The sequence below is a fragment of the Mercurialis annua genome, linkage group LG5 (assembly GCF_937616625.2).
Source record: "Mercurialis annua linkage group LG5, ddMerAnnu1.2, whole genome shotgun sequence".
Taxonomy (NCBI): domain Eukaryota; kingdom Viridiplantae; phylum Streptophyta; class Magnoliopsida; order Malpighiales; family Euphorbiaceae; genus Mercurialis; species Mercurialis annua.
This window is the reverse complement of record NC_065574.1, coordinates 54,576,171-54,716,742: the sequence shown is the minus strand read 5'-3', so window position 1 is coordinate 54,716,742 and position 140,572 is coordinate 54,576,171. Positions and strand designations below refer to the sequence as shown.

At 31.9% G+C, this 140,572-nt stretch overlaps 19 protein-coding genes across 25 annotated transcripts in view; 5 read left to right on the top strand and 14 right to left on the bottom strand.

Annotated features, from left to right (window-relative positions):
- The window catches only part of LOC126680891 (ATP-dependent Clp protease proteolytic subunit 4, chloroplastic), a 4,519-nt gene extending 260 nt beyond the window's left edge, over positions 1–4,259 (top strand). Inside the window, exons 1-2 of the mRNA XM_050376157.2 lie at positions 1–249; positions 3,586–4,259. The exon at positions 1–249 is cut by the window's left edge and continues 260 nt beyond it. Coding sequence (XP_050232114.1) covers positions 1–249; positions 3,586–4,069 — 733 coding nt within the window. The 3' untranslated portion in view covers positions 4,070–4,259. The remainder of the gene's footprint in view (positions 250–3,585) is intronic.
- Positions 4,260–5,753: 1,494 nt separating this feature from the next.
- On the bottom strand, positions 5,754–11,716 carry LOC126680109 (two-component response regulator-like APRR2). Of its 3 annotated transcripts, XM_050375158.2 has the most exons (12): positions 11,519–11,712; positions 10,734–10,940; positions 10,047–10,126; positions 9,839–9,905; positions 9,645–9,691; positions 9,266–9,343; positions 8,625–9,173; positions 8,054–8,194; positions 7,556–7,825; positions 7,361–7,435; positions 7,202–7,276; positions 5,754–6,500 (listed from the first exon to the last, which is right to left on the bottom strand). In XM_050375158.2, the coding sequence occupies exons 2-12, from the start codon at positions 10,861–10,863 to the stop codon at positions 6,336–6,338; spliced, it is 1,677 nt and encodes a 558-aa protein (XP_050231115.1). In that variant the 5' UTR covers positions 10,864–10,940; positions 11,519–11,712; the 3' UTR covers positions 5,754–6,335. The 3 variants fall into 3 exon arrangements, with proteins under 3 accessions (XP_050231115.1, XP_050231116.1, XP_055961753.1); XM_050375159.2 differs by lacking the exon at positions 8,054–8,194 and having other exon boundaries at positions 11,519–11,716; XM_056105778.1 differs by lacking the exon at positions 11,519–11,712 and having other exon boundaries at positions 10,734–11,009.
- A 12,857-nt stretch (positions 11,717–24,573) lies between these two features.
- LOC126680108 (probable methyltransferase PMT14) lies at positions 24,574–29,926 on the bottom strand. The gene is made up of 7 exons (XM_050375157.2): positions 29,792–29,926; positions 28,563–29,215; positions 27,463–27,673; positions 26,816–27,098; positions 26,133–26,519; positions 25,493–25,570; positions 24,574–25,111 (listed from the first exon to the last, which is right to left on the bottom strand). The coding sequence occupies exons 2-7, from the start codon at positions 29,202–29,204 to the stop codon at positions 24,862–24,864; spliced, it is 1,851 nt and encodes a 616-aa protein (XP_050231114.1). The 5' UTR covers positions 29,205–29,215; positions 29,792–29,926; the 3' UTR covers positions 24,574–24,861.
- A 2,358-nt stretch (positions 29,927–32,284) lies between these two features.
- On the bottom strand, positions 32,285–38,595 carry LOC126680112 (isocitrate dehydrogenase [NAD] regulatory subunit 1, mitochondrial). 2 transcript variants are annotated; one of them, XM_050375165.2, is made up of 4 exons: positions 37,972–38,595; positions 35,493–35,720; positions 34,472–34,550; positions 32,285–32,842 (listed from the first exon to the last, which is right to left on the bottom strand). In XM_050375165.2, the coding sequence occupies exons 1-4, from the start codon at positions 38,482–38,484 to the stop codon at positions 32,568–32,570; spliced, it is 1,095 nt and encodes a 364-aa protein (XP_050231122.1). In that variant the 5' UTR covers positions 38,485–38,595; the 3' UTR covers positions 32,285–32,567. The 2 variants fall into 2 exon arrangements, with proteins under 2 accessions (XP_050231122.1, XP_050231120.1); XM_050375163.2 differs by having other exon boundaries at positions 35,493–35,732; positions 37,972–38,594.
- A 3,005-nt stretch (positions 38,596–41,600) lies between these two features.
- On the bottom strand, positions 41,601–45,750 carry LOC126680111 (uncharacterized). Of its 2 annotated transcripts, none has more exons than XM_050375161.2 (9): positions 45,458–45,750; positions 44,815–44,987; positions 44,676–44,747; positions 44,417–44,562; positions 44,202–44,316; positions 44,037–44,117; positions 43,242–43,379; positions 42,438–42,525; positions 41,601–41,961 (listed from the first exon to the last, which is right to left on the bottom strand). In XM_050375161.2, the coding sequence occupies exons 1-9, from the start codon at positions 45,681–45,683 to the stop codon at positions 41,828–41,830; spliced, it is 1,173 nt and encodes a 390-aa protein (XP_050231118.1). In that variant the 5' UTR covers positions 45,684–45,750; the 3' UTR covers positions 41,601–41,827. The 2 variants fall into 2 exon arrangements, with proteins under 2 accessions (XP_050231118.1, XP_050231119.1); XM_050375162.2 differs by having other exon boundaries at positions 44,860–44,987.
- A 778-nt stretch (positions 45,751–46,528) lies between these two features.
- On the top strand, positions 46,529–49,282 carry LOC126680115 (vacuolar protein sorting-associated protein 55 homolog). 2 transcript variants are annotated; one of them, XM_050375168.2, is made up of 5 exons: positions 46,529–46,656; positions 46,878–47,025; positions 47,119–47,158; positions 48,585–48,669; positions 48,816–49,282. In XM_050375168.2, the coding sequence occupies exons 2-5, from the start codon at positions 46,927–46,929 to the stop codon at positions 49,006–49,008; spliced, it is 417 nt and encodes a 138-aa protein (XP_050231125.1). In that variant the 5' UTR covers positions 46,529–46,656; positions 46,878–46,926; the 3' UTR covers positions 49,009–49,282. The 2 variants fall into 2 exon arrangements, with proteins under 2 accessions (XP_050231125.1, XP_050231126.1); XM_050375169.2 differs by having other exon boundaries at positions 46,531–46,644.
- Positions 49,283–49,693: 411 nt separating this feature from the next.
- LOC126680106 (uncharacterized) lies at positions 49,694–53,524 on the bottom strand. The gene is made up of 2 exons (XM_050375154.2): positions 50,566–53,524; positions 49,694–49,904 (listed from the first exon to the last, which is right to left on the bottom strand). Exon 1 carries the CDS (start codon positions 53,328–53,330, stop codon positions 50,574–50,576), a length of 2,757 nt encoding a protein of 918 aa, XP_050231111.1. The 5' UTR covers positions 53,331–53,524; the 3' UTR covers positions 49,694–49,904; positions 50,566–50,573.
- A 913-nt stretch (positions 53,525–54,437) lies between these two features.
- Positions 54,438–54,936, bottom strand: LOC126680116 (uncharacterized). Its single transcript, XM_050375171.2, has one exon. The coding sequence runs from the start codon at positions 54,871–54,873 to the stop codon at positions 54,553–54,555; it is 321 nt and encodes a 106-aa protein (XP_050231128.1). The 5' UTR covers positions 54,874–54,936; the 3' UTR covers positions 54,438–54,552.
- A 1,063-nt stretch (positions 54,937–55,999) lies between these two features.
- Positions 56,000–58,233, top strand: LOC126680110 (UDP-glycosyltransferase 87A1-like). The gene is made up of 2 exons (XM_050375160.2): positions 56,000–56,627; positions 57,221–58,233. The coding sequence occupies exons 1-2, from the start codon at positions 56,090–56,092 to the stop codon at positions 58,120–58,122; spliced, it is 1,440 nt and encodes a 479-aa protein (XP_050231117.1). The 5' UTR covers positions 56,000–56,089; the 3' UTR covers positions 58,123–58,233.
- An 8,050-nt stretch (positions 58,234–66,283) lies between these two features.
- On the top strand, positions 66,284–68,835 carry LOC126680107 (pentatricopeptide repeat-containing protein At1g32415, mitochondrial). Its single transcript, XM_050375155.2, has one exon. The coding sequence runs from the start codon at positions 66,338–66,340 to the stop codon at positions 68,579–68,581; it is 2,244 nt and encodes a 747-aa protein (XP_050231112.1). The 5' UTR covers positions 66,284–66,337; the 3' UTR covers positions 68,582–68,835.
- Positions 68,836–70,364: 1,529 nt separating this feature from the next.
- LOC126680113 (expansin-like B1) lies at positions 70,365–72,868 on the bottom strand. Its single transcript, XM_050375166.2, has 5 exons — positions 72,687–72,868; positions 72,511–72,617; positions 71,473–71,654; positions 70,934–71,066; positions 70,365–70,717 (listed from the first exon to the last, which is right to left on the bottom strand). Exons 1-5 carry the CDS (start codon positions 72,820–72,822, stop codon positions 70,514–70,516), a joined length of 762 nt encoding a protein of 253 aa, XP_050231123.1. The 5' UTR covers positions 72,823–72,868; the 3' UTR covers positions 70,365–70,513.
- A 4,934-nt stretch (positions 72,869–77,802) lies between these two features.
- On the bottom strand, positions 77,803–81,967 carry LOC126680114 (expansin-like B1). The gene is made up of 5 exons (XM_050375167.2): positions 81,640–81,967; positions 80,960–81,066; positions 80,688–80,869; positions 79,788–79,920; positions 77,803–78,142 (listed from the first exon to the last, which is right to left on the bottom strand). The coding sequence occupies exons 1-5, from the start codon at positions 81,770–81,772 to the stop codon at positions 77,939–77,941; spliced, it is 759 nt and encodes a 252-aa protein (XP_050231124.1). The 5' UTR covers positions 81,773–81,967; the 3' UTR covers positions 77,803–77,938.
- A 4,412-nt stretch (positions 81,968–86,379) lies between these two features.
- LOC126682209 (PHD finger protein At1g33420-like) lies at positions 86,380–90,106 on the bottom strand. Its single transcript, XM_050377806.2, has 5 exons — positions 89,572–90,106; positions 89,236–89,362; positions 88,846–89,061; positions 87,677–88,291; positions 86,380–87,382 (listed from the first exon to the last, which is right to left on the bottom strand). The coding sequence occupies exons 1-5, from the start codon at positions 89,894–89,896 to the stop codon at positions 86,614–86,616; spliced, it is 2,052 nt and encodes a 683-aa protein (XP_050233763.1). The 5' UTR covers positions 89,897–90,106; the 3' UTR covers positions 86,380–86,613.
- Positions 90,107–93,225: 3,119 nt separating this feature from the next.
- LOC126679768 (haloacid dehalogenase-like hydrolase domain-containing protein Sgpp) lies at positions 93,226–96,498 on the top strand. Its single transcript, XM_050374746.2, has 5 exons — positions 93,226–93,355; positions 95,133–95,247; positions 95,368–95,519; positions 95,609–95,870; positions 96,108–96,498. Exons 1-5 carry the CDS (start codon positions 93,321–93,323, stop codon positions 96,297–96,299), a joined length of 756 nt encoding a protein of 251 aa, XP_050230703.1. The 5' UTR covers positions 93,226–93,320; the 3' UTR covers positions 96,300–96,498.
- Positions 96,499–97,380: 882 nt separating this feature from the next.
- Positions 97,381–103,237, bottom strand: LOC126683357 (phragmoplastin DRP1E-like). The gene is made up of 15 exons (XM_050379224.2): positions 102,872–103,237; positions 102,627–102,690; positions 102,262–102,369; positions 101,245–101,346; positions 101,064–101,114; positions 100,864–100,925; positions 100,403–100,493; positions 100,201–100,265; positions 99,781–99,975; positions 99,432–99,551; positions 99,251–99,321; positions 98,767–98,992; positions 98,410–98,460; positions 97,968–98,336; positions 97,381–97,771 (listed from the first exon to the last, which is right to left on the bottom strand). The coding sequence occupies exons 1-15, from the start codon at positions 103,025–103,027 to the stop codon at positions 97,643–97,645; spliced, it is 1,860 nt and encodes a 619-aa protein (XP_050235181.1). The 5' UTR covers positions 103,028–103,237; the 3' UTR covers positions 97,381–97,642.
- Positions 103,238–104,058: 821 nt separating this feature from the next.
- On the bottom strand, positions 104,059–106,315 carry LOC126680273 (probable purine permease 11). Its single transcript, XM_050375370.2, has 2 exons — positions 105,518–106,315; positions 104,059–105,286 (listed from the first exon to the last, which is right to left on the bottom strand). Exons 1-2 carry the CDS (start codon positions 105,552–105,554, stop codon positions 104,178–104,180), a joined length of 1,146 nt encoding a protein of 381 aa, XP_050231327.1. The 5' UTR covers positions 105,555–106,315; the 3' UTR covers positions 104,059–104,177.
- Positions 106,316–106,961: 646 nt separating this feature from the next.
- On the bottom strand, positions 106,962–113,093 carry LOC126682860 (phosphoacetylglucosamine mutase). 2 transcript variants are annotated; one of them, XM_050378624.2, is made up of 9 exons: positions 112,905–113,093; positions 112,560–112,822; positions 111,454–111,573; positions 111,156–111,298; positions 110,807–111,055; positions 108,771–109,189; positions 108,521–108,696; positions 108,254–108,350; positions 106,962–107,295 (listed from the first exon to the last, which is right to left on the bottom strand). In XM_050378624.2, exons 1-9 carry the CDS (start codon positions 112,963–112,965, stop codon positions 107,138–107,140), a joined length of 1,686 nt encoding a protein of 561 aa, XP_050234581.1. In that variant the 5' UTR covers positions 112,966–113,093; the 3' UTR covers positions 106,962–107,137. The 2 variants fall into 2 exon arrangements, with proteins under 2 accessions (XP_050234581.1, XP_050234582.1); XM_050378625.2 differs by lacking the exon at positions 112,905–113,093 and having other exon boundaries at positions 111,454–111,523; positions 112,560–112,792.
- Positions 113,094–113,920: 827 nt separating this feature from the next.
- Positions 113,921–119,235, bottom strand: LOC126680054 (nuclear intron maturase 2, mitochondrial). Its single transcript, XM_050375091.2, has 4 exons — positions 116,769–119,235; positions 116,424–116,531; positions 115,321–115,418; positions 113,921–114,392 (listed from the first exon to the last, which is right to left on the bottom strand). The coding sequence occupies exons 1-2, from the start codon at positions 118,913–118,915 to the stop codon at positions 116,498–116,500; spliced, it is 2,181 nt and encodes a 726-aa protein (XP_050231048.1). The 5' UTR covers positions 118,916–119,235; the 3' UTR covers positions 113,921–114,392; positions 115,321–115,418; positions 116,424–116,497.
- Positions 119,236–121,658: 2,423 nt separating this feature from the next.
- On the bottom strand, positions 121,659–124,788 carry LOC126680055 (uncharacterized). The gene is made up of 2 exons (XM_050375092.2): positions 124,679–124,788; positions 121,659–124,069 (listed from the first exon to the last, which is right to left on the bottom strand). Exon 2 carries the CDS (start codon positions 123,992–123,994, stop codon positions 122,051–122,053), a length of 1,944 nt encoding a protein of 647 aa, XP_050231049.1. The 5' UTR covers positions 123,995–124,069; positions 124,679–124,788; the 3' UTR covers positions 121,659–122,050.
- Positions 124,789–140,572: the final 15,784 nt, after the last annotated feature.

Below are 140,572 nucleotides of genomic sequence, written 5' to 3'. Positions count from 1 at the left end.
CTTTCCATCGTTCAAAACAACTCTGACAGCAGCTCCCCAATTCACTGCTCAACAGTCTCCGGCCACCGCGATGAGAGGAGCGGAGGGAGATGCGATGGGACTGTTGCTTAGAGAGAGGATTGTGTTCTTGGGGAACAATATTGATGATTTTGTTGCTGATGCTACTATTAGTCAGCTCTTGCTTTTGGATGCTCAAGACCCGACTCGCGATATTCGCCTTTTTATCAACTGCCCGGGTGGTTCTCTCAGGTTTGTTCAATCTTTAATTGTGTTAGAAAAAGTTCTCCATTGAAATGTTGGTGTGCTCTGTGTATTGTTATTAGAAATTATGGAATGTTAGTGTTAAATGCTAAGAAAAAAGCTGCATAATTTATGCTTGAGAATGAATAAAGCACAAATCTTTAAGCCAATAGGTGTAGTGATGTACATTTCTAGTTCATTGCATGAAACTCCCATTTCGAGGAAAGGGTGGTCGACACTAATGAGCTATTTAGCTCAAAATGGTATAAGCATTAGGCAGTAATCTACTAGGTGGGGGTTCAATTCCTTCCACAAGCGCCCTCTTCCCAATTATCAAAAAAAGAGGAAAGGGTGGTCGTCCAGATTTCGAAGCTTGTTCACCCTGACTCTATTGAACCAGCTACTAGGTTACGAAGAAGTTATGTTATTACATGCTAGATTTGGAAGAAGGCTAATAATATTGTTGTGTTCAGGAGTTAGTTCATAAGGTTAATAAAAGTTTAGTCATTGATGAACCTCTAGATTTGATGCTGTAGGATAACAGTGTAGGGCTTTTCGTTTGGAAATTATATCAAATGTTGCTGCAGGTTATTCACACAATAGCAGGAACTGCATTTTGTTTATGTATTGCTGGAGAGCAGCTGAAATATAAAGCTTAGGATGGTCATGGTACAATCGGTTTTTCTTTAGCTAATCATAATTAGCTGAGTTATATTAAGGTTGTTTTTGACATGCCTCCAAACTAGTTAGGGTTTCTATGAGGTTTTTTTTTATACAAGTCAATGTAATATCCAATCCTGGATTCAGTTGTTTAATGGGTAACGCTGCAGTGATTTTGCTTCATTTGGTCGTTTGAGTCTATGGATTTATAAGAAACATGAGATTTTAACAGGAATGTGCTTTAGAAGATATTGGTGTGAGACTAATAGTTTAGTGTTTATCTGAAATATAAAGCTTCTTTAGACAGAAAATCTTCAGCGAAGCCGATATACCTGAATCTTTGATTTGTAATTTTGTTGATTGTGACCAAATCTAAGTTTCATTGATATCCCGCTTCCTCATCATAGTAATTTTACCTTCTGTTTCGAAATGAATATCTTGTACTGAATTTCCGATAAGTTGTTTGTTTTGATGTTTGCTAAGAAACTTTTCCATGTAATTTATTTTCATAGTGGCATTTAGAGGTGCTTTGTAGATGGTAATCTATGTCCTATATATGCTGAACTGAGAATTGGCATCAGCTCAGCCTCGGCAGATATTCTTTTTATTATATTCCGTGTTTCGATTCAGCGAAATATACGAACCTCTAGATTTTGTGGTAATTAGATAATAGTACGTGGTTTTTCATTTGAGTAATATGTTAGTTGCTGCTGCAGTTTATTTACTACAGAAGAAACTGTTTTTTTGTGATTCATTGCATTGCGGAGGGGATCTGTGTTATATGACATATTAACATTCATTTTCTACTGAGCTTCATCAGAAATCATAGTTAGCTTGAGGACACATTTTAGGGTTTTCTTGGCTTATTTCTGACTCTAAACATGCATGCTTGTAAGAGAGATTTTGTGGAGTTACATTCCTATGCTAAAATTTGGTAAAGCTGTCATTCAAATGGGGAAGGTATTTTATAAAGGCCATAAGTCCAAAACCAAATCCTACATGAGTTTTCAATAGCAATTCTTAATGTTTATCTAGCAAAACGGAAAACAATGAGCATAGTACTCATGAATACATGCAAGTCGAAGAAAACATCATTACATCTTCATTGTAAGCACATATGTGCAGACAGTATATATATACAACCATTTGGTAGTTAACATAAATGCAGATAATATACTTTAAAGCCAATATATATGAAAATTATTTATTCTCAAAGTTGGCTTACACACGGCTTGTGTAAAGGCCAAGGGTATGCCTAAGGTGTGTGCAACAGTTCAGGTGCTTTGTCTAGTTTTTTACGCGATGATAAGAGAACTCCTGGGATATTGTTGTTTGTTAATTGGTTTAGGGTGATAGAAACAATAACACACCACCAGCTAGTCACATTGATTCAAGTAAGCCTTTGTTTTAATTGAGGAGATTCAACCTCCATTTTCTGTGTAATGCATTTTAGATTAGACTATAGAGTTTGTCTTGCAAAAGAATTTATATGGAATAATGGAATCCTTTCGATTATTCTTTCTACACTAGATAGTAATTTGTTAATTGAGCAAGGATAACCATATGGGGTTTGATAAGTTAGCCTTAAGAGACAGGATGCTTGGTTACGCTGGTTATAACGGTAGAAGGTAGGATTATACAGGATTACATTAGTTTGTACTACTGATTTCTTTGAAATTAATTACCTCTTGAGAAATGGCTTTTGTTGATTAATGTCCTAGGATTCTGCATTGTTCTGTTTGCTGCACATTTGTTTTCATAGTAAGCTGACAATATCTAAAATGGATTGTATCGGGTTCATTGGGTTAACATATTGTAGAATTTTCTCATTACACAAGTACCATCGTCATTGCAACTTGTGTTTTCATGTATTTGTTAAAAATGCTATCATAATTTGATACTTGTGACTGGCGAATGCGGAAAAGAACAAGGGGGAGAAGGTTTCAAAGGGATTGGGCAGGAAATGGAGGGAAGAGAGGATAAATATTTATTTTTCTAATCCCTATCGAGTATGTGGTGATGAGAGATGAAACACATTATATTCTGTTTGAAATTGTTGGAATGGACAGGAGGGAAGTATCGTTGTAGAAGGACAATTAAACTGGTATCTCACAAGTAAGTTTTAGATTGCCTCTCTTTATAATTTCAAGAGTAAAAGGACAGAGGACGTTAGTTCTTCCCAAGGTTATATATCTTACACATCAAAGTGGGGAGCAATCAGCCATAGGAAAGTGATTTGGGAGTCTCGCAATATGTGGAACGGACCCAGCCACTCGTTTGGGATAATATAATGAATCTGATTTTGCCCAAATCAAGAAGTTAAACTTGTCAATGCACACTGCTTCCCTAGAGCCATCCCTTTGGTTTGGCTATTTTGTCGAAAAGCAAATTAGTTGAGCAGTCTAAAAAGAACTTCAGCTTTAGTTAACTGCTTTGACATTAAATGCAGAATCCATTGAGGCTAAATTTTAGGAAATTCTACTACAGCAGGCACAAAAAGGAAGCTTAGAGATAGAATTTAAATAGTTGAAAGAGGAGTACTTGGGGGATTTTTGCTTCTAATTACTTATCGTTTTTTATGACACTATATTGTTTTTGTGTCCGTCTTAAATCATAAAAGACGGTGAATTCAATCCGATATCTGTTTTAATTATTGTGCTGATCTTTTTATCACATTTTTGTCAGTGCTACAATGGCCATCTATGACATGGTGCAACTTGTGAGAGCTGATGTTTCCACAGTAGCTCTTGGCATCTCGGCATCAACAGCATCCATTATCCTTGGCGGTGGCACAAAAGGCAAACGGTTTGCAATGCCAAACACACGGATTATGATCCATCAGCCTCTTGGAGGGGCTAGTGGGCAAGCAATAGATGTGGAGATTCAAGCACGAGAAATCATGCACAACAAAAATAATGTCATTAGCATCCTTTCGGGTTTCACTGGCCGCTCGGTGGAACAAGTTGAGAAGGATATTGATAGGGACCGTTATATGTCTCCAATAGAGGCAGTTGAATACGGAATAATTGATGGAGTTATCGATGGAGACAGCATCATTCCTCTGGCTCCTGTGCCAGATAGAGTAAAGCCGACATTAAACTATGAGGACATGAGAAAAGATCCGATGAAATTCTTGACACCAGATGTTCCCGACGATGAAATATTCTAAATCGTGTCATATGCTGAATTGCTGCAAGTTAAATTCGATGTATTAGATGCAATAGCCGAACCGGAATGCTTTTGAAGAGTTAGTTTTGAGACTGTCAATAGAGTCCAGGATTACTTGCAAGTTAAGCCTATTGACCTGTGTTTTACACAAATGCATAATGAAAAGATATGAGCTGAAATTGGCAGGCAAATGTTTAAGTTTTCTTGTAGCCAGATAATTAAAAAATTGATAAATTTATTGAATTCAACTGCATAAAAATCTTACTTTTTATAATACTTTAACATAATTCAATGATATATATTTAACACTTGTAAGTGTTCAATTTAAGCATGAAATTTGATTTGTAAGTGTTCAATTTGAACAACACTTGTAAATCCACTACTATAACCAGTGGCAGATCCAGAAATTTTGTATAAGGTGGACAAGATTACACCAAAATTTTATAAGATGGATAATATAAAAAATTTAAGGTGGTCAGTGCTATAAATTTTAAGGTCATAAAACTATACTACCAACTTATATATTTATATTTTTCAGAAATTCAAAAAATAAGATGGTCAACTGCCTACCATAAATTTTTTCTAGGTCCGCCCATGACTATAACCTTAGTTTTCAAATTTTAAAATGATACCCGAAAACTCACTCTTTAAAAAGATTCTATATTTTCTTCAACTCATCTTATACGTTGTATATGTAGGGAAATTTTTCTCCGAAAAAGGGTGGGGTCCATGGACCTCATCGTCTAAACAGTTGATCCGCCTCTGATTATTACAGTAAAAAAAATTACATTTACAGTCAAAAGAAAAATTACATTAAAATTTTATAAAAATACAAATAGTAAAACTTTACATGTAAAGAAAAACATCTAATTTCAATTAAACTTCTAATATTGATAGAGTTGAATTGAAGTTAATTTTTTACCGCACACTATTTTAGAGGTGAATCGAAGATGCCTTTACAAAGAAATGAGTATATATCATATGTTGTATAAAATTATAAATATACTTATTTATATTTAAACGGTTTAAGCAATGACAGATCCGGTGAAATTTTATCTCAATGGTCACACCGGTTTGACTACGGGCTTGATTTTTAAAATATCGAGTATAAACATCTTTTACCTTTGAATTATCAAAAGTAATTTTTAGAAAGATGAGGGACTTTAGATGCAAATCCCCAATGGATGTGAACATTGATGAGCAAAAGGGCAAAACATGCAAAAACAAGAAAAGTAAACAATAAACTGTTAAGATAGAAAAGAAGTCAGCACTGATCAAGATTCTCTCTGTCAACTACTCAACTTTATTCACAAAGTTTCCCCACATTATCTTAAAGATCCCCATCAATATTTCCCCATTATTACACACCAACCCCACTTAACATAAAAGGATGTACAATAAGTCCTTATAAAATGAAACCAAGACCCTACCATCCACCAATATTTCCAAAACATAAATATCCAAAGAGGAAAAACATTAACACTCACAAGGCCAACATGAACTAAACTAACAACAATGAGTAATTAGAGAAGGACCACCTCGGTCCCTGAACTTTTATCGTAGATTCGAATAGATCCGATTTGATTAACTAAGATCAAATAGACACAACATTTTCTAGTGAAATAAAAGACAATTTGGATCTATTTATCTTAAAATTAAAAATTTACAGATCTATTTGACCTTAATGAATGAATTTAGATCTAATTGATAAACAAGTTTGTACAACTGAAAAAGGTTTGTTTATTATACCCCTTTGGACAAAAAGATCAAAAAAGTCGAAGTTTGTGGTTTAGAACAAAAACACCCGCAATTTGTCGTTTTTACATCATTTAATCCCTTTGATCATTACGAATGACGCTAGAAAAATGACTCGAGCAATGGTTCTTTTGTCTAAAACTACAAACTTAAAACTCTTTTGATCTTTTGATTCAAATTAAAGGGGCGAAATGAACCTTTATCGCGGAACCTTCTCTCTACCAATAATGTTTGCTCCCTTGGTTATGATGTATTTACAACCACAAATTTAACATGAGGTCAAGAACCAACCTACGTGTATCCGTTGTTAACCATGCATGTTGGCTGTACATCAAATCCCACCCTCCCAGCAAATCACAAGAGGAACAGATCATCTTTGTGTCTTCTTCTGCTTGGTATACAGTCCCCACCATTATTTTAATGATAGTCACAGATCATGGCTATCTGATTGGTTCATGTCTCCCTGTCTGTCTGTCATTTGATTAGTCATGACCATGGTGACTAAGTGAAACTCATAATGAAGTTAAGGCATTGATGTGAGGAGGAACTGTAGAAATGCCTTGCCTAGAAAGTTCATCTAAAACACTATCAGTTGAAGGAGGTTTTAGCCCTAATGGTAATGGTAACCATGGCTTGTTTATTGCTTCTTTCACTACCTTGTCAATTACTTCCTCTGCCTGCATCACATGTTACACTCAAAACATTGTTACAACGAACTGAGTGCATGGTGTGTAAAGCGTAGTAAACGGATCGGTTTATTAGGGGTGTGCATTTGGTTCAAACCGAATCCCCCAGAACCGGGATTTTCATTTTTCTTTAAGCAAAACCAAACAAAATTTAAAGGGTTTTAAATAATTCAAGCAAACTAAACCAACCTAGACTAGGCTGGTTTGGTTTGCTAAAAAATGAGCTGAAATTTCTTACTTTCAAAATTGAACCGAATTGAAAAAGCTTAATATATTTAAAATGTTTTTGGTTTGATTATTCGGTTTTTGTACTCCCCTAGTTAATATACTATTAAAGTCTTTCTTGTTAAAGAAAGTTCGAAGTTCCTATTTTGAGCATGTTATGTTATTAATTTAATTTCAGTACAGTGCTGACAATATGCTACAGCCTACACGCATTTACTCGAAAACAATATGTGATGTAATGTAGATGTACTAAATTTACAGATTGATTCACTCAGTGTTTCGTATTTGAAAACATAGTACAGCCATTCTAGTTCCAGGTCAATGCCTTCCTCCCTAAGTAACACACGAGACCCAAATCTACGACCAAACTTTAGAATTTCTAAAATTAGCAGGCATTTACATCATGATACGAACAATTTTTTAGACGAGAAATAAAGACTTTTGAGTTGAGTGTCGGAATTTGTTACCAGATGGTCAAAAGAATTTTGCGGTGAACTGCAGCTATAATCAACCACGCCAGCATTGTAAAACCCGGCAGCATTCTGCATTTTTCAACAGCAAGAATTTAGTGATCATAAGATATAAATACAATATATGCAGACGTAATATGTTGTCGGTTAACTTACTTGAGGTGACAAATGATAGGGATTATTAGTTGGTGGCATCACAGGGCAACCCCATGCATCTGCATGTGAATGTATCTGAAATATAATTGATCAAATGTATCAAACAGGTGGAATTTACATGGCAGTTCATGAAATGTCCATTGACCTACATGATTGTTACATTTATCTCAAATATGATATAAAGACAAGGAGTACCCCTGGATAAGGCTTCCAATGCCAACTTTCTGCAGGTGGCCATGGCGGATAGCCAGGTGAACCCCACATTTGCACACCAGGAGGGTGACTACCAGTTGCACCCCACATAGGATAAACTGAACTCATCGGGAAAGCAGGATTCACGTGATATGGAGGGTATGCCATCAAAGGTTTATGTTGATAATAGTTCCTTTGTATTTGATCTCGTTGTTGGGGCCACCTCCGATCATCTTCCTTGGGCAGAATATGCCTCTTATGCATACGATATTTCTGAGAAGCAAAGCTCTTAAATCAGCTATAAGCACAAATCTATTGCTTAAATCCAAAATTAATAAATAAACACATTAAAATATTGAAATCTATATTTTCAACTAGTGGGTAGTTTATGTTTTATTTGTCTCGTCTTTAAGGGCTATGAAGAATAAGGTTCTACCACCAATATCTAGTCTTTACTATGCCTAGGAAAAGAAGAAGTCAAAGAGCCAGTTTAGCACTGACCTGGAGATGACTTGCTACATTATGCCTAGTCAAGCCATCCACTTTCATCACTTCGAGTATACGTGATGGAATGGCTTGATCTACTCCAAGTTGCTCCACTGCCTGCACAAATTTTTTGTGCAGCTCAGGCGTCCAGTCTACCTGCCAGCATAAACAATGTACAGAATCACCATAACGCGTTCATGCCATCGAAGTTGGTATATCCACGTATGGACATGTATAGAAGCTCCCGATTTTGGAGACTATATCCCTTTCAGGTTACTAATAGCTATGGTGAAGAATAAATGATAAAAAAAATAAGGGAAACTACAGCAAAGACAAGTCTAGTAACCAAATTTTAAATAATGGAAAAAAAGGAATAGAAGTGGGGTCATTATTGAAGTTCACTAAAGTACCCAGAAGAAAATTATTAAAGTTATCACATAGAGAATATTCTGAAGTAACAATTTCTTGGTCTAAAAGACAATTTATAAGCTGTAGCAATGTATAGAGATTTGCCATAATAATAGTAATAATTTAGAGGACTTCAGAAATTGCAAAAAGTACTTCATTATCATGTATACTCGATTACCTTGATTTTCTTCCGGCTCCCTCTAGTTCCAAAGGAATTATGAAGACCAGAAGCTTTATTTGCGTTTTCGGCCTTGCCATCAAGTTTTATGGAACTTCCTTTATTTTGTGGATGATCCGATATGTTATCCACACTCTTAACACCGTCGACTGAGTCATCCTCTTCTTTGATTATAGTCTCACTTAAACTCTGAGGATGGTCAACCTGAAATGTTACGTCGGTCGTTGCACTAGTAGTTTCGACAGATTTACATTCCCCTTCTTGCTCTCCGCTCTCCTTTTCTGTTGAGAAATTAGTATGTTCTTGGCAATCCCCATCATCAAGTAACCGTGCTCCTTGTTTTAATTGTGGGGTTAGAGGAGCTGGATATTTATCACTATGTGGTGACTGCTCGTAATCAATTTCATCAGCCAGAGATACATTATATATTCTCTCTGAGTTTTCATTTTTAGGTATTTCAGTTTCCACTTTAAGCTTCACCATGGAAGCAACAGAATCTTTAACAGGCTTCAGGGATTCAGAGAAGGCATTTCCTCCTGCATTAAATGCCTGCTCGAGATGGTTAAAACAGAAAAGGTCTAGCTGCGGTGAAGAATTAAAATATCATCTCTGTTGATAATGTGAATAATATTCAAACATACCTTATGAACCACATGTTGCCATATATTCCTCAGTTTGTCTTCCGAAAGAGGCTTCCGAAGGAACTCAACAGCACCAAGCTGAAATTAATGGTCAGAAAATCATCAGCAAACTGGTGTGGGGGAAAAAGACTATCGAAAAGAATAATGTTGAGGAATATGTGTGGAGAATTAAGTTATTGACAAAATTCAAATGAATTTTGCAAGGAATTTCAGGGGGGGAAATACGATAGAGAATTAAATAAAAAGCAAATATATCATATATTTCCATATTCAAACAGACTAGTTTCAGAACATAAAAGATCAACATTTTGGCACAAAAAACATAAATAGAGTAAAATAAAAAGCCACTGACAAGTAAATCGGAGATAAGAATACTTACTGCTATGCACTTCATCATGGTGCTCAGGCAATGAATGTTTGAAGTCACTGAAATAGAAACCATTTTTCTTAAGATAGTTGCAGGAAATGCCTCCGTAAGGCTTGCTATTACATTGTACTACTTTATTAACAATAATAACATGAGCATAAAGCCAGAATTAAAGCATTTAAGTTTTAAAGAACCGTAAAACTTACTGATGATAGGCAAGTCCTTGGCAGTTTCGAGGAATCTGAAGCTCCCATTGCTATTGCTTACACTCACCTGCATCCACATTATGCAGCAAGATGAAGAGAAAATGCAAAGAAGTAATTTACGGAACGAAAATAATTATTCAAAAACCGAAAAAGGCATAACACATGAAAAAAGCTGCAGCAATTATTGAAGGATGAAGAAATTTATTACCTCTACAATAGCAACATGGAAACTTTCAGCTTTGTCTGAAACTGCTGATAAAGCTTCACTCTCGTTGCAGAATAAAGAAACTGGAAACAAAAAGTCAGTGTCCAAGAAAACAGATGATTATGATAACATGTGAAGAACATCAAATAAATTATAGAAAAAGACCAGTAAACAACTTTATCATTACAGCCTAATAAAGATACTAAATTACAAGACTGAGATCTAATGCTGCAGCTATAATATCATATTATCGTAATAGGAATTAGCCAAATTCCAACAAATAATAAAAATCATAGCACTTTAAAAAAGGGACCATAACTTTTGGTGTTTATATAATTTTTGTTCACCATTTTAGAAAATGAGCTTTAAAAAATGCACTTTAAAACCTTGAATGCTATCATTTTTCTTCACCATCTAAAAAAATCCTATATATGGTAAGATAATTTGTCATAACTTTTCTTGAATATTTTAGAAAATTCCTGTTTTGAGAGCATTCCACCACATTAACTCCCATTTATACTATAAAGACTTAAGTCAACTAAAATTCTTAAGCTCAACATAACTCAAATTCCAAACCCAAATTAGGATCAAGAACCATACAAAAAAAGTTAGGTGAATTAAATTTTCTACAAAATTTCTAACTATGACAAAGAACAAAAAGGCCAAAAATTAAGATCTCACTACACTAACCAATATAATCCATTGCTTCAAGTTTTGATTTTATCTCTTCACCAGAAATGGCATCTTCCTCAAGAACAAGAACTCTAAGGCCCTTTGGAAAATCTGTCCATGCTGATAATTCATTAGCAGTGCAAACCATAGCTGGTTTGGCATCCTTTTTTAGACCACCACCCACAAATTTCCAAGATCAAAGCTTTTTTTCATCTAAAACCAACTCTGCATGACCCACATAAAAAAAACTCATCAAAATCTAATTATCTTTAAGCCAAATAAAGACAAAGTATAAGAGACAGATTAAATTTCATACTTTAATAATTGAATGAAAGAAGATGAAAAGACCATCTCCATTATTAAACAACTTCCAAACTTAATACTAATTTAAAGTTATAAACACAATTCAATGCATAACTAGTGTTGACCCTTATAAAGACTCATTTTTAAGTCATAAAAATCTCTTTAAACTTCTTTAAGTGAGTTTTTTAATCAATTAAAAACAAACTCCCCATTAAAAAATTTGCCTCAAGTACAACTCCAATCATGATCAAACTACATTAAAGAAATAGATAAATGAAAGATCTAGTTCAAATCCAAAGATCTTATCTTTATTAAAGAACTATTAATTTTCAACAAACCCAAAAAAAAAAAAAAAAACTTTCAACACATGCATGCACACATAAGATCACCCAACAAAAAGGGGATGAACCCACTGAAATTTAACTTGAAATTAAACAAGTTAATGCATCAAACTAAACAATATAGTCCAAAATAACACCCAAGAACACATATTTGCTTACATATATAGACTTTTTTTTTAGCTATCAGAAAAAACTGTGTAGTCTGTTTGAGTTACAGCTTATTCTTTGGCTGTATGCAAGTTGGGAGTGAGAGTGAGAGTGAGAGGGAGAGGAAAGTGTTGTGAAGGCAATGGGTTTTAAAGAGACAGAGAGAGGTTTGAGTTTAAACTTATTGTATTTTAAGTAAGCATAATATTATTGAATATGCAAAAGAAGAAGGTTCATTGTTGAGTATTGTATAGAGTTGCCATCATATGGGCTTAGTATATAGTTTGATCCTTAAATTTGTACTCTTTTGTCTATTTAATCTATAAAATTTAATCTTTTATTTATTTGATATCTGAACAGCTCAACTTGTTAAATAATCATTTCTGAACTTGATCTATTATATGGGCTTAATGTATAGTTTGATCTTTAAATTTGTACTCTTTTATTTATTTAATCTCTAAACTTGAAGTCTCATCTATTTAATTTCAGAACTTGTTAAATAATCATATTTGATCTCTAATCTTGATAAATAAATAAACATTAAACTCCTTTATGTCCACCTGACACCTAAAATATTCTAAAAAGATTGTGTAAATGGAAGAGTTTAACTTTTACTTATTTATCAAATTCAGAGGTCAAATAATTTTTTTAATAAATTTAAGAGTTAAATATTCTAATGTTAAATTTAAGGATTAAATAAATAAAGAGATACAAATATAATGATCCAAATTATATATTAAGCCCCATCAGATGCCTAGAGACCACAGAATATGCATATAAAAAGCCAACTAAAAGGTCCAAATTTTCTTTTCAACTACTTTCTTATCATAATAATAATAATAATAATAATAATAATAATAATAATAATAATAATAATAATAATAATAACATGAACAAATTATTATCAAATTTCTTGTATATGATTTATAAATTTTTTTCTTATTTAAAAATCAAAACTATTATTTTCATTAATATTTTAATCTTTTTATATTTTAGTGTTAGTTAATTAAATCAAAAAATTTAGCTAAGAAAATTAACTTGTATTTTCACGTCAACCATTTTTCATTTTATCAACATCCAGATTCCCAAATTTATGTGCAGAAATCAAATAAGCCACGCATTTGACGGAGTTACTTGACCTAAACTTAGAGAATTTTAATGGCCACGTTGATCTTTCGTTCTTTTAATATGCATAATTAAAATTATAACATTATGAAATTTAATAAGTTTAATTTATTTTTTACTATCTATATTTTGGTTAAGTATAACTTATGATTTGGAATTAATGGATGCTTCTAGACATGCATGACAACTGTTTATTTTTTTAATTTATGGTGTATTTGAAAAAGTCCTAATGTTAAATTTTTTTAGACATGAAACACATTCCGAAAATGAGGTTATTAATGCCTCTAATGTGAATTATCATCATAATACTCAATTCCTATATATTCTAATTGTTACAGTTCAACTTTAAGTAGATGCAACTACATCCACAAATTACAAGTTTAGAATCGTACCACTAGTGTTTTTCTCTAATGCATGTAACAAAATTGGCAGTTTTCATTCCACTTTTCAATAAATTTGGGATCCTGTTATTTTTAAATCTCTTGGTGTTAAATAAGCTCTTATGTGGGCAAATTTCAGAGGTTGATTATGTATATTTTAAGAAATGGATGTTGTTTAAGTATCTCAGTCTATTTCTTTTTAATTTTGATCGGTCAAGTTTGGATATTTATTAAGATATAATGCGTCTTTAATGACATATAATTTAGCACAAGAGGTTAAACATTGTATAATACAATAAATTTTGTTGTTATGTCTATTTTGTATTTTTTAATCTTTTATTAAATTAATATGTTGTCTATCTTTTGAGGAAAAAAAGTTTTATCTTATATGTATACTCATTTATTTAATTTTGTAGTTAAGTGAGGTAATTTCACTCGTAAATTATTACAAAGGGGATGAAAAAGTATAATGGCTACATATATAAGTATAATTTTATATACGGAATTAATTGATAATTAAAATAATGATTTATTAAAAGTTATTTATTATTAAAAGTAGTTTTTTTTCCTCTTATTAAAAGTAGTTTACCTATATAGTATTCTAAATAATCAAATTATAATCAATAATGTAGTTTATTAAAAATAATTTATCTTAAAAATAATTTAAATGAATTATATTAATAGTTTAATTTTAAAGAATATTAGTTCAATTGTGTTTATTAATTTTTCTATAGATGTGAGTTTGTTTGTCTTTTAAAATGTCCATTTTTTTTTATCAAAGATAAATCCATTTTTTATTAGTTAGCGGAAATTAATATGTATATTTTTAACCAGGCAAATCACGGGTTGAGAAAAATCGGAAAGTCGAACTCTAATCTTATGCATGTTGAAAGACTTGACACATATAATATGTGATACATAAATCATTTGTCATGTTGACGCAGATATCGTAGGAGAGAGAAAGAGTCTGAATAACATAAATTTAGGATACAATTGAAACGGTAAAATGAGAAATAAAATTAAATTGACAGGTTTTTAATGTCAAGTTAAAAGATTAATTATATAAAATAATTATTAATAGAAATAAAAGCTTATAAAAAAATTATAAAGGTAAGTACAATTTGAAGTTTGAAAATTGTGGTCTAAATTTGAAAAATTAGTGGATTAAAATATTCAAATTATATATTAAAAATATATTTAATACAATAATTAAAATTGTGAATATAATTTTGGATCATTATTATTAATCTCAAATATACACATTGCCATTCACATCCTACAAAACCTTCCAACTAATCTTTTTAACTAATTTTGTGTAAGCATATATTTCATTACTTTCTATAAAGTTTAGGGTTTTGTACAAAATAAAGGTGTTAGGTGCATGAGATTTACTTTTTATTTAGTCTTTTTTGTTCTATTTAGGTGTCATGTCAAACGGTACAAATCAAATCATGGCCAACAATTGATCAATCATAAACCATTTGTCTTAGTAAAAAAGGATTAGGGTATGTATTACTCCCTACACTTAGAGCATAATCATTTATCTCTATAATTATCCTGGGAAAGTAATTCTAAAAGAAAAAAGATTAAATAAATTGGACTCATTGAACTTTGAAGTCATTTTGAAAAATTATTAAACTTAATTTATTTTTTAGTCATAAAATTTTATTTTTATTTTAAAAAATAGTTCAAATCTAATTTTAATGATGTAATCAACCAAATATTTAAGAAATGTTAATCACGCCAAAAATTCAGTTATACGCCACATAAATAAAAAAATAAAATTTGATTATCGACGTGTAATGGTAATATCAAATTTTGGGGTTAAATACTTTGTAGGTTACCGAACTATTAATTTATTTCAAAAAGGTTACCGAATTTTGATATATGTCAAAAAGGTTACTGAACTTTCATTTCATTTCGAAAAGGATAATGAACTTTAGTTTATTTCAAAAAGGTCACTGAACTTTCAATTTATTTCAAAATAGATACTTAACTTTCATCTATTTTTAAAAAGTTATCAAATACTATTTTTTTAATCAATGAAAGGTTTTTTTTTTAATTAAATTGAGGATTTATACGCGTATAGTTTATGGGGCGAATAATTACTTTAAAAATGTCTCGCATGATTCGGATGATTAGAAAAAATAACTTTTGGTGACGTTTTAAAATAAAAATAATGTTTGGTGTCCTTTTTGTAATAAATTGATAGTTTGGTAACCTTTTTGAAATAAATCAAAGTATGGTATCCTTTTTGAAACAAATTGAAAATTTAATAACCTTTTTGAAATAAATCAAAATTCGGTAACCTTTCTGAAATAAATCGATAATTTGGTAATCTACAAAGTATTTAACCCTAAATTTTGAATATAATTGTGGATTTCCTTATGAAAATAGCCAATTTTATGTTTATCATGCATTGTGAGAATGACGCTTCTCTTAAATTTCCATTTTGATGTTCTGAATTTAGATGTTCAACTCTATTAAAGTTTCTGTTTTGAATAAAAAAACTAAAATCTATTGATTTAAAAAAAAATCGAATGTAAAACATTACATATATGTCTTTTATTTGCAAAACAAAGGAAGAAATATATGTCTTTAATGTTTAGGCAAAGAATTATTAATGTCCTCATGATTTGAAAATTTACAAACAGATCACTAATGTTTTAAAATGAACCCCTTCGGGCTCTAACATCAAACACAATTAGAGATATATATGATCCAAAAAAAATATTTATGGCTTAAAAGAGCTATTTGAAAATGTTAGTAGCACCGTTTTACCTTTACGAACCATAAAAATATCGATCATCTTTAGCTCAAACTTTAGGGACAAATGTGATCCTTTTTTCTAAAACAAATGAAATGGAAAAGGTTTTTCTTCTCTTATTTCGTAATTAATTTTTAAAAAAATATTGAGTAGAGGTTCCTAATCATGACGGTCTAAATTAACGTTGGTCGTACCGTTTTACTGTGGCGAGGAGGATAATTATGCGTTTGGTGATTGATGTTGTCTGAATTATATTGTGAAATCTATCATATTGTTCGTCATTATGCATCATGGTGTTGTACTATTTTTTATTTAAATAATTCTAATATTATTATAAATAGAGACTGATATGATATCACTTCATTTTGATCCAAAAATAGTAAGCTACACGTTTTTAGTCAAAATAATTAGGTTTCCCTTTACCTAGGGGTGAGATAACTTTTGTATCCACTTTAAAATGACTTTAAAATGGCTTACCTCTATTTTTTTTTATGAATTTTAACATATTTTATAAGTTCAATATAAATTTTTAATTTTGATAAATTTAAACATTATTTTTCAATTTTTTTACAATTTCAATAACCATATAATTTTCCGTTAAAAAATGTTGATATTTGGATATAATACAATAGACCCCCTAATAATTAATAAAATTTCAGGGAACTAATTTCAATATTACGTCTTATGTAATATTCAACAAATTAATAAAAAGTTAATTCACCGTGTATATTAATTATTAGAAGATTGACTGTATTTTAATTAAATAAATAATTTTTATTTATGATTTTTTAGAACACATACTATTTTATCATAAAATAAGTTCATAAACTCATTTATATATTTATTTTTATCAAATTAGAATCTAAAATTTATTTATTTTATGCTTTTATATAAATATTTTTAAAAATAATAAAGTGTACCTCTAACGTTTAACTCAGAAAGCATTTTATATTTTATCATATCATATATAATTTTAATATTATAAAAATTGGTTTAGTTATTGGCTTGTGAAACAAAAACTGTGAATAACATTAACACCATATTAGAAAACTTGGAGTTGTATTGAAGATAAAGAATTTAAATAGGTTTTTAATGTCACAATTTTGGATAGAGTATAAAGTAAAGAAAGCTCGTCGTCACATGCAGTCCGTGGCAACCTCGCTGCTTATCCCGTTAGCTCATGAGTACAACACTGATTTTTTTGAATAGCAGCCAAAATTCATGATTGTTGAAATAATAATAAAAAAATTACGCCCGCATGCTTTTTTAAATTTTTTTTTTAATTTTTTAATGTTGTAAATATTTTATTTATTTTTGTAAAAATATAGCATCTACTAATGTAATGATCTATAAATAATTTATCAATAATCTAACAAAAGAGAGTACTGTCACACAAAAAAATATTATAGTTTATTTTTACAAACATTTAGCTGAAAATATATAATTTTGTAAAAAAACTCTAATAGTAATCGGTAGTTTTCAGACCCAACGAATGAGAATACTGCAAGAAGCGTGAGATTATTTAAGAACTAATTACCAAGTGAATTTTTTTGAATGATCCATAAAGTTTTCTAAATGGATTTTAAATATGAGACAACACTTTCAAGTCTTTACACATTCAGATTAATCTTTACTCGAGTAGTATAGGTCTTTGGGAGGCAAACTCTGAGAAACGTGTAGTTTTTGAAGAGTGTTTATTCCATGCATTGGTTGTGTCATGTCATACAACAAGCCAATAAACATTTGCGATAGGAAATTTTTTTATTATTACTTTTTCCACATGACTAACGCAAGATCGGTTTGTTGCACGAATGATATGACGCAACGGCTGCGTGTAATAATTTTTTGTTTCTGAATCCATTGAGATGATTCAAGAATTTCGCTACTTCACAACAAATCTCAAAAAAGAGACGATTAGAATCATCGAGAGGAGAATTGATAAAAGGAATAGAGATGATAATAGAGATCCATCAAGTTTTAAACGGCTGAATACATGAGTACGATTCGAATCTACAATCTCACTTAAATCAAAAAAAGCGCCTTATTAAGTGAATTCTTTGATAGATGACATAATCTCTTAGAAGCTAAATACTAATGGAAAGTTTACAGCTTATAGTTTTTGAAAGAAAAAAAAAATTAAAGTTTACAAACAGAAGTATCTCTTGGCATCATCTGATTTGATTTTCTGGCAATATTTCGAGGTTTTTTTTCTAAACTTTATGCTACGAATAAGCAAGATAATTGAAAATTCACATCCTCTGATACATGTAGCTTCTGCAATCAGGATTCAGAGACAATCAAGCACACCTAAATTTGTTTATAAGACAATTTATTCTCAGTTTAATAGGTTAGACCAGTTCAACCAATTGAGTAAATTATATTTAAAAATAAATTTAAAGTTTGGACAATAATAAGGGTCTAATCAGTTAAATTACCATAAATCGCTAGTTTCGTTGCGAGAAATTTTTAGGTGAATCAAGTTCATCATGAAGGATTATGAACTATCCATTTAATATATGACACGTGACATAATTATTTACGACAATCAATTAATAAAAAGCATATTATTAATAATTATTAAACAATATTTTATTTAAAATAAATATGTTTTTCATTAATTGATTGTTGTAAAAAAATCACGTCATGTGTTACGAATTAAATGAATGGTTCATAATTATACGTGATTGACTTGATTCATCTAAAACTTTCTCTTTAGCTGTTGGTTTCATTTGGATCAACAGATTCGAATGAATTCCCGGCTTATATGGCCGGTAAAATCGAACAACGTAACTATATTCAATTTAATTAGTCGGTCAAATTTTTTTAATGCGTCAAATTTCATTAAATTGAATTCGAAACAGTTACATTTGAAAGAAATTCAAGAAATTCAAAATTAAACTCGATGACCTGACATGGAACATATTATTTAACCTAACATATGTTATCTGATTCGCATATCTATTTACAAAAACTAAAACTAAATCATTAATTGTTTCGTGTAGTCTTTGATCAAATTTCTTCAACGCATGCTATATTAAAAACTACAACTATAAGACAAACCGCCATCTTGAGAACCTTTTTAAAAAAAGGGCAACTAACCTTTCATAAATAAAGGATAAAAAACAACAGGAAAAAAACAACAACAAAAAGAACTAATATAACTCGTAAACGATCTCGTCTTTGTTGTTGAAAAGTCTTCAATCTATTTTTGATTCACGTTATTCGTCGACAAATATTAATTCATTAAGATTAAAACTAAAAAAGTGTGAATATTTATTAAATTTTATAAAATTAAAGTGAAATAGAAAAAGAAATGGCTACAGTTAATAAAAAAATTAAACCATTTACAACCGCTATAAAAGTAATAAAAATAAACTATAAACGGTTAGATATTAAAAAAAAAAAAAGAGGAAAGTCCGATCAAATTTTTAATCACTGCATTTTCAATGTTTTAATGGGGAGCCCCACGTGATCATGTTGTAGATCTTATGCTTATCTTCAAAAGGTTCAATCATTTTCAAATGTTTGGGTATTAGTTATTGTCAATATAAAGAATTCAAGCACCTCTTCATATTCAATTATTTTTATCTATTGATTTATAAACTATTTACAATGAAAGGTAGTTCATCTGTTTAATTTTAGGATTAATTATAAAAAATATCTAGAATTTTAGTATATTTTTTAATTATAGTATAAATTTAAACTGAGCTAAACATTTGAATATATTATTTTCAATCCGCATTCCTTTTTGCACCATTGTTTGACGTATTTACTTTGCTTGCTATATTAAACTTTTTAGGATGACCCTTAAAATCTCTTGAGTAAGATGAAAATAATTTATTCTCCTCTGCTTATCCAAAATTCACTATTTTTTAGTCAACTAAACAAGTTGATTTGTTTGATAACATGATCTGGTTATCCAAAATAAAGTTTAATTTTGATATTAATCCATAAAATGATAAACAAATTTTAAAAATAGCTCCTAAATATTTATTAAATGATTAATGATATATTTATTTTTATTTTAAAATTGATGATAAATTTAAATACATATATGTTTTTTCACTAAAATTTTCAAAATTTATATTACTAAAATTCTTTAATAATATTAATAATACTCTTTAAATGAGAATATTATTCTTATTATCAATAAAGATTTTTCTAATAACAAAAATAAAGATAACTAATTTTGATTTATATATAATTAATATCTACTTTTAAAAATTTATTGAAGTTGTTATAATTTTATGATTTCCCAAAAAAAAAAATTAAATTTCAATTTTATTTTATTTTTAACAATCAGATCATTTGACCAGATCAACTAATATAGTTGATCGACGAAGGAAAAGTAATAAGTTGGGTTAATTACTAATATCTTCATGAACTTAGTTCTAAAAAACCGTTTCTCCTCATTTTAAAGAACCACTATTATTTTTCTCTTGACTTTTATCTGTTATAAAATTCATAAAAAAAAATTGTTGAGATATAAATTCATAGAGATCTATATTAGAGGTATATGCACAGGCAGAGCCGTGCGTCTGCCATGGCCCGAGGTGGTTAGAGGCGCTAAGTATTTTTAAAAATAAAGTTTTAATTTTAGATTTAATTTTGGTTTAGATGAAAAAATTATCAATTATTAAAGTTCATCTCAAATAAATTTTCTTATTATGTTCATAAAACATTATGAGGAGAATTTTTTATTTTTAAAATGTCAGAGGATTTTACTATTTTGACCTAAAAAGCTAAATATACATATTGGACCCTCACGTTTATTTCGGTTTGAAATTTAGATCTCAATAATTTTTTTCGATGGAGGTACTTAATGTTATAAAAAAATTCACATCGGACCCTCCGAATCTAAAATGTCACATTATTCGTTAATGACTGGCCAATGTGAACCATAGAACCTAATACGTCAACACTGAGTTGACCAATCATTAATGGACATGTGACCTTTTCGGTTCGGAGACTCCAATGTGAATTTTCTTGTAACCTTACATACCTCCATCGAAAAAAAGAATATCATTAGGATTCAAATTTAAAACCGAACTAAATGAGAGGGTGCAATCAATACATGAGGCCGATCTAATATTATGATTTCAAGAAATTAAACCCTAATTTTATATGCTATGTTGGGAGTGGTCCGAGTGGAGTTATCTGCATGGTTTAAGAACAAAGGATCAATTCACCCCCTCAACTTGGCACGAAATATCAAATGAGTCAATCTCATCGCTTTTGGTACAAACAGACCCAAAACTTGCATTTTCGTATCAAATAAACCCGCAACTTGCATTTTCGTATCAAAAAGACCCCTCTGACACAAAAAAGAGAGTGAGAATGAATAATTAAATTTTTTAATTTAATTAATTCTAATTTAATACTAATTAAACACAATTAACACCCTATTTACACTAATTAAGCCAAATTAAAATTAATTAAATCTAACCTAACCCATTGGAAACCACCGCCACATCAACCGCCGCCGCCGGACTGAATTACACCCACCGTTTCCGTTCATCCCTTTTTGGGATGAACGATCCTTCATTGTTCATTCCTAAAAAGGGATGAACGAGCTGTTCATCCCTTTTAGGGATGAACAACAGATCTGTTGTTCATCCCTTTTAGGGATGAACAACAGATTGTTCATCTCTAAAAGGGATGAACAATCGTTCGTCCCTTTTAAGGATGAACAACAGCTTTTGCTGTTCATCCCTAAAGGGGATTAACAACTCGTTCATCTGTTCATCCCTAAAAGGGATGAACGAAATTCATCCTTTTTAGGGATGAACAGTAGCGTTTTCTATTCATCCCTAATAGGGATAAACGATAGTGGAGGGAAACATGGGTGGGAACGGAGGTGTACGGTGGTGGAAGTGGAGACGGGCGGAGGAAGAACTGTGCCGGAGAAAGAAGAAGAATGAGGCAAGAAGAAGAGGAGGGAAGGAAAAAGGGAAAAAAGGTCCCTATGTTTTTATTAAAAAAATAAATAGTTATTAAATTTTAAAATTATAAAGATATAATTGAAAATAAAAATTATCAAAAATTAACTTAAGAGATAAATAAAATATTGAGGGTTTTTTTTAAATTTTTTCCATTTTTTTAGAGAGAGTGTAGTTCACTTGCTTGAGTGAGAGTGGGCGAGAGGCTTTTTGATACGAAAACGCAAGTTTTGGGTTTGTTTGTACCAAAAACGGCGAAAATGACTCATTTGATATTTCGTGCCAAGTTAAGGGGGGTGAATTGATCCTTTGTTCGTTTTAAATTAAGTAAAATATAGTAATATCCTGTTTAGCTGTCTATATCATTCTACTTTTCTCATCTCTTATGCAGAAAAAGTCCTAGATGTCTATCATCAAGCAAAAAAAAGTCATGGACGTCTTTTGAATATTATTGTAACTCTAAATAGGCTAATCCTCTAAAAAAACCTCACATTTCAACCCCCTTTCGTTTGCACACTTACCTTTTAAAATCTTCAATTTTACCCTAATTACCACCTTTCACTTTCAATTGCACCCTCGAAATATTAAATTGACCTTTTTTCACTCAAAAAATTTCAAATCAATATTTTTTATTTTTACTCATTTTATAAATAGTACTAAATGTTAAAATTTCAACAATTAAAACATCTTCTCTAAAAAATATTTCAAGAATTACTAAATTTCACATTAACTTTTATTTAACTTTACCGTTTTATTCCATAAAATTAATTAAATTAGATACTATTTATAATATTTGTTGAAATATAAAGTGTTAATTTGAACTTTTTGCAGTAAAAATAGATCAATTTAATATTTAAGGCTGTAATTGAAAGTGAAAAGTAGAAATTAGGGTAAAATTGGGGATTTTGAAAGGTGAGGGTGCAAATGAAAGGAAATTGAAAGGTGAGGGGTTTTTCAGGGGATTAGCCCTCTAAATAAGTGTTGGTTTATCCATTTTTATTGCCGACTCAATGTAAATTTTATTGATGTTGAGGTAAAGAAAAAGAACCACCATTAATTATAGGCTAAATTAAACTTTTTTTTCAAAGTTTGATAATATTAACATTTGCATCATTATGATATATATAGGTCAAATATAGGTACAATGGTCGAATTTTTACTAAGGTCATGTGATCAATTCTTCCTACATGCAGATGCTAAAATTTATCTTTTCAATATTTAAAAATAATAATTGACACTTGTCATTTTTAAATTTTGAATTTTTAACTGTTAAAATTTTATTATCTATTATTATATAAAAGGTCAACCTGGTCATTTAATATGTTATTCATGATCAAATAACTCACTTTCAGTCATTTTGATCAATTGAGGACTGCATTCTCTAATTTTTTGGTCAACTAAAGATTGAAGTGTTATGATGAGGTGCCATCATTTTTTCACCTTTTTCCTTATTATAAATGTTAACAGTTAAAACCGAGCAATAGGTGAATGAATTTACCCCTTTAGAAGAGTAAGAGATTTTTTTTTTGGGAAAAGGGTCATTCATGCCCCTAAGGTTTAGGGTCTGGATCAAGTAAGCCCTCAACGTCCGGAAAGGTTCATCCATGCCCCCAACGTTTGTAAAAATTGACAATCAGGCCCCTTAGTTTAACGCTGTTTCATTGCTCCTAAGACTCCGTTAGTGTGATCCTACGTGGCAGAGATAAAAGGATCATGCCCCTAAGGTTTTGGTTCGTGATCAGATGAGCCCTCAATGTTTAAAAAAGGTTCACTTATGCCCCTAACGTTGAGGGCTCATTTGATCCTGGACCCAAACCTTAGGTGCATAAATGATCCTTTTATCTTTGCCACGTAGGATCACATTAACGGAGTTTTAGGAGCAATGAAACGGCGTTAAACCGAGGGGGCTGATTGTCCATTTTTACAAACGTTGGGGGCCTAGATGAACCTTTCCGAACGTTGAGGGCTTACTTGATCCAGATCCCAAACTTTAGGGGCATGAATGACTTTTTTCCCTTTTTTTTTGGTAATGTAGTAGTAGTTTTGTTGTTTTCCCTTTTACCTCATCCAAATATTAAAGAACAAAGGGTCAACGCGCTTTTTAAACTTATGACACTGAGTCATTTAACCTAATTTATACTTTTTTGAGCAACTAACCCTAAAACTCTTCATTTTTTGGTCAAATAACTCATAATTTATATTTTTTATTTCAAAAAGTAGATTTAGGATAATTATATCGCAACAATTAGGAAAGTATCTAATTACTTTTTTGCATCCCTCACCTTCAATTTATATTTTACGCGTTTTAAAAATACAATTATGGGGTTATTTAACTCAAAAATGAAGAGTTTTGGGGTTAGTTGCTCAAAAAAGTATAAATTGAATTAGATGATCCCGTGTCACAAATTTAGAGGGCGCATTACCCCTTTGTTCAAATATCAAACCCATATTGATACTTGAAAGGAACCTCACTCTTTAAAAAATTAGGATTAACCCATCTAATTCTGAATTTCCATCCAGTCTTATCTGTTCTCTGAATATTATGTTTTTAGTTCATCTGGCCCTGAATTTCCATTTATTCTTATCTGATCCCTATACTTTGATATATTTTTTTTGCTTTCTTGGATTAAACGGATGAAAGTTTAAGGATCAAATAAACTAAAAAAATGTAAAGTTGAAGGACCAAATAAGTTCAAATGGAGGTTTAAGGACCAGATAAATTAAAAATGTAAAGTTCAGAGACCAGATAACCAAATAGAAGTTTAAGGACCTTATAACTTAAAAACGTAAAGTTGAAGGACCTTATAATGGGTTAGTCCTTAAAACTAACATTGCAACTCATAGGTGCAAGATAGATTGGTATGCATTGCACAAAAATCAATTATAAGATCAAAAACAATACATGATACATAAATAAATGAATATCCAATCAATTAACTAATTTAATCTTGAATTCTCACCTAATTATTTTTTCAGCTACACAAATTATGTAGTGCCTTCCGAAATCATATCCAAGAGTGTGTTTAGCTTTGGTACATTTACTATGCATTATCAAAAACATTCCATGAATTAACTTACCGCTTCCGTTTCTAATCATCCCCTTCGGAGAAACTTAATCACCTTTTTTCTGGTGCTGAATGTGCATTACTTTGTGGTTTGTTCATCATCGGAACTGCTTTTAACGGAGCTGCCGGTCCAGTACTGTTTGACAGCAACCAGAATTTTCTCAGGTACAAGAGGGCCATCCTCATGGTCCATCATTTTTGTGTCCCATCTCATGCCTCCAGTGATTCTCTTGACTTCATTCAGAACATCAACCTCATCTCTGAATATAACTGACCCTTCGGGACGTAAAAGCCGATCCATCTCTAGAAGTATGTCCTCTATTTTACATCTGGTACAATACAATATATACATATGTTAATCGTAAATTTGAGACGAGAAATTAAAAAAAATTCAGTAATTTGCTCTTCTGAGTTTGAGCTTTTCTGAAGATTTTGATGCACATTTATATAAGGCAGGTGATAAAATATAATAATCATTTTAATAAATTTAATAATAATAATTAGCTATGAGGTTTAAATTAAAAAGAAATAAATAATCATGAATAACAAAAAAATGAAATCATTTTACTACTAAACAAACATTGATGAAAAAATTAGAAGAAAATAGTATTAACTTAAGTTAGTTACAGGGTTAGCATTTAATATATACGCATTTTATGACTTTCGTAAATCTAAATACGAACAAGTAGAACAAGATTAAGAGGGCTCACATCTTCTGATACAGGCTGAATACACCATCAGCATGAATGAGGTCATATGTCCTTGGATAGGTTGAGAACCCTTCACACCTTGGAACATATAGCAAACAAAAATGTCATCAGAGTTTACTAGATCAAGTTTAACAGTGAGTTTCTCAAGTTCGTCGCTAAAATATTTATTTTACCAAAGATATGGAATTAACATGGGGAGAATGGCTTATTCTTTCAACACAACACCATCAGCATTTATTAGACAAAGACGACGATATTGAACTTTTTCCTAGAGGCTAGAACCGTGAATAAGCTAATATTATCTCTTTAACGTCCATAATTTTTAATCTGTTTCCATTCTGGTGCATGACATGCTAGTTTCCATATTTTTAAACTAGCATGCTCAACTCAAGTTCATTTCAGAAATCTATGAGCAGGTAAGCCACAAAAATCCCAGTGCAAAAGTTCATATTTGTCAATACTGCAAATAAAACTCATATAGCTCAAAAGGCACGTGTGGGCGTGAGGTAAATAAGAGAAGTTCATCGTGTAGTTCATCTAATGGACTGAAAGGTAAAACAGTGTAAATACAGGTCATTGTTTCCGACAGGCATCAAATGACTATAATATTAGTAAAGAGGAAAGATTCATAAGCACATACCAGTCGTGATAAATGCCAACTAAACCTCGCTCATAAATAACGCCTAAAGTATTCTGAGCAACAGTAGGCACAACATTCATCACCCAAGATTTTGATGATTCAAGTGCTGCTGCAAATCCCCCGAGACCAGCATTCATATCCATCACATTCCTATATCTTGCAGTGCCAAGTAATCTGTTAATCCTTTTGTATTCAGTTACGTGTTTTTTCCAGAGTTTATTGTTCTCTTGGTAAGATTCTTCTGTGACACCCTCAACAAGTCCCTTGGCTATTCGAGGAGGTACTGCATAAAGCCTTTCCGGAAACTTCTTCAATTCCCCACCTGCTACTTCCTTTGCGCTGGTAACCTTAGGGAAAGGGGCTACACATGTTTGCATTTCCTTGTACCTGAACAAAGAAAAAAATTGGATAATCAGAAAGGAGAGAATATAAAAGTAAGACCAACTTGGTAGAATGTGAAAGTGTTGTTGTAGGCAGCAGCATCCCGTTTCCAAGAACCATGGACTCTGCTCTAAAACATGAAAAAGGGAAAAGCTTTCTTGATGAAAAATGGCATGCGGGCCTAATATTTTTTCTTGTAAATCGACCTTCACTAATTCCCTCCGTCAATTTCACTATCATTCTCTCACTTGTCATGATATTTATAAATTATCATAACATAATCAAGGTTCGCATAGACTCACCAGACGTCATCCAATTTCTGAATTTCACAAAAACTGTTAGACTTCCTTTGACAGTTTTTGTCATTTATCTTTTTCCTCCATATTGCAATATCGCCATTTTCATACTTCTTCTCCCAGCATAGGCTTTCAGCAAGCTCTTCAATCTTTCTTTGTTCAGCCTGCAGATCTTTCTTAGACCGCTTCCAGGTCTGATAGTAGGTCTTCCAATTTATTGGAGGACCAGATAAGATCCAGTATCCTCCAGGTCTGAGTACACGGTCAACTTCCATCAGGTACGTTCCCTCTGCATACAGGAGTAAGGTTTTATTTTTTCTCGAATAAACAAGGATTCATTGCATAAATCAATTTGAGTGATTCAACGACAATTTTTACAGGATGAGAGGCTACAGAAATTAACAGATAATCTAGAGTAACACAGAATTTTCAGGCTTGAGAAGTGCCCAACTCTAGCAGTAGCTATAGCGTTCAAGCTGACATTTTGTAGAACATAAACTGATTTGTCAGCACCAAGAGAATCTCAAAACGTTTGGTACAGCTCTGAAGATTTGAAAATCTCAGGACTTCTCTGAACCACACTCACCCCTAGCTACAAAACATGAAAAGAACAAGAATTCCATGCTGGTGAAGTTAGGACTAGAAGTACTTACCATTTGAGGCCCATGGGATTAGACATCGAGAGCATTGAGCCATATCAAAGGCTCTAGATGGGAATGGAAGACGTATTGATCCAAGCACCCCAATAATAGCAGGTACTCCCCTCTCCAATGCAAATTGTACCTGTGCCTCGTGATTGTCCCTTGGGGCAAAGGACATGGTCAATACTTTTCTTTTCATGAGATATGCACCCCAGCTCGCAACCTACATAATTACAGGCTTCATCAGTTCAGCGAAGAAATTGTTCAAAGGATAAGATTTTTAGTGCTCATTAATCTATGCACTGATTTTCACCACAAGCGCAGAGCTTCAATTCTCAGCAAAGATCACTGAATATATTTTATTGCAGTCAAGGTAATTTTACCTAAGTTACTGACAAACTCAGCAGAAATATGATGTGACATTCAAATTTATGTTATTCTAACAAAATAGAGAACTATTAAGGAGTGTTTAGCTTGGTTGTTGGTTTACATCTCATCTGAAGTGGTGAACTATATTGACATATGTGTTATGTCAGATTTTCAGCCGGACTCTTGTAGGAATTTTGTTGGAACCATGTAACTATATACTGTAATTGCATCAAATATAATCTCTAATAACTGGAATAACTGAAGTTTCATGAAGACAATAGAAGTCATTGTAAAAGTTCAATGGCTATTAGAAGAATATCAAGTGAAGGTACATGATGAAAAGGTTTTTGTTCTAATAGTTGATGTACAAGAAATAATCCCTACGTTAGAGTATAAGAAGCATGAAATTGTGATACTTCTATTAAATCCTATGAAACAGTGAGCTGTATCAGCATTTAGGGCAGCGCATCTACATGATAGCAACACTAAGAGCATAGCAACACACCCTTTCAAATAAATGACAGGTCTGAAATTAAGCTATATTTCCCATCTAGTAAGTTCTAGGTATATGAAGCTCAAGAACTAAGGCTGTATTAGAGGGTAGAAGATCATTGAAAGAAAGTCAACAGGGCTACGAAAAATACAGACCAGCTGTTGAAAGAAAAATTGAGTTCTGTACAAATTTGCATCAACAAGTTAACAAGTCTATTGATTAGAAAAGATGTAAAAAAATTGAAACATACCCCACAACCAGTATCCAGAGCAGTTCTGACAGATCCATCTGCTATTGGAATTACTGAAGCAAGCTCATCAATATATTTATCTGCACCCTGAGGGAACATGGTTCCTCCACCTGGAAATCTGAACACATCACCTTCAAACTCCACCCAGTGTTGATTAGCCTTTTCCGTAGTTAGGTGTTTATACGGAACATTAGCATAATGGACATAGTCGCGGCCTTTTGGCCATGCAAATGGGGGTTTATACCCTTCTGGTGCTGGAATAAGGCAATGCAATTTTTCTTCTTCCGGAGGACAATGTCTTTCCCTATATACCATATTTTCACGTGGAAATTTCATTGCTCGATCTTGTTCTTGACAAGGCGTGTAATCAGTATACTTAACATCGCATGGACTAAATACTTCAACTTGTGGCTTAGATGGTTGGATAATCTCAACAATGTTATGACGAGGTTCAAAGTTCAGATCCTTAAAGATGTTGCAATCTGTTTGTTTAGTTACTTCAAAGGCTATGCTATCTCCTTTTCCAAAACCACTCTTCTGCCACGCTCCCAAGACATAAAAGAAACAGCACAAACAAAATACTATAAATATCGACAAAGGGCTCCGGGTTCTATTTCCGGGAGGATTAAGCTTTGATGCCATACTGGGACAAACTGTAAGATGCAGTTCAGATTAAAGTTACAACTTGCTATTAACTTGCAGAAGCAAAAACTAAACAACAAGCAACTAAACATACACAAATATCCACAACCTCAAATGAAATGGATTAAAAAGAGCTATATACATTTCGAATTAGTAGGCGTATAAATAGTTTTGATTCTTTTGAAGACCGACGAAACAAGATCCACACAAAAATATCATTCTCAAGTTTATGCATCATATAAATTCAAAATAAACAAAACTATCCATAATCATTGAATATAATTGTTTCATTTAGATTTCGTAAAATAAAGCTCAAATCTAAGTGATTGATATCAAATCTTATACCAACTAAAATAAATAAAGCTTATTTCTTTTTGATCTCAAATACAAGCTAGATTAACATAGCACCAATCAAGTACGTATCTACCAATCTAACTAATCTCACTTCAAGAACAGCTAAAAAAACTTGGTTTCAAATAAACCCGCTTATATAAGTTACTGATGTGATCTAAATATACAAAAAGGGAATCAAATTTAAGGTACCCAGATAAGAATTTGGCAAGAAAAAGTATTTAAAATGATCAAACCTGAAAATTTGAAGGGATCAGTAGCTCTGAAAAGAGAGCTTTTTGAGAGTGTTCTTGAGATGGGTTTAATGGGGAGTGGGTACCATTACTAATAGTGTGGGGTTTTTGGAGTGAGGAAGTGAGTTGTTAAGTGTGATTTGAAGTGTTATAGTTGTCATTAAGGAGATAATACCAAAGTCAAATTCATTTCAATTTCGGGTCATTTTGGTTGCTAAAAACAGTTAATTTTTGAGTTAGTTAATATTACCCCATAAATTTATGTTCCAATTACTATTTTTTTCTTTAATTTTAAAACATTATTAATTTTTCATAATTTTTATATTTTATGTTATTGAAATCCCTTTATTAGGGGTGAGTAAAAAATTCGGTCGGCCAAATTAACCGACCAAACCGATGAAATTTGGTCGTTTTTTTAAATGGCTAATTCAGTCAGTTCAATTTTAATATAAAAAAAATTCAGTTTTTTGGTTATCGGTTCGATTTAAATTTTAAATTATCCAAATTAACCAAACTGACCAAATTAACAAAAAAAATTATTTTTTTATTTTTTCTCATAATTTTTTCGGTTTTAACCAAATTGACTAGTAAGCCGACCTATTCGGTCGGTTTGACTTTTGGTTAATTTTTTTTATTTAGTCGAAGTGTTTTGCTATTTGGTCGAATGGTTAATTCGGTTAAGGGATTGTCAGTTTGGTTTCAACCGAACCGAATAAAGGCTCACCCCTACCCCTTATAAGAGGAGATTTTAGATGGAAAAAAGAGAGTAAAATACAAGGGGGAAAAAATAAATTTTCAAATATTTATGTAAAAAACAGTCGAACTTAAATTCATGGGACAATAGAAATTAGCCTTTATTTTTTTGATTGCTAATTAAGATTAAAAAAAATTCTGCCTTATTTTTAAATATTTTACATAATTGTATTGCTTAATACTACTTTTTTTTACTTTAAGTAATATTTTATTAATGCAGATTTTTGTTAGATTAGATGTGATAGTTTTTTGATTAAAAATTAATTAGAGTTGAGTTAGTTTCATTCAATCATCACCCTGAATTGATTTGCTTGAGAGATAAAACATTATAGTTCATTAAGTAACCTTATTTAACGATAATTTTAAAGCTATGAAAGTCAAATATGAATTATTTTGAAGCATTCAACTGCCGTCGAGTTGATTATTACTAAAAAAATTAAAGAGTATAGACTTAGATTAAAATGATTTATAAACTATTATTTGGAAATAATTACTAAAATTTATAATGTTCCTCTATAAAATGTATTAATAGCCTTAATTAGTCATAATTTGTATTATGACATCACTTAGCCAAAGATAGTCCATACTCCATAAGTAATTTATTGAGTCATAAACAATTAAACTACTATTAATGTTAATGTAAATAATTAATTTTGTCTTTTTAACTGATAATTTTAATTAGAAATTCTACGCATTTACAAGTATAAATGAAAAAAAAATGTGTTTTAATTTAGAGGAGTCAAATAATTGATCGTAAAAAAGAGAAAAGAATAATAAAAAAAAAGACATCAATAAATAATGGAAAGTTGGGAGTTGGATCTGATTTCACATTCTTGCCGACACACTGTGTCCCTAAATATCTTTTAGTTTTTGTGTAGATCTCATGGTATATTATGAAAGCTACATAATTTTTATATATATAATTAATTAATAAGACTATCATCAATTTATTTACCAATTTTATTGCGTTATGTGATATTTTCATATTATTAAATAATCTATTTTTTATTTTCTTTTATAAGAACAAAATTGAATTATTGCTGATAAGAAATTGTTATAAAGGGTCTAAAACATATTAATCTTTTCTTATAAAGGGTCCAAAATATAGGTCAAATAATTAAGTGCATATTTGATTCAGCTGTTTTGGTAGCTGTTGCTGATAATTGTTAGTTGGTAATTTGCTCTTTTTTATTTATATAGAACATGTGCCATATACGTATAGCAGTATTTTGATATCCACATCGAAACATGCAGACCGGAGAGGTTTGAGCGACGATACTGTTAAAACAGCATGTCATGTTTCATTAATATTTCATTAAAGTATACAGCCCTTAGCGGCCTTCACTTTATGCTTTACCGGTGCTAGTAGCCGGCCAAAGTTTTCTAATGACAATAACCGCGTTTCGTTAAAAGTAAACATGTGTTCTTCCTACACAGGTAACACCCTAGTCCGAAGCAGCAGTAGTCTAAGCTCTTCCTGTGTAAGACAAGAATAAGGTGCAGCTTTTGTTGTGCTAGAATCAGCAGTGGGATTCCGAGGAAGGCGAAATCTGATCAATCTCTATCCATTTCTTTTTCATTTTTCATATGCAGATGATAATTTATTTGCAAATAAACACTAATTAAAAAAAAAAAAAATCATTTGCTATCATATGTTTTTATTTTTATATGAAATGAATCATACCTAAATCAAATGAATTTAAAACCGATTCATTTGAAATAAATTCTAAACTAGAATTGAACTAGATAAAGAGTAAAGCTTAAATATAACTTAATGATAGAACAGAACAGAGAATTTGACCTCTTCCCTATACAAGTATTTAACTCAATTAACAATTTCATTTTATCAGCTCCACTTAAGAGATTATTTCAACCAAAAAAACCAGGAAAATAGTAAATTTTTTGTAGTAAATAAATAAAATTTGTTGGAAACTGAATTTCAAATAAAGAATATAGGAAGATCAAACTTCGACCTTGGATCGGCAAATGTTAAGTGAGATCAGCAGCTAAAGAAGTATCCATCCAATCAGTCTAGAGCAGTTATGACTGCATCAACAACTTCTTGGGTGTAGCTGTCTCCTCCGAGGTCCTTTGTCCGGTACCGGCCCTCGGAAATTACCTTTTCCACTGCAGTTTCCAATCGATCAGCAAATGAAGGAAACTGCAAATGTCTGAGCATCATAGCAGAGGAAAGAAGCAGTGCCACTGGATTTGCTTTCTTTTGTTCCACTATTTTATCATTCCCGACATTTCCTGCTGAGGCGCCTTGCTCAAATACAGCATGATCAGCCCCGACATTGCCTGCAATATCAGTACCCATTTCTTATAAGTCTATGCAATTACAGCTCGAAATTGACTTGAAAAGTTAGGCAAATATTTAGAGTTTCCAAAAGAAAATTCCCTAAAACAAATGGCATCGATAAATAAATATATGCATACAGAGCCAAGTTGCATCCAATGTAATTTTTTGTGATAAACAACACCTAGAATCTGTTGCCTCTTCAATTTCAATATGATGCGGGCTTATGCTATTCCATAGTGCTAGTCATTACACGAACAGAGATCATAACAGAGGATAGCTACTCACTACATGTTTTTGGCATACACAAACTTTCCCAGAACTTCTGAACGACATACAAATCAGAGTAGTCAGAGCTAGGTATGTGATTGTAAACTTGATATTATGGAGAATTTTAGTGGTGCATCCCATGAAAAAAAATCAAAATTTAAAATGCAAAATTGCTTAAATACTTGGTGCCGGTCTGGGATTGTGTTTTGAAGGTTTAAGTCATTTTGAAAGCAAATGTGTTTTTTTTGTAATTGTTTAGTAAATAAAGTTTTTATTTTTTAATAACTTTAGATTCCTCAACCTCAACCTTTGTTTTGGCAAAGTAGGTTTTTTTTCACTTCTTAGAAACATGGGTTTATTCAACACACTAACACAAAAAGTAAACTCAATGTCAAACAACCATTGATAAACAAAATACTTGCAAACACATATTTTGGGATTTTTATTCCTCAAGAATCAGTTACACGTGTACGCCTTAGTTAAATACAAATACGAAAGCATCAATTGACTATAATATCAGTTGCCGCAGAAAAACCCCGACTTTGAATTCTCAAGCTTACTTGACAAAAATGAATCATATATTCCATAAAAACCAAAGATGGCAAGTCAAGGAGTAAGAGTAGAGCTCTTGATCTGTTTGGGCTACTGGAATTCCAAACGAGATCCTAATTTCAAGATTAGGAAACCAAGAGAGACCGCGATTTCAAGAGGTCAAAGAGACTAGCGACCAAAGAACTAAGAGCTAAAAAGCATATTGAAATGCATCTCAAAATTTAACAAATTTTTGATTTAAATTTAGCAGCTGTGGAATTGATAAAGCAGCAAAATTAGTGAGAAAATAGATACAGCCATAAAAGATAAACAAATGTGTATATACGTTCGTGGTATTGGGTTCAAGTACTTCAAACAAAAGTAGTATTCTTTCTTCCAGCAGCTGATACAACACAAACATGCCAATTTTAGCCTGGTTCAGTGGTTTTCTAAGCTGTGTGCAGTTTTGACCAGCAGACTAACAGTGACAGACATCACACCACCAAATTCACATGCACATGCACATATCTCTTGAACATGCAGCGGCCATTTATTTGTTCATCAAAACTCAAAGTCTATAAATAATATGCAGGCCTAAATACTAAAGGCATCATGAAGAGAATTATAGAAAATAGAAACCAATCAAATATCTAAATGGAATAAGTTCTATTTATGTTCCTTTAAAATCAATTTAGCTAATAAACAAACTGAACCTGCATCCAGATCAGTTAATCCCAACTTCCTATGGCAATTAAAATTTTCTGTTCCAAAAACAGCACAAACTATAGAGAAACATAAAGTTTTAAGACCAAGTAAATTCATGGACATACCTCCTGGCATAAATCCTGTACCACCAGCAATACCTGCAGCTGTATTTGCCACTAGATTTCCATAAAGGTTAGGTGTCACCTGCCAAATGCCAAACCACACTCATCAGCTAAATGACTCATGCTCCCATACTAATCCCTTAAGATTTCACATTCAGACATACATGACTTAACGCTTTTTATCAAGCATAAATAATAACAAAAAGCAACCATGCATGAAACTTATAAAAAAAGGATTATTATGTCAACCAAACAATTATCTGATATCTCAATGCTTTACCACATTATCAACAAAAAACTTTTGACAGCATTAGGCTTCGTGCAAAGCCTAACCACAAGCATAGGTCAGCTTCCAAATCTAATGGATCATTTTCTGGTCAGCTACAAGAAGAGTATTGCATAATATATTGTGACTTTGACTTGAGCAAAACTGATATTTTGAGTAGAATTATGACTCTTCAGGGCTATGCAAACAGCACCCTTAAATAATACTAATGCCAGTTCAAGCAAGTGTGTGTGTGTGTGTGTGTGTGTGTGTGTATAGATATATATAGTGCTGAAAACATATATTGTACTAAAATAGCCAAATTCACCCACACCCTTGAGCAATAAAATCAATTAAGATTAGCTACAGGTTGTGCTTCATGATAATGAAGACTGATATTTCCAACAAACCAACAACTCAACTTGTCAATATTCCTTAATTTATCTTTAAAACCAGTAATCTAATCTCACAGGCATATTTCGCACATAATATAAGTTGCCTGATTGCAACTCGGACACAAAACTACAAATAGCAATGAATGCCTTTGCACAATTGCACAACTTCATAATTTGTAAGTCTGTTCTAGAACATCATTCTTGTCATAAAGAATGAAAACTGAATCTATCATCTGATCTCCTTTAAAAAAATAAGTACTTCAGAAGTTCAAAAATCAACATATGCCATTAGAGACAGATAAACAAAGATCTTCAGAAAGCAAGGAGCAGATATATAATACAATTGACTGAACTATTTACATACCATGACATCAAATTGCTCCGGCTTTGAAACGAGTTGCATGCAGCAGTTATCCACAATAATTTCATTATATTTAATACCAGGATATTTTGTAGCGACCTCTCGACATGATTCCAAGAACAAACCATCAGCAAGCTTCATAATATTTGCTTTGTGTACAGCAGTCACTTTCTTCCTATTGTTCAGGTATGCATATTCAAAAGCATATTTTGCAATGCGCTCGGAACAGAACTTTGTTATCACCTAGCAAAATGTGAGTATTGAGATTTCTCATAAAACAATATCAACATGTTTGATTATTTTTAGAGTTGGAACAAAGATATATGTCTAAATATAAATCATCAACAATCTCCATTCCACGCTAATTTTAAATATCATAAAGTAAGCATATAATTCAATTGAAACAGGATGTAATTCAATAAACAAATCACGTTCATTCAAAGATAGGAGCATCATTAAAAAATTTATTCAAATGTAAACCAAGCAAAAGTTTGTAAACCTAATCAATGCAGTTAAAGGTGAGGAAGGCACTCGCCAAGGCACCAAAGCAAGGCGCATTATTGATCAAAAACGTCTCTAGATCTATAAGGCGGGGCGTCTTCAGCCAGATGACGTGTCTTTTAGGGCCTAGGCGGTAGCTAAATAGAGACGAGGCAAAAAGAGCTAATCCGGCATATCTAGCTATTTCAACCTATGTTTAAATAAATTAAGTTATTTAATGAAAAGTTTCAATAAGTGGAGAAGATTTTTTTCCAAAATATTCCCTCCGTCTCAAACTGATAGGCACTATGTTTCTTTGTCCCAAAATATAGGGACTCAAATATTGTTTTACTAAGTAATTGTCGAATATACCCTCATAAATTATAGTAGAGTGTTTTGAAAAGGAACAAAACAGACAAAAGTCACTAGTCTACTACATTAAATAAGGGCAAGTATTGTATTTTTTTATAAAAGAACTTATTTTATCTAGAGAATCTAAATTTCTTAATACTTGTGCATGTCCTTAACTGCCTTCAATTGGGACGGAGGTAGTAATAGTCTATTTTGTATTTTGTAGATTTTTTTTCCCTAAAAAATAGTCTATAATATAGGAATTTAAGTATTAATATTAGAGATTTAAATAATTTTAAGGATCCTAAAAGTCTTTTACAATTTTCTTATTTCTAATTTAAGTCAGAAAATCATTAAAAAAAATCATGACAAGCGTGTAAATCAAATAAACAAAATATAAGAAGAATTTGGGTCATCGCCTAACTTTACTCGGGCCTACACCTTGCGCCAAAGGCAATATAGATATCTATCGCCTTAGTATTGTCTAGCATTTTTAACTACCTTGATCCAAATTGAAGAATTGCACCACATTATCAAATTCTGAGAGAAGCCCAAGTACAATGATCGTATGCACAAAAAGTTTAAGTGCCTACACAAATAACTGCCTTCTATTGTAACTTCAAGTTTGGAAACATTAACTTTACTTTGTCAACAACTATAGGATGGTGAAGAGGACACTTATCCCACAGTAATAGAAACAAAGGAAAAATTTGAACATAGAATGAAAGAAACAATGTGGTTCTAGAATGTCATACCACCAAAATTATTTAATCCTAAATCCACTTCACCAATAAATACATAACAATAGCAATTTTAAACCCTAAAATGACAATATACTAGCAACAACTACAGAAATCAAGGCATTTAAAAAAAATCAAAAAATTAATACTTCCATAACCAACAAGTTTTCTGGTTTTTTAGGGGTAAACAGTCAACAAAACTTGTACGAGACAAATTATCAAAAGCAATTTAAATGTCGTAAAAGGCAAGTATCACTGACAAGTAGCAGCTACAATACAACAAATAAGTCATTCAATATAATACCTTAATAAAAATCAATATAAAATCCACTTTAAAAATCAACAAGTAGAATTCACAAGCATACTCAAAATAACTTAAGTGGCAATTGCCCCCTCAACTTGCAAGCAATTCAATTTGGCACATATTTTAACTTTATGGTCAATTTAGTCATAAACCTGGTCTTTTGTTATCAATTTGCCTCATTTCAACATAAAAATTATTATCGGAGGTGAGCTGCACGAGCCTAATAAGGTATAAAAATTGGGCGAACTGATATAAAAAAGAAGTTTATGACTACTAAATTGACCATAAAGTTAAATACCTGCGCTAATTAACCATCACTTGCACGTTGAGCGGACAAATTGCCACTTAAGTCTATTCAAAATGCACAAATATCAGTAACATCAACTACACTAACAACAAACACAACAGTTAATCGTTCAATCCCGAAAAGTTAACTTCGAAAACCAACTACAATTCATAATCATGTAGACAGGATATGACATCATTTCATCCCAAGAACTATATAAACAACAACAATTAACAAATTCAACCTAGGAATCAATCAATCAAAATTATAAATAAGCATAAACAAATTAATTATTAAACTAATTTTCTCATTTGCTATTACCTTAAGGCTTTCAACAACACCAGGAACAACTTCATGTTCAAGACCGGCGTATTCCCCTTCAGTATTCTCTCTAATAACAACAATATCAACATTCTCATGCCTCGTCGGCAATCCAGGCAAATTAAAGCAATGCACAAGCGACGCGTACAAATCCAGCTCTTTTCTCAGCTGCACATTCAACGAACTCACTCCTCCGCCCATCGGCGTCGCTAATCCTCCTTTCAAACACACCTTATTCTTCTTTATCGACTCTATCACCTCCGCCGGCACCTTTTTCATGTCTCCGTGTACTTCGTACCTCTCGAAATACACCGGTGCGTGCATCGCTTCCATAACTTGCTCTACTGATCCCGTCACTAACGGTCCGATTCCGTCTCCCGGAATTAGCGTTACCGCGCGTGGCGTTCCATCGCCGGGACGCGGCATGTAGGTTACGGATCGGCGGGAGATGAATTGATTTTTTTGTGAAGAGAGGAGTTTTTTTAGTATTGGAATTGATTTTTTTGTCGCCATCGGATCGGATTGATTGATTTTTTCTAGGTTTTGATTTTGAGTTTATGCGATCGATTAAGCCATAAAACAGGAAAAGGGAATAATGTAAAGTTGAGACAGAGCGTAGACGACGACTAAATTTCGAATTAATTAAATGTCTTTATAAGTTATAAATAACCACTTTAGTCCTTAATGTTTTAAATTAGGTAATTTAGTCCTAAATAGACATTCTCAAACTATATCGGCCTCTTCAACTCTCAAGTCAACGTAACAAGGGTCCGCATTCGGTTCAAACCGAATAAATTTTTCTTTTGTAAAAAAAAATCAAACTGAGCTAAAAAAATAAAAAGGTGTATTTTTTCAATCCGAATTGGTTGGTTTAGTCAGTTTTTTGATTTGATTATTTTTAGTTCGGTTTATATTGAAACCTAACTGCAAAAATTTATTATTAAAACCGAACTGAACATTCGAATTTTTGTTACAATATTGAAGCGAATCAAATTAAATTTGTCAGTTCGGCTCGATTTTTGGTTTCGGTTCAGTTCGATTTGATATGTAACATCTTAAAATGTATAAATTATTTATTTAAATAAACTGATAACATAGACTTCTGAATAAAATTTGACAATTCTAATTAGGCGAGTGAGTAAAAACCGAATCAAACCAAACTACAATTGAGAATGTATTAGTTAAAGTGGTTAATATGGTTTAGAATTTACAAAAATTACGATTTTCAATTCCATCTTTTCTGATTTTAAATATATACATTACCTAAAGTATTATTTATAACAAATATATATAAAAAATTCATAAATACTATTCATGGTCAATATGTATTCACACTTTGACCCCTTTTATTTGAAAATCAAACGATTTGGTCTCTCACTTTTGATTCTGTCAACAATTTAGTCCTTCTGTCTATTTTTGGTGTTAGTCAACTAAATTAGAGGACTTAGGAGTAAATTAATTGCAAACTTAAGGGACAAAATTGTAGATAAAAATAAAAATGGACGATCAAATCGTTTTTTCTTAAATTAATTTTTTTCATTTAATCATTTTACTCGGTTGAGTAACACTAGAAATGGACGGAAGGACTAAACCGTTGACGGAAATAAAAATGAGAAACTAATTTTTTTGATTTTCAAACAAAATAGATTAAAGTGTAAATTATTATATATATGAAAAGCTTTAAAGTAATTTGCTCATTTAAAAATGAACTAAACTTTATAAAAGATATGAATATAGGTGATTTATATTAATGAAAAACTGTTATTTTAATTTTCATATAATTTTTTATAATTAATTATAAATATTAAATATCATTCTCATTCTTTTAAAAATTAATATACTAAAGGAGGCATAAATATTAGGAAGAGTAGTAATAATTGGTATAGTACAAAATTGAACATGCATACATAATTTTGACCAATACAAGGGGTGTCATACATAAAAATTAATATACTACATTTTTTCTCTCCTCACATAATTTTGACCTTAAGGACATTCCCAAGGGGTGTCATTGTTTGAAGTCACTTTTTGTATCATTGTATTACATAATGAAATTACAATTTAATATTTATAATTTATCGTTTATTTAATTGAGATTTCAGTATTAAATGATAATTGGATAATTTTACAGATAATATTTTTTAAATATTTTAAGTTATTACACTTGTATGTAATATGAGTTAAAGCATTTCTTACCGCATTTTAGCTAATCAGACGGTGGTTATCAAATTAATTCTCCGATGCTAAAATCAGTTTAGGTTTTTAGCAGCGTTATTGAATACATAAATATTTTGTGTTTTTTAGACATAACTCAAACTCTTTATATATAGTAGTTGAGAGAATGTTTAATAGATTTCAAATATAAAAGTGATTCCTACTTAATAATATTGTACTTAAATAGGAAATATATTTCTTATTCAAATGAAGTCTTATTCAGGAATATCTTCCGAAATAAATTCATCTTCTTATACAATAATTCACATCCGAATAGGAAAGAGATCATGTATATTCGATCTTCTAAATATGATTCTTCGTCTTAGATTTCTGACGATACGCTTGGGCGATGCGCTTTTACCGAGTCCTCCGAGAGTCGGTCTTTTTGGAAATTCGGGTGAATCTACTTCTAATCTTCATGTTTTGGCGAATCTCGTGGACTCGAGTGCTGATACCATCAAGCTTTCACCTTTTGGACGGATACTAGGATTCTCACAAAAAAGTAGATCATGTACGACTCGTTTCCATTATAATTATGCTGGAATTCGGTTTCCATCAATTATGTTTAATTTTTTTAGCATACACATATCATGTATAGGAAAGAGATCATGTATATTCGGTTTTCTAAATATGATTCTTCATCTTAGATTTCTGGCGATACGCTTGGGCGATGCGCTTTTACCGAGTCCTCTAGGAGTCGGACTTTATGGAAATTCGGGTGAATCTACCTTTAATCTTCAAGTTTTGGCGAATCTCGTGGACTCGGATGCTGATACCGTCAAGCTTTCACCTTTTGGACGGATACTAGGATTCTCACAAAAAAATGGATCATGTACACTCAATTCATTATAATTATGATGGAATTCGGTTTCCATCAATTATGTTTAATTTTTTTAGCATATCACATATCACATATAGGAAAGAGATCATTAATTATGAATGAAACCATTCATATAATGAATTAATGATGTTGAGCAATAAAATGCCGAAAAAATTAAAAATAAGAACATACAGTATGAAGTTTTTTTTAAATGTGCTTAAATCACTAAAAAAAACAAAAGATAATTACTATTTGCATTACTTAAATAAATGTATTAATTATAACGTTGAAAGCATGCAGAGTCAAATCCGATCAGCCTCATATTTTGACAACTGCAAAAATGTTGTTTTATTATAGACCTAGAAATAGCTAGCCAATGGATTAAACAAAGAATAGAATCATCAGCTAACTCAGCTATAACACCTTTTATATTGGCAATTTGGCAAACATAACAGATTCCATTTCATAGGCAAATAATGGAAGGGTTAATCCTAATAAAATACGAAATGTTTGCATCAGTTATAACTAAACCTAGTTAAGCCCATTTTGGGATATTTGTAATCTTTTCTAACCATTCGTGAATGACACCGAAAAATTTGTCATTTGTGAATGGGCTAAACTAGCCGATTTGATTGATTTTCCATCCTCTTTGAATAATACCATTTTCCATCACATTTACAAACTATACAATCATCAGGCACCTAAACAGCAATATCTAGGGCCCTTAACAGGCATTTTGTGCTTGTAAATCCCAAAATGATGTAACTTATGGCACAAGAAATGTTCAGCAAAATAACACAAGTTTCAAGTATGATATTAAAATCATTCAGCTAAAAGTGCACCAGAATTCAATGCATGGATTTGTTTACCAAACTCTGCACCAAGGCCTTCACGGGACTTCGACTTGCTCGATTCTCTTTTCTTTCTCATCCTCGCTGAACTCCAGGAACCTTCAACTACATATTGAGAAACAAGACACTTCAACTCAAAGCAGAAAAAGCAACATGAGTTTTGCTAATCACTGATGAATTCTTCTAGAATGTTTGAAGTGCCAAGTGGACACGAAGGGATTCAATGTTTACGTACTTATCAAGTTCAGGGGTCAAATCGGATTATTTAGCAAATTCAGAGGTTCGATAGATGAGATGTTAAGTTTAGGGGTTAGATGGGTGAAAGGGTACAAGTTCAGGGGTCAAACTATATATTCAGCCGGAGTTGGTATTAAGGAAAAGCTGCAAGTTTGAAGGCATTCGTGCTTTTGTGTACATTCATGATCTGTGGTTGGGCAGCTAGATGAAAAATTATAGGCACCATCTAATGCGCCCAATAATTCAACATCTAAACTTAATTTAAAAAATGACTCCACATAGATTATACTGAAACATGAACAATGTTTGAATTATAAACTAAAGTGAACAATCAGCTAATGTACCTTGCCATTCCCACACAACTTTTGATTCACCCTTCACAAGCTTAGGATACCGATCTACTCGAGAATCTTCCTGTACCAACTGCTCCACCTGAAATGAGTACAAATTGCTAATTGCTATAGAAACACACAAGTAGTTGGTCACTTGTTGCACTTGATCATGGAAAAAGCGTTGAATCACACAGCTTTAGAAAGAAAGAAAAAACTGAAGAATGGCATGAGATTCAGCTTAAGGAACACATAGACGCTTCAAAAGAAAGAAAAAAAAGGAGGAAAGTGTCTTATTATACTATAGAGGAAAGAAACTGGCAATTAAATTAGTAAAAGCTTAATAAGACATGCAAAGGAATTAAATCTTATTGGGGAATTAAGAAAGCCTAAGAAGTGCTCAGACATAATGTGCAATCGTAAAAGATAGACATATGCTTGAAGAGACATTTTGGACCTTTAGCAAACTTCATTTAGGCAAAGATCTGGATGAAGGTGTATAACTAATAGCTGCAGAAGTTTCCAAATAGATTAACTCAACCGTGAGACACCCTAAAATGAGGGGCTAGCAAATCATTTTCAAGCTTCAAGTTTGCATTCCTTGAAGTATAACTGCCCAAAATAGAGTCCAATGTATAAATGATCAATACCCTGTAGGCCAAGTTATCTTGACAGATTTGTCCTAACTTAAGAAAAAAGGACTGCTTATTAGTAAATGAGAATATGGTCTTTTTTTTTTCCCACCCCGATCAAGTAAAACACGCACCATCTAAAATGTTATATCAAGTCATTAAGAAATAAAGAGACATTTGGCAATACCCTTTTCCACAACACAGGATCTTTCCTTTCTTTAGACGCAAGCAAATAATCTCGTAACTGAGAGGCAACGACCCAAGGTTCAGATTCACCATTTGGTTGCTTTGATATCAAGGCATTCTCTTCAAGTACCTCACAGACCTAACAAAAGACAACAACTTTATGAGGCCTTTCTTTCGACAACAGATCACAGAAACAAGTAGATGTTAGTATTCAATGTCATCAAGTTATTGAATTTGTGATAAGTTACTCACCTCTTTTGTGTGCATAGGTAACTTTAAAAAACTAGCCTGCTTATTGACTTCAAGAGTTAAAAGAACTGCTCTACCATACTCTTTGTCAAACTCTAACCCCAAGGTCCATACATAGGAGATTTAACTCTAAGACCGATGCAAAGGGAGCAAGTGAGCAATAAATTGGCATTACCAAACTCTAATATGTATTACACGAAAAGATGTAGACATAAGTTTACTATTGTCCTGCAACTATATCATGATTCATTACTCATATGTCATGCATTACTGTTATAACACTTCATCTTGTATCCATTCTGCTAAATAGTTATAGCAAATTTCTTTCAAATTTCCCAGCTCTACCTAAAGATTATTGTTTTAAGATCAAAATGAATAATCAAAGCAGTAAGTGAATTAACGGTTAATAAGAAAACCAGGTCTTTAGTCAAAAGAGCATTAAATTTATGCATTACTGCCTCAACCAAGCCTGTACTTGAAGTCGTAAAACTATAAAACAAGAATTTTATAACAGTCTACAGCAGAGGACAACCCGGTTTCTGAATACCTGGTGGTAGAGCTCTTCGCATCTGGCTGATAGATACCATCTACGTTGAAATACTCTAAGTAACCACACTGATCCAACTACCTGCAGATTCCCAAAGCTGTGAACAAGCTTTAACATTTAATCCCCAGACCAAAGCACTAATAGGCTGCCTCTAAAATATTTTACCAGCACACAAAGAGGTGCAATTACAAATGCATGGTTGAATATCCACTGGTAAAGTTGACAAGATAATGGTTTGTAACTTTCTGCAACCAGGTCCGGACATTTCAACTCTTTGTTCCTGCAAAATTTACCTATGAAGTCAGAATCCTTATGGCAATCCAGCCAGGATTTAGAGATCTCTTCAAACTTCAGGATTAACTAAACGTGGAATAGCATACCCATTAGAATTATTCCTCATCTCCAATAACTTGTCAATTATCTCCATTGCTCTCTTTCTAGTAAACATATACGAAGCATTGTCTGACTGAAGATTTTCCATTAGTTGGTGTCTCTCCAAATCATTCCAGATATCATCCTCCTGGATCTGTAAGAGATTCAGAACAACAAATGCATATTAATTGGCTCTTTCAGCATTAGCAAATAGTTATCCAAACGAAACAGCTATCAGGTATAGAGAGAGTTGCGATAGAGACAGACCCAGAATTTTCCAGTTCCATAGCACATAAATTGAGCATTAGCTTGACAAAGGCGATTTTCCACCGACTCCGACTGAATCAACATCGCATGTTAATCAAAGAATTTTAGCAATATGTCATAACAAAAAATGCACACACACTTGGAAAATTAGTGTACCATAACGAATGAGATTCTTAATACGGACAAGTTTCTTAGCTCTTTCATTTAAATCTCCATCTTCTACACATATGTTTCTATCCCTCCTATATCCTTCAGCACAGTCCAACTTGCCTTGAGTACATTCTCCATTTTTTGGACAAGGCTCGCAAAAATCTGCATACAGTATGTTGTTAAGAGGACGCAACGATGCATTAAACAAGAACCAAACAAACTAGGAAGGATTACAGCTGAAAATTTTCATGTTCAATGAAATTTTAATTTACAATATTGCTTCCACTATAAAATATGAATAAAGTGTTCTTTTTTTTTTACATATTTTTCATTTTCCTACTTCACTACAAGCTAATCATATTCAAATGTAACTATTTTTCTAATCTAAAACCCTAAACCCTTATCATTAACTCTTTGACTTGCACTTCATTGTTAACTCATGGCACTAGAATTGTCACTACACTATTCAAATTCAGTTCAAATTGCTACTATTTCAATTGTTCAGAAGTGCTCTTAAAAGAAAAAACAAAAGGAAAAAGGCATGAACTTTAAAGTGCTAATAACAATTTCACAAAATAACAAAGTAGACCCAGTTATGAAAATGACGCGACGACCGGAATCGAAACAGATACCTGGGTAGGATAAATCGGAATCGGAATGGGTATCGCAAAATGGGTTTGTGGGGGCGGGATTGAAGTAAGTGGTAATGAAATTACAGGTTAAAGCTACGGAAGATGCTATTGCTAAGACTGTTAGAAGTCTTAAGAACTCTTGCTTCGATGGAAACAAGTTATGGGGAGGTTCCATCAATGGAGAAGCATTGGATTTTCTGTGCTTTTTAGTTGAAGAAGAAGACATGGATTTTCTCCAAAGGTTTCCAAAGACTTGTGTGTTTTTGGGGGTTTTTCACAAGTTCCTAATAAACTTTTGGTATCTCAACTTTTAAAAATATTATAATATGGTGTCTCAACCAAAATTTATATCAAACGGAAACTTATTAAATAATTACAAATTAATTATTTCAGCCAGTTTTATTTATTGTTTTTCGATTTGTGGGTTAAAATGATGAGTTATAAAGTATTTTTTTTTCGAAAATTTACGAAACTAAAAAATAGTGATTAAAATTATAAAAAGAGCAAATTATTTCAAGACCCCTTACATTTTTCATAATTTATAGTTTGATACCCTTTGTTTGAAAACCAAACTATTTGATATCTCAGCTTTAATTTTACAAACTATAAGGTCCTTTTATTAAATATAGGGACCAAATCGTAACGGAATGAAATATGAGGTACCAAATTGCCTGCAAATCGTTTAAAAATGAAGTATCAAATCGTTAATATAGTTAAAAATAAGGTATCAAATCGTTTACATAATTAAAACTGAGTTAATAAATCGTTTAAAAGTAAATATCAAATTATTAATGGAACTAACATAAGAGTCTTATAGTTTAATAAATCAAAATTGAAGTACCAAACCGTTTAATTTTCAAACAAAAGATATCAAAATGTAAATTATAACAAATATAAAGGGTTTTAGAGTAGTTTACTTTTATAAAAATGCCCTTATATGGTTAGTTAGACTGGACAGCTGGCCAGTTTTCGGTTTAATCGGTTCAACAGACCAGTCCGGTTCGATTTTATAATCATTTTCCATAATAATAAAGCTCTTTTGGCTACTTATTTAAAAAAAAAAGGAAAATGATAACATTATACAGACAGAGACTGGTAGCTGTAATAAACATACAATTGGAAATCTCATTCATTACATTTGCTTTATTCATCTCAAGAAAATAAAAAAGGGCGCCTATAATTCCACTGTAAGAATTTGAGTAAGTCCCCAATTGAAAAACCCTAGTTTTCGTATTTGTTTGTTTTCAATTTGATTGCTATTACATAGTTTAGAGAAACCCTTACATTATAATTTGTCTAATGCCCAGATTTCGTATTGAAAAATAGTAAAAATTCAAATACCCAGTTGAATTATTTATTTAATTTCAGCTCAAAGATCTGTTTTTTTTATGTATTTATTTACTCTGTTCATGTTTTTCAGCTCAAAGATCTGTTCTTTTTTACTTTTATGAGGTGAGACAAGTAACGTGATGGGAGACTTACCTCGTTATATGCATTCATGTTTGCAAACCGGAAAACTTGCTGCCTTGGCAATCTTGGTTTCTAGTGGAATTGTATTACAAATTTTGGTAATGTATTTTTTTCTGCTTTAATTTTTTAAAATTTCACTTGCCATAGCTAAATTGATACTATTTCTTAATATACATTGTTTGATGTGGCAGGCATGTGCACTGTACAATAATTGGTGGCCTATGCTAACTGGTAAGCGACTCCGGCTTACGTATTCTTTTCTATAGTATGTAAGTTTGGATGGTTAAATTTACGTTTGCTGTGTGGTTTGCTGCATGATGGCTTCATGATTCAATTAATATGCGTTACTGATGGCACAAGACAGCTATTATGTAACGTTAACAATTCTCTCAAAAAAAAAAAAAAATGTAACGTTAACAATAAAAACTGTTTTCAGCTGCTACCGATGGAATGGCTACTATGATAGCTTATATTTGCATTAATGTTTTTGCTGCCAGATTGCATTTCTCCTTCTTATTTAAACGCCATGCCCACACTTTATCCAGCTCCCCAACTCCAAAATGTGCTCCTGCATGACGTTTTAGCTTGACTAACTTATAAATATGGCAACATCAATGACAAGAGCGGTGTGACTAATCTTAAGTGATTCTATATGATTATAAAGAAAGTATCTTTTATATCACTTAGTATGTTAACTGATAAATGTGAATATGTGAAGAACACCCACTAGATTGATTTTAGTTTTATTTTGGATCTTTTAGGATTTCAATTTCCATTGCTTGCTTTTCTGAATGACTACACAAAACTCACATAAAAGGGAGGTTGTTCAATGGTGCAATTGATACTAGTACTGATATTTAAATGTTGATCCAGGGTCGTTGAGGAACATCTTAGGGTTGAGGAGTTTCAAACGTAGCAGAATTTTAGTGAAGAAAAATGATTCATATAAACTTGGCTCCAGCTGAGATGCTGAGTCAAATACTATGTTAGATATGTGTTATGTTATCATTAAACTATTTTCTGAATGCTTAATTTTCTTATTTAATGAAGTAATAGAATTGTTTCAACAAATAGAGAAATTCAAAAAAAAAAAAAAAAAACATGTGTGGGTTAGATAATTTTCGTTGTTCCTATACTTGTTTGTTCTCTATAAACGAAAGAGCATACCTTCCAAGTAAACTATCCTCGTATTTAAGAAGATAGTATGAAAAGACTGTGTTTTGACCTGAACTTAGTTTGTTTCTTCCTTTTCAAATATCAAGACAGCCATATGAGTGTAGATGAAGCAAAATGAAATTGAGTGAATAATTAAGCACTTCCTGGCAGAATCATGGGTGGTTAATGATATTTAAAACCTGTTTTGCACTTTTCTTTAGTGCCTAAATTTCTAGTAAAATTTACTTTCCTGAAAACCTGCAAGGGAAGGAATTTCCACACTTCAAAAATTTATCACACCGACCACCCATTCTAAGCCAGTATCCATCTTAGTTCTCTCAATCTGACATCAAATGGTCTCCCTTGGTCTCGGAAGTTCCGAAGTTGCATCCACTGAAATATATCACTTGGACAATGCCTCAATGAAATTGCTCTGACAATGGAATTTTTTTATTGGTAAAGCTGTTGTCATCTTAACAAAACTTTTCCTTTTGTCTTGCAGTAATAATGTATGTGCTTCTTCCCATGCCTTTGCTTTTCTTTGCTGGCTCAGACGGTTCTTCTCTTTTTACTGAATCAGATAACAGGTTAGACTCCATCCTATGAATGATTCCAGAGTCAGATTCGACTATTTTCTCATAAAACGTAGACATAATTAAGAATAGTCGTTTTCAGTTCAGGATCGAGCATTAGAATAACCATTGTCATGTTTTTCCAATGATTGTTCAAACAGTTGGGTCAATGCAACAAAATTCTTGACCGGAGCCTCCGCAGTTGGAAGCATTGCAATACCAGCAATCTTAAAGCACTCTGGTGTCATTGGCTGGGGAGCATTGACAATGGAGCTTTCTTCATTTTTTGTATTTGTGATGGCCATATTGTGTTGCATACGCATGAATGACAATGATGGTTACAGCATGATCTGAAAAACGGCCGCCGCATGATTTCTTGCCAGAGTGAGTTTGGCAACTTTGTTCATTTATGAATCATAGCAAATTGTTGTGCTTATATCTTGTATATTTATTAGTTAGATTTGGCAACATGTTCATTCTACATTTGTGTAATTTGTTTATGGTGTGTATAGTTCTTTGAAATAAACTGGTTATTTTGTAAATGGAATACTGTGAACAAACTTATTGAACAATTATGTCATATTTATCTTCTAGTACTATTAAATGAGAGAAGGAATATTTGAGTTAATGAATTCGTAAGGCAGGGATTAAATTTCATCTATTAGGGTCATTGACATTAATATTATAATTTTATATTTAATGAATATCATTTTTTTATTATTATTCTAACTCGATTTGGCTGTGTTTAATCTGATTTTAAATTTTTTAGTCTTTTATATTATTGATCAAATGGCATCTATTTAATTTCGTGATTGTAAATTTATGAGTCAAAATGATTATTCTCACTTTGAAATGGAGGATAATTGTATTTTTTTTTCATATCATACAGGCTTAACTCGTCCTCAGGTCTCTGTACTTTTTATTTTTTGTTTATTTAGTCTTTGATCTATTTTGCTTCTTTAGCTAGTTTTAATACTTTTTGTTTACTTGGTCCCTCTACAGTCAAATTTTGCAATGATTTAGTTTTTAAAAAGTAGAATGAAACGTTTAACAAAACTAAATAAATAATAAATTTCAATGTTTTGAAGTAAAAAACAATTATGTTATGAACATCCAATGATTTCATTTTTAGTAATGGCTTTTCTTGACAATGTTTAACTAATAGTGCTCATATTGACTTGGAAACGTTAGCAATGAGCAAGTCTTTTGCACACTCAAATAATTGTATCCACCCAAATCCCCACCATCAGCTGCACAATAATTTAGTAATGTCAACAAAAGTCTTGAGAAATTTCTAAGCATTAAAGACTTGGTATTTTCCTAATAATCTCAACCAACTAATGCGAATCAATAAAAATTCATTTCGAGTTTTCAACCCTCCAATTTGATATAAAAGATCAAAAAAATTAAATTTTTGTTTTTTTTTCTTAAAATAAAACCCTTCAACTTGTCAATTTTGAAAGTGTTATCGTCTTTAACCATCGAGACTAATGTGATTAATCCCAAATTCACAAGCTGATGTATTTGTTTTTCTAAAGTTACAAATGTAGACTTTTTTGGTCTTTTATACAAAGTTGGAGGACCGAAATAAATCTTAATTGAATAGGAATGTATATTTTCTTAAGATCTGTTTGGAACTTTCTCAAAAACAATTATGTTTACCATATTTTTACAAAAAAAACTGAAATTTTTAATTTCTTTCAAAAACTCAGTTCCAAGAAATAGATTGTGAATTTTCTCGAGAAAGAATTGATTGATAAAATGCATTTCACTTGTAGCAAACATTTGAAATGTGTTCTTCATTTTCACAGATATAGTCAGCTGCAATGCAATGCAGCATCTTACAATAGCACAAAATAGATGGCAAATCACATACTTAGAGTTGCTCAAGTCAACAAAAACAAAACTTACATATGCAACTACAGATCACCAAACAATGGCACCCTCTCATATGCTTCCACCTCCTTGAATCTCTTGGGCAAGATACTACGACCGCCGTTACGCTGCTGCATAAATACAATTGCTGCAAACAACAGACCAACTAAAGGAATCATCACATTCCAAGCAGTAGAGTAATAATCTGCAGAATGATCCGCATACATATACGACCATTCAAAATTATCTGAAGAATATTGTGTCCTGTAAAGATCATATCCATGCGGTAGTATGCGCACGAGTGTAGTTCCAATGTAGAAGAAACAAGAGAGTGTATACTCCCTGGAGTTTCGGAAAATGTTGAAGACGATTTGAGGGAAAAGGAAACCATCTAATACTAAACCGGCATAAGACGTAAAGTCCGTCCAAAGAGATTGCTGCTGGCTGTAAAATCTTCTTCTAGAATTCATCTCCTCGCCAAATTTGTAATTCTTCCAGTTTATAGACAAAGCAATTAGACCCGAAACGACAAAGAGTGGTAAACACACATATAGTGTCTTCTTTTCCGCAATCCATGAGGCCTTCTTGTTTTCATCAGAAGGTTTTGCAGACCATACAAGCTGCAGTAGTCGAAATTGCAGTAGAAAAGCTACCATTGTTATCGCCCTTACGAGTACCTCATTTGCTTCAACCCATCCGCCAGCTTGAAGCATGGCATATTGACGATTTTGCTTTGACAAGAATAGAGCTTCAAAATTGAGCACCAGAGGTATCATCCTCCCAAGTATTAGTACTACAAGCATTAAACGTGAGATGAAAGGGAACAAACCAGGGTTTTTCTTCATGTACAAAATTTGGTATGCCACAGAAACACACGCAAGGGTGTTAAAGATCAAAGCCGTGATGATCTCCATATCCATCCTCCATATTGAATCTCCATGATTATAGTTAGGAACTGAAGAAAAGGTAAGAGATTCAAAATAAAGAGGAGATGTTTTTTCTCTTGTGCTTTTGATGTAGCCCTCAATATAATCTTTTGAATTCATAGGAGGGAACTGGATATTAATAAGAATTTCACAGTCCATTGAATCAATCGTTGATATCTGATTAGTCGAGTCAATTTTTTTGCAGCCCATCATACAAAGAACACCTGTGTTACCATCATAGACTCCTTCAGCAGAAATCTGTACACTTTCATATTGATTTGAAGAATCATTATATGATAATGTCCAGCTTATATGGTAGCTCATGTTCATCGGCTGTATATCTGCTTCGTCCTTTGAGTTCCCTGGCTCTGAACTTGACCAGTAGTTCCTTGGAACAATTTTATCACCCACAAAGAAAGTATCGGCACTGCCCCATCTGGATCTTTTTCCTTTGGAATTCTTGAATGACATACTAAAACGCAAGTTGTATGGATTTGCTCGTGGATACTGCTTCCCTTTACTTTTACTAAGCTGCTTCTTTGGGCATGACTTTTTGGCTCTGTCAACGAGTGAGTACTCGTACTTCAAACCTGGAATATTAACTGAACCACTTTTCTGATTATGAAAGCTTACCCGATCAAAGTAACCAGAAGCACCTGAAGTTTTGTTACTCCAGATATGTCCCACAATGCTACTAGTATTTATGATTGACAAAACTGAAGGAAATCTCAAACTCAACCTCATAGAACAATCCTCAACTTGAGAACTATCCCAAAACTTGGTTGGAGTGGAGATTCGACAAGCAACCGCACAAAGTTGATTCTTCCGAGCGTTCCATGATCCTTCAGCAACCAATGTTGTGTTTGAATCAAAGGGGCCGTAATATGAATAAGAGCTAATGTTATGAAACTCTAGCAAAAATCTCATTCTTCGGCCATCATCCGAACATTGGATTGATCGCAAAGACATCATTGGAGGCAAAATTCCAGCACCACCTTCAAAAGGGCTACAATTTTTTGTAGAATTGCAAGAAGGAGCATACTCTAGTTGAAATGGATAGTCATTATTTGAAAATGGTGAACAAATGGAAACACTCAGTGGTAAGCTGAGCGAACTCTTGGCAACATCAAGCCCACCAGGACATCCAGAGTCAGCTTCTTTTGTAACCTCGGTGTATGTGTAATTGATAAGAGGGAACATCAAGAAAGAAATTGGATGAAAATAACTTGAATCACCATCAGAGCCCAAACTCTCCAATGTTCCTCTAATCAAGCTAGTAATTTTAGTCGAGCTACTAACATCAGTGAGCCTAACAACAGCAGGAAAACTATGTTTACCTTCTCCTGAGCGAGTAGAACTTGAGCCAATCATGCAAATCTTGCCGGTAGACTTCGACCAGAACCCTTCTATTTCAAAATTTAAAACACCCGTTTCAGACCAACTAGAAATAACAATGGGAGAACTAGCATAATGATGTTGGATACGTGATGGTTGAAGGATCAAACTCGCCTCAACCTTAAAGACATCGTCTTGTCTAGTACGATAGACATGGTGGGTACGTAAAAGAAGAACTCTCCTGTCATTTGAAGGAACATAGAAGCCAGATGAGTGTGACTGATTCAGTAACTCATCCCCATCAAGGAAGTAACCATCTTGTTCCGGGGAGAACGGGACGATGGTTACTTCAGGATCAGTAGGGGTTAATTCAGGGACAAACGAGGAACAATGATCAGAATAGTTAGGGATGTCATGTTTGGAGCAAGAGACAATATTCACATAGATTAAGGTGGTAAAGGCTAAGAAAGTTGCAGTGTAAAGCCATGATGGTTGAAACCATGGTCTTGAAAAGCTGCTCAGAGTAGTGATCACAGCCATGAGTACTGAGAGGATTACAGAAATCAGGCCTTGAACTTCTGCTGAAAGGTGCTCAAATATAGACTAAAGAGCCAAGGGTAATTAGGTTAGCAGTTGACGAATATCACTCACTCTAGATAAGTCATCTCCATTGACTGCATCAGCCATGGAAAATAAGAGATGCGTAAACAATAATCTGCATTGACTTGGAAAAATCAGCAATGAGTCTTTGCAAATAGAAAGAATGAGACAAAACCCAGTCATAATCAAATAAATGCTATTCAAAGAAAAAACAAAAAAGTATTCCAAACATAATCAAGGTTGACAAGTCAAGCAAGACTTGAAAATTTCCACCCAACTATACGGTAATAAAATATATATACACAAAAGAAAAAACCAATCAAATAAGTTTTTAGATGAATGTGAATAGTAAAAACCAACCTCCTCCATGGCCATTGTGCAGCACATTTGAAACTCAATTGAATCGCACTTACTCTTCACTAATTCAATGACCCACTAAGCTGCAAGATAAGAATAAAAGACATTATCACAGTTTTGAATCCAACACAATTCCAAACACCATCAATCCATATTGAAAATGTTCAAATACTCCCATATCACTTCTTCACTACTAAATCTCCAACAGTTCGATTCGGGGTCAAAATACACAAAAATTTAAGGTCATTTCTTCAAGTTGTTCTCCTTGTCTAAGTTAGCTTTCGCAGCAACTTCATCAATATACCCCACCAAATCACAGCATTCCCACTTTTACTATCACTTCCGGGATCGAAACTATAATACAACCTTTTATTACCCCGCTCGAGGGGGAAACCCCGTTTTTAAATGGCCCTTTTAAGATGAAATTCCCTCGGGGGATTACAGGACGTTCACCTCTAATATGACACGTTCCCTCTCAATTATATGATCAACGGGATCAATCGGCCAGAGAGAGCGGAGCTCTTCTTCTTGCGGGGAGGCTAAGCCGTCTCCTTAATCTCAAAATTATTTTCTTTCACAAAGACTAACAAACACAGTAATTACTATTACATAATTTTATCAATTTTACGAAATTAAAAAGGAAATTAATACATAATCCGTGAAATTTAAAAACAATAATGAATCATAAAATACGAATTTGATGCAAAATTATATTCATAATAATCATTGGTTGTACTACAAACAATTCTTGATACAGACAGTAAACTAAATAAACAACAGTTCCTCACTATCTCTCTTTAATCACTCAAAAGACCACGCGGAACTGAGGCGCGTCGGCTTCACTAGCGGGGAGGATCTCCCAGCGGCAAGGTTCAAGGTCATCGGAGACGGGGCAGTAACCCGCCAGAGTAACCTTATCGTTGGAAGCAGCGATGGACCCGAATTCGAAAACGGTGACGTTTTTAGGGGGACGGAGGACCTCAACCGCACCGTTCATTCCAGGAGCGGAGATTTCGGATGTCGGTGCCGCCGAGACATCGGATTGAGGAGCGGCGATTTGGGTATTTGAGGCGGAGTTTGATGGTTCCGCTTTAGAGCCTCCTTTGAACCAAGAGAGAAGACCCATTGATTCAGAAATTAAAAAATTAGGGTTTTAGGGTTTCTGTTGGGGATGTAATTGGATAAGAAAGACGAGTGGAGGGGTTTTAAAAACTGATGTTAAAATATGCTATTTAGACCCTCATATTATGGTTGGATTCACTTTTATAACTCGTATTTTTATTTTATTTTCAAGATATATCCTAATGTTAAACAAAAAGAGAATCCTAGTAGTAATGGCTAAATAATTCCAATTCGTGCATTTTTAAGCGCGACACAGTGTTCCGTTAAGTTGTGTGTTCGATTTCTACCATAAACGCTTCCCTCTTTCGACTTATCAAAAAAAAATAGAGTGTGTGTTAAAGTTTGTGGACTGTCATGCAAACATTGAGGGGAATTGAAATTAAATAGAGTTAATGACGTTAAAATTTAAAAGATTAATGATATATTTTTTCTAATTTCAATAAAATGTGTCTTCAGAATTATTTTATCAAATTATTATAATTGAATAAACATCAATCACTTGAATAATTAACTTTTTCAAAATCATATTTTTTCAGAAATTATATTTATTCCGTCCCATTTAAGAGATTTTTATTTTTACATGTCTTATTTAAAAACTTTAACCAACGAGCTGTAGCTCAAATGGTATATGCGCTGGACAACAAACTGTCAAGGTCGTGGGTTCAATTTCTCCCACAAGCGCTCCCCCCTCCCCCAATTATCAAAAAAAAAAAAACTTTATATTGTATTTTTAGTATAATTTTATATAGTTACTTTTTATCCCATTTTCTCTTTTTAAAATTAATAACAAATAACTCTTACCATAATTTACAAGATCACCTACTAATAGAGATAAAATGTAATAAAAGTACTAATTTTTGTTTTTTTAATCTATGTGAGACATATAGCTTTTCAGATAGGATAAAGTGAGTATAATTTTGAACAAGTCTAAATTAGAAAAAAAAAATCAAATTGAACAATTAAGATCAAGTTGACAATTCTAGTAAGTAACTGATATTTTAGCCAAATATATGCAAGTGAAATTAATGATAAGTATGAACGTGACAATCCTAAATCTGTCGGTATGTGCTAGAGAAAACCAACGTAATTGTTTGATACTTTACGAGAAGTTCAGGGGGTAAAATGAAACTTTATCCTCCTCTCTTTTTTGCCTGTAAATATCCACCAGTTTCCAGTACCAAATTCGAGCACCAAACTCAAGCAAGCAAAGCAACTAATCAATGGCGGAAACCCACCCAAACCCAAACCCAAACCCAAACCCAAACCCGAACCCAAACCCACCTCCCATAACCAGCACCTGCCACATAGTAGCGATCCCATACCCAGGCAGAGGTCACATAAACCCAATGCTGAACCTCTGCAAACAAATACTCTCCCTCAAACCACACTTTTTCATCACCTTCATAGTCACTCAAGAATGGCACAGCTTCCTCAGCTCATACAAAAAGCCGCCCAACGTCCGTTTCCGAACCATCCCGAACGTAATACCATCCGAACTCGGTCGGGCTAACGACTTTCCCGGGTTCTTGGAAGCTGTTGCTACGAATATGGAAGAACCCTTTGAGAAAATTCTTGATGAGCTTGGTTTGAGTGTGGATGTTATTGTGGCGGATACTTATTTGGATTGGGTGGTTCGAGTCGGGAACCGGAGGAGTGTTCGTGTTGCTTCTTTTTGGACTATGTCTGCTACAGTTTTATCTGTTTTTCTTCACTTTGATCTTCTCCAACAAAATGGGCATTTTCCTGTAGAGTTATCAGGTACTTGACTGTGCTTTTTTCCTGTATTATTTTGCTACAAAGTTAAATTTTTTGCAATTGTTGGTCATAAGTTCAGATTTTTGATAAAAATGGTTCTGTTCTTATAGATGTATATGTATAATCTTTGCAGATTTCATATTTGAGTTTTGAGAGTTCCAGTCTGTTTTTATTGGTCTTGATAGTCAAAAAACATATTGCTCTGTAGCTCGAAACTCTTGTTGCAGCACGAAAAACGGGACAATTGCACGTGGAAATGGCGAAACATTGTTATTTTAAGGTTCCTATGTTGAACATGATGTTTTGTATCCGAAACGCCAAGTTCCAACATGTTTTCGAAAGTGAAGCGTTGGTGCTACTTAGGTTGTCACTTAGTTTGGCAACTGGATGCAAATAAATTGATGCTAGCTTGCACATAACAATGAGAGATGCAAGTCGACTAAGCCTTAGTCCCAAATTAATGGGGATCAGCCTGCAATTTAATGAATGTATTAAAAATTTCATATCTTGCAACCAACTTTGGAAATTTAGGACTTTCATTTTCACTATCGTATAGTGCGATTTTTTCGTTATTTACATTTTTTCTTGTGCAACAGAACGAGGAGAAGAAGTTGTGGACTACATCCCAGGAGTTCCTCCAATGCGCCTACTAGATCTTCCAACAGTTTTTCACGGAATTGGCCGACAAGTACTTCCCCGAGTCCTGGAACCTGCTTCAACCGTGTCAAAAGCTCAGTACCTTTTATTCACTTCTGTATACGAGCTTGAAGCTGGAGTCGTTGATGCGTTAAGGCTGAAGTTCCCCTTTCCCGTCTACTCTTTAGGCCCTAGCATACCTTATTTTGAATTGAAAGATAACTCGTGTTTGACTACTCGTGATCAGAATGATGATGTACCTGACTACCTGAAATGGCTTAACTCCCAACCCGAAAAGTCAGTGTTGTATGTTTCAATGGGAAGCTTTCTTTCAATTTCTAGTGCCCAAATGAAAGAAATTGTTTCTGGAGTGTGTGGTAGTGGTGTTCGGTTCCTCTGGGTGTCTCGTGGAGACACGACTCTCTTTAAAGATGTTAATGATAATACGGGACTAATAGTTCCTTGGTGCGATCAATTGAGAGTATTAAGTCATCCTTCGATTGGCGGTTTTTGGACACATTGCGGCTGGAATTCAACTATGGAAGCTGTGTTTTGTGGCGTTCCAATGCTTACGTCGCCTATATTTTGGGATCAAATTCCGAATAGTAAGAAGATTGTGGAAGATTGGAATATCGGGTGGAGAGTAAAACGAGGGGGTGATCTTGAAAGCTTGATAACACGAGAAGAAGTCGCGAAACTTGTAAAGAGTTTTATGGAACTAGAAAATGATGAGGTCAAACTAATGAGGAAGAATGCTAAAGAACTTCAAGAGGCTTGTCAAGCAGCAATTGCAGGAGGTGGATCATCGCATACCAACCTTGAATCTTTCATAAGAGATATTTTGCAAGGCAAAGCTAAGTGAACAACTTGATTTCAATGAATTCTTATTAAGAATTGCACATTATTTGTTGCATTAGATGATCTAAGTTTGTGACTATGTTCCCCGTAAGTTTAGCGTAATTGTATTGTTCAATCCAGTATTTTAAAAACCGAACCGAGTAAAATTAGATAAAATATTAATTTTAGATACGGTTCATAGTCAATTTTAAGACTATGCAAACACCGAATTAGATTGTAAAACTGAACTAAACTAAAATTATAACTATGATTTGGTTATTTAATGAATACGATTTAGTTTTGTTTATAATTTTAGAAAAGTTTGGTGTTCAGTTTTCCGTTCGGCTTGAACATTTTAAGAACCGAAAAAACCAAAAAGCCCATTTTAAAAAAATATATTAATATAGATACACATACATTTAAACTTTTTCATCTTTATTCATTAATTATGGTTGCCGCATAAATTAATAAATTTCATACAACATATAAATATGTTGATTGACATATATAAAAAAAACTACTAGACAATGTTTTTTAAATGTTTAAATTAAGTTTAAGATAAAAGAAAAAAATATCAATTTTTAAATGAATTGAACAGAACCAAAGTTTTTGGTTTCGTTTGGCTTAATCCGAATTTACAGTTCAGTTTGTTTCCGCTTGAAAATTTAATAAAATTTGATTGTTTGATTTCATTATATTTTAAATCGAATCAAACTGAACCAAATCAATACATAAATATAGTCAAGTGCCAACCTGTTCAGGAGCGGAACCAACCCTTTGAGCTAAGAAAGCAGCTAAAATGTTAAATGCAACTTGCGAAATTGGAAATCAACTTGTTCTATTTAAATTTTACAGAAAAAGACTAAATTGTAACTTTATATAGGCAGCAGGACAAGGTTCACCTAAGGATTATGAACCATCCGTGTCACATGGTAAATGGATATTCATAATCCTACGTGGCGAATTAGGTTCACCTAAGAATTTCTCGCATCTGCCTATGAGAACAACAACAATAAAACCGCATAAACCTGCATAACAAGCATGAAATAGGCAAAATTATTTATTAGCAACATATCATTATTTTGAAGTTCAATATGTAAAACTCGTATTTAGTATGATTAGTTTAAAGAGTAATTAAAAAAGAAAATTTTACAAATATCATAAGTAAACTAAAAATATAATTTTTTTTCTTATAAGTTATACAGTTTTATTATATTCATAGATTTTATGTTTAAAATAATAAAATGATAAACATCTAATTTTGACCAGTTTGGATAAATTTTTGAACATTCATTATTTATCTATTAATAGTCTATGCCAATAAAATTGCCTCCATTTATGGAATTCTTCAATAATAAGCATATTTTTGTGAGGTGAAAACTGAAAATATCCGAAATAAAATATACTAGTAATTAAACAGTATTTCTTGTTGACTTCTTTTTCTTATAGCAACAAACCAAAAATTTTGATTGTTGCGCTATTGATATCCTTATTTAGTGCACGACTTGTAAATATAAATAGGTCAAGTGCTTATCAAAAAATGCAACTTAATTCTTGTCCGTAAAAGCAAATAACTCAAGAAAACATGGCTCGTCTTCTTCGATCAGTTTCTTTAATCGCGATTCTAACTATCTCACTTTTCATTCTAACACAAGCGCATCGCGAATACTTTCATAAAAAAGGGAGTCGCATTGATACACAAAATCTGCAATAAAACTATAGATCCGCTAAATTGCAATTTGCTTTATAATGACAACTACGAGAATGATATTAATGGATTATTACAAACTTCAACCGCAATGACTCTTGCAGTATCACAAGATGCCCTAAAAGACATTGAAAATCACCTCTTCCCGGAGGCTAACAATAATCCGGTAGCAATGGCTGCGGTTGGACTCTACAAATCGATGTATATCGAAATAGAACGGTTATTCGCAAGGGCGAACGGGGCTGCGCAAGATCAAATGGTTTTCGCTACTCAGAGGGAAACCCAAGCTGGGCTCGACAAAGTTAAAGAATGCAATAAACTTCAAAATAACTACTCCCTCCGTCCCGTTTAAGAAGGGACAAATGACTTTTTCACATATATTAAGAAAGCATTAATTATTATAGTGTTTTCTTATTTTAACCCTATTTATGATAGTGTTGTATTTTGTGTATAGGCTAATAGTCATTAATTATGGAAAGAGAAAAGGGGGTAAAAAAGGAAAATTCATATAAACTGGCACAAAAAATACGATATGGCCTTCTTAAGTGGGACAAATAAAAATAGGATATGTCCCTTCTTAAATGGGACGGAGGGAGTATTATTTATCAAATGCTTATGCACTACTAGTTTTTTACACTGATGTTTCTTTCAAAGTTATAGAGGCCACGGAGGGTAGAATTTGAATTGAAAAAAAATGAAAGTGAGTTGTGTAGTGTGTACTATCTTAAATTTATTTGAATAATGTCTCATTATTTATGAATATATGTTTAATTTCATTTCAATTTAAAAGCGAAAAATGTATAATTGTTTTAGGTTTGTTATATGTTTCGAAGCAACTACTCTCATTTTTTTAGCGCCGGTCTCTATTTGAAATTTCTGGCAGTGACACAATGTAAATTCTTAAGTAATATTCTCCTTACCCTAATCCACATATTGATTAAATAAAGTCTAAAAGTTAGTTATCACAATATGACACGTGTTACAGTGGGATTTTGACGGATCACACACCACAAGTTGTAAACTTACATTACCACAATACTGGATATTTTTGGGGTACACACACGCACACACACATATACAAATTTAAGTTATATGATTATAAAACAATATTTGTTTTTAAATAATTGTTCTCAATAAGTATAATATCTTAAAAATGTTAAATAGTTACAATGCTACTCACGTTTCGATATTTTTTATTAAAATATCATTCAATCATTGATTTATTTATTTTTTAAGATCTATTACATTATAAATTATTAATAAAATTTAAATAAATAATTAATTGAACATATACTTAATAATTAACAAATAAAATATATAAGTAAATATGTCTAATTTTTTACTTTATATTTGTTTTGTATATAAATATAAATATAAAATATTCATATGGCTTAATATAATATGTGTATTTTAATAAAACAAAATCAATTCAATTTAGATTTTAGTTTGCACTCAATGCTCTTTTACTTTTCAAAATGAAGTTTGCACTTTTATTTACAATATCATTGCCGGGAACTTTATACATTCCAGGCCTTATGGTGTTAAAAATCAATTTTTTTAACATTTTAATAATATATACAAACTTTTTTAAAATTGTAAAGCTTATTGATGAAATCTGCCTTCTGATCAATGATTTAACCTGCAAAATATGGTGTAAGCTAACCGGACGATTGTAATCCAACTAATTTTCCGATGCCAAAGTCAGTATTAGCTCAAACAACGTTATTATGTATATGAATGTAATTGTGTGTTTAGACTTATTTCAAACTCTTTATGTAGTAGTTGAATGTATACCCTGTGAACTATAAATAGGAAAATGATTCCTGTTTAATAGGATTTTAATATTGGATAGGAAAGAGGTTCTTATTCAAGTAGAAATCTTATTCAGGTATATCTTCGTGAATAAGCTTATCTTTTTAAGTTAGAGTTTGTGTCCAAATAGAAGATATATTTCGTAGAACTAGTTTTTGGGCGAATTATCCTTCAGGCGACGCGCTTTATCCGAGTCTCCAAGGAATTCTGTCTTATCATCATAATTCAGATTACTCCTTCGGTAAAGATGTATCTTGTGGATTCGGTTACCAGTTTCATCTGGCTTTTAGCCTCTTCGGTTAAGAGATCGATATTGTCTTTAAGGGTGAATCTTGTACGACTCGATCCCACTTTACTTATGGTAAAATTCGGTATCCATCACTTACCAACTTTAACAAGTTTATTGTATTTTTTTTAAATTGATTCAGTTTTATCTACAACAGCCATTGAATATATTTATCTTTTAAAAAACGATAAGAAAAATATTGTCCATTGGGATATCACATAATAATTTGACTGTATCAGTTTTGAAAAATATTAAATCGATTTTAAAAAAATTGGATAAATTCTAACGAATTGAATAAATTGTGATAGGTTTACAATTTTTAAAATGTTTGAATAGATTTTAAAAAAGTCAAAAAAATGGATTTTTCAATATCATTAGGCCTATATTTTAAAGGGTTTGATTTTTTCTTATTCCAATTAATGAAAATTATATTAGGATGTGTGATGGATAAAAAAGTTGGATAATAAATTTCACTAACATATAATATTGTAGAAAAAATTATACAACAATTTATTCAAGTGTTTTCAAAAATAATTATGTATTTAATATAATTAGATTACTGTGGTTTAATTCTAAAAAAGAAACAGATTAGTGTGTTTTAATATACATATATACAAGCATTATTTTTAAAAAAGATGAGAAAATAAAAGTTAATGAATCCGTTTAGATAAAATTAATGACCATAAAATTTTGAAGATTCATTATATATCTATCAATAGTCTATGTCAATAAAATTGCCTCCATTTATAAAATCCTTCTATAATAAGCATATCTTTGTGATGAAAGTTGAAAATCTCCGAAATAAAATATAGTAAAAACAGTTTTCTTGTTGACTTTTCTTTATTATTTTCTTATAACCAACAAATTGCTATTTGATTGTTACGCTATTAATTTCCTTATTTAGTGCAAGACTCGTACGTATAAATAGGTTAACTGCATGCTTATTGAAACATGCAATTTCTTGTTTACGTAAAATCAATTAAAAAACATGGCTCATCTTCTCCGATCAGTTTCTTTAATCGCGGTTTTGACTGTATCACTTCTCGCTCTAACAAGAGCTGATCTCGCATTAATCGGCAAAATATGTGCGAAAACTTCAGATCCCGGCAACTGCAATACATTTTTTAAAAACGACGGTGCTAGCGATGTTTATGGATTATTACAAAAATCAACTGAAGCCACTTGGAAAGCATCAAAAGATGCCCTAGCTACCATTGAGCAGCACCTCCTCCCGGCGGCTAAAAGTAATCCGGTAGCGTTGGCCGTAGTCGAACAATGCAAAGCCAAGTTTATTGCTGCAGAACAGTCGTTTGGATCGGCGTCCCAGCTTGCAAAAGCAAAGCAGGTTGCCGGAGCTCAGAAGGCCACCGTAGCTGGGCTCAATAACGTTAATGCATGTGACGGAATTCAAAATAATCCTGCTTTATCGCTTGCTGATAAAAACCTAAACAAGTTGACTGATATTTCTTACAAAGTTATGGCGGCCACCGTGGGTATTCTTTGAATTGAAAAAATAAAATAATAGTGAGTACCTGGTTTTGGAGAAATTCTTGTGTGAACAAAGTTCGACATGTAATATATCTCCTGGTTTTGTCGGTTGAGTGATTTGGGTTGGTTCGATTTGATTCGGATATTTATTATAATTATTCTTTTATTCTTTAATTTTTTACTACAATCTTTGTAACATATCTTGTAGTAAGAAATATGTTTATTTATATCTATTTTGGTAACTAATAAACAAACTTCCGTTAATATGTTGTCTGATTTTAATATTTGACATTATACTCTCTCATGTTAATAAGAGAATAATAAATTAATATTCTGAAAATGAATGTATGTTTATTGAATTTTATTATTCACATAGTATAATACATGAAAAAATTGAGATTGGATCCCTCATGCGATCATTTGAATATGGGGAGTCATATTCATCAAATCTACAACATTTATTGAAAAATGAATGGTGTAAAACAAAAAATTAAATTTTAGTTTCATTAATGTACATCATCTATTTAATAATGAATGTTGTAGATTAATGAACATGACTCCTCATGTTCAAATGAATATGAAGAAATCTTTATCCAAAAAACTGCACCATATATTCACATAAAATGAACCGTAAAGCCAAAAAAACATTTATTGAACTGAAATTCTAAAAAAGTGTATTTAATAACCAATAGAATCAAATTGGTTGGTTTTTGGGTTCACTTTACATTTAAACCTAACTAAAATAAAATTATGGTAAAAAAACTGACCCGAATATCTAAATATTTATTAAAATATCAAACCAAACCAAGCATTATTTTTCTAGTCGGTTCTGTTATTCATTTTCGGTCGATTTTTCACACTCCTACATATTATTGGATTATTAATTACGTGACAAATGTTATAATTCGGTTGACCAATGCCCCATCATCAAAATTAGCTAAATACTTTTACTAAACAAAAATTGAATTTTGACTAACTTAAAGAAATGCATTGAAATTCAATACTAGTATTTTTGAAATAATTTAAATGTTTCAGCGACCCTTAATAAACTATATTGGAAACGAAAAAAGAGGACTTCCCAATAGATCTAGTGATAGCATGGATGATGAAATAATTGTTGGTTATGAAGGGTTAAGAACGAAGTTTTTTTAAGAAAGCTGGTTCATTAGTCCAGGTGGAGCTATTGTAAGACTTTCAAGCTCTGAAGTTAATATATTCACCATCATAAAAAAAAAAAAACAATTATACACTCACGACTTATATTCACCTATGACACTCCAATTTATACATTCGACTAACCAAGACACCTGTAAACTAAATCTTGGCCGCTAAACCCCCTAAACTTCACCTAATGATCACCTATGGCATATTTAGCGTTTTTGACCAAAATACCCTTCAAATCTATAAGAATAACAAACAAACCAATACCGACCCAATCTAACCAAATTTAAAGTCACTCAACCAACCAAATCAAACATAACACAACTAAATTAAAAATAATCTAACCAAACCTAAATTTATTAAAATAATAAAATAAATATTTGTTTTTAATTTTAAAAATTAAATAAATAATTATATTTTTATATAAAAATTTAAATATACATTTTTTTTTCAAATTGTCCACCAAAGAGCAGACCCACGCCGGTGGTGGGTCTGCTATAAAGCAGACACCCGCAATGGTGGGTGCTACAAAGAGCAGACCCACCGTCGGCAGGTCTGCTCTCCGGATCAATTTAAAAAAAATTAAATTTTTCAAATTAAAAATAATTATTTATGTAAAATAAATAATTTTTTTCCGGTAATGGCGGTGGTGGCCGGAAAGATTGGCGGTGGGTGATTGTTTCCGATTGAGTGGTATGATTTGATTAGGTGGATTGGTGATTTAAATATGATTTGGTTGAATGAATGGAATATGTTTGATTTGATTAGGTATGTGACTTTAGAGTTAGTTAGATTGGGTTGGTTTGATTTTTTATTGACTTTATGAGTATTTTGGGTATTTTTGAGAAAAGAAGGGGCTTGAGGTGGTTTTTTGGGCGGTTTTAGGTCAAAAGTGCCATAGGTGATCATTAGGTCAAGTTTAGGGGGTTTAGCGGGCCAAAATTTAGTTCAAAAATTTTGGTTAGTCAAATGCCTAAATTGGAGTGTCATAAGTGATTAATAGTCTAAATTGACACAACATTATCTAGATAGTGGCGGAATTAGAAATTTTTATTCAGATAAAGTAGTTTTTTTTATCAAACAATATGTCGTTGGGCCTATTTATTTTAGATCAAAGGATACGTCGATTGTAATTTTTTTTAAAAATAAGACTAAAAGATTTATTTATTTAGATTAAACAATATATTATTTGATTTTTTTTATTCTCAAACCAAAAAACATGTCTTCTAGCTCAATTTTATTTTAAAAAAATTATTCAATAAAGTGGCTAAAAGGTTGCTCTCGTACTACCAAATGAAGTGTCATTATTTTTCTTTACTAATGTGGAATATTATAAAAAAAATATACTGCTATCAATAAATATTTTTTTGCCAAATAGAATTGTATTAATATTGAAAAATAGAAGTACATAATTTTTGACAGACATAATTGACATAATTTACTGAAAAAAACTCTTAAAAAGGCTACAAAAATTTTCTAGCCATTTCATGAGCCATCCAATTACACATTCAGTTAATTATATAAAGTCGCATGTAATAAACGATGATAATTAAAAAAATAAAAATATTTATCTTTTCGCCTCATAAAGATAAAAAAATAAATTTATGTGAATTTAGTTTGCGATATTTATTGATCGGCTTATTGTAATTTAATAGATGCTTTACAATATTAAATTATTTAATAGTTAAGACTTAAAAGTAATAGTTAAATGTCAAAATATTGCAAATATCTATTTACTTGACCGTTGCATCTAACTGCTGTTTTTTTGTTTTTGAAACCTTGTTAATGCGCGCCTTTTGCTGCACAGCGCTAAAATTCTCTATTCCAACAAATTCACTTAATTTTTCTTCCAAATTCTTTCCCTTTTTAATTTATCGATCTGAATCTTCAAACACCCATATCCCTGAGCTCACTTTTAATGACTATCAGCTTCTCAGTCTTCTTTCTCAGCGTCGATTCCGTGATGCACGCAACCTGCTCGACGAAATGCCTGAAAGGTCCGTCAGGCTTATTGTTTATTGGACTTCGTTGCTTACGAAGTTTTCGAGAAATGGCTTTGTTGATGAAGCTGAAGTGCTATTTGATATCATGCCCGAGAGAAATATCGTTACTTATAATGCAATGCTGTCAGGGTTTTTGCATTGCGGAATGCTGGGTGAGGCAATGAAGTTGTTTGACGAAATGCCTGAGAGAAACGTTGTTTCGTGGACTTCGATGATGTGCGGGTTGGCTGATGCTGGAAGGATTTTTGAGGCAATTAGGTTGTTTGAGGAGATGCCGGAAAGGAATGTTGTCTCGTGGAATGCGATGATTGCTGGGTTGATTAGAAATGGAGGTTTGGAGTATGCGAGGGCGGTTTTTGACGAGAGTCCGCTTAAGAATGTTGTTTCTTGGAATACTGTGATTGCGGGGTATGCAGAAAAGGGTAGGATGGAAGAAGCGAGGGCTTTATTTGATGAAATGGAGGATAAGAATGTCATTACTTGGACTAGCATGGTATCGGGTTATTGTAGAACGGGTAAGGTAGAGGAGGGATATAGTTTATTTCTGAAGACTCCTAAGAAAAATGTTGTTTCTTGGACTGCCATGATCGGTGGATTCACTTGGAATGGCTTATATGAAGACGCATTGCTGCTTTTTCTTGAGATGGAGAAGAGCTTCGATATTACTCCGAATGTGGAGACTTTCATTTCACTTGCTTATGCTTTTGCTGGTTTAGGAATTCGTCGTCTTAGCAAGCAATTGCACACTAGGGTGATTTCTACTGGGTTAGAGTGTGATGATTATGATGGAAGGTTATTGAAAAGCCTGATTTACATGTACTCTTCATTGGGCTTCATGGATTATGCGCGTTACAAGTTTAATCAAAATTCGAATTGTTCTGTTCAGTCCTGTAACTATATGATCAATGGTTACATCCGAAGTGGACAATTGGATAAGGCTCGGAATTTGTTTGACACTACACCTATTCGGGACGAAATTACTTGGACTTCAATGATTGATGGTTATTTCAGTGTTGGAAATGCAGCTGAAGCATGCAACTTGTTCCATCATATGCCTGAAAAGGATGCAGTAGCATGGACAACGATGATTTCAGGACATGTCCAAAATGAACTTTTATCTGAAGCTATGTTTTTATTCACCCAGATGTTAGATCAAGGTGTTAGTCCCCTTGGTTCTACATTTGCTACACTTCTTGGAGCTGTAGGTGCAGTAGCATCTCTTGACCAAGGAACGCAACTGCACGGTTTGCTGGTAAAAATGCTGCTTGAAAATGACTTAATTCTTGAAAATTCTCTAATCTCAATGTATGCAAAATGTGGAGAGATTCAAATTGCATATAAATTATTCTCGCAAATGAACTCTCGCGATCTGATTTCTTGGAATTCCATGATTATGGGATTCTCACATCACGGGCTAGCAAATGAAGCGTTGAAGGTTTTTGAAGCCATGTTAGATTCGGGAACTTTTCCGAATTCTGTTACTTTTCTGGGTGTCCTCTCAGCATGCAGTCATGGAGGGTTAATAAATCAATGGTGGGAGTTATTTAATGCAATGATTGATATTTATGCAATTCAACCAAGTTTGGAGCATTACATTTGTATGGTTAATCTTTTGGGCCGAGCTGGAAAACTTAATGAAGCAGAAGAACTTATTCTGAAACTTCCTATGGAACTAAATCATGCTATCTGGGGAGCATTGCTCGGTTTATGTAGTTTTAGTGAGAAAAATTCTGAAATTGCTGAACGAGCTGCAACACGAATCCTTGAGATGGATCCACTGAATGCACCTGCTCACGTACTACTTTGCAATGTATATGCAGCAAATGGCCGGCATATTGAGGAGCATAAATTGCGGAAGGAGATGGGATCGAAGGGTGTGAAAAAGATTCCGGGATGTAGTTGGATAGTGCTGAATGGAAGAACATCCGTCTTTCTGTCCGGAGATAAAATGGAAGCAGAGACAACTAAAATGCTGTCACTGTTGTTTCATTTTGTTGATGAATCGCAGCTTTCAACGGTTGCCTAGACAGATAGGTATGTACAGAAACTCTTACTACCTAAGTAGCATACATACTTTATTCAGTGAACCTTTCCCGTTTCGGAAATGTGTAGGACATTTGGCGTTTCAGACCTGAAACTTCATTTTAGCATAAAAAACCTTTAAGTAACACGGTTTTGCAATGTCTGTGTTAAAGAATCCCATTTTTCTGTATCTGTATCCGTGATGTATAGCTTATTATTGATATTGATAAATGATAATTGATATATATTAATAACAAATACTAATTATTAAAAAAATAATCTGCTTAAGAATTTAAGAATTGAATTATGAAATTATATTTTTTTAAAAATGGACCCATTTCAAGATCTTGTATAATACTATAAACATACATGTGTTAAACAATGAAGGTTTCATTCTGCTCTTTCAAATTGGTACAAAATATCAAATCAAGGCAATTAAGTGGCTTTAATAAAAATACCTTCAAACAAGGTTCATTTTGATGGTGCCTTGGTGTTTCCAATGTTTCTATAATATCGACCAAGAGATCGATCAATGACCTGAATTCTGATTTATCATCTCTCCGTAAGATGGTTCGAAATAATACACCTTCATCTATACGATCAATAAAAATGTTGATATATCACCTCCTTGTAAAAAGCTAGCTCAAAATGACACACCTTCATCAGAACATGGAGCGAAAAGTGCTAATTAATCACCTCCTCGCAAAAAGATGATGGACAATGAGAAATCAGGATGACCGCATCTTTCTCCTCCACGGTTGCCTACCATTCAAGTTCCACGACTGATGGTAATTTACGCGTATATACATATAATGTCGGATTCCGGACCAGATGGAGCTCGGCAACCGCCGGTAAGTTCTCGATTTCAAGATTACAGAATCAATATTTATACTAATCAAATTACAGCTGTAGCTGTAACTTATTAAATAAGCTACTAGCTCATACAAAATACATGAACAACTAACTCTAACTAACTTTGCCATGTCGTCAATCCTAAACTTCTTGAAGTCAACCAATCAATGATGCACACTCATCCTGCTTGTGTCATCAATCCAAATTATAGCTTGATCATCCAATCCAAGTAGGCATAGACAAGTATATCTGTATTAAGGACATGATCAAAGCCTAAGTTAAGTACTTATAAGAATTTTTTGTATAATTTGCTGCTCTAGGGTTGTGCCCCTATGCAATTAAGATATTGTTCGTGCTGATTTAGATTCGCATTATTTTCGCGGAACTCGTATGATGCTCTACAATGAGTGAGTTTTTTTTTGGGTTAATTTCAATAAAATACCAAACGTTTGAGAATTCTGTCAGTTGTAACCAAACTTTTCAAAATTGTCTAGTTTAGCCAATTTTGGGATATTTAGAACCTTTTTAACCATTTGCGAAAAAAATCAAATTTTTTATCGTTCGTGAATGGGCTAAACTAGCCGATTTTGATTGATATGGAATATTTGAAACATTTTTTAACATAATCAATCAAAATCAGCTAGTTTAGCCCATTAACGAATGACAATTTTTTGACTTTTTTTTGCGAATGGCTATAAAAGGTTCTAAATATCCCAAAAATGGCTAAACTAGACAATTTTGAAAAGTTTGGTTATAACTGACAAAACTCGCAAACATCTGGTATTTTATTGAGATTAACCCTTTTTTTATGTTTAATTCTTTGTTGTTTACGCAGTTGTATTCATTTGTACTGAATGCATTTTTTTGAAACAAAAAAATTCCCCAGGATGTACCTATAAATTTATACATTTTTTGACATTTTGTTTTGAAATCTATTTGTAAAAAATGAAATCATTACATTCATGAACATACATTTCTTTTTAAACTATATTCCCTTCTTGTTAAAACAATGAACAAATTAAACATTTTGATTAGCTACATATAATACTATATATATAGAGCGATGTGTGAGTTGCAGGACTGATTATACATTCACTTGAACCCCCGTATCGTAAGTTTCGCCAGCTTTCCAGTCGCGGGGTATGTTGTTGACCGGAACAACCCATGTCTCATCTCCATCCTCACTACTGAATAGCATCCTCAGCGACAATGGACCGCTTGGGGGCGATGTAGTTGTCCATACTGCTCCGTAACTCCGATCCAAAAGCTTGCACACAGAAATTTGAGTCTGCAAATAACGTTTCTAATATGATCAACTTTTGTTTTATTATAAAGTTACAATATAATTAGCTGCGTAGCAGGAAAATCTATCGAATATTATTTATCGACGTTTTATTTCCTTTTCTAGTAAAGTTTATGAAATTCCGAGTATTTCCCGTTTCGACATTTTCGTGCAACATAGATAATTAGTGAAGAGTATAAATGAGTTTCAATTAAATGTTACCTCACATAGGTGCACAGCAGTAATATCCTGCTGGCCTTGTTGATACCATATGACAAAAGCCAAGTAATATGGAAAGTTGCTATTTTCATCAATTTTTATTGTTATGTTTCTGTTAGGATAGCTGCATGAAACACTGCATACAAAAAAAACAATAGAAAAATTACGAAAACGGTTAAAACCGGTCAATTTTTTAAAATTAAGCATGATATTTTCAAGTAGCTAGGCTTAACATTAGCATATTGCACAACCTTCTACGTACAAATTACAAAGTGTCTCACTTAATAACACAATTTTTCATTATATGGCATATATAGCATAAATGTCTAAAAGTCATTTTCATCATCCATACAGTCAAAAACGACGTCATTTTAACAAAAAAAAGTAAAACATAAAATGTATATCGGGCTATAGAATGAAGAATTCGTAAAGGTTGTAATAAAGGATAGACAAATTGTAGTTTGTGCTTCAAAAGAAAAAAAAAACGTAAAAGGTTGTACTATATGGTGACATTAACCCTTTCAAGTACAATAACATCTCACCGCCTATATTCAACGTCAATTATTCCGAGTGATAATAGCAATGCAGCTGCATCTGCAGTTTGAGCCATCCGACCGAAGGCTCGACTGCTGAGAATAAAGTCGGTATTATCACTGGAGCCTTGATCGGTCACGACAACAGTTACTCCTTTGTCACTGCAATAATTACTGTTGGTGCATTTCACCTGTTAAAAGAAAAAAGATTAGGAGGTGTTTGGTTTAGCTTTTTTTTTTTTTTTAAAAAAGAAGATAAAAAACCAATTTAAAGGGGTAAAGTTCGGTTCGGTTCAAAGGTTGGTTGTTTTTATCAATTCTAACTTTACTTTTTAGTTTTGTTTACTATAACTTGATTTGAATTTTTTTATTTTAATTGTAGCTCTTCAATCAAGTTAAATTTACTCGCATGACAACCTGAATGATTGTATTCTATTTATTTGATTTTTCTTGATTCAATTGAGTGAGTTTATCGATAATTTATACAACCATTTAATTAATAGCCGTCACGTGAGTAAAATTACACTTAGCTGATTTAATTTGACTTTCTTGGTTATAACTAAAATAAAATTTTGAATTGAAAGTTAATTTATGTGCATCGTAGCTCTATGCATAAGTGTGCATCGGTCGATTTGATAGCTAAACCGAACCAAATCGAAATAAAAATTTAGTTTGGTCAATTATTTTGATCATCAGAATATTCAAATTTTATTGATATTTATTACCAATAAATTTTGGAGTTAATTCTTAATTACATACAAATACATGTAGATTTTTGATATGTAAAAGTCCTATAAATTTTTTAAAAATATCTTAAATTTCTAAAAAGTTAAAAAATCCATCGATTAATTTAGTCGGTTCGGTTAGTTTAAAAATTTCATTTAAAAAAAATAAAACCGAACCAAATTAAACAAAAAGTTTAAAATTATTAACTATAACCAAACCGGATTAACTCAAAATTATAATGAACTCAAAGCCGAGCATAAAAAGTTTAGTTTAATTTGATCGGTTAATTCGGTTATATCCAACAACGCGATGCTTTGATACCTGATAGCAAGAACCACATCCAACGCCATCACGGTATAGGTTAGACGCAGCGGATACATCTCCGCCGTTGATCGTTGCTCCAAACGAACCAAATCCACAAGCTCCTCCTGAAAATATACATGCTCAGCATTATTATTAGCCAATTATGAGTTTATTTTTTTATGAAAATGTCTTACTGTCTGTTCCTTGTTCATCAGAATTTGGATAGTACGCTGCACGAGACGGAATGAAACAGTCACGACATGTCGTAGCCTCTGTTATCAGAGAGTACTGCAGGAAGATCAGAGTTGCAATGAGAAGAGAAGGGGCCATTTTATGATTTCAAAAGCAAAGAATATGAGTTGGTGGTGCATGAAATTAACGAGGTTTATAGTATTTATAACAAAATATATGGTCCAATATAGTTTTTTTAAGTTGGTCAATTACGCCAGGTTTGAATTTCAAATATATTTGTATATGCATGTGCATATATTTTAACTTAGTGGATTCTGTTACCATTGTCTTCAAGCTAGACTTGTAAGTTGGAAATTGGAATTGTTTTTTTTTCAAAAAAGAAAAAAAAAAACTTGCGATTAGATAGCCAGACCGGACTGGCTGACATATAAGATTGTACTGAAAGTTTGTAAGATCGGTAAAATTAGTAAAATATAAATTTTTAAGTGGACAACGCTATGAATTTTAAGGCGGAAAATTATATTATTAAACTTTATATTCATATTTTTAAAAAATTAAAATAACATGAAAAATTGGCCACTATAACCTCTATTTAGATCCGTCCTTACAACTAACTATCCAGTCCAACAATTAACTCATAAAAGCAGAAATTCGGTCCAACTTAAACTTGCGGTTGAATTGATAACTGAACTAGCGATTAAATTGGTTGATCCTACAGTTCAACCGGTTAAACTAGAAACCAATTTGAAAATATATTTTTCAACAGAATTTATTCAACCAGTTGAATTGGGAACGGTGGACTTACTCGTTTGTCCACTGATTTGATTTTTACAACACGTTTTCTTGTCTTGTTGAAATATCTAATAAAATAAGTCATTAGTTAATTATTATTATCTTTTTGATAATTTGGAAATGGAGGAGCGCTTATGGAAGGAATCGAACCCATGACCTAGCAGTTTACTGCTAAGTGCTTATACCATTTGAGTTAAAGCTTTTAGTTAATTGTTATTCTAGTTTAATATTTTTTTCTTTGCAATCAAATTAAAAGGTTTTAGGGTAAGTTTGATGCGTGTAAGCGAAATGAATTGACTTAACTCACAAACTGCTTTAATTTAGTTAAAAAGATATTTGAAGTTAATCGAGTTCAACTTATTCGAGTTGAGTTGAAATATCAAAAATATTTTGCTTATCAATATTTTTATCTTTCTTAATTATTTATATCATAATTGTATGCTTATTTTTATTGAAAGGGTTATTTTAAATTGAGGCTAGTTGAGTTGAATTTTTAATTATCCTATCGAATTTGAATTCGAGATCATAAAATTCAACTCTTTCAAATGTTAATGCTTTTCAACTAATTCTACGAGTGGATAGTTTTTTCAGATTTCTTGATGAATCCCTACTCAGAATCCCTTTAGAGATACGTGTAGAATGTAGAATTTTATGTTAGTGGGAGATTGATACTTGCATGTATGTAGGGATAATTGATTATGTGGAATTGAAAATATTTTATAATATGGTGACTAAATTTTAATTTTTTTTTAATTGGATTATAAAATTAGATTTTCTTGTAAAAAATGCACACGTGAGAACAAAATTTACTTTTTTATTTTGTCTAAAATATGTTATGTATACATAATTTAATCTAAAATACTACATTTGAAATGAAAATATACATACTTTACAAATTTTAAAAAAATATAATAAATAAAAATTGGTTGACACGTGATAAAATAAGAAAACTCTGATGTTATATATGTATATTGGCTGAATATTTTTTATTGAAATAAAATTGAAATTAGTAATTAGTGATTAAGCTAATTAAAATTAATCATCAAAATAAAATAAAACTTTGTTTGGATAACATGAGAATTAATTATCCTTGCGAGTGGGTTAGCTGCTCATTCAATACAAAGATCGGATAGTCCAGAATTGGCATCAGAGAAAAGTAGGTTAAGTATCAGGGTGGTGCCTAAAATACTATCACATATTTCAAATTAATATTTTAATTTTATTTTGCATCTTACTAGTACTTAATCTGTATTTTTATTTTAGATTAAAGTACTTTAATGTTATTTTGGGAAAATTTAATTTACTCGCCAAACCAGTTTAAACATATTTTTAAAATATACTGGCATACCAACTCTTATACTAGACCTATGTTTAAAATTAAAAATATGATAACACGATCGATAATATGATAACATATTATAAAATTCTACTTAAAATTTAACTTGATTGCAAAAATACTATATAATAATAGTATTCATATGAAATAAAAATTAAAAATATGATATGGAAAAGGTATAAATTATAATCTAGATATCAATTTGAAACATACGGAAGAAATTAGGTAACCCGCGGCCATTTAACCTAAGAAAGATAAAATTGGAGTTAGTTTGGCACATTTGCACCAAGGCTCCCTTAAAATAGCATCTTCTGATGTTCTCACTAGTTTTGATTCTTCTGGTCAGAGTCAGAATTTATAATTAACACAATGCTATATCCAAGTCAATTGATTCATTCCTTCAAACTCAATTTCTACACGCCCTTCGTGTTTATTCATTCGGATTCGTGTCGAGAGCTTTAAAATTTATTAAGTCTAAGAGCTATAACTTAAACGGTATAGACGTTCAGCAATAATCCGCTAACGTTACAGGCTAAATTCATCTCACAAATGCTTTTATTTTCCAATTATTAAAAAAAGTTAGCAATTTAAAGAATAAAAAAGACAATAGATGTTCATTTTGTTTCTCGAAATTTTGAGGTTTTGTATAAAAAGACTCTTAAAATTGAACATTGTGACCTGTTTTATTACTTCATCTGTTAAGGTGATAAAAGAACAATTGAAGCATTATATTAAGGATAAATGTACATATTGGACCCTCACATTTGGTTGGACTTTGAATTTGGACCCTAATGAACTTTTTTTCGATGGAGGTACCTAACGTTATAAAAAAATTCAAGTCGCACCCTCCAAACCTAAAATGCCACATATCCGTTAATGATTGGCAGATGTAAACCATCGAACCTAATACGCCAGCGCTAAGTATGCCAGTCACTAACGGACATGTGACATTTTAGGTTCGGAGGGTCCGATGTAAAATTATTTTATAACGTTAAGTACCTCCATAAAAAAAACGTTTATTAGGATCCAAATTGAAAACCGAACTAAACGATAGGGTCCAATCTGTACATTTGGTCTATATTCAAATTAGAGCTGAGGTGGTTGAAAATTTCCGAATGATTTAGATTTGAAAGAGTAAAACGAGTAAAAATAACTATTTTAAAAAGTAAAATGAACTTTTGTTTAGTTGAATAAAATAGATATATCATTACTATGGATGCTCTCGAGTTGTTTAACAATCCATAAGCTTTAAATTAGTAAATTTGATATTGCTGAAAACAAACTTTTTAGTTAATTGAACAAATTTATTTTGTATGCCATGAAATCTGATCTTCAAAATGCAGGGACTGGTGCTTGTGAGCCAAACTTTTGAATGAAGTTGTTTGTGGTTGCATCATCTTTTGAATTCTAGCCAGGTTACATCTTAATTAGAAAGTCTTGTCACCTCAGTATCTGTTTACATTTTGATTATACTTGATGCTCTTTAACCTTAATTTATTTGACCATTTTGTATATACTAATCTTACATTATGTGCTTATATGCACGTGGCTCGTAATTAACATGAGTTCACTTTATTTTTTGTTTACATTATGTGCTTATATGCACGTGGCTCGTAATTAACATGAGTTCACTTTATTTTTTGTTAAATTAGTATAATATAATAATATTGGTTTATATTTTTTGTAATAATAATGAATCACCTAAATTTTTTATTAGATATAAAATATTATTATAATTATATCATGATGCTTTATTTATAATTATTATTAATAGACTTTTAGTTTGATTAGGAAATGGGATATTTTCAAAACCAATCTACTTTTGGAAAATAATTACAAGTTCTTTGACTATAATTTGCTAATTATAGTTGGTATCTTCTTTTGAAAAATAATTTCAAAAATGATTTTTTTTAGGATAAACACCTCTTCCTTTCTTCTTTCAAACACAACCGCTTTTTTCTCTTTCTTTTTTTTCCTCTCAAATTTGATATCTCTAAACATAATTCATTGTGTCTGCGAGCACAAAAACCGATGTTGATCGCATCAGAGCACGAAAATAAAATTTTATCGTTGTCGTCTTTCTTTCGATGGTATTGTGTTCCATCGTCAATGTCATCGTCTTTTTTTCTGGTGGTGTTATCATGAGTCTGCTCCTTTTAATTTGTACTTCTTTAATTGTTTATTTTTTGAACACAAATTTTATTTTTCTAGATCTAAAAAAATTGCTTTAAAATTTATTTAAACAATTTTTATTTTCTTTTTCTAAAAGTATTTTCTTCTAAATCTTAATTTCAAATAAAATTAGTTTTGATATTGATTTTTGATGATTTTTTCATTTTGAAATTAATTAGGAATTATTACTTCAGTTTTAAATATAAAAATCTGCATAAAAAAAATTTTCTGCAGCAAATTGATATTGATTTTTGATGCTTATTTCAGTTTGGAATTAATTAGGAATAATTACTTCAGTTTCAAATTTGAAAATCTGCAAAAAAAAAATCTGTGAAAGAACAACACTTTTGATTATCATATAGGTATCGCTTGAGGAGCAGATCCGCTCTTTGAAAGAGGAGGAACAGCTGTTGCTCGCTCTGTTCCCCAATTTTTGGGTCGGTGGTTGGCGGCGGTGGGTGGTCGGTGACAGCAGTGGGCAGGTGGTTTGGGCGACGGGTATCGGACGGAGGGGTGTACAGCGGTGGGTGGGTGCCGAACGGTTGGTGGGTTGTTTTAGGTTAGGTTGGATTTGATGGATGGTTTTAGTTTTAGTTAGGTTAAGTGGTTGGTTTTAAGTTTTGTTGGTTTCGGCTTGGTTGGTTAGAATTATTCTTTTTTAATTATAAAGTTCTAGGAGTATTTATTTATATTTGAAATTTACATAATTTTTTGAGCGCCGCTATAAAATTTAAAGAGTTTTTTTATTGTTTTTAAAATTCAAGAGATTTTTATAAAGAGGTGCTAAAATGAGAATGGATGGGTGATTATTAGCCAAATAAATATAACCTATGTTTATGAATTGTTCTTATTAAACTATGACCCCATATAGAGATGGAGAAAAGGCATATAATACAATACAATAGAATCAAAACATACAAACTAAAATGAATTTAATATTGAAAATAATAAAAATCAAATATCAAACTGAACCCCAATATCATAAGTTTGTCCAGCTTTCCAGTCCTGGGGAATGTTGGTCGGAGGAGCAAGCCATGTCTCATCTCCATCCTCACCACTGAATAACATTCTCAGTGACAATGGTCCACTGGGTGGAGATGTTGTTGTCCATACTGCTCCATAACTCCTATCCAAAAGCTTGCACACAAAATTTTGAGTCTGCATACAAAACATAAGTTAGTTATATACACAGCCGATACAGTGTCATTAGCTCTTCTTTTTTCGAGTGCGGGACAACTCGAAATATGCATTAGACAAAAATATAAATTAGCCCTTTTATTTTTTGGGGATATAACTAAGTCCTCTTTATTTTTAAATAGAACAAATAATCTCTTCCATCCAACATCATTAGAAACACTCATTAATAGCTGACATGTCTCTCATAATCATATAGGAAAAAAGTTTAAAAATAATTTTAAAATTTAAAATATTTATCAAAAATTTAAGGGGGTAAGTGTCGCAAAAGTAAACTAAAAGGATTTATTTGTTCGATTTTAAAATAATAAGGATTTAATTGGTTAATTTTAAAAACACGGGGGTTTAATTGTGCCCAAATAAAGTAAAAGGGTTGATCTGTACTTTTGAAAAAACTCGAAAGCTTTTTTGTACCTTCTGCCTAAACATTATATATAGAGTGACAATTTTTAAAAATTGGAAAGTCAAATTGTAATATAATTTAATTTTTATACTCATTTAAATTATTTAGGTTGATTTATTTGGTTCAGAATAGCTAGTATCTATATAAATAAAAGAATTAGATTTTATTAGGCTAGATTCTTTTAGGGTTTATATTTTATAAATATTTTAATATTGTATTAGATAGAATCCAATTATCAAACAAAAACAATTTAAGATTTTTGTACTTTTCTATCGTATAAATTCATTAATCTTACTTGAATTTATTAACTTTCTTATTAATTTAAGGCCAAATCCTTTGAAAATATCAAACCTTTGTGATTTTTGTCAATTTTCAAACTTTTTAAAATTGTCAATATAATCCGTTTTTACAAATTGTGTTCCTTTTATAGTCAAATTCGAATCAAATTGAGTTTCTTGGCAACATAGCGGCCATATATATAAGATTAAAAAAGATTTAATCATAAAAAAATATCAAAAATTTGTGTGTTATGTCACAATAAAAGATTTAATCACGATAAAAAAACCGAACCAATTTAAAAATAGCTATAAAAGAAACATAATATGCAAAAACAAGTTATATTTGATAATTTTAAAAGGTTTGGTCATAACTGACAAAAATCGCAAATGTTTGGTATTTTTTGAAAATTTTGCCTTAATTTAATATAATTTAGGTATAGCTTAATTACTTTCACACACACAGATATGACTGAATTCCGATCTAACACATAATTTCATACAAAATCCACTATTAAATTAAAAAATTGTGTGTCTGGATGATTTTCACGCAAACAAAGTCAAAGGTATAAAAAAAGCTCTTTACGTTTTTTAAAAGAACATATAAGCTTTTTAATTATTATATTTGCTATTTGAGCCCTTAACATTTTTAAATAGTGCAAAATAAACCTTTTAAGCTTTTTAAAAAGAGCACATAACCTTTTTAGCTTTTTGTTTTTGCCACTTAAAGCCCCTCAATATTTTTGTGATTTTATTCAAGCGTGGGATTTATTTACACACTGTTTAAAAATATTGAGAGTCCAAATGACTAGAAAATACTTCAAAGAAAAAAAACTTAAAGCTAATTAAAGTTTTTATATCATATTGAAACATAAGGAAAAAAAATTAATACTACTCATATTTGTAACCTTTGTTCTGATAAATTTATTACCTCACATAATTGGACAGCAGTAATGTCTTTGTTTCCTTGTTGATGCCAAATGACAAAAGCCAAATAATGAGGATGGCTGCTGTTTTCATCTATTTTGATTGTTATATTTTTGTTTGGATAGCTGCATGAAACACTGCATGGAGAAACCCAAAGAATTTAACTTGGTATTAAAATTTTAATTCAAAATAAAGCGATATCGAAAAATTACTTTCTATTTCTGATCAAAATACTTTAAATTTTTTAATTAAAATAACGTGAAGTGTCAATCAATGAAAACGTATTGTAAAAATACTATTGTAAAAATACGTTGCTATGTAAAGCAGCGCGTCAAATGGCGATTGACGTGATGACTAATGTGTATTTTAGAAAACATGAACGTCCTACTTTGATATGAAGAAATTTAGTACGATAATTCGAATATAAAACAAAAAGTAAGTACCATTATGATTTTTAACCCGTTTTCTATTCATTAGATCATAGACTTAGTGCAATACACCAAAACTTGGTAAATGTTTTCCTAATTAAACAGTTGCAAATAGGTTTCTAAAGCAGATTTTGGATGAAATACATTGGGGTCACTATACTTTAAAATTAAATAAGGATATTGAACTTAAAGCTATTTCTTTAAAGTCGTGGAACTTCAAATTTTATTTCAAAAATGTATTTTAAATTTGATTTAATTTTGATAATGTGGTCATTCAAATTTAGAATAATTAAACAATATATGTCATGTTAGCAATTCATATATACGCCAAGTAAGTTAGTATTCATTTTCAGTAACATATATAATTTCGTAACGTTTATTAACGTGATAAATATTCTTAGATTTGATGGTCATATAAGCAAAAAAAAATCGAAAAAACCTTAACCCGCATAATTAAAAAAAAAGTAAAATCTGACCGTCTATATTCAATATCAACGACTCCAAGGGATAACATAAAAGCAGCCGCATCTGGTGTTTGAGCCATCCGACCGAAGGCTTGTTTGGTCAGAATAAAATCGGTGTCATGACTCGAACCACTGTCGGTTATGACGACGGTTACTCCTTTGTCATTGCAGTAGTAACTGTTGCTGCATCTTACCTTGCATTTCAAGCATCCACATCATTACATCAACCGTTTAAACATCAGTCAGACATTATTTTAAATTGTAATGTCTTAGGTTATATGTACCTGATAGCAAGCACCGCATCCAATACCGCCACGGTAGAGATTCGAAGCAGCCGATACATCCCCGCCGTTTAGTGTGGCTCCGAATGTGCCATATCCGCAAGCACCCGCTGCAATTTAGATATCACTTAAATATATAATCTCAGAAATTCGTTCGTTAATTTCATTTAATAATGTCACATGTCATGTAATTAATTTGGTTGACTAGGTTCATGTAAGAATTTCTTTATAAAGTAGCAGTATTAATGCTGCCTCAAAGTTTGGCCTCAAGTGTCTAATTTATAAAAAAAACACGAGTAACTGATTTTAAGCATCTAAAATATCGCATTTTTGTATGTTGGTGACTAAACTTTGATTATTTTTCAATTTAATTTCTAAATTTTGATTTTATTTGAAAGAAAGATTTTCTGATAAAAAATACATACATGGTAGCCGGATTTTACTTACATTTTTGCTTAAAATCTTGACATGTATGCATAATTTGGCGAAAAGCTCTATGCTAAATTGAAATTATATAATTTTCGAAAAAAATACAATTAAAACAATTGCCACATGGAAACATTCGGCTGCAACATCAGTAATTTGACCAAATGTCGGTCACCAACAATAAAACGATAGTTTGAATACATTCAGAATCAATTACGAAAAAGAATACGAAAAAAAAACAAAAGCAAGGTTCTTACAGTCAGTTCCTTGCGAATCAGAATTGGGATAATGAGCAGCTCGAGACGGAATGAAACTGTCGCTAGACGTTGCAGCTTCTGCTACTAGCAGAGCGGAAAACACAAACACAAGGGACCGAAGAGAAGGAGCCATTACGCGATCGAACGAGAGGTTATAAGGTTATGAATTGAGAGAAGATAATATGTTGGTAGTGAAGGAAATGGCCGAGGAAAATAGTATTTATAGGCAAATAAAGCATTCAAGTTATTTAGTTAATTTAGCAGCCATTGCCAAGTTTGACATTTCTCATACATATTATATTCTTCTGACTCTCGGTGGAGTTTTATCGTCATCGTTTTCTAATTCTATACTCTTTTTTATTGCACTTTTTTCTTGCATTCTTGAATTTTTTGACCATGGTATTTATAAAAAAACTATAAGGTGTATTCTATATTATTATTTTACTTAATTGATGAAATTCAAAGGTATATTATTGTCAACTGATTAGTACTTTCCCTTTTTTTTTACTGTAGTTTATTCTGTTTTCACTTTGTTCCATTTTCTTGATTTAGGGTTTTAGTTCCATGGGTCTGGTCCAAACCTAATATTTCCATATCAATTTTTGACGTATGAGATTTTAGGGGCATATTTGAATCTTTTCAAAAGTTGAGCGCTTACTTGATTTTGAAAGCAAATCTTAAGGATATAAATGAACCTTTTCTCTGTAATAAACAACATAAACTGTTGATGTGCAACTCCATGCACTTAATAATATTGTAGTTCTGAATGTAAATTTAGTAAAACTTGTAAAAGAAAAGATCAAGAAAAACATACAAACTAGAAATATGTACCCAAATTGACTTTAGGTGAGAATTTCTCGTCAAGTTTGAATACCAAAATCAAATATTAGGTTTGGACCAGCCTTAGCTGGTTAGTACTTTTTCCGATTTTGACAATTAGGCTCTCAACATCTCATTTATGCATCAAAATTAGGACCTGATTGTTCACTTTTTAAGACATTTGGGGCAATAACTGAATCTTTATGAATGTTGATGGCTTACTTGACCTGAAGTCAAATTTTAAATGCATAAATGATCATTTTTTTCTTTATTATATGACGTGTTGATATGGTATCACATTAGTACTGGTGTACCTGATTTTTAAGTGTAATATTAGGTCCGAGCCAGATTTAAATAGTTATTTTTCCAAATTTAAACTTGCTTTTAAAATTGTCAAATCCGTCTAAACCCGTCTAAGTCTGACTCGTACTCAAGATCCAAACACGACCCATGAGCAGACAGTTGCTAGTAATGTGTTGGATGACAACAAAAAGAAGTATTTAACCACATTAATAAAGTCAAATGATCAAAAAAGACAATTCTTCTATAAAAATTTCACAAGAGCCAATTTTTTTTAGTTTTATCCAATTTGTCTGAAATTGTATAATTTCATTTCAATAATGTCCAACTATATAATTTTGTTCATGTGGAGCCTACGTGGTGTTGATGTGATAATGTCACACATCAGCGCCATATAAGTAAAATTGTGTAGTTGGACATAATTAAAACGAAATCATGTGTTTTAAGACAAATTGGATAAAACTGAATGGTTTGAACTTTTCTTTCATGAAAGATTTGATATTTTTTTAGTCATTTGGCCAATAAATAAATTTGACATAAGTTTGAATAATATTAGGGCTAAAAGAAACCTAAGGTTGCGTCAATGTCTATATCCAAAGCATTATATATATGCATAGAATGTAGAAGGTATTTAATTAGATGATAATGGAGCATATAGATTAGTTTATATCAAGTAACGATCATCTAACACTAGAGCTACAATTAGGTCTTTGAAACAACTTGGTTTTGAAAAGGAAAAGTAACACTATATATAGTTACAATTAGGTGCATTTGCACCAACTTGCCCTCCTTAATGATGTGTTGTATAATAAAAAAATAATCATATCAGCTTAATTTTTTGTGAAATTTAATTAATGGTGTGAGTGCATAATGAAAAATATATTTTTTTTTCAAATAATTATAAAGGTAGTGAGCCTTCATTTATGTAGATAGATTTAAGAGCAAATTAAACGAAGGTTCTTGAGTTATACCATAATTAACGATGTAGTACCCCTTGTTTTAAAATTCTTCTTAATAGTCCCTCAGATTTAATTCTGTTAACTATTAGGTCCCTCCGTTAATTTCGACACTTATTTTCAAACGATTTGATACCCCACCTTTACTTTTGTGAACGATTTGGTCCCTCACTTTTAATTTTATTAAACGATTCGGTCCCTCATTTTTGAACGATTTAATTAGTATCCGAATTTCAGTCCGTTAAATGATTTAATCCCTCAAATTAACAGAAGGATCTCTCAGTTAACGAAACTAAAATTGAGAGACCATTAAATAGACTTTTAAAATAAAGGGTATCAAATTATTAATTATGATATACTTATTTGTCTTTAATGTTTATCATCTGATTTTTTTTTTCTATCATTGAAAGGTATAGAATTTAAAATTTGGTCTTGCTTTTGTTTTTGGTTTTTTTGAATTAAAAGTTAATTTTATAATTATGAATAATTAGTATTACTAACTAAAGGATTAGTATAAATATTAAACTGGAAATTTAAATAATTAAATTAATTGAAAAAAATTGGATTGATTTGAGACTGAATTGTTAAATTAGAAAGAACCACAAATCTAAATTTTAAATAAATTTATAGAAAACAAAAAAAAAGTGATTTTTCTTTACTACCGAGCCTAAAACAAATCTCTCTTTATTCTCAGTGAGATCGGCTTAATATTTGATTTCTTGGCTTTGGAAGGTGTACAGAAACACACATAGACACCCATGTTTCTATGTTAAATGAACAGTGGATTAATAACAAATTTAGAGAAGTTTACATCCACTTTACACTGAACGAGAGTCGCCTCTTAATTGTATAATGACACTTTTCGGAATCGTTATAGGAACGCAATCGTTATGGCATCTCATTTGTTCAACAAATCAATAGTTCAGTAAGATTTGAGATTTTTAAAAGGATAGAGTTATAGTGAATCTAGAGATAGAGGTTAAGTTCGTACAGCCAAAAAGTTAAAAATGAATTAAAAACTAAATTCGGACTGAATAAAAAATCTTAGAACCGCCACCAGTGGCATGACATGTCTATTAATGTGTACGTTTATTTTTATATTTATTTATTCAACACATTATCCTTTGTTTACATTCAAATATGATTTTATAATAATGTTATATCTTATTCTCTATGACTATCAAATTATAGAAAACTACACAAATGTACGAATATTATTATTATTATTATTTTAAAATATGTAAGAATATTATATGTGTTAGAGATTATTTATTGGTAAATATTCATTTAATCGAGAATTTCTATCAAACAATTACATAAATCAATTTTATTTGATTTCATATTCAAAACATAAAATGAATGTATAACAATATAAATCAAATCGATTTTAGTTATTATCATTTTAAATAATTAAATACACATATATTTATATATTTATATATCTATACTATATATAAAAGCACGGATGGGGGGGATAGACAAATTTATTGAATAATCCTTTTTCAGTTTACTATTAAATAAAGGTTTTATAGTCATTAACTAATTAGTTATTTAATTAATCACTATTGTAATTAAAGTTCTAATTATAATAGGTAGCTAAATTATCTCCAATTTAGTTTTTAATATGTAAAAAATAACTAAATTGTCTCCAAATTAGTAGGAATATCTATCTTTTAGTTTGATTGAATTACAAAATTAAAATACTGTTTTGGTCAGTATATTATTATTTAAATTTCTATCTTATTATTTTTAAAGATATTATTAATAAAATTAAGTTAATTATTTAATTATGGTTATTATAAAACCACAAGAAAAAAAAATTCAGTATGAAAAAAAAATTAATAACCGAATATATTATATTTATTTTTACAAAAATTATTAACTAATTTAATACTCCCTCCGTCCCATAAAGATAGAAAAAGTACCCATTTTACAAGAATTAAGAAAGTAGTTATTTATGTGTAACTTGTGATAATTTGTCTAAATTACTCTTAGAAATCAATTAGTTATGTACATTTCTCAAAACCACTCTATTAATTATAGCACTTACAACTCATTTATTTATCTTTTCAAAATATGCATTTAATGTTTTATGATAAGTATGTAGGGGTATTTTGATAATTTTTGACTTAACTAACTCAACTTTTTCTATTTTTATGGGACAAAAAAAAGTGGTACTTTTTCCATCTTTACGGGACGAAGGAAGTATTAATTATAAATAAAAAAGTAATATAACTATAATAAATTTACTAATATGTTCATTGACGAGTTACGTTACGAGCCACGTGCATAGTACGTAATGCGAAACTAGTTGAATTAAATAGCAGGTTTTAGAGGACAAAATGGAGGCGCAGAAAATTTTGGAAAGTGGGAATTCAACCCGGACTGTTTTCAAAAGAGCATGAAAAAGGGAATCGTTGAGCTTATTGAGATAATTTCTCCTTTCAAGGCTAAATTTTTTTTGTTTTTGTCTTACACATTTAACTTTATCTCATTGAATTGTCGTGGAGGCATTACCCACTTTCTCAAGGAAAAATAGATTGTGAGTTTAATTGAAACGAAAAAAAAAAAGATTTTTTGATGATTCTATGATTTGTCGTTTATGACCAAATCTAGATTTCGATTATTATTTTTCTAGCTCTACCCAAAAATAAAAAAACAGACAAGGCAGAAGCAGGCAAGTTTTTTTTTTCCTTGCCACGTGGCATTTATACATTTTAAATGTGATGCGCATGAAATTTGGAAAGAGAGACCCAAGTGCACTGATGCACCTAATACGACTGTTTCTTATGTACAAAATTCTGGAAAAAAAAAAAAAAAAGAAACATTTACAACATTACAAATTTTGGGGAACATCAGACAGAGTTGTCACTCTTTCTAAAGGTTCATGGATGTAATCTCATCCTTGTGCTACCAAACTGGGTCTGAAAGCTTGGCTAGAAATCCTACATCTATGGCAAATGAACTTAGCCGGCACGGAATCGCTGTCAGGAATACCGGAACATCTAGTATGCTGCCACACTCCACAAACATCACACGCTAACATTCTCTCGCCATCGTCGTCTTTAGCACCGCAACTGCAATCAACAGTCCATCGCTCGATTCCTCTCTCCATTCTATATTTACCGATGCCGTTTTTGCCGAGACATCTTCCCCGTATAACAACATTTTCATCGGACCCTAATAAGAGTTTGACCTGGGTGGAATCGTCAACACCACTATAGCCGACAAGCTCTTCACCTTGGAATCTTCTGAACATCAGATACACTTCTTGAAATGCCCTTGATGCTTCAAGCTTAAGATCAGAAACAGTAGCATTTGGGGGCAAGACTATTAATTCTGGAAGCTCCTTTGGAGTTTTTTCTTCCGTCTCATCCGTAATTTCCACATTGCACAAAAGGCTTATATAAGGAAGATTTATGGTTGATGGTATCTTCTGAACCATGTACTCTTTCACAAATTGCTTGCAATCGAGGAGCTTTTCGGCTGAACCAATGGCCAATTCCCTTGTTGATTCAGTTCCATAACTCACCATAGTTTTAGGATGCAGCAAGCACTCGTAAAGAAATTTCAAATCTTGCAAGAGGTTTTCTTCAGATGGACAGGAAATGACAGAAGAACCAACACAAATAGAGATACTATTTGATGGAGGATTTCCGGGCTTGAGCCTGCAAGATTAATATGAAAGATATCGACCATTAACATAATGGACACTTATAACACAAGTTTAAACATAAAAGAAAAATGAGGATTTCTTCCTAACCTCATTAAACAATAAAAATAAAAAGAAGGCCAATAAACCAAAAACCTAATATTTGCAAAAACAAATACTAACTTATGCATAATTTCACCCTCAGAACTTAAATAGAATAGCTATATTTTAAATCTTCAATTCAGATTCTTTCTCTATATATTCATAATTGGATTCTATATAAACATTTAATGAGAATTATACAACTAACCTGTATTCAAGAGCGCCTGAATCAGGATTGCATTGTGTATCAACAATCATTCCACCAGCTGCCGCTTTTCCTCCAAGTTCCTTGAGACAGTGGTCAAGAAGGTCTGGAGGAGCCACTTTGCAAACAGCACCTCTAAGTGCGCGGTAACTAACCCAATTGGACCCAGACACTGCCTTCAGAACCCTAAGCATAGCTTCTTCAACACGTTCTACATCACTCTTACTCCATGAAGAAGACATAGCAGTAACAGTATGCCGATTTTTGTAAGTAGGATCTTCAACCCTTGGGGAAGACTTGTGAGCTTTATGGATCAAACTCATTAAAAAACAGAAAAGATCCCTTATATTTACAAGCTCATGGTCCGACAAAGATTGGTACATTGAGATAACATCCTGCAAACGAGTGCGCAACTTCCTCCCTTGAGAAAGAAATATTGACAATGGTATGCTCGAAAGGGTTTCAACAGCTAACTTGTACGCATCAATAGTCAAAGCAAAACTGCCAGCACCGAATTCATAACCCCAGTCACCATACCAAGGATGGTCTTTAGTAATAGCATGAAGAAGCCTGTATTCCAAGCCATACTTCTTTGACACATCCATAACACTGATCTTTCTGTTCAAGTGTAAAAATAAAATAAAGTCAGATTAAACTAGCTGGTATTGTTAAATAATAACATATGAACAAGATGTGTTTCATGCAGTTGCTCAGATAACTAACATACAAAAAATTCATGAAATCTAATTTGAATTCCACAAAATGTGATTCATACATATACACACATAACTGACAAACAAACAAAATTTGAAACTAAATTGATATGCAGAACAGAACAATTGATTCCAAGAAAAGCTCTTTGACGATTATCACAAAGGTGACTAGATAAAAATTACGTGTTCGATGAACAGAAATGACTTCACCTTAAAATATTAAATCCTCTCCAACCATAATACGAAAGTCATTTTAATTCCATATATTTAGATACTTACGAAAATAGGATACACATGATTATTTCCTATATCCACAAATTTAAACTCCTCATCTAGAGAAAAAAAAATCATGTGTAACTATAACATAATGTATACTGAGAATTCAATACAAGCATGACCGAGATTGAACAATTCGTCACGGAAGCAGTAAGAAACACAAATTGCAATAAAGAACCTAACCTGACTCCAAGAGTTTTACATAACCGATCCCAAAAGTCCATAATATGACATCCAGAAAGGATCCGGGAGCCCCCTTCTCGTCCATTAACCCTAAGAAGGTGACCATAACCATTAGCATGGATGACACCATGCAAAAGATGACTAGTGTCTTCCAGCTGGTGATACACCCAATCCTCGACATCATCCGTGGTTGTCACATGATTGCATGTTTTACATCTGAAAATGAAGGACAATGGCCAATATGTAAGATTATTATTGTATCTCTCTCACCCCCTCAACAATCCCAGAAGTGCACCATACTCAATGAGTGAGACAGCTAAATGCATTGACAAAAAGAAAAAATTTTGCTTACAAATTGGATAATTCCCAACATACTTTTCATTGACTTACCTCAACTCAGAGACATGAACAATATCTCCACAGCATGTGCATGGTTTATGATACCCACCAATAGAATTACCATCTGCCTTTATAATAAAATGGTATCTTTTACTGCAAACCGGATGCCCACTCCAGCCTATAAACATGTTTTATGCGTTATTTTCCGTGAAAATAATGTCGTTTTAGTCGTTTTAATTACCAAAACAATATGATATAATACAATTGAGCAATATATGCACAAAATAAAAGATTGAGATATATGGTGCCACGTTTTTTAAATTATACTTAAATTAAAAAAAAAAAGCGAAAATATTTTACGATAAATAAAATTAAAAAATAACTGACCAACAACACGGCACTGATCACAGTAAACGGATCTAGATCTAGCGACATCCTCCTCAACAATATCCAACGCCACAACCGCCGGAGACGACGAGTCAGACTCAGTAGTCAGATCGCCGACTCGGAAGGCGATCTGCCACGTCATCAGATGCGGAAAAAGAGCGGAGGGCGGAGGGAAAATCGCGTGCTCCATTAACAAGGCCTTAAGGTTGGATCTGAACGGACCTAGCCGTGGAGGAGAAGACGGGAACGTCAAGAAATCGCAGAGATCGGCGGTGACTCGTCGTTTCATTCTTTTTAATGGTCTGGCGCTGTCGTTTACAACCATTGGGTTCCGATGATCGGAATCGGAGGGTGGGTTTGGATGTTATTATATTGGGGGAAATTGAGAGATTAATTTGGGGATCTATCGGCGGATCTAACGGAGGACGAGCGTTTTGGTCAAAAGTGTGAGAAATTAGGGTTTGCTGTTTGTTTAATTGGGAACTGTGAATTCATTAACGACGACATCATCATTATCACCGTCTCAATAACTGCTTTATCCTTTTCTCTTTATTATTTCTTTATTTCTTTTATTTAGTTTAAATAAAATAAAAATGGCAAAATCTATATAGAAGTTCCTGTATTATACCATTTTTATTCTGAAAGTCCTTATACTAATTTTTTATTTTATTAATCCCTCTACTTAGGTCCTTTTTTGATTTCTTTTCAGTCATTCAATTTACATTTTTTTTTCTAGTCACAAAAACGGGCATAAAATTTAAAAAATTAGATAAATAGAAGAACTGGACAAATAAAAAAAATAATATAAGGAATTTTGAAAAAAAATGATATAGTAGTATAAAGACCTCTGCATGGGTTTAGTAATAAAAATTTGTTAATTTGCAATCATCAAATGTCTTAATTGACCCTCAACAGTGGTCTTTTACAGCTTATATTCGTCGATAGTCCCTGACTTTTAAGCCTTTTATCACAACCGTTTCTAAGTTTCAATTTTAGTCCAAAAACTCTCTAATCTTCAATTTGTAAATAGCAACTTTTGTGTTAAACTATACGTTTTAACATTTTTAATTTTGATATAAACAATCAATTGGCATATAATCGTTTCTAATATTGCTCCAAATTTATATGCAGTCTATAGACGTTTACCGAGTGTATTTATGTTGTTTTTAAGTATTAGACAATCGCCTGTCCTTTTAGACAATCGTCTGTCACTTCAAAACTCCATGTTTAAGCTGCAATAAATCAAAAAATTGTGAACGGTAGACGAGGGCTTAAACGATCGTCTACCTAATAGATGATCGTCTATAACAGAAAGACGATCGTCCTGACTAGCTTGTTTTAAATTCTTGAATAGTCGCTAATTCTGAGTTCTTCAAAGACAAAATAACGGGATTATTCTTCATCGGATCTATGGGACTTATCCACATCAGTAAGGAGCCTTTAAATAGGAGTTCTATTTCTTTTGGGGAAGATAGAACAAATATAGCAAAAAGCAAAAAGCTCTCTACAACATTCTTTTTGTCAATTCCTCTTTTATTGTGCATCAGTTGTGTTAATCATTGATTGCTTATTATTTGTTTCCTTTTGTGGGTTATTTGATTTAGCCTTTTAAAAATCAAATTCTTGTAAGTTATGGGTTTAGCTTTGGAAAAACTCCAAATTGGGTGTTTTTTTTTTGCTTTAAAGCACCATTTTTGTAACTTGTAATCAAGTTTTTTTAGTAAAAATCTTAATCATTGATTGAGTAGTGGATGTAGAATAGTGTTATCCGAACCATTTTAAATTTGTGTTCTTCTCTTAAACCTTTACCTTCTCAAATCCTTTCTTAAATAATTTTATTTGGCCACTAAACATAATTCACCCCCCCCCCCCCTCTTAAGTATTTCAATTGGTATCAGATTTTTGTTGCTCACTTATTGCTTAATTGTGAGTTAAATCTTGATGTTACCGAAAATTTCACTCATAGTCTTCGTCCCTTCTTTGATGGAACGGATTATCCTAATTGGAAATTCCGTAGGGAAAATTATCTTGATATGGATGATGTGTTCTTATGGCACATGGTTCTTGATGGTTATGTTGCTCCTACTCAAGAGAAGGATGGTGTTGTTATACCTTGGCCAAGAAAAGAATAGACCAAGGATCATATTCAAGCTAATGCTCTCAACCAGAAGGCTATTTTGTGATTTTTCTTCTTTGTGTAGAGGGGAGCAAGGAAGGGTTCAACGTTGCACAACAGCTCATGATATGTGGAAGATTCTTGAGAACTATCATGAAGGAACGGTTCAAGTCAAGAACAAGAAGGTTGAGCTTCGCATTGGAGAATATGAAGGTTTCAAGAACAAGTCAAGTGAGAATGTCACTGATACCACCAATAGACTTCTTGCTATTACTACTAATCTCAAAAAGCTCGGTAAACATTATACTCTTGGTGAAATCAATGGCAAAATTCTTTGTTCATCCACATATATCCTCTTCACTAAGGACAACAGTGAAGTCTCCTTAAACAAACCAAGCTCCTGCAATGTTTCTGGACATCTCAATCAACTTCTTCCACAACCTTTGTCTCTCCAAAATTTGGTTAGAACCATATATGACAGTCCATAAAAAAACTATATCCCTTTATATCTATTTTACAGTGAATAATCAACTGATCAGTAGAGTCTAAACAGTAAAATTTCACTTTCAAGCTATCAAACATAACCCAAATCTTATCAATATCTGAGTAAACATAGTTATCAATAAGGTTCCACCCCTGAAGATTTAACTTCTTCCAAATCTTATCTCTATAACTACTTCTAATTGTAGATTCCAAAATGTCAATACGAGCACAATTTCTTCTAGCAAGCAGATTTTTTAACTTCAGCTTGCTTCAGGGACTTATTAAGGCCCTTAATATTCTAAGTAATGAAATTCATTTACCTTTATCTAAAGGCTTTTTTTTTTTGATAGAATTATCTAAAGGCTTAGTTAGCCTTCTGACAGGTATTTTATCAATATCAAAAATTTAAAAATACATGAACTTTTAACTTCACTCTTCTGAGATTTGTCTTTAACTCCATCTCTGGTTTGTAGCTTGTTCTTCTGCTTTATATTAGTCACTAGTTGAAAACCATCATCCTACACATTAAGGGGAATATTACATTGTTGAGAATCTATAGTCACCTCATCAAACTATTTTTTCTTTCTTACAACTTATACTATCTCTATCTCTTTAACCTCTCAATTATCAATCTTAACTAAATTTAATTTAGGGGGAGTATTTGAAATATTTTATTATTTAGCATTTATTATTTTGTACCTATATTTAATTTTAATTTAATCAAAGAGTTAAGTGTGAATAAATGTGATTTATTTATAATATTATAAAATAATTTTACAGACAATAATATTTAAATTTTATAACCATTTATTTTTTATGATAGATAAAATATTACAATTATACATTTGGATGAATAAGTGTATAATTGATAAAAAAAAGTATAAAATATTAAAAATTAAAATAATTTTAAATTTAATAACTCTCAAAATTGCAAATAAAAGAAGAGTGTGGAGAAAAAAGAGTAGAATTTTGTTAGATATTTTAATAGAAATGTCAACTAAATTACCAAAATACCACGTGTTATCAAATTGATTCGACGCATTATGCCAACTAACAGTGCCAGGTGACCAATTCGGATCTAACTTATTATTATTCTCTGCCACATCTATCTATTTCTCTTCAAATTTTAAACAAAAAAACACACAAAAATATGACAGTTTCTTCCGATGAAAATTCCGTTGATACGTAAGTCTCCGATTACGACATTTATTTTGTTTTGTTTAATTGTTTGATGATTTGGGTTTTTCTTTCATTGATTATTTTGTTTATTTTGAGTTCTGTCAGAATTCTGTTGCTGATTCTTTTTAGTTTGTAATAAGCTCATTTGTATAATTTTTCTCAGATCATTTGTTTCAGTTTATAATTTCCATATATATAATTAATCCATTTCATAAACATGATTATAATTTTTACTAGCTATCAAATTACCCATATCTATCTGTGACATGATTCCTGCATTCATGTCACAAACGGGCCCGAAACGTTTTCGGAGAGTTTCCAAAACGGGGAAACTTGTCTTGTTTCGGAAACGTTTCAGACACGAAACTTTACCTTTTACATGGGAAACATTTAAAATAACTCCGTTTCGCCTTATCCAAGTGTTCTGTTTTCCTATGTCCATGTCCTTGCCCGTTAAAATGACTGTCTTAAAGCTGCTTTCTTGCAGAAAGTACAAAAAGAAATTTTCTATTTCATTTCAAATTAGTCCATATTTGATTGCTTGTTGTGCTTTTTCTATGAGTTTTCTGTTTCTAAAATAGCAATCAATTTTATCCAGGCTTTTTCATCACCATAATTATTGAAATTTAAGATTCATTTTTTGTTGGAAGCATAGTATTGTTGAATGAATTGATTATAAAAAGAGGGTTTTGTTCGCTCACGATTTATATTCGATTTGCTTATATTTTTACAGCTTTTGCTCTTTATAATTCCGCTGCAGAGAGACCAATTATAAGTAGTAAAAATAGGTTAGTAGTAGCTTGAACTTTGAGGGAAAAGGTGATTAGTATTTGAATTTCATGTTTCAGTTTTATATGTTTCCGAACTAATAAATGGACTGGAACTTTGGACATGATTTTGACTGCATACATAAATCATTATTCGCTTCTTAGACATATGAAATAAATTTGTAGTTGGTTCATAAGTCTGAAGTACTGTGCAATTTATCTCCTTTTACTTGTTCTTTACATTCAAGTTTGTTTTACGTTCCTGTAAACCAGCACTCTCGACATGCCTCTGTAAATTGTTGAATCCGATGCTGAATAAAAATCGATGTATAGTTTGAGTTTCAGTTTTATGTCAGACCTCTCTTGGCACCTTCCTATTATTCTTGAGTTGATATATCAGAAGCAAAGGTGTATCATGAATGTGGTTTACCAATTACCTTGCTCAATTATTTCGAGACGATTGTGAAGTATTATTTGGAATCGGAGTAGAACTTGTGTTGTTTTCAGCAATTGTTCTTCCATATTGTCCAAGGAAAATGAAATTTCAAGTATTGGAACAAGGTTAGGGATCATTTGTGCATGTGAAGTTCATGCCTTTGGAGTGTAGAGTGAGATTGTAATAAGCATGGAGTTATGGTCTGATGAAACCAATAGTAACAAACTATGTTGCATGAAAACTTTCCCAACTTATGTTTTGGCGTTTTTGTTTTTATGTCCAAAAACGCTTCTGAAACTCCAAAATTCCATATTTACAACTTATTCTTGTAAACTATATATTATTTCGCTGTTTCTTGTTTTAGTGTTTTCCATTTCAATGTTTTTGTTTACGCATTGCATAGTTGACGAATTCAATGAACATGCAGTGTGTATTGATGATACTATCTGATTAGAAAACAACCTATCTTAGGAGCTCGAACATATAGTTAGCAGAGTTCTCATTTGGATTTAGGCCTTCTATTTTTTGGATTCTTCATCATGTTGAATGTATAAAGTTTTGTCTCTGATTTTGGATGCAGTAAAAGCTCTCTTTCCAAGCTTGCTCCGGTAGAAGCTGTATTATTTGATGTTGATGGAACTCTATGCGATTCAGATCCCCTACACTACTATGCCTTCCGTGAAATGCTTCAAGAGGTAATGCAGCTCACTGCTCTTCGTATTCTTCTTTTTCCCTCCATTCAATTTTATTTTTCAGAGTAGTGAATGTGTTAAGTGGAAGCTTTTTTGATAGGATATAATGTTTTAATCCAACAGATAAATTTCAATGGCGGTGTTCCAATCACAGAAGAATTCTTTATTCATAATATTGCTGGAAAGCATAATGATGATATTGCTGTACTCCTTTTTCCTGATGATGTCCCGCGCGGCCTACAATTTACTGTAGATAAGGAAGCTATGTTTCGGAAGTGAGATTTCAGTTTCCTTTTAATATAGAAAAGGAAGAACATTTTTAAGTACAATCATTAAATAACTTTTTTTTCGGTGCGAAAAACAGGTTGGCTACTGAACAACTGACAGCTATCAATGGGCTATATGAAGTAAAGAAATGGATTGAAGATCGTGGATTGAAACGTGCTGCAGTTACTAATGCTCCAAGACTGAATGCAGAACTTATGATTTCGAAGCTTGGACTTTCAGATTTCTTTGAGGTAGTCATTATTGGAGACGAATGCGAGCATGCCAAACCACATCCAGAACCCTATTTGAAGGCTCTTGAAGTGCTGAAAGTTTCGAAAGAGCACACCTTCATATTCGAGGTCTGCCTCTATTCAGTCTAATAGCTTCCAAAATTTGCTTTAACTTGCTATATACTACGGAAAATGAAATGCTAAAACTGAAAACTGCAAAATGTCCTTTTTTTTACAAGAATAGGTTATAAATATCGAGTTTTAGAAGCATTTCTAGATACGGAAACGAAACGCCAAAATCTAGGATTCGAGGTAACAGCTTTATTATTGTCAACTTACTACTGTAACTGTTATTTTTCTTGGTAGGATTCGGTTTCTGGGATAAAAGCTGGAGTGGCGGCAGGTATGCCTGTTATCGGTCTATCTACCAGAAATCCCGAGCATTTACTGATGGAAGCGAAACCTACATTTCTTATAAAAAATTATGAAGATCGAAAATTGTGGACAGCTTTGGAAGAACTTGACAAGAGCGTAGGTGCTGGAGTGCCTACTGCTTGAATTCATCACATATGTACCTGAATAATTTGATTGCAGTAGAGTGGTATAAAATGCTAAAGTTTTTTAAGATTTGATATTGCAAATCAAGGACACATATGAATTGATTGAAACTTGGAAGGTGTAATTTTGAAGTATTTGACTATTTAACTTCAAAATATAGATTCATCTAAAAAAAGTTCAAACTATAGTTCATTCTCAATTTCCATGAATTTACAAAATTACCCTTTGAACTTAGATTTTTTTCCCCGTTGTGTGCATACTGAGTACATTAGTTGCAATCTGCAATTTGATTTCCCTTTCGTATATTGCAACATAAACTATGAATTTTAGCGTCTTTTGCAATTTTAACAAGAAATTTTAATTTTAACAATTTTTTTGACTCAAAAGTAAATGATTAACATAAGCAGTTTCGGTATAATGTTTGAGCATTAAAAAGGCATAGAATAAACTCGCATAATAAGTCGTCGAGTAACTTTGTCCATTGATACAATAGCTTGTAATTTTCAAACGACAAAATAAGAATAGAACATTTGCTTGAGAGTATCATCATTTCACCTTGAATGACTCACTCGTTTAAGAAAGTCATTATGTTTGTATTGTTACAATTCACACTTCATTATTTTGAAGTTTAGCCTATGACAAAAAAAAAATTGGAGTTCTTGAGATCTAAGCATGTTTAACATCCTCCTTTTAAAATAAATATTGATCTGGCCATACGAAAAAAAACTTTTAACAAAAGATGAAAAAAGGGCAACTTATATATATATATATATATATATGTATATATATATATATATATATATATATATCAATGAATATAAAAGTCCAATTTATTATAAAAATATCCCAATTTTTTTTGGCTTTTTTCAATTATGGTCCATATTTTGAAGATCTTTAATTTTAGCTCATTTCTTAGTTTTCAGTTTCAACTATAGCCATTTATTTAAATTGCACTGGAGAAATGTTCAAATATAAGAAATGTCAGCTAAATTTGTTTAAATTGTAACTAATGCTCCAAAAGCGAATTCTAAATTTGTTTAAATTTTACGTCATGTGTTGTAAAATGACGTAACGCGTTAGCTGAATTGGCCAATTTCTCATTTATATAGTGCCAGCTTAACTGATTCTTGACCTAATTGATCTACAAGGCTTATCATTTTTTAAATTTTCGCTCACTAATGATTTCAAATTATTTATCTAGGATGAAAAAAACATAAAATCCCTCAGAATTGAGAAATAAAAGCAACAAATAGAATATAATAGTCAAAGGCAAAAAAACTTGCCAAATGTTCTCCCCATTATGATATATCAGTCGCCAATATTGCAGACGCTCATCGTTCATCTCATCTAGACCATGAGACTGAGTCGATCTCATCTCTAGCAGACTTATATAGCTCGAGTCTCTTGGCGCATTTCTGCCTTCTGTCCATTAATACAGGATCTTCATCCAATAATTGTGCAAGTTGCTTCGCCTGCAAAACAGACCCGAAATGAATCAGAAACACTACTTATTTATAGGGATGTACAAAAACCGAACTCAACCAATTAATTCGGTTTGACATTATAAAATTATTGATTTTCAGTTCCATTCGGTTTGGGAGTAAAAACATTTAGCTTATTTTTGGTTCAAAAATAAATTTGATTAGTTCGAACTGAATTTACTGTTACCTCCTTTCTGCCTAATTGGGTGTAAAAGTGATCCAGCAAAGACCGCTTGGCTTCTCTGACTTGGCAATGAACTACAGCTTTGGGAATATAATTCTTGATGGCCTCAGACACCATTCCAATGTATGAGGAAACATTGGATCCTATTCTCCGGAAGTGGCCTTCGGTGTATCGATCTGCATTGTTGGCAGTTGGATTTCCACTCTTCTCCACCTCCATTGGAATTTTCCTGAAGAAATCCACCGTCAGGTACGACGATTCCATGTCTACCAGCCTCAGAGTTGTTTTCTTACTGTCTTCACGAAACCTCTCAAGTGCTTCATTTGCAGCAATTGCTATTTCAGCTTGCAGAGTTGGAAAACGCTTCAGCTCCTGTCAGGCTTCGTAATTTAAATTTGATAGCTTCTCTTGTTAAAATAATAACTTACAGGGTTGATTCACAAACCTGAGTTTCTCCAACAGACCTCCTTACAAGTTCTTTCAAAACAAAGTGAACCTGCAACACGAATTAATAATCAATAATTTGAATCCATATATTCTATATCGCATGAAAACTTCTCGTTCTATGTTTCCATTTACACTAATGGATTTGAAACTCAATATTTATATTCTACTCAATACAAAATATCGTTTTTCTATTTCTCGTTTTCCGTATTGGTTTTCTCATGACAGAATATGATCCTAAATTTCTGATGACCGTAATTATTCCAAAAAGTCACACTTTTATGCATGATAATCATTGATCACATAGCTTGCCATAAAAAAAACAAAAAAACAGAAGGAATGAAATTAGATCACTTACAGCATCAACAGAAGCTTCAGCTGGTGCTCTGAAGTAACTAATTGCACCTTCAATAAGGCGTCTATAAGCTTGCTCTGGTGCAATTAGATGTGGTTGGTACCCATCTGCTTCTGAAACAACTTTTCTAATATTTTGCAGAGATAAATGCCGGTCAAATGGAAGTTTCCTTAAGGCAGAAGGAAGTTGGTGATCAAAAACTCCATATATACGATCACCACCAGGTCGCCTGGGATTTCAAAAAAAAAATGAAAAAGCTTGGATCAGTTTCATATAAATCTAATTCATAGGATGCCAAGACAAATTTCAGTAATGAATAGAAGAAACAAACTGGGGCAAGCCGTTTGGACTTGTATTTAGACGATTTCTTATCGATATTCACCCATTGCAATAGGCATAGAACTTTAGAACCAGTTCATCTAATTTACTGGTTAAGACAGTTTTTGCACAGGAAACAAAGTAAAAGTAAAATGGTTTTATACTGTACCCTCCATCCAAATGCTCCTTGAATACCCTATCAAAAGCACGACACAACTCCAAGATAGTGTATAACTGCGCCTGATAGACAAATAGTCACAAGCATCGGTTGATATCTTACATAACCAAACTCTGCTTAAACTATCAAATTTCAAACTATAATAATAAGATCAGTACGAAGAAGCTCTTACCCCAGCATCAATAGTAACAGGTCTACCTAGGTGGTCCAACTCCGCCTCAAGTTGATCAATGCTTCTGTTAACTAAAGATACGATGCCTGGTATGCGTGCTTTAATTACAGACTCCAAATGCTGAAATCATACAAGTAATAATTAGTGATTACCAAAACAAAATAGAACTACTGAAAGAAAGTAGAAAAATTGAACTGCCAGAATAAATAGGCACAAAAAATCATCAGTTATTTTCTTGAAAGACGGATAACATAAAATCCAAAACTCTCATCGTCATTTTAAACTTGCAAGTAAAATGAGTGTAAAATAGAGAAAAACTTATCTCAGTATCAGAGTAAGGAAAAGTCACCTTGGACAGAAGCTTTGCAAGATATTCTGATCCCATTCTTCCAGCTAGGTGCCTATAATCAGGATTAGTTGCAAAGAACTCGCGTTCATGTTGCCTAGCGGCTATCATGTTTACATTTTTATTGATATCAGCTTGAGAGCGGTTCACAATTCCAACCCAAGGGTGTTGAAGTGGATAAGCCCTCCCTTCAAGAACCTAAAGTTAATGCATAGGAACAAACAAGGGAGAGAAAGAGTGATGGAGAGTTCATAAATTGTACATAAAATATAGAACAATTATACATGCTGATAAGTAGAAATTAATCGAGTTAAAATCACAAAATATAACAAAATACTTTAATTCTGCTTCTGCTGCATTTAGAATTCTACAACATCAATGAGACATGAACAAAATTTAACTAAGAATTATGAGTAACCTTACATCCAAGGCATTTGTTCCCTTATCCATCAAGTCAACCTTTGTCAACACACCAAATGTCCTTTCACCTGGGGACAATTAGGAAACATTTTTACTTAAAAAGAATGCTATTAAGCTAATCTGCAATTAGAAATAACTCTTAACTTTATTACAATAAAAGAAGTCAGAATGAGAAATGGATGAAAGAAGATGAGGAAAATAGCACCTGTTGGATCTACTTCTCTAGAGAGTTTGATAGCATCGGATGTTGCTATATCTTGATTTGCCGGTGATATGGCGAGAATAAGGCAGTTTGGCTGCAGTCCAGTAATGAAAAAACCCATTATCAAAAGAAAAGTATTTGCATTCTGTCAAAATAAGTAAAGAATTCTAATGATAGCAATGAGAACAGCAATTTCCCTTCTGCCTAACCTTTGCAGAAGAAAGGAAAAGAGCTGCTATATGAAGAGGTGGAAACAACTAATTTGTATTTGGAATACCATCTGGTAATTGTTTAAAAGAACTTCCACCGATAGTATTAAGAGAAGAAAGGTATAGAAGCTCTTAGATTATGGCCAATTTGAATGGATTGCAATGAAGGATATCAATGTAATAAATAAATATGTCATATTCCAATCAGGTGGTAACCTTAATCTATGTTCTGCTTAAGCATTAAATTTTAAGTACCTTCTCCACATATGAGCGAACCATATTCTCTATGTCCTTAACAATGCTCTCTGGCTGTCCCTCTGTAAATGACAGAAACTCCAGTTTACAAATTATAAAAGCTAGAAATATAAATAATTTAGGAACTAACACTGATAGTATCTCATTTTTAATTGAAGAAACGAAATGTAATAACTGGAGGCAGGGCTAGTTGAGTATACCAACAGCAACCTTCGTCAAGCCAGGCAAATCTATCAATGTCAAATTGACAACTGCATGAAAGAAGAGGAAGAGAAGAAAAAAATGAAGTTATTTATAATTCCATCACGACGTAACCAAAATGAAATGTGCTATACATGATATATGAAGCCTGGAGAGTAACAGGGTTGTTTTTTTATGTACCATTTGGAGAGTAGATACTTAAATGAATAGGAACTGGAGAAATTTGTTTTGACTTTCCGGTCATTCTATCAGTTTCATCTTGAATTTCTTGTCGAACCACGGCTATACATAAAACAAAAGAGAGTTATATTGCAAATGTACCTTTACTTATTTCAGACTATTACTCCATGAAACTAAAACAATTATGCCGTCTCAAACTTCAGATGAACACTTTCAATCAAGCATCTAAAATGAGAGCAATGAATCAACAAAAACATAAAAGGCAGTGAAAATTTTGTTCTGTGATCAACAAAAGGACTCCGTGAAATGAAAAAGAGGCATCAAAGTTAAACTATTCAAAGAATGTACTGGCTGAATCTAAGATATTATCAGAACATTGGAGCTACAATAGAAGTCGAAATTTATAATGCCAAGTGAAATGGCAAATAAAACTGTGATGGCAATATAATAAGCACAGCAAGCATTTCTTTTCAAAGATTACAGGAACTTGGAGAAAAGACTTTAAAATCCTCAACTATATTGGAACATTTTCTGCACTAAGGATTCATTCATTTCCTTTGGTAATTTGCATTTTCCTTCCAAGAAATGCTTGGACAGATTTTTATAAAATGGTTCAAAATTACTTTATAAGAAAAAAAAAATCACACTGCCATTTATCTTTCTTCTCCTATGACAAAGTTGACAGAACAAAAAAAGCTCTAATGCTGTCCACCTCTTAAAATGTAGGTTATAGTCTCTGGTCAAGCACTTAAAACAAATAACTAAATAATCATTTTAAAAAAAATGAATTAATTAAAACAATCCGACTTTTGTGGATTATTATCATTCTATTTAGTAAGAATTTGTAAATGATAGCTACTTAAGTGCATTAGAATACTCAATTATTTAGTTTGAACTTATGATTTCCTTCTCTTTTACAAGCTGATATTATAATTGTTCATTAAAAATTAAAAGGCAAATACAAATAAATCTTATAATAAGATTAATAATGCAAAGTTGCATAAATGAATGACATACAGAAATCTGTGATTCTTTTCTTGGGTAAGTGAAGAAACTCTGCATACTCTTCTACCCCTGTTTCTATCTTGTGCAGTTGCAACACCAAAGGCCTTCTTGTCACAATACCTGAATACATTGCACAACATCAAATAGAATTTGACCAGCAAAAAAATTACAATTTCAAAAGTCTTATTTATTTTGTGTCTAAAGTAAACTTTTACCCCTCGATTCTCCTCAGACTGTGGTTTGCCTGGTTTAAAATGAATTAAAATACTAACTAATCTCCGCTAAGTCCGCTAACATTAACTAACATCGAATAAGTCTATATTTTATATAAAATAAAACAGTATTAGAATAATAATAATTATAAAATACATGAATACCTGAGCCTCTGGGAAGAAAATCACGGCCAACAATACTCTCCAACACCGATGATTTTCCAGAACTCTGCAAACGACGACACCGTTTAAGTAAAAAATATATATATTATACACCAAAACTACACAATTCAAATTCAAATACAACAGCCTTAAAACCTAACCTATCATAAACAAACAAAAACCGCATTAAGTTTCATTTCCGTAACGGAACCGTTAAACGCAAATGCAGAAACAGAGAGATAAACGACCTGACCACCGACGACGGAAACGGAAGGAAGAGACTCCCAAAGAGTAGGCAAAGACGAAGCCGTAGCATCGCCGGCGCCGTAATAATCGCCGAGGAGAGTACATGCTCGTTGTATTCTGTTAACGAGGCCGATCAAGCTCTCCATAGTCGCCGCCATTAACGGAGGATTTGAATTTGAATTTGAATTTGGAAAAATGGAGAAGAGAAGAAGAAAGCATGCAGTGAAGAAGAAGTAGATAGTGAGTTGGTAGAGTATTAGAGAAGCTATTTTGAAAAACAAGTCGTTACTCACTGCCTGAGATTCTGTAACTGTAATATATATAGTGCGCCACGTTCTTAGAGTTGTGTTTGGTTGGTTTGAATTTTTGTGGACTGGCTCGTGACTGAAACTTGAATTTTGAACTCAAAAATGGCAGTTTTTTTTTTTAAAAAATGGTAATAAAAGAAAATCAATAATTACAAACTCTAATTAATTTAATTAAATTTTATTTACTAAATAAAATCTATTTCAAAATTTGATTAAATAAAATAAATTTCTAAAAAATAATTTAAACATTTTCATATGTTAGTTTTGCCAATTGAGAGCTCCAAATTTTACTTATTTTTAAAATTAATTTTTATAGTTAATGATTTAGTTTTTAATTTAAAAATAACTATTTTACACAATTATCTTTTATTTCGGTTTAGAAGAGGTTAAAATGAGGACTGCATGACCCAAAAAAAAAGGTTTTGAGAGTTTAGTACATAAGCCATAATATTTGCAAAACTGACTGATCATAATTTAAGAATCTATTTGAAAAATGATCAAAACTCTTGATATCAAAAAGGCAAAATGAATTTATCCCCCATAACTTCAGTGTTTTGTCAAGTATACGACGATCTTTAAATCTTGCTAGTTTAATTCATTATTTTTTTCAATTTTTGTCAAATATACCCATGACTCGTTTTGAACTGATGTGGCGCAATGTTATTTATCTATATGTACAAATTTATCCTATGTGGCTTAAACAACATCATGTTATGTCAGCTTCAAATGAATCGTTGATATATTTGGCAAAAAAATTAAAAGATGATGAATCAAACTGACAAGATTTAAAAATCGTGATACATTTAGCAAAAACATTAGGTAGATAAATTTGTTTTCCCTATAAAAAAAATCATTTTAACAATAAAATAATATCACATGAATTATAAAAAAAATAGTATAAAAACATTGTATTATATACCATCCCTCTTTCTTATTACCATATCAATCAATCTCAAGTCCTACACTCCCTTACATATATAGTTACAAACTAATAATTAAATCAACAAATTTCTACTTGACCAGAAGCAGCCTCATTAGCAGAATTATGACTTGACTTAGATTTAACATCATCAATATAATGCTGATAACCATATGAAAAAAAGCCCCACACAGCCATCAGCATGGCTATAACCTTCACTCCATCCATCTTATCATGAAAAAATATCACAGCAAGAATGGGAACAATTGGCAAGGCCAATGTACTAATCACATTGGAAAAAAGAGAGGATACTTCAAAAATCAACCCCAACAAACCAATGGAGCAAATTTGCCAACTAATAGCAGTCCAAATGAGAGTCATCAGATACGAAACGCTACCTTTTTCGTATCCTTTCATCTCGGTTTCAAAGGATTTCCATTCTCCGCTAGCGAAGATGCCTACGACACAGCCACAAGTTGCAACGAATGACGGATATATTTGCATATCAAGAACAGCAGAGAATGTTTCGCTCTTTATCACCTTCTCGAAAGCTAGCTGCAGTAACGAAAGGTATAGAGAGTACGCTGCAGATGCGCCGACTGTGCACAGAAATCCAACTGCGTATTTCGCTTTAGAGATCCCCGAAGAATTTTCGGAGTCTGCGTTAACTGCGAGAAGGGAGGCGGAAACAGTCAGTAGAAATATTGAATTGAATATCAAAATGGTGAACTTCTGCGAATTGATGAAGAAGGAGAAGAGCGCGTTAAAGGCCAGCTGAGTTGCGCATAGAAGCGAATAAGTCGAGACCGGAAGGTATAGGAGTCCGTACGAGTACATCAAGTTGTCGCCGGTTAAAAGTAGGCCAAACCCGAGGTAAAGAAGCAAAAGGGTGGATAGTTTTGGCTTAGTTTTAGAGGTGAAGTTTGGGGATTTAGTGGGAGATGAGAAAAAGAAAAGGAGGGGAAGAAGTAAAGGGAAGCCAGCAGATTGAACAAATGTTGCCATCCATTTGCTATTACCACCTTTGTCATAATATAATCTTCCCAAAAGAGTTGCAGCAGATTGGCCTGAGAGAAGGAAGATTGTATAGAAAGCAATGCGTAACCACCGGTTATAATTTACAAGTTTAGGAAGCAGCCTGCGATGTTGATTAACAGAGACTTCATTTTTTGAGGCTTCCTCCACAGAAGCTGAAAATCCAACACAAAAAATACATTATATATATTTTTCAAAATCGTCGCTTTTAGCCCATTTTGCAATGTTCAGTTTCAATTGTAGCCGTTTGTTTAAATTGAAGCAGAAAAAGATTCAAATATGCCTATCAATAGCATTGGAATAGGAAAATAGAATGAACTTTAACGTCGATCACTCGTTTCAGACACATTTCTATATGTTAAAAATAACACAAGTTACAAACTAACCTGTGATTTCTGGTTGCAGCTCACGAGGACCATCCATGAAGCCTCGATCTGGAAAAGAAAACTAATTAACTTAAAAGAAAGTTTAACATTTATATATTTTCCTGTGCTGAAGCTATGAGATGAGGTTTCTTTCTAAATAATTAGACTAAAAATAGCTGTTAATTGTGCTGGAAACTCAGCAAGATTTGACCAGTCTAACTTTGTAGGCTACTCAAACCACTTGATCTAGGAAGCAAAAGAAAATTAAGTTTCCTCTGTTCTCAGCTATCATTATCATGATTACGACTCAAATGATATTGCTATACAGTCCAACTTGGCTGCCGCTATCGAGTAGGGGTGTGCAAAAACCGAACCATACCCTTTGTATTTTGGGATGTGAAGAGAAATATGATTTGGTGTCGAGAAAAGAACATGCGGACAGCCAAGTTTCGGGTTCAAATAAATGTTCAAGTACATGCGGATTGCCAAGTTTCTGCATAAGGACAGTGGCTATGCCTATGCATGACTTATTTGTGTGCATGACAAGTATTTTCTCTTCATTTCTAATTCTATGACGGCCATTTTTGCATAAATCCAAAAGCAGAGGTCATATGAGGAGCTTAAAATAGAGAAACTAAGGTGAGCATCATCTGAGACTTTCTCCTGAGTTTTCTCTAAAAAAAACACCATATTAGTTTGGTTTTGAAATAAATTAAAATTTTGATTCGGTTTAGTTCAGTTCTAACCAAATGCATACCTTGACAGCAAAGTAGCTTTTTGCCATGGTTTCAATTCTTGAGCAATGTAGTTTAAAAATAGTGGTTAATTAGGATTTTAATAGGTAGCATGCCAACATTACAGTCAGAGGTGTAACCTAGTCGAGCCAACTCGCAAGCTACTGGGGATTAACACGAATTGACTCGACTCATATCGAGTCAAGCTCGAGTTCGACTCGAGTTAATTACCAAGTCGAGTTCGAGCTCCAAAATACTTGACTGGATGAGCTCGGGAGCCTAATCAAGCTTTAGTTAATTTACGTTTTTACCCTTTATATTTATATATATTTACAATAATACCTTTATTTTTATATTAAAATTTATATTTTAAATATTTATATAGATAATTGAGTTCAGCTCGAGTCTCAATTATTCTATCGACTTCAAGCTCGAACTTCTAAAATGAAACTCGATCGAGTTCAAGCAGAGTATCGAGCTTCAGATTTTAGAGTCGAGCCGAGCTCGAGCTTGGCAGTGTGTCGACTCGACTCGGTTGCACCCTAATTACAGCCAACAAATTGTAGGCATGTGTGTAAAAGATAATGTAAAAGAGTTCTAGCAGCAATATAATCTCTAAAGTCAACAAATTAAGATAGATACCAAACTTTAAAAAGTAAACTAAGCAGTAAGTAGTAATCAAGATGTTTGTGTTACCAATTTTTCTGGCCTCTCTTATTCTTGAAGCAACATTTCAAATCTAAATTTTAAATCTATATAATGGAAAAGTATTTAAATATGTCCTTGGAAACACCGCAAACATCAACATGAACATCCGTTAACAGTATAAAATCGAAAATTCAAGTCGGTGAAATCAGAACCTTATCTATTTTAATGATTTAGTCATCATGTTGATGCAAGAGAAATTCTATCTGGTACTGCCAGATCCTAGGAGCCGGTCGACAAGTTTAACAACAGCGTTAGCGAGGCTATCAGCCGCTTCTTGAGTGGATGCCTCTGCATATACGCGTACAACATCTTCTGTACCAGATGGTCTAACGAAACATCGGCCGTGACTGTATTTCGCTGAACAACAACAGTGATACTTGGTTAGCTAACTGATTATGTCACAACCTTACATAAACACAATATATGCACAACCCCATAACAATGTGTTTGGTGATTCACAGCACATTAGCGAAATAGCTCACGCGTAAAAAGGTTCATATTAGCTATCCATTTTGTTCAGCTGGAATTTACATGCTTATATGTACATTTGCTCCATTGTTCTATAAAATGCAGGACAGTAGTGATGACAAAAAAGAAATACAAATAAAGCAAATGAATAAGTGTAAAAAGCAAGTGAGTGTTGGCCTAGTTGGCAATGCTCACATTGCATGTTTCTGAGGGCGTGCGTTCGACCCACCCCTCGGACAGCCAGTGGGCTGATTAAAAAATGAATACTAAAACTAACATCTAACTTAGTGTAATTCTACCTTCGATAAAAAAAAAATAAGTGTAAAAAAAACGAAATGTTTTTTATTGTATCCTACTTTTTGTTAATTTTTCGGACGTGTTTCTGTTAGATAATGACTAGTGTGGATTTTATCGAATCGAAAAGAAATAATCTAGAACGTTTGCAATAGTTTTAAGTTCAGACGATGCATAATCTTTTAAGTCGGAAGTTAGAAGCTACATATAAAGAAGAAAAATGAGTTCAAATAAAACAAGAAAAATAAGCTGACATGTTTTCTTAACAAGAAATTAATTTCATGAATTGAATTTGTTTAATAAGCCAGTAATTCCCGCTTTTAAAATGCTGCATTACACTCTAAGTTAAAATATTAAATCAGGAGAAACTCAGGATTTGAACCAAAATTGAAGATTGCAGAAAACCAAACCAATGTCAATGTTTCAGGTATAGAAAATTAGCTAAACGAATAAAAACTTTGTTTTTGGTCTTTTGCAGACAAAATTGCATAAGCAAATATTGGTAATTAATAGTCCAAATCCGTAGATCACCCCCTAAAGAATTGATAATTACCGATTTCTGCATTAATGGCTTCTTGAATGCCAAGGGGTTTCACAACCAGAGTCTCTGCATTTGCAGTAACAACAGCAGTTCTGTCCAAAACTTTGACCTGGTAAAGAAGCATTTGAAATATCAATTTCCAAATAGAAGATATAAAGAAACACTATAGCTCTTTGCTGATTACTTTACTAACACTAAATGTCTGCAGTAAATATAAAAAATTAAGAATTTACGAGATGAACACGACCAACAATTCGAAGATAAAATTCCTTCAGAGACCTTAAGTTGCCTGCTTGGTAGATCATGGTAAAGTTCACCCCATTTGTGTATTGACCATCCCTTGTGTCTTAAAATGGCTTCCACCAAGAGCAAACCACTTAAAGCATCTCCGGCAGCTTGGTTCATCACTTTACTAACCGCTAATAGTCTCAAAGCAGCATTATGTTGCTCCGAACCTGAGTCGATGAAACAACTTAGTTTGAACTTCAATTTTCTAATTAAATAAGTACAATATCATCCAAGAAATTACCTTTATATTCTGAAGATAGCTTATTGCATCTTGACTCTAACCGAGATAGGAAATTTTCTGAGAATAGGATAGTACCATGGCCATTGGCCTCAAAATAAATCCCAATATCATATCGAGCAGCTTGCTCATGCAAGTATTTTACTCCTGTTGGGGTAAAGACAACTTCTAAGCCTAATTGCTTGAGATAATCCGTAGAAGCTCCATTAGCATAAGCTGTCTGTATAACACCAAAACGAGCTTCAAAACAGTCATCGAGTTTTTCATCTTTTTCCTTGTTAAGAGCACTCAATTGCTCCCTCAGGAAGACAGCAAATAATGATAGTATCTTGTCCCCATCAACAAGATCAATCCTGCTGCTATTACTTTCCAGCACAGTGAAGTAAACAAGTCGATCAGCATCTCCATCCAAGCTCGCACACCTGAAATACTACAAACTTTCATGCTATTGGCACCACTTCTACAATCAATTTTTTTCATACTTAAATAAAAAAGTTATGGTTCTAAAACTGTTATGATAGCTGTAAGCTGCCATAATATATTCCTATATCTTAGCTTAAATTAAATATTTAATTAGTAAATAAATACTCCCTCCGTCCCACTTTAGAAGTCCCATTTGACTTTACACACAGATTAAGAAAACATTAATTATTCTTGTCTTTTCATGTTTTTTCATGTTTTGCCCCTATTAATGATAGTGGAATTTTCCATAGAACTCTTTTAAGATAACTAAAATAAGGGTACAATGGGGTATTCAATGAAAAAATACTCTAAAAATAGTAATGGGACTTTTTAAATGGGACATCCCAAAATAGAATATGGGACTTCTTAAACGGGACGGAGGGAGTATAAGTCTTAGACTTATTTAGGAAGTAGTTTAATTTATTTCTTATCTAGTAATAGTATATGTTTTATTATTAGAATAGGATTCTTTTAGATACGTATTCTAATTAGGACTCTTTTAGATTACCTATTGTAATCACGAAAGGATTCTTCTCTATTTAAAGAGAAGGAATTTAGAATAATAAATCAATCAATAAATTCAATTAAAGTTTGAAAAGAGAAGTCTCTTTTTCATTAACTAGTTTCGCATTACGTGCTATGCACGTGACTCGTAACATAACACGTCAATGAATATATTAGTAAATTTGTTATAATTATATCAATTTTTTATTTATAATTAATATTAAATTAGTTAAGAATTTTTGTAAAAGTAAATATAATATATTCGGTTATTAAATTTGTTCCATACTGAATTTATTTTTCTTTTGGTTTTATAATAACCATAATAACCATAATTAATTTAATTTTATTAATAATATCTTTAAAAATAATAATAAGATAGAAATTTAAATATTAATATATTGATCAAATACAGTATTTTAATTTTGTAGTTCAATCAAACTAAAAGATAGGTATTCCTACTAATTTGGAGACAATTTAGTTATTTTTTACATATTAAAACTAAATTGGAGATAAGTTAGCTACCTATTCTAATTAGGACTTTAATTACAATAGTGATTAATTAAATAACTAATTAGGTAATGACTATAAAACCTTTATTTAATACTAAACTGAAAAGGATTATTCGGTAAATTTGCCTGTCCCCCCCCCATCCGTGCTTTTATATATAGTATAGATATAGATATAGATAAATCCAATACCTTAATGAACTCTTTTTTTTTACCGACAACCATACTAATTATTCACTTATTTTATCAATTGTAGTTATTCTAACACAAGCATTTCCAACATAAGTTGATGATTTATTCTCCAGCTATTGATGCTTATGTCATAAATAACTACCCATGTATCTGCAGTTGCAAACTAATAATCTACTATCTGCTTACACTTCACTTTCATTAGTTTCATTCTATTCAACAAATTAATTTGCAAGCAGGCCAGAAACAAAGCAGACAAAATGGAAGAACGTTGTTGGACATTGACTGGTTAATGATTCAACTAGTATTCAAACTAAATGGAAGAATTTTGTTGCATAATTGATGGATAAATCATTATCAGAACATGAGGTGACTGACCTTATCCCAGCATTCTCAGAACCAACTCCTTGTGGAACTATCTTTTCTTTCTGAACAAAATCAGCACCAACTCCTTCATTGAGGACCCCTCCATCTTTTCCAGAATTACAAACCTCTATATAGGACACATTTAACATCCTCTTCAAAACTTCAAGTTTTTCTCCACCTACGCCATTAGCCCCATCAACAATCAATTTGTCATCTGCCTCGTTAATTTTGTGTCCATCAGGAATCAAATCAATCAAGCACCTATAAAATCATAAGAAAAAACTGAAAACATTTAGTCATTTCTTACATAAATTTTATTGTCTCCCTCTATCCCAAAAATTTACATGTATCCCAAATTAACCTGAATGAGCTAGAAAGCTGCTCAAAGTAATCAGCTTCAGTTGCTTTCATGCCCTTATTTCTAGCACGAACCATCCAGTGTAGTTGCGGAGTCGTCAAAATTCCCATGTCAAATGCAAGAGCTCCAATGATTGAATTAATTCCCTTCGGTCAAACACAAAGCAAAAGCTCAACTATTTCTGAATGACAAGAATGAATAGCTACAAGATCAAACATCATAACATATCCAAAAGTAATTTAAAAAATGTAAGAAAAAACACAGGAAGACTGATCCTTGATAATTAAAGGAAGGGTTATACTTGTTTAGCAGCTTGAAGAAGCGATTCACCACTAGGTCTCGTATCTCTTCCAAGTAGTACCTCTGCTGACCTGGATCCATCAAAAGGGATGTTTTCCTTCTTTACAAAGTCATCTATCAACTATTTAGACAATAAGAGAATAAAATAACAAAATTCAGATTAAATAAGGGAAAATCTTGAGTCAAGGGTAAGAGTCTAACACTACCCGAATTAATCGACCAAACCAAACTGAAATTTTAATTTGGTTTGGTTTTCGGTTGATTCAGTTTGGTTACGGTTAATAATTTTCAAGGTTTGGTTAAATAGGTTTGGTTCAGTTCTTTTTCGGTGTAAAATTTTTGAATTTTTAGAAATTAATATTAATTTGCCCCTAAATCTGTACATAATTACAAATTAACACCAAATTAATGTATATTTATTTTCTATAATAACCAATTCTAATGAAATGCGGTTATTCATTTAACCAAATACCGAGCGAATTAAATAATTTTTTCGATTCGGTTATGATTCAGTTTCCGGTTTTGGCTCAATTAAAGAAATCCAGTTTCAGTTACCAAATAGATCGACGCACACCCCTACTCACAACTACATACTATTATTAATCCTAGTTTATAGTAAACCATGTCTAAATATTTCACCTAAGAAGCACGGAAACTTCGACAAAGTTGCGTGTCCCGTTCGGAAACCGGAAACTCATATGAAACGTTTCGGTAAATAAAAAAAATTGGGCAACTATAGAAACAACCTAAAATTACCCACAAATTTTATCTAGAATACATTTTATCTTTTTATTTGTATTAGGTTCAATTATGTTTGATTAATTTTATTAATTGGCATAAATGTATACATAAAATTTAAAATATATCATTTTACCATTTATAATATTATAAATATACCCCTATATTTTTATTATTTACACGTATCCCCTATGTTTTGCGTACATTTTAGAAAAATACCGTTTTCCCATGTCCGTTTCATGTCGTTTTTGTTTCCCGTTTCCGTGCTACTTAGTATTTCACTAAATAGAATTAAATTCTAGTTTCTTAGACTTTCTAAACAATATGTTAATAATACTAATAATAATAATAGCACAAAATAAAATTTACCTGAACAAGGTTTTCGGGCGAGGCGGCATTGGCAATAGAATTAGCAAAAGGCTCCCAATGTTGAGTGAGCATAGCACCAGATGGGTCAGCAACTTTAACACCATTATCACTCTCTTGATTATGAGATGCAGTGATCATTAACCCAATTACTGATTGGGTTTTTAAAGATCGAAGAGCTGCTAATATTCCAACCCTAAACACTGTAGACTGCAGAATTGATGCATCTTCTCTGAATCCAGATGTACCGTATGATAACTTCACTCCTGCATTCATTTGAAAAAGTAAATTAAATCAAAATTCTGTCGATTGGATTGAAATTGAGAATTAGAAATGATTGAAATTGACCTTGAGGAGGTGGGTAGTCGGAGGAAGACTTGAGAATTCGACATTTTTGAGGTTCATCCATTGATTTCTTCGTCTAATTTTGGAATTAGGGTTTGTTTGTTGAAGATGGAATAAATAAGATCAATTCACCGTTAACAGGAAGATGATAAATTCATAAAAAAATAAGATCAGTTAATTCAGTTTGAAGGATGGAAGATCCCACAAATTGGAAAAGTTTGGTTTACACAAATATTCAAAATGATTATTAAATTATTTAATTTTGTCTTTTTTTTAATTATTTAAATATTGTTAAATTAATAATTTAATTTTTCTTTTGGCATAAAAATTTGTTTTATTAAACAAAATTTATTTTGAATTTATATAATTAAAAATAGGACTACTTATTTTTTAAATCTAAACCATTTTACACTTTTTATCAATTACGATCAAATCTTTTAATATGTCAAATTTGAAAGCTTTTTTTGCAACTATAACTAAAATTTTGAGTTTTATTTTTTAAAATTCCAACCTTTGCATCTTTTATCAATTACGGCCAAATTCTAAAAAATTATCTAACTCCCAAAAAGAATTAATATAACTTTTGATCGCAACTCGCAATTGATAGAAATCGAATGGTTTGAGTTTTAAAAAATAAAATTTAACTTTAACTTTTAAATCGGACATAATTGTAAAAATTAAAAGATTTGATCATAATTGATAAAAAAACGCAAAAATTTATATATAAGAAATGGGGCCTTAAAAATATAGTAATATACTGTGGCGATATTTTTCTTTGTGATGCAACACTTTGTGGAACTAATTTTGGCTATGACTATGATTGGCAGGAGATTTGCATTTGGTTGAAAGTGAACCAAATTGAACTTACATTATTTTTATTTTCTAAATTGAACCAAAAACTGAATTCTTTTTATATAATATCAAACTGAACTGAATTTGTCGATTCACTTCGGTCAATCAATTTGGTTCGATTTTCTTGAGGCATAATAAAACCCCTTGATAGGTGAAAAGCGGCAAGGTACATTTTGCAGTTGAAAATGCAACAGTCAACTGCAGTGAAATTTCATTCAAAAACATTAAATCAAAGAACATTGTTGAATGCAGTTTAAGATCAATAAAAACAGAGCTAAACAAGACATCACAATCAAAATAAAGAAAGATCATATATGAATCTCAGGACGGAAATGAGCAGCAGCGTTACCATAACCAGAAAAGTCGAAAGGACCAGCAGCGTAACCACAGCTTCGTGACGACTTCTGCGAAGAATCTTGTTTTCGAATTGAAGAGGGGTGCCATCGATTTTGTAGTTTACATTCAAAAGAAGGCTCTACAATTACCAATAGGATACAAAAACAAGCTTAACATGGCAAGCAATGCACTTGTGTCCTAAAAGCTTGAGTTTCCCAGCGAACTCTTGGCATCAATCATATTAGCAGTAGAGTTATTTCCTCGATATCCAAGTAATCGCCAAATACACAATCATTTTTTTTACTGCAAATCATCGAATCATACCGAAATGAAGGAATACGTTATTTATATTAAACAAATACAAAGTAAAAACATCAATGGGCACCTCATCAAATTCTTAACTTCACTCCAAAAGTGAAAGACAAATTAAGCTCTATTCCCTTTAAACGAATTTTGGAAGATAATTTTTAACATTAACTGAAATGTCTTTTGAAACTCTTCTTCTTCACATGCTGTTTTTTTTTTTTTTTGAACGCGGGAAGAGACCCTAATTACTGATTTTATGAATACGTTGCTTTACTGCATTGAATATGATACAGAAAGAAATTTACATGTTGAAAATAAAGCAAAGTTCATTCTCAAAAGTGCTCCCTGAAAAGAAACGATAAGAAACCACATCTACAGAGAACAAAATAAAAGATTAAAAAAATAATTATCTGAGTACAGTAGAGCAAGATGAGAACAACATTAGCAATTTACTACAAGAAAGCTCATAAAATTCTAAACTAAATTAACAATAAGATAGACCAATATATTATGTTCAAAACAAATAAAATTCAAGGTTTTAGTTATATTATGAGAGTTTTAAAACAGCTATATTTTGATCCAAGGACAAGGAAACATCGAAAATTAGAACAAAAACATTATTATTGCCATCCTTGAAATATTAATTGTGGTGAAAGCACAAGAGTCATGGTTGTAAAGAATTCTAGCACCAACACTATGTCACTATTCGACTTACAGTTATAATACCAAACCATGCAATATGTTTGACCAATATCTTATTGCATTTGTCAGTTCATGACCAACAATTGTTACCTTTGATCATTTAAATACATGAAAGATACGTTGATTTTAACCTAAAGTTTTCCTTCTTTTACTAATAAACGATAATAAAAAGGTCCAGCACAATAGAAGAGAAAACACGATTCACAACTGCCTTGGCACGAACCTGATCTTGGCTTGAATGCTGGCAGATCAAGATTGGGATTTCCCGTGATCATCCACAAAAATCCACTTACAGGCGGTAACAAACTTTTGGCAGATGACCTAAACATTGGTAGATTAAAGAGTCACCAAACGAGAAAATTTGACATTCTCAAATCAAAATGGAGTAGCAAGTTATCGATCATCTTTAGTTCTTACAACATAGGTATCCATCAACCATAACCTTTTCTTTATCAAAACAAAATTATGATTATCTGCGACTATAATTTTCTCCCTTGATGTGTCTTTCCAAGCATGAAATGCCCCATTTAGAAAAGGCTGAATGGCCTACCGCTCTCCTAAAAGATACTAGAATCCACATTTTCTCATCCGCCTTGTGCCCGCATGAAAGATTCACTTAGACTTCATTTAGCACAAAATTGTTTCCGATATGATGTTCTCTAACAAGAAAAAGACTCCAGCTAATTGTTTTTCATCATGTCAAGTTCTTTTTGGTGATACTATATAATATATTCATCCCAATTCCCAAAAAATGAAAATCGTCTCGGTTCGCATACTAGGATTCTGGATCGTGAGCCTTCATAAAAGCAGAAGCCTCTTAAATTGTTCCCCATTTCATACCCTCTAAACTTCTTTTCCATTAAAGAACAGCGAAGTTAGACATGAAATAAAATTGAAAGAGAGGTTTATAAGAGAGAAATCCTTCTATCCACTGATAAGACATGCTATTTCCAAGCTTGATGGCTTAATCTTTACCTTAAATAGTTGGCTTGCACAGACTCTTCTATCTACTTGCGAATAAAGATGGCCCACCTAATTTTTTCTTATTTTCCTTTGTTTAATTAATGAATTGGATCCTGGATATTTAATTTCAAAACGAAGATGGCCTAACTGAAACCCAGTTGTTGTTGTTTCTCATTTGAAAATTGTTTATTCAACGGTTCAATCCCTTTCATACATGTTAGAAGGCAATACAAAGAAATAGCCAGAAAAACAAGATTCAATGATTTTTACTAAATTTTAAAAGGAAATGCAGATTTAATATGAAAAGACATGACTTGCAAAGCAACTTCATACAAGATAGGAAAGATCGTCAAAACAACTTACATGTAAGGGTCCAAGGTCCCATTTATGTGCAACAGGTGCCAAAATGAACCATGAAATGATCACAGTCCATGCCTTTAGACAGAGAGAACAGTGCCACCAAAAGAATTCCTGTTATTAACATTTTAAAGCACAATTGATTAGAAGATTGTCGTTTGAATCTTCTTAACTTAGATTGATTATAAAATGAGGATTTATATATAAGATTATGCAGTTACTCTAACATGAGAGGGTGTAGCCATTTAGCTAATTGCAGAAGAAATTAGTTCTGCTTTGAAACAACAAAACAGCACGAACCACGCTCTAAAAGTTTTGCCTTTCAAGCACAGAGTACAAAATGTTTCTTACATTTGTGCCACATGAAGCCGTTCTTTGTGTTTTTCATCTGTACTTTCCTCATCGTTATCCTCCTGGTTTGTGCTCAGTAGAAATTGTTGTTCTTTTTCTGTGTTACCGCCACCATTGTTTACAAGGGTGTTATGATCTGTTGCAATAGCATTTTTCTTGTAGTTCCAAACAAGCATTGCAATGTAGTCTTGAGGTGAAACCAGACCCTGCTCCCTGATGCAATTCCGTTGCTCCTCCAGGGTTTTCGGATCATCCAGTCTTATAAATTCAAGCAATGCCTTCTCATGATCAGGTCTCCAATTGACTGGAAAAGGGGTGTAATCAGTTTCAGGTACAAGAGACATCCTGGTATACTGAAGCCCATCAATCGACTCTGCAAGCCCCATTCTTAACAAATTATGGTACTCAGGAGATGCTCCTTTCTTCTCCTTCAGTGGGCGACTCAAATTCCGGGAACTAATCTTATACACCTTTGCACGTGAACGAAGCTTGTATTTTGCAGCATAAAGCTTTGCAAGTGAACCCCTTATAATGTATGAACAGAAGTTCACAATTTTCTTCCGATTATCAGCATATCTATACCACTCAACCATTGTTGACAAAAGCTTATTCATTTGCGCATTGGTGTGAGATTGAGTAGCATGAAACATTCTAAAGCAAGGTTGTGGGTCTGGATCTCTATCCCCCTTTAGAAAGTTCAGCTTCCTAAATTGCTTAATGCTTTGTTTCAAGCTTGCCGTAAGAGATAAAAGGGTGCCGACGCCCTTTTCACTGATAATCTTCCCACCGGTGGCGGTGTAGCGAAGAGTTGGATACACAACTCTTCTGCACAAAACATGGTCAAGAAACATTATACCTTTAGTTATATGCTCAATAGGGAGGCTCTCATTGTCAAGCTTGAGAAAGTATTTTTGATCAACAAACTCAATCAGTTGTTTTCTCAATGTAGCTGCATCCGCTCTAGGTCCTCTAACGCCAATTAAAATGTGACCCCCGTATCTTATATAATCCATTTTCCGGGTCTTGTCTGGCCCACTTGTTGGCACAAATTCTGGCCAAGATGTATTTCCCTGTTCTGCTTCCCCCTCTGGACTATTCCATATGACATCACTTTTAGAAGGATGGTAAAACTCTTGAATCTTACCTTCAACCCATTTGTCTAATTCATCGAGGCAGACATTAGCCAAAAGGGGGCTAAGAATTCCACAATGCCCCCAAGAAGGAAGCTTTTCTGCCTCCTCCGGCGCAAACCCAAAAAAAGTTTCTAGCCAATACGGATCTGGCTTTGGCTCATCCTCTGCTAAGACCCTCTTTTTCGAATACTTCCTCTTAATCCTCTTCTTTGGCACTTCGACGGCAGTTGTGATCACAGGTGTAGTCAATGCTGCCTTCACCAAATCAATCACTTTCTTGTCCCTTACATCTCTCATCAAAGCACTTATTACTATACTAGGCTTCATGCCATCTAAAATCGTACTTAAATCCCCTTTTATATACCACAAATATCCAGCAAAACTCCTCCTAATGACTCTCAATGCAGTATGTGCATTTCTACTAGGCCTAAAAGCAAATGACTTCTGCGAAAACCGTGCTTCATATATTGGCTCCAAGATCATATACATCACCTCTTGAACAATCTTGTCCTGAAACGGAGCAGGTTGTGTAGTGGTTAAAATCGCCTTGATCTTTCTCTTCGACAACGACTCATAATCCGTCTTATCTCTCGGAGACTTGATAAGGAACTGCAACCTAGCACCCCACTTAAACCTATTATCAAGAACAGCATTTCTAAGAGCTAACAAATCCTCCAAGGCCGGCCTTTCTATAGCACTACGAGGCACGTAAGCTCCAATCTCATCAGCACACACTTTCTGATACGCTAATACCCATAACTCAAACCGACGAAGATACGAGGTCAAATTGCTCGCCGTTTTATCGGGTTCGCGAAAATTCTCAATCCACATTTGAGAACATACTGAAACAGCATCTTCCTTCATTAGGGTGGCTGGGTCATCAGGGTCGGGATTACGCCGGTGCATCGGAGTATAGGACAGGAAACGAAAAGAAACAAACCCGTTACTCCTAGGGTTTAAAAGACTGGAACTTCTGAAAATCCTATGGGTAAAAACAACAATCCCCCGGTGCATTGCAGATTAAGAAAATAAAAAAACTAAGCTGCTTCAGGGCATTTTATACCTAAATTCACTTAAATTTTGCAACTTTGCAAATTAAATAAGGAAGCATAAGGTAGTAAATAAGTGAAACCCAGTTCCAAAAAAACCGTTCTGGTTACCTATTTCTGTAACCCAGTTCAAGAAAAACCGTTCTTGAGCTCTAGAAATGGCGATGGCCCGTCGTTTCGAGCATACTGTTCCGATGAGTCTCTGTGCTTGGCTTGTTTGGGCTGAAGGAGGGGTTTTGGAAAGTTTGGTTTGGGTTTAACTGGTAAAATAACAGATTACTACTCATATATTGAACTTAATGTTTTAGGGAAAAATACGTAGCCAAAAGAGTGGCTAAAACTAAGTAATAGTGGTTTTAAATTTTTAATTAAACATTTACTGTATTTTTTAGGTGATAAATACTAAAATGTAATAATAAATCTTGTATTTGATTTTAGGTAACTATTTATCGAATGAATATTTAAATTGAAATATTTAACTGTCACCTAAACTTGTTTATGGTTTGGATATCCGTCCTTATGGCCGGATTTGAATAATGACTTTTTATCTCAAGTCCGGTCCGAGTTGGCGTCCAAAAATAGTCCAATATTTTATAGACGGGTTCGGATTTTCATTTTTATAGTTTTTATATGTAAATTTGTCTCTAATCCGTAAAAATATAATATCGAGGCGAATTTGAATAGAAAATACCAAGTCCGAGTCGAACTTGGACTTATATAAAAAAAAGTGAATTAGCTAATTACCTAGATTAGAAAAATATTAGCATTTAGTAACCCTAAAATTCTAACTTGATTTACATACCCCAAGCGTGTCAACCATTTATTTTTTTACTCTGCTCTTTATTTTTTATACTCCACTTATACCTAACACACTTTATTCAAAGTTTCTTCTTCTTCTTCTTCTTCTTCTCTTCTCAGCTCATTTAAAGAGAAAAAAAACAACAAATCAACAATTCAATTTAAAATCTTCAGCTCATAACAATTCAACAAATTATTTTCTCTAATTCTATCATTACTTTTTAAAAATTTATTGTGACTTTCAAATTTAATTTCGATCCGCTCGAATTTTTAATTCCTAATTAAATAGCTTCAAATTTCACTTCGAATTCAAATCTAACGATCATAACTTTCTTAAAAAAACAAAGAAAACTGTAAATTATTAATTTATTTGTTCTCATTAAAAATCTATTAAAAAAAATTCAAACGGTTTCAAGTACAGTTTCAATTACGGTTTCAAACCGTTTACAAAGGTTTCAAACAGTCTAAAACAGTTTCTAAAAAATGCTTTTAAACAGTCTAAAAAATAACAGTTTCAAACAGTTTCAAAAAATAGTTTCGAACAGTATAAAACAGTTTCAAACCGTTTACAAAGGTCTCAAACTGTCTAAAACAGATTCTAAAAAATAATTTTCAATGGTTTATAAAATAACAGTTTCAAATAGTATCAAACAGTTTCAAACCGTTTACATAAAAAATAACAGTTTCAAAAAAACAGTTTCAAACCGTTTACAAAGGTTTCAAACAGTATAAAACAGTTGCAAACCGTTTCCAAAGATCTCAAACAGTCTAAAACAGTTTCTAAAAAACACTTTCAAACAGTTTAAAAAATAACAGTTTCAAACAGTATAAAACAGTTTCAAACCGTTTACAAAGGTTTCGAACAGTATAAAACAGTTTCGAGAAATCAGTTTCAAACGATTTCTAAAATTAATTTAAAACATTTGAAAACCAGATCAAAATATCATTAATGAAGAACATTACGATTTTTTCAAAAAAAGTTGTAAAAAATTTCAAAAAACGATGCTAAAATAATTTAAAACAACATAGAAAGAAAAAAGTAGTAGAAGAAGAAGAACTTTCTCATCTGTCACCATCATATTATCTCTTAAACTCTTTTTTTATTTAAATTTCTTTGTCTTGGAGTTCATTTGTATAATGTGGAAAATAAAAAAAGCAGATTTAAGAAAAACGAAGAAAAAAAAAGTTGCAGAGGAAAGAAGAAGAAGAAAAAAAAAAGAAGAAGAAGAAGAAGAAGAGAGAGAAAAAGAAGTGAGAAAAAAAATGAGAAGGAAGAAAGAGAAAAAGGAGAGAGAAAGGAAAAAAACGAAAAAAGAAAGAAGAAAGAGGAAAGAGAGAGAGAAAAAAAAAAGGAAAATGAGATATGCATGTGTTTAAAAGAAGGAGAGTAAAAATACAAATAAATTATTTTGCTAATTGAGGTACAACTAAAAATAATAGAAAAATAGAGTAAAAAAGTAAATTTTTGAAATTGAGGTATTTAGAACAAATAAGTTAAAAAAAGGAGTGTTTTATGCAAATTCCTCTATAAAAAATTAAAAAGCTCAGCCTATGAACATGTCTACTGTTACCTAAGCTAGCAATATCAATATAGTTTTTCTTTTAAATAGCCGGGTTGAAACCGGTTGAACCTGACCTTTCCACAGGGACCGGTTTTGGTTCAGTTTACAGAATAGATCTAGTCGTGCATTTGTTCAGGTTGACGTGAGATAATCAGGAGCCAGGGAAAGTCTTGACTTTGGGTCTCCACTGACTGGGCCGATTCCGGCCCATATCCAAGTTTAAAATAATTTTTTGCACTTGTCAATTGAAGATGGAGGAAGCAAGAAATTATTAATTATCAGATGAACGAGAACAATAAACAGAGGCATAAGAACATATTCAAGAGAAGTGCAAGGTCACCACAATCATAAAAGAAATTCTCTAAAAATAATTTAACTAAATAGCTAAAAACATCCATTGTGAACATTGGGTAAGAAAAGTTGGTGAAATTTAATAAGTTATACCATTTACTAAAATCTAATAAAAATGAACACCCTGCAAAAATTGCTCCAAAGAATCTGGTACCACCTCATATCTGACTACATATACATCGTCTCCGGATAACATGATGGAACCAAAAATCCTTCGATACTGTGAATCATCTGGGGCCAAACTACTACTTCCATGTCGTCTCTTCCCCGGAAAATGTTTATAGTAAAATCTGTCAACAAATGCCAGACGGTAATACTAGACGATAATGGATAGTAAAAGTGAATAAGGAGCGAAAAATGACCATTCGCCTGCTGAATTATCCGATGAATTAAACTGCGGGTTTCTTGTTTCTAAAGCTCTCCTTCATCACAGTAAATTTTTTCTTGCACTGATTCACAGTCTTCCCAGGAACTGCAGCAGATACCCGCTCCCACCGCTGATTGGTTTCCTTTGGAAATGTTTTTAGCGCCTGAACTAGAGCTCTTTCTTGCACAGCGGACCAAATGTCTTGATCTGAACTTGAAGCCGCTCCATTTTCAGTTACCCCTTCATCAGGATTCTTGTTATTTGCAGATTTACTTGAGGAATCCTCGGGAGTTTCCGTCTTTGCTGCTTTACTAGTTTCCGGCTCTTGTTTAGCTGCTGCTGCTGGAGCTGGTTCTCCTGTTTCATCTCTAGTTGTAAGTGGAGAAGCAATGGATTGTGTAGGCTTCCTCTTCTCAAGAAAAGAATCAAAAGCTTTAGCAGAGTCTGGTTTTTGAAGGAGGACGGTTTTTGTTGCCTTTAGAATTTCTTCGACAGATCTTGCAGTACCAATATATTCAGAAATAACCTCCCACCTCCGAGAGGTTCCTTTAGGATACTTCAGCATTCCTTTTCTTAGAAGCTCAATTTCTTCTTTGTTCCAAGGCTTCTCCTTCTTTTGAAAGTTGCCTAATGGGACACTTCCATTTCGCTCCACCGAGCCGTTACTCTTCTGTTCTTTAATGCTCTCAGTATTATGTTTATGCCCACTAGCATCAGTGAGCAATTTTGCTTGCTCTAGCTCTTCTTTACCCTCCATTTTATCACATAAATCCCTGAGACTCAAAATATCCAATGACGAACAAAGATTTTCCACATTGTCATCGGAAAGATTAAGCAAACGCTGGGATAAGACGGGTGCTGAAAGTGTTCGAAGACGAGTTCGCTCTTTGCGCAGAAGCTTCTTCTCTTTCTCCTTTATCTTTTTCTGCTGCAACGCAATTTCAGCAGCGCGCTTTCCCTCCTCTTCTTTACGGCGTTTCTCCTCTTCAACAGCCCTTACAGCTTCTTCCTCCTGCTGCTTTTTCGCCAAAATTTTAGCTTCCTTCTTTCTCTGCCTTTCAGCTTTTTCCTCTTCCTTTCTCCTCAATATTCGCGGATCTCTTTTATAAGCATTGTCCACAAGAGTACGTATTCTTGCATACTCTTCCTTCCTTTCCTTCTCAGTAATTTTTGCATTTTGCCTCTCCATCCACCTTTTATGTTCACGAGATTCAGCTTGCTCAACATCAAACTCATCAGAATGTGGGAACTCCCTCCAGCTCTTAAAGCTATACCAGAAATCATAGAAGCTTTCGACTTCTTTCAGAGATAAAGTATCATCACCTAGAGATGGAATTGGCTGGGTTACCGACCACCGTCCATTCCTCATAAAAGCAGGCCCAAAAACCTTAAAGAAGTCCTGAGGTGCACAGTCAGTGGGGATTTCATCATCAAATTCATCAGTGGAGTCATATATTCTTCTCTTTATAGGGTCAATCAAAACTTCATATGCTTCTTGAATAGCTTTGAAATGGCTCTCTATTTCCTCCTTTTTTACTTGTTTTGCAGCCTCAGTTTGCTCAGCAAGAAGAATTGCAGCCTGTTTATCAGGATGATATTTCAAAGCAACCTCGCGATAGCTTTTCCGTATCTGTTCTTCAGTAGCAAGATATCTCAAATGACTCAAACCTAACAAGGCATAGTGATCTTGTTGCTTGTCTCCAGATTTCTTCTTACCTTTGCTGCTGTAAGAATCAGCTGACGGCATGTGTGACTGTTCCTTTTCATTCGGAACTTTCTGGTCATCACTGTCCACATCTTCTTCCACATGGCCACTGAGTTTGAGAGCAACAGCATGAAATGCATGCCCAGCAGGTTCAAATTTTACAGCCTTGATAGGAAGCGCATTTGAAGAAACATAGATTGGATTTCCATCCACAAGCTCTTTTGAATAAGAAATAAGCCGAAACTTAGGCATGACGACCATAATGTTCAAAAAAGATAATTACTCGACCAAAATCAATCTCCAATAACCCAATACCCACCCTGTTTGTTAACCAAGCTGCACATAAAAGAAAGCTCCGATGAGTACAGCCCATTTAGATACAATTAAACCAAGACATAATTAACTCCACAGAGTGATCAGTAACTATAACACATAAACAGAATGCTCCCTTGGTGATAGAATAAACTTTCAACAACAAGCTTAAAGCCTAATAACAAGACAAATACCAAGTTCGTCACCCTCTAAAACACAATCGAACACAGGAAAAGGGGACACTTAGCGTTCAGACCTGAAATTTCATTTTAAACATAAAAAACCTTAAAATAACACCGTTCCCCCGTGTACGTGTCCCTGTTCCTTCAATTTACTTTAGATTCAGTATTAACTTAACTTATTAAGTATACTTATCGTATTACAAACCCAAAAATACTTGAGAATTATAGCATATGATGATTAAACTACAAACAAAAAAAACAGCAGACTTAACAATCTATAATAGCAAACATTTGATTACTGTACAACACAACTTCAATCAATAATTTTAGTTTAATTAAAGAGTAAACAAGAACACTATCATTCATTAAACAATTTAGATTACAGAAAATACCTAACAAATTCAATCTAATAAGAAATTTAAACAACAAAATACAAAAATAAGGATTATACCTTGTCGAATAGGCGGGTCTGGGGCGGTGATTGTGGTTTTAGGGTTTAGAGGAGGTGGAAGAGATGATCGATGCGCAGCGTCTAAAAAGAGGAGCTGAACAAATATGAGTTTCTAGGGTTTGTATTTATATGTTTCATAACTACCCCCTACTATTTTGCAATGACTTAATATTTCAATTTGCCCCTTCAACTTCTATACCATGGGTAAATATCACCCAAAATGAATTTTTCTATCAATTTATTCCTTCAATTTGTCAATTTTTATTAATTAGACCCAATTACACTTAGGGTTCTGCATCGGTTGGTGAAAATCGGTTAAAATTGATAAACCGAAGTTTGTTAAATTTTCAAACCGGGCTGAATTATAAATCTGGATTCGGTTTGGTCTGGTAAAATTAATGTAAATATTAAAAAATTAATATCTAATATTTTTTTGTATATGTTTTTTTAGTATTTATATACTGGATCAAACTTATTAACTTATTTGTCAATTATAATTGAGGATTAAAGACAAAAAAAGTATGAAACTTTTCAATTTTTGAAATGCCCAAAACATTAAAAACCTGAACATTTATTTTTTTTTAATTATAAATCAAAACAAAGTGTATTCATTAAATGACTAAATCATAGTTACAATTTTAATTCGGTTCGATTTTATGGTTCAGTTCGATTTTTGCAACCCAGGTATTAAAGTCATCATAATGTTATTTAATTGAATTAAAATGGCCTAATTGCTTAAAAAAATTGTGAACTTTAACGTGTTTTGAACATTAACACGAACTTTCAATTTTGGCAATACCGGACACTAACTTTTGAGTTCTTGAAATTTTAAATACCAGTTAATTTTCCATCAAAAAATACTGATGTGGACGTTGGAACGATGCTCATTCCAGGATTTGGAATTGAAAAAAAAAAATGATAGTTCATGTATATATTGAAAAAATTGAAAGCTCGTTTTGAAATTACAAAATACGCAAAACGTCATAATTTTTAAAGCAACTAAGCCGAAAAAATTAATTTAATTTTTCAAATTATTCTACGTGTAAATGTAATGACAAAGGAAGAGAGGCATGGGGCTGCCATGGCTCCCTCTAATTTTTTAAAAATGTTAAAATTAACATTAATTTTTTAAAATATTTTACGATATAACCTCTTTAATTTTAAAATTGCCCATCCCATGTATTACATATCGCAATTTGGCCCTTTTTATGTGGAAATTCGGCTTTGTCATTGTGTAAATGAGTATAAAACTAAGTAAACTTGAAATATTTATAATAATCAAGTATAATACTGTTTAAAAAAATTCAATAAATTAATCAATAATGACTAAAATTAGCATAATATCTTCAACATAGTCAATTTTTAATTGTGTACAAAAGTACTAACGAAATCCTCTTACTAATTCTCACAGTTTTCTTTTTATTAATTTTTATTAAATAATTTTTTTAATCTCATTTACAACACTTATTTGATAATTATGTCAATTGAAAAATTGTACCGTCAAAAGGCAAATATAACATTACAGTCCAATCAAAAGCCAAATACAACATTGCAACCATTTATTTTTAAACTAATTTATCATGCATTATTGACTCCGTTTTTATTTAATTGTCTATTTAACCAAATCAATTTGATCATAATTTGTTGTCCATTTAAAATTTTAAAATAACATTAACTATTATCTTTTAAATTTATCCCTCCCTAATTAATAACTCTATAACTCAATTTACGAAATACTCCCTCCATGTTTTTTAGTTGTCACTTTAGATAAATGTATTTTTCCATCAATACTTGTCTTTTTAAAAATTAAAGATAACATTAGTTATTATCTTTCAAATTTATCCCTTCTCTAATAAATGACTTTATGACTCAATTTACAAAAAATATTTATTATATAGTAGGGTTATGTATTTATTTCCATAATTTAAGACAAAAACCCACTTTTTTAATATCTACAATTTTAGTTAAATGGACAACTAAAAAAAATGGAGGGAGTATTTATTATAGGTCTAATCACTCAAAAACCCCTCACCTTTAAACTTTTTTTCAATTACACCCTGACGTTGAAAATTTGTCAATTTTACCCACTTTTGAATTTTCCGTTTTCAATTGTACCCAATATTTTAATTTTTGTTAATTTTTTTACTTAAATGATGAAATCATTCAATTAATTAAGTCTAAACATGAAATTAAATGATTTTTTATTCAAAAAAGTACAAATAAGTCCTTTATTTTTAAAAACTAACTAAAAACCATAATCAAATTAACACTAATTTAAATTCTTAATTAATTTAACTAAATTTAACTAAATTTTAAAAATATACAATTAATATATGCGAGACATGTAGAATGTTTTAAACAAATTTCCAAACGCAAAAGACGTTAATTTAATTTTTCAGGGTACAATTGAAACACAAAAATGCAAAATAGGGTAAAATTGACAAATTTTCAACGTCAGGGTATGATTGAAAAGGGGCTAAAAGGTCGGGGTTTTTTAAGACATTAGGCATTTATTATATAGTAGGATTATATTAGTATTTATTCCTATAATTTAAGATAAAAACCCATTTTTTTAATATGTATAATTTTGGTTAAATTGACAATTAAATAAAAACAGATAGAGTAATTTATATTAATTGTTTTCTGTTTTTATTGGTTATATTTATTGTGTATTCTTGATTAACCTTTGATGAATCAAATCTTGTAAATTAGAGTTACCTTTATAAAAATATATTTGTTTAAATTTAGGTGTTAAACTTTAAACATTAAATTTTAACTTTTTTGAAATTTTAGTGAATTACAATTGATTGAATAGTGGACGTAGGTTTTAATATAAACCGAACCACTCTAAAAATTATCTTGCAAATCTTCTCGAACGCTTAAGCTTTTCTTTCTATCTTAAAACAATTTTTAATTTTTTAATCAAACTCTAGTTTGCCCCCTTTTAGGCCGTTCGTGATATTTCATTAAACTTTTTAATTATAGTTCTATTTCATGACTAAAAATAATTGTTCATTATTTATATCAAATTTATTTTGTATAGCCAATTTTTTTAAAACAATCATGGTTTGTTTGTTAATTATATTTGATTTTAAGATCGTACTGCCTTGATTCATCATTTATTCGATATATATCGTATGTATGCCTACAATTCATTTAAAACATAATTTAAATAATTTCAAAACTTAAATATTTCACTATATGTGATACTTCAAATGAATTGTGAGTATAATTTCACTATAAATTCAACAAACTCTTTCAAACATTACATTACCGACAAAAAATAAATAGATAAAATATAAAAAAACTAAAAAATATCAAGCAACACTGAGAGACCGGTTGTAATCACGATTTTTTTTTTGTATCTTTCTTATAATTCTGTCTTATTTAATATATCTTCTGCCTCTATTTTTTTTTACAAAAAAGAACATAAAATCTTAAAATACTTCATTATCGATGAATTATACCTCAAATGATGTAAGCGTTGGACAACAAACTATTAAGTCATAAGTTTAATTACTTCCACAAACGCTCCCTCTTCTAATTTTATAGTATAAAAAAAATATTTCATTCGTTTTAATGTGCACTTTTACTTTACTACACAGTCTAAAAAAACACATCAGTGTTATAAATTTTTATAATTTTTTTCTACTTTTTCCGCTATACTTTTATTTAATATGATAAATTAATTTTTGTTTATTTACAGATAGCAATAAATATTAATTATATTTGAATTTTAAATAAAAACAATATAAAAATTAATTTGTAAATTTTTTAATTATAAGAAATAAATAAAAAAAATTAGATAAAAATATAATCCCTTTGTTTTAGTTGTCCATTTAACAAAATATATTTATTTCCAATTAATTGTCTATTTAGAATTTTAATATGAATTTAATCTTCCAAATTTATATCTTCTTAATAAACGATTTTATAAGTCAATTTACAATATATTTATTAACTAATAAGATTATATTTGTATTTATTTTTATAATTTAAAAAAATTACCAACTATTTTAATATATATATTTTTTCTAAATGGACAATTAAATAAAAACAAAAGGAGCATATTACTATTTAGATAGATAGAGTTATGTTATTCGTGTAACAAATCAATTATTCGTTAGTCATGTGAAAAATTAAACGATAAAATAATAAATACTCCTTCCGTCCCGTTTAAGAAGGGACAAATGACTTTTTCACATATATAGATTAAAAAAACATTAATTATTATAGTGTTTTCTTATTTTACCCCTATTTATGATAGTGTTTTATTTTGTGTATAGACTAATAGTCATTAATTATGAAAAGAGAAAAGGGGGTAAAAAAAGAAAATTCATATAAATTGACACAGAAAACACGATATGGCCTTTTTAAGTGGGACAAATAAAAATGAGATATGTCCCTTCTTAAATGGGACGGGGGGAGTAATAATTTAAAAATTCTCTATCGTAAATGTCTATTAGTTTGATATAAAAATGACGTGACACAATAGTTGTATGGTGTGTCGTAAAATTATCCATGTCGTAAAATTATCCATACTCCCATTAACTATGTAACCTGATTTTCGAGGTAGTCTTTACTTTTGGTTTGGTTCTACCTTTCATGCTTCCCTCGGAAACCATCAAATTACAGTTCCAACACCATTCACATTGGCCACTTGAACACTTGGCATCTCTCTAATTTTTTTCCCTTTCTCTCGAATGATACTCTGCTTCTTGAAAATTCCAGTGTTTTAATAGCCGAACCGGTATTACCAACGATTCATAATTCCGAATAGTTTACTTAATAAAAATTGTTTTTCCGATACGTAATTTTTTGTCTTGATGGTTTTCAAGTTTATTGATATGTTTGCTTGCTCTAATGCATTCACGAAATTTCATATGGAAAATTTACCCCCACCGCTGTTTTCAAGGAACTAGAAAACTATCAAGATCCAGATATAATTTCACTATAAAATCAACCAAACTTTTTCTGAAAGAGAATCGAACCGAGCTAATACTGATTCACGCTCAAATAAACCGGCCAGTTCGATTTGGTTTTTAAACCAGTGTTTATAATAAAGTTCAAATGCATGAACATAATCCTTGTTTGCACTTTGCATGGTCTAGTCTAATCCATTCACAGATGTCGATAAAGAAAACTGACCACCGCTGTTTCCAAGAACCTGAAGCCTCTCAAGTTCCCATGCAAAATTTCAGTATATATTCAACCAAACTCTTTCAAATTTTACACCACCAACAAACTAAAACTAAAACTAAAAAATGTCAGGCAAGAATGAGAGCTCTGGATCATTAGGTCTTATCCTGGCAGCAGTCACCGGAGTTGCTGCGGTGGTCACCGGAATAGCTAGCATTGTTTCAGGGTCTGGTTCAGCTGCCCCTGGAAAGACCATGAAGGCTCCTGGAAGAGATTACAGGATGCCCAGGGCTGATTTTGAGAAGAACCCGGCTGACTATTTCCAAAATCTAAGGAAGAAGTAAATAACTTTATGATTATGATGTTTAAGTTAAAAATTAAGTACCCTAAAAAAAAAAAAGTTAAAAATTAAGTATGTATTTATGTTCTGTTTTTCTATGGTAATGAAATGAAAGGTTGAATATAATTTTGTGTTAGTTCCACAGTTAATTTTTTTTTCTATGTTTCTTTTGTTCTTGTACTCTAACAAAAAAATGTGAACAGAAAAAAATATGGACAAGAACAGATATATTTAAGTTGGTGATAAATTTAACTTCCTGAATTTCCTTGATTAAAAAGAGATCAAACTATTTATCACAGCTCACCAAGAGATCAAACTTTGTGATATGAGATCATTTAATTCCTAAATTATTCCATTTCAAGTCAGATTTCTTCATAATTTCGATTTTACTTATAAAAATTAGGGTTAGGATAATTACATTGCATCAATTAGAGAGCTCTTTAATTTCTTTCTCACATGTTTTTTCTCCCAGCATATACTGTTTATAGTACTACATACTGTGACGAAAAATATTTTTTTAATGTAAAATAAAATAAAAAGGTAAAAAATGCATTGAAATTATTATGAAATTAAGAGTGTTTTTAATAAATATTAATGCTGGAAATTTCAGAATTAGAGTTTAATTTGAATAGATATGGTACAACATAAGGAAAGTTTCAATTGATTTATATAATGATTGGGTTTTGATATAAACTTTTTAACCTTTAAAACTCTGGTTAAAAAGAATTTTTTGTTCATAATATATATTTGTCAATTTAAAATATTAAAAAAATATTAATCTATTTTTTCAAATTTACTCTATTAATTTATTTAAAATAAAATAAAAATAAAAATAGATGTTATATGATTATGGACCAAGGTAGGCATACCAAACATGAACATAAAACAACCCAAAACAGTGAACAAAACTGATTTAATAAAAACCAACTTGCTTATAGGAGAAAGTAGATATCCTTTATATGACGCTAGACGCGATTTGAATCGCTAAAAAGTACGGTCCTAAGATCTAGTAAAAAGCTTCCTATTTGACAAAGGAAGACTCGTATATTTGATTGGAAAAGAATCAATCTTACAGTCAACTGTTGACGCCGCTATCAATAGATTTACATCATTCGCATCAATTCCCATTATGGAGCTTTTATGAAAACTAATAGACAAGCTAGAAATCAACTCAAAACAGTGAAGAATACAGTTCAAATTTTTAAGTTGCTCAATATCATAAGGAATATATAAAATAGTGTGTCATCCACAAATTGCAACAACAAAATGGGCACATACTTAGTTGCAAAATAAAAACCATGCGCGAACCCCAATTCACCATATTTGTCCAGAATCCATTTCATCCCCTCCACCTTAATAACAAATAAATAAGGCAAAATTATGTACCCCTAACAAACGGATTGAGATTCTCTCAAGTTCAAAATGAACTTGAGGGGTCATGTTCACGATTTACACCGTTCATTGTAAAATGAACGGTGTAGATTAATTTGATTAAAATTATACCTTTTTGATCTAAATCGTTCATTTTATAATGAGCGGTGTAGATCATTAACATGACCCCCTCAAGTTCAAAATGAACTTTTCAAAATAAACTTGAGGGAATCCCAATCCCTAACAAACACCTCTTTATAACCCAATCGGCTCTACAGGACTACCATTGATAAGGACAACAGTGGACGCCAAAGACAAATGATAAGACATCTGTTTAATCCACTTCACCAAAAAATTCATACAACTAATTACTGGAAACAAGTAGTCCCAATCAATACAGTCAAAAGCTTTATGATAATGAAGATTTAGAACAAGCAACTTATCCTTCCTCCTAGTGTCAACATAAATAAGTTCATTTGCTATCATAGAGCACTCAAAGATACTTTTGCCTTTCAAAAAGTATGTTAACTATCCAAAACCACATGAGCGAGTAAAGGCACTAATCTCCGAGAAAGGGCCTTAGAGAGCAACTTAAATAAACCATTTACTTGGCTAATTGAACGATAATTCGTAATGGAGGAAAAGCTTACAACCTTCGGAACCAAGACCATAAACGAGGAATTAATATCTTTAGGCAAGATATTAAATATGTTGAACCCCGAAAAAAAAAAACAATGCTAACATCCTTCATAAAAGGCCAAGCTCTTCGATAGAAGTAGAAATTGAACCCGTCCGGACCGGAGGCTTTTCTTTTACCACAAGGACAAAGGGCATTAAAAATATCAAACTCGACAATTGTTTTAACCAAAGACTCCTTCTTCACACCAGAGATCTGCAAAAGATCCAGCCTAGATAAATCAAACTGCACCCTCTCTCTTCGACTATAAAGACTACTAAAACTATCTCTAATGTGAAATCTTATATCTTTAGGCTCCGAAAAGATTGTACAATCCTCCAGTATTTTAAAATCGGACCGGACCGACCGTTCGAACCGGTCAAACTGAGATCCGACCAGTGGTCCGGTCTAAAATAGCAAAAACCAGATCTTTTAGTTGAACCGGGTTGAACCAGATCAAACCGGTAAAAATCGATGTTGAACCGGTGAATTGGAGGTTGAACCGGTAAAAATCCTGTGTTGAACCGATAAAAAACCGATGAACCTAAATTTTTCAATATTTTTTAAAAATTTGTTAACCCGGTTCAACCGATTGAACCGGAAACAGTGGTCGAACCGGGTTTTTAATGCAATCCTCTTGAATAAAAGAGATGTGATTATTCATATAATGGATTGCGGCCACACAATGGAAAAACTTTGTATTTCTGTCATCCTCTACATTCTATTAAAGCCTTGATTTCTGAACCTATATAGATTCCACTCTTTTTTTTTTGCTCTTCCCAGCTCATCTTTAAGGATAGATAGCTCGACATTTTTCTCTTCAGAGAGCAGCACCGATTCTGCATCAAGATCCTTCACATGAATCTTCTCTATGAGCTCCACAATTATGTTATTTTGATTGCCAAAACTCTCCAAGTTTCACGCATTAATTTTTTTCGTAGCTCCTTTAATCTCTGAATGAGATTAGGAGAATTAGAACAAACCGAAATCCAATAATTAGCCACGAAACACCGAAATATTATTCCAACAATTATTCCTACACCTACAACAGCGTCAAGGGAAATTTATTCCTTTTTATAGGTCGAATCTGAATATAATATCTTCATAAAGATTGTAGATATTCAAGTTAGTTTTCTGAAAATGTTCGAATTAATTAAATCAGATGTCGAGAAAATGAGTTAATGCCATAGATAATCAGACTGTATATATGTAAACCATGTTATACAAACGCATGAGTTTTAGTGGCGGTTTTGTCCTTTTTAGAGGGCGAATATGAACTCATTGTCTTCATGAAAAATGTTGGTATTTGAGTAAACTTTCCAGGAACGATTGGCCCAGTTTGACCTAACATCGGAAAAAAGGTTGTCTTTTGAAAATATACTTCCATCCGCTTTGTATCTCTTGAATAGCTAACTTGGAAAAAAAATGACTTAAGTAGTAATTTGTCCCCTCAACTTTTAAATAATGGGCAATTAACACATAAATTAACTTTGTGGGCAAATCAATAAACGAAATTGGTGATTATGGGTAATTAACACAATTTTGACAATTTATCTTACAAGTTAAGGGGGTAAATTGCCAATTGAGGGGGCAATTAACTTATAAATTGAGTGGCAAAATTCCAAAATGGGGCTAATTGCCTATAATTAGCAAGTTCGTGTACTAATTTGTCCACAAAGTTAATTTATGTATTAATTGTCCATTACTTACAAGTTGAAGTGGCATATTTCTATTTAAATCAAAACAAATTAACATCCAACTAAAGGAAAATAATAGAGAAATTGAAGTGTTGAATTATTCAGATAAAATAATTTATTATAAATTAATTAAAACGAGATATTTAAATTAAAATTTAAAATAATTTTATTTATTATATTTAAATTGAATATAAATAATTATAAACCATGTTCATATATTTTAAAATATATTCATTTAATATAAATAAGTGGCCAAGATAAGAATAATAACTTACTCTTTATAGAGTTTGGAATAATAATAATAATAATAATAATAATAATAATAATAATAATAATAATAAGAGATTTTTAATTTAATATTTTTTTTGATAAATAACATGTATATTAAGTTATGAGAAATAGAAAAAACCAACACCTAAAGCGTTCGCACAAATAGTGGCTCACTTTAAATGACGCACTAAATTTAATAATCAAATATAAACTAAATTAATGTCAATTACTTTGAATCAGCGTGGTACATAAATATATTAATGATAAAAAAATTTCTATCATTTTTTAACTATCTAGGTATTAATTATTTTTCTTCCAAATATTTAGGTTTAAATCGCAGCTTTTACACGTTTTTTTTATTTTAATCATGTTTTTTTTAAAAGGTGTCATATGAATATACCACCTTTCATTTTCTTATAAATTTATCACCGATTAGAAAATCCGTTGTCTTCTCTCTCCTAAATAAATATCCTAATCCGATTAAAATTTTAATTAAAACAAAAAATAACTTTTTCTTCTTTTTTCTTTTCAATTTTGATTGTTAAGCTAATAATGATACATCAAATTTTCATATTGATGATTAGATTTATAAAAAAAAAAAATATGATGAATTTATATGACACTTTTTAAAGGGCATGATTAAACTGAAAAAATATATAAAGATGATGTGAAATTATCGATAAAATATTATATATTTATATCATTTATATATATATATATATACATGTGTGTGTGTGTGAGCGCGCGCGCGCATGTGTCTGTGTGTGCGTGCGTGTATGCGCGCACGCGTGTTTGTGTGTTTATAGAAATATTATTGCATGCAACCGTTGCGCCAGGTCAGCCGTTCAACAAACTAATAGTGCGTTAATCATATGGAAAATTAATAATAATCGCAAATGCTCATTTGGCTCGTTGTAAATATGACATGCTACCACCAATGTATGAGATAAACACTCGTGTTTATATCTTGGCCTAATACCTTAAAAAAACTCCGACCTTATAACCTCTTTTCGATCCAACCCTGACATTGAAAATTTATCAATTTTATCTTATTTCGCATTTTATCGTTTCAACTGTACCCTAAAATATTAAATTGAAGTTTTTTTTATTTTTCAAAAAAATTCAAAAGCGTTCTCCATGTATTAAATATATTAAATGTACATGTTTCAAATTTATTTAAATCTAACTAAATTAATTAAAAATTTAAATTAGTTTTAATTTGATTATGATTTTTAGTTAGTTTTTAAAAATAAAGGATTTATTTATATTTTTTGAATGGAAATTAATTTAATTTTATCTTTAAACAGGATTAATTGAATAATTTCATCATTATAATTGAAAAAATTGGGATACACTTGAAACGATAAAATGTGAGATAGGATAAAATTGATGAATTTTCAACGTCAAAATATGATCGGAAAAAGGTTATAAAATCGATTCGTTTTTTAAATATTAGGCCTTATAAGTTATACTCTCTCCGTCCCACTCTAATTGACAAAATAACTAAATTACAATAACCAATACAAACTAATAAATAACATAGAAAGTTACTTGTATACCCTTCTATTGATAATAGAGCTAATTAATGCTATTAGTATATTAGTCAAGTTTTCATTAAATATTCACCATTTTTCCATAAAAGATATGACTTTAAATAAGGATAAAGATGGAAAATTTTAAAAAAAATTATAGTAATGTTAATTTTGTCAATTAGAATAAGACACTAAAAATTCCATATTTTGTCAATTAGAATGGGACGGATGGAGTATCTCTGTGGAAGGTAAAAAAGCAGCCAAGTAAAGTAAGGAAGTTCCATTATTATATCCTTGTAGGATGTTCAACTACTCTCCTTGTCCACACATGGACACGTCACTTTCTCGCAAGTTGGTTTATTTACAAAACTAATTAAAGACTCATCAGTCATTACCAACTGCGTAATTGTTAATTAATTAACCATAATTTTCTTTTTAATTAAAAAACTTAAAGAAATGAGAGAAATTTAGAGATGAACCCACACTCTAAAAATATTTTTTAAAAAATTAATATAAACCAGTTACAATGTAACTGTAAATATGTAGATTTGATAAAAAAAATTAATTTATATTACACACATAAACGACTTACTCGCAAATCTACCTTACAATCCTATAAAAGACAAAACAAATAATTATACTGGAATAAGCTTATTCTTTAAAATTATCCAGTAAATTTGAATCGTCCCAAAACAGCTAAAACGAACATAAATCTACAACAAAATAAGCTGAAACCATAACAAAAAATTTAAATCAATCAAAAAAACTGAAAAAAGAATGATTCACCAAAAACGAAAACAGATAATCGCGCAGAACGATAAAATTTTAATCGGATCCGTAAAAATAACAGCACATATACTGATATACACAATGAATATAAAACATCAAAACGATTAAACACACCAAATGCTCAAAATATGAGTATTTTATTGAAAAATTAAGACAGATGGACAAAAAAAAGATCTGCCGGTTAAAGTTAAATGTTATAAAGATCAACATATCACCACTTACCAATTAGTTAATATAGATAGATTTAATTATTTCAACATAAATATTATTTAATATACGTTTTTGTTTACTAAAATTAAAATACTATAAATATTATTTTAATTACAGATCAACAGTACAATGTAATATTTATAATATATTAATTATAATAAATAAAAATATATATTAAATAATATTTATATTTAAGTAATTAAATTTATTTATATTAACTAGTTATGTATAGGGAGAGTGTATTTTTTTTCATGAAAGTAAGTTTATAAATATTAGGCTTAATTCCTTAAAAAAAACCCCACCTTGTATTTTTTTTCGTTTATACCATGACCTTGTAAAAACACCATTTGTACCCAATTTTGAGTTTTTATGTTTCATCTCTACCCAAAAGCATTAAATTGTACTCTTTTCATTTGAAAAAAAGTTTAAAACAATCCTTCATTTTTAACTTATATACTAATTAGATATTAATATTATTAATAATACAAAAATACCATCTTTTTCAAAAAAATAAAAAATAATATTTTTTTTTTTAATTTTTTTAAAAAATATTTCGAATTTTTTTTAAAAATATTTCTTACAAAAAATTAAAAATAATAATAATTTTTTTTATTTTTATTATTTTATCAAATTAAAAATAATTAATTAATTATTTGGATGTATTTGATTATTTTTTAAGTTTAAGGATTTATTTGTATATTTTAAAATAGAAAAAAGTATGTTTTAAACTCTTTTCCAAATGAAAAAAGTACAATTTAATGCTTTTGGGTAGAGATGAAACATAAAAACCCAAAATTGGGTACAAATGGTGTTTTTACAAGGTCAGGGTATAAACGAAGAAAAAGTGCAAGGTGGAGTTTTTTTAAGAAATTAAGCCTAAATATTAAAATATATATAGTGTTTTCATTTCAATTTATTCATCACATAGCAAGTCGTTTTGTTACCAATGAGCTATATCTCAAATGATATAAGTGCTGAGTAGTAAACTGGTAGGTCGTGAGTTTAATTCCTCCTACAAACGCTCTCCCTCTTCAGATTATTAAAAAAAAAGTTTTGTTTTATTTAATTATTAAAATACTTGACTCTTGTTGTGTTGGACTTGTTTAGCACTAGATTATAGCCCGACCTATCAAAAATGCAAAAATGTTATTAAAATGACCTGTCTCTAAGAAGCCTTCTTCAAGAAGTTGTTTCTTCATGAAACTACTTCCTCAAGAAGTTAACACATTGTTACATAGGAAAAGGACAAATATTATGATAAACTTATAATTATTTTTTTTGATTTCAAATGTAATTCCATTAAATCAAAAGTTAACACATTGTTATTTTAATATTATAAAAAAAATATTAAATTTTAAATTATAAAAAATAATCTCTAAATTATCGAATTATTTCTCAAAAAAATCACCGTCTTTAAAAAAATTATTAAATTTATCACAAATTACAAAATAAATACTGAATTATACCATTTTATTAAAATATGATATTGAATTATACACATTTTTTTAATTATGGAATGTCACGCAAAAAGATTAGTGTGTTTTGTCTCGAATGACATCTCGTGAAATAATTTGATAGGTGACCATTTTTTAACGATTTGAAGTTTAGTATCCTTTTTATAATATTAGAATAATCTGAACGGTAAGGTGCCTACATAGTCCGACTCAAATGACCTAAAAAGTTTAATATCCCCCATTTCGTAGCATACATAAAAATAAAACAGAGGGCAAGTTTTTGTAGCATACAGAAAAAAAAAAGCTTAATGGTGATTTTTTTTTAGATTTTGTATTTTTTATAATAATAGTTGAATTATTAGTTTTTGTTGTAATAACAGCTAAGTTGGTAGCCGAACTTTTTATTTTCAGTTAGGCTATTAACTATTATTATTTTTTGACGAATAATAATATATTAAAAACCACAAGTGACACCAATGGGAGTTGGTCCAAGTGGTAAGCGGCTTGGTATCGCTTAAGCAAGGTCTCGGGTTCGACTCCTTGTGAATGCAGAAAATTTCCACTGGCAGACTCACCCACCATGCCAGGTGCGCGACGCGGGTCGGATTCGGATTAGTCAGGGTGTAGCCTTGGAAACCGGATAGGCTTACACAAAAAAAAAACCACAAGTGACAAAAAGTTTAAAACTACTCAAAAAAATTCGCACAAAAAAATACAATTTGACTACTATTATAAAAAATAAAAAGTTTAGATAAATTACAACAAATCTTAAAGATTTGGATTTTTCACTGTATGACCTATTAAAGATAGGGTTATTATTTTCATATATCACTACTTTTAACGTTTTTTTCGATTTAAACACAATCTTTAAAATATGACGCCATATATCCCAACCTTTTATTATATGGTATATATAGCTTAAATGTCTTATATGACATCATTTTGGTCATTCACACGGCCAAAAAACGACATCATTTTTCAAAAAAATAAAACGTAAAATGGAAACCAGGATATAAAATAAAAAGTTTGGAAAGATTGGAGTGTGAGGTGAGACATTTTGTAGACTGTGCTTAAATTGAGAAAACGCTAAAAATAGTGAAATATGTTAATAATAACCCTTGAAAATATACGTTTAAAGATCAATTGAACTTTAATTTTTATTAGTTAAATTCTCCGACTTAGTTGACTAATACCGAAATTGGACGAAAGAGTTAAAAAGTTAATAAAAATAAAAATGAAGGAGTATATTGTTTGATTTTGAAATAAGATGATAAAATATAAATTATAATATATATGAAGGACTTGAACATAATTTATTTTTATTATATTATCACTTATCATGTGGAAAATAATTATATTGCACAACATGAAACACGAAATGCCACATTAATATTATCATTATTAATATTTGTGTCTCTATTTATACAATTTCAATATTAATCGATGCTTCATTACCACATTAGATATATTTCTCTAGTTACATATAAATTTATTTGTTATTTTTCCATGAAAATGGCTAAATCCGAAGCAAAGCGAGAATTTCATCCTAGTTAAAAATTAGTAGAACAGACTGGTTTTCGGTTTAATAATTTGAAGACCATCAAATTCCCACGTAATTAATTTTGAGGATTCACTCTTTCAACTTGGCACAAAATATCAAATGAGTCATTTTCGAGCGAAAAGGATCAAACTAAGCCACAACTTGTCACTTTAGCATCAAAGACACCCTTTAGAGAGTCAGTTTCTCAATTTGATTTAATAAATTTAATTAATCATAATTAATTTTAATCTAATCTTCAATTATAATCTAATCGAAACTCTAATTGATCAAAACCTCTAATTTTATTCCCGCTATTGTCTTCTCACACTCTGTCCACCGCCACCTTTTCCTTCTCGCACTCCGACCGACCACCACGTTCGTCTTCTCCAATGGAGAAGCCGAACAGTGGTGCTCGTCTTCTCCATTATTGGAGGAGGCACGTGCAAAAAAACTGAGAAGACCAGCTCGTGACTAAAATTCTCGGGATGAACTAAAGGTTATAATTTAAATTTTAAAATGAATAAATTTCAATTTGAAATATAAATTAAATATAAGAATTTTTTTTTTTTATGTTATAAATGGAGAATGAAACACACTCGATGGGTGTAATTAGGCATGGGCTTGGGAAGAACCTTTTTTATGCTAAAATGACTAGTTGAAGGCTAGTTTGACTCTTTTCGCTCGAAAATGACTCATTTGATATTTCGTGTCAAATTGAGGGGACGAATTGATATTTCGTTCAATTAATTTCACTATAAAATCAACCAAACTCTTTGCAATTCTACATACCAACAAACAAAAACTAAAAGAGTAAGAAACTAAAAATGTCAGGCAACAATGAGCGCTCTGGATCATCATTGAGTCTTATTCTGGCAG

Excerpts from the sequence above, each read along its gene's own strand:
- LOC126680109 (XM_050375158.2), bottom strand. The coding sequence starts at position 10,863 with ATGGTTTGCACTGCTAATGAATTATCAGCATGGACAGATTTTCCAAAG. Across the intron at positions 9,906-10,046 it reads TCCATGTTGCTATTGTAGAG|GTGAGTGTAAGCAATAGCAA; the intron begins GTAATAAATTTC and ends ATGTGGATGCAG. Across the intron at positions 7,277-7,360 it reads CCTATCATTTGTCACCTCAA|AATGCTGCCGGGTTTTACAA; the intron begins GTAAGTTAACCG and ends TGAAAAATGCAG.
- LOC126680108 (XM_050375157.2), bottom strand. The coding sequence starts at position 29,204 with ATGGCATCAAAGCTTAATCCTCCCGGAAATAGAACCCGGAGCCCTTTG. Across the intron at positions 27,674-28,562 it reads CTCTGGATACTGGTTGTGGG|GTTGCGAGCTGGGGTGCATA; the intron begins GTATGTTTCAAT and ends GTAATTATGTAG. Across the intron at positions 27,099-27,462 it reads AATCCCATGGGCCTCAAATG|AGGGAACGTACCTGATGGAA; the intron begins GTAAGTACTTCT and ends TCCTGTATGCAG.
- LOC126680112 (XM_050375163.2), bottom strand. The coding sequence starts at position 38,484 with ATGGCGACAAAAAAATCAATTCCAATACTAAAAAAACTCCTCTCTTCA. Across the intron at positions 34,551-35,492 it reads CGGAGCAATTTGATGTCATG|GTGACACCTAACCTTTATGG; the intron begins GTATGTAAATAG and ends GGCATTTGGCAG. Across the intron at positions 32,843-34,471 it reads TACAGGATTTATGCCAGGAG|GCAATGTCGGGGCTGATCAT; the intron begins GTATGTCCATGA and ends CTGATATTGCAG.
- LOC126680111 (XM_050375161.2), bottom strand. The coding sequence starts at position 45,683 with ATGTCTTCTTCTTCAACTAAAAAGCACAGAAAATCCAATGCTTCTCCA. Across the intron at positions 42,526-43,241 it reads ATCCTGTGTTGTGGAAAAGG|GTGGAGCAGTTGGTACAGGA; the intron begins GTATTGCCAAAT and ends TACTCATTTCAG. Across the intron at positions 41,962-42,437 it reads AGTTGTGTGGGAATGGCAAG|TTGAAGGTTCCTGGAGTTCA; the intron begins GTACATTAGCTG and ends CTCAATATGTAG.
- LOC126680115 (XM_050375168.2), top strand. The coding sequence starts at position 46,927 with ATGGGAGACTTACCTCGTTATATGCATTCATGTTTGCAAACCGGAAAA. Across the intron at positions 47,026-47,118 it reads GAATTGTATTACAAATTTTG|GCATGTGCACTGTACAATAA; the intron begins GTAATGTATTTT and ends TTGATGTGGCAG. Across the intron at positions 48,670-48,815 it reads TTTACTGAATCAGATAACAG|TTGGGTCAATGCAACAAAAT; the intron begins GTTAGACTCCAT and ends TTGTTCAAACAG.
- LOC126680106 (XM_050375154.2), bottom strand. The coding sequence starts at position 53,330 with ATGGCTGTGATCACTACTCTGAGCAGCTTTTCAAGACCATGGTTTCAA.
- LOC126680116 (XM_050375171.2), bottom strand. The coding sequence starts at position 54,873 with ATGGGTCTTCTCTCTTGGTTCAAAGGAGGCTCTAAAGCGGAACCATCA.
- LOC126680110 (XM_050375160.2), top strand. The coding sequence starts at position 56,090 with ATGGCGGAAACCCACCCAAACCCAAACCCAAACCCAAACCCAAACCCG. Across the intron at positions 56,628-57,220 it reads TTTTCCTGTAGAGTTATCAG|AACGAGGAGAAGAAGTTGTG; the intron begins GTACTTGACTGT and ends CTTGTGCAACAG.
- LOC126680107 (XM_050375155.2), top strand. The coding sequence starts at position 66,338 with ATGCGCGCCTTTTGCTGCACAGCGCTAAAATTCTCTATTCCAACAAAT.
- LOC126680113 (XM_050375166.2), bottom strand. The coding sequence starts at position 72,822 with ATGGCCCCTTCTCTTCTCATTGCAACTCTGATCTTCCTGCAGTACTCT. Across the intron at positions 72,618-72,686 it reads TGATGAACAAGGAACAGACA|GAGGAGCTTGTGGATTTGGT; the intron begins GTAAGACATTTT and ends GTATATTTTCAG. Across the intron at positions 71,067-71,472 it reads ATTGACGTTGAATATAGGCG|TGTTTCATGCAGCTATCCTA; the intron begins GTGAGATGTTAT and ends TTTTGTATGCAG.
- LOC126680114 (XM_050375167.2), bottom strand. The coding sequence starts at position 81,772 with ATGGCTCCTTCTCTTCGGTCCCTTGTGTTTGTGTTTTCCGCTCTGCTA. Across the intron at positions 80,870-80,959 it reads GATGCGGTGCTTGCTATCAG|GTAAGATGCAGCAACAGTTA; the intron begins GTACATATAACC and ends TTGAAATGCAAG. Across the intron at positions 79,921-80,687 it reads GTTGATATTGAATATAGACG|TGTTTCATGCAGCTATCCAA; the intron begins GTCAGATTTTAC and ends TTCTCCATGCAG.
- LOC126682209 (XM_050377806.2), bottom strand. The coding sequence starts at position 89,896 with ATGGTTGTAAACGACAGCGCCAGACCATTAAAAAGAATGAAACGACGA. Across the intron at positions 88,292-88,845 it reads TGTAAAACTCTTGGAGTCAG|AAAGATCAGTGTTATGGATG; the intron begins GTTAGGTTCTTT and ends ACACTTGAACAG. Across the intron at positions 87,383-87,676 it reads TCAGGCGCTCTTGAATACAG|GCTCAAGCCCGGAAATCCTC; the intron begins GTTAGTTGTATA and ends TTAATCTTGCAG.
- LOC126679768 (XM_050374746.2), top strand. The coding sequence starts at position 93,321 with ATGACAGTTTCTTCCGATGAAAATTCCGTTGATAC. Across the intron at positions 95,248-95,367 it reads TCCGTGAAATGCTTCAAGAG|ATAAATTTCAATGGCGGTGT; the intron begins GTAATGCAGCTC and ends TTAATCCAACAG. Across the intron at positions 95,520-95,608 it reads AAGGAAGCTATGTTTCGGAA|GTTGGCTACTGAACAACTGA; the intron begins GTGAGATTTCAG and ends TGCGAAAAACAG.
- LOC126683357 (XM_050379224.2), bottom strand. The coding sequence starts at position 103,027 with ATGGCGGCGACTATGGAGAGCTTGATCGGCCTCGTTAACAGAATACAA. Across the intron at positions 101,347-102,261 it reads GAAAAGAATCACAGATTTCT|CCGTGGTTCGACAAGAAATT; the intron begins GTATGTCATTCA and ends TTTTATGTATAG. Across the intron at positions 100,494-100,863 it reads TTCGCTCATATGTGGAGAAG|CCAAACTGCCTTATTCTCGC; the intron begins GTACTTAAAATT and ends ACTGGACTGCAG.
- LOC126680273 (XM_050375370.2), bottom strand. The coding sequence starts at position 105,554 with ATGGATGGTCCTCGTGAGCTGCAACCAGAAATCACAG. Across the intron at positions 105,287-105,517 it reads GCTGCAACCAGAAATCACAG|CTTCTGTGGAGGAAGCCTCA; the intron begins GTTAGTTTGTAA and ends TTGGATTTTCAG.
- LOC126682860 (XM_050378624.2), bottom strand. The coding sequence starts at position 112,965 with ATGGATGAACCTCAAAAATGTCGAATTCTCAAGTCTTCCTCCGACTAC. Across the intron at positions 112,823-112,904 it reads CGACTACCCACCTCCTCAAG|GAGTGAAGTTATCATACGGT; the intron begins GTCAATTTCAAT and ends AAATGAATGCAG. Across the intron at positions 108,351-108,520 it reads TACCAAGCAGGCAACTTAAG|GTCAAAGTTTTGGACAGAAC; the intron begins GTCTCTGAAGGA and ends CTTCTTTACCAG.
- LOC126680054 (XM_050375091.2), bottom strand. The coding sequence starts at position 118,915 with ATGCACCGGGGGATTGTTGTTTTTACCCATAGGATTTTCAGAAGTTCC. Across the intron at positions 116,532-116,768 it reads CGGCTTCATGTGGCACAAAT|GAATTCTTTTGGTGGCACTG; the intron begins GTAAGAAACATT and ends TGTTAATAACAG.
- LOC126680055 (XM_050375092.2), bottom strand. The coding sequence starts at position 123,994 with ATGGTCGTCATGCCTAAGTTTCGGCTTATTTCTTATTCAAAAGAGCTT.